Raw genomic sequence first — 121,896 nt, forward strand, 5'->3', positions numbered from 1 at the left:
GAATTGGTGTGGGATAACGTAGTGTTCAAGACTTCAAGCCATGGCACTTACAATTAACTTGTCATCTGTTTCGTTGATCATAGGAATGAAAATAGTCATTGCCCTAGATCGTTCCCAATGATCGAGCACTAGCTAGAAACTAGGAAGCAACTCTTTCTTCTTAAATAGGATCAATGACGTTGTCCTCAAATGCTTTATACACCCAAAGACTTATATGCGCCATGATCTTGTCAAAATCTTCTGTTCCGACCACCATAAAAAAAATTCATATGGGGGTTTTCACACCTGTATATGCTTTTACAAACACAACCTAATTAATGTGATTCTTAATTATAAAGAAGGTTAAGCTAAAAGCTAAGGGCACCCATGCGGTGTGGTTCGGATGACAATCCAATGAGCCACCAAACATGACGAACGTTGCTTCGATACTGATAATAAGTCAGAGGTTCGAATCCTGCTTTGGATAAAAACATACGAGTCAGAACCCTTGAGGCTAAAGCTTCGGCTTTCCTTTAGTAACCAAAAAATAAAAGCTAAGGGCCCGAATCATGATCATGAAATTGGCTTCATCTTGAATCGACACCACCCTGATCTCAATTCATTTGAACCTCACAATGCTATTGCTATTGCTATGTAGGGTAATAACAAGTTTGCCATAATGGACAAGTAAGACTTTTGATCCATTAGATTTGTCCTGCCCATATGTCTACAAGGCCTTTTCAATATATACCTAGTCAGGCCTACCAATCCCATATGCATGTCCTCCTCCCCGTCTCCTAGCTTAGGTCCTTTCCATAAGTGAAGAAGCCATTGTGGCCTCAATGGTGACTACTGTCGAGCAGGTAGGGGCGGACATAAAAAACGGAAAATCTCGATCTTGTCCTGAAACTCATAGGGATGAGACGGGACGGAGATCTAAAAACGTTTGTTCCGTCCCGATCCCGTCCCGTTTCATAATAGTGGGATGAGACGTGAGACGAATAATTTATATCTCGTTTCGTCCCGTCCCGTCCCGTCTTTAATGAAAACTTAAATATTCTTATATTTTGTATTAAAATAAAACCAATTTATGTCCTTAATAACTCCAAAATTATATCAACTCAAATAATAATGGTAAATTATAATTTTTTGAACATAATATGCATTTTTTTGTTAAAATTTCATTATTAAATGTTACTTTGTAAATAAAAAAGTAAAAATATAGGTTTTTATTTAACTTCATAGGAAGGTGGGATTTATCCCGTCCCGTCTTGATCCCGTCCCGTCCCAACCGGGATTAATTCCGAGTGAGATGCATTATTAAAAACCCTCGTCCCGTTCCGATCATGTCCCGATTCAAAAGAGTGGGATGTGACGTGGGATGAGCCACGTCCTGTCCTATCCTATCTTGTGCCCACCCCTACGAGCAGGAGATCAACTTCCCTCATCCTTATGGTAACAAGAATTATAGTTCGAACTTCAAAGTACGTACTTAGTGAAGGAGCTGATCGGGGGAGAACAATTTGATTTTTTTTTTGGTCCGAAGAACATTTTGATTTTTAAGGGGAAGAGATCCTTGTTCATATGAATGTCTAATTGATTTTTAAAATTAATATATCAATTTAGAAAGCTATTAGAAGCTCCGAACATTATATATATAAACCGAGATGTTGATTTCAAGTGCATGAATTATTGCATGGCATATATATGTAAACTTTTCGTGCAATCGTTGACTTTAATATATGCATACATCACTACACATTTAAGCTAAAATTTCACAAATTTTCAATTGAAGATATCATAGTTCTTATATATATAATGTCTTGGGCCATTGACAAATGTGTAAGGTTGAATATCAATGTCAGACATCAACTAAATTGACCACCCAGAAATAGATAGCTGCATTCATACAATTAATTTGGCTCATCGTTTACTTTGTAATCAAGAACAATTGTCTCTCTAACTCGTATAAATTCTTAGACCCAGTCATTACTGGTGTGGATGTCACAATTGGACCACCCATTCTAATGCATACCAACCTACTAAGGTGTTGTTCTTGACAGTTGGGGAGTATAGATAGGCATTAGAGCATCTCTAAGAGACTAGTTATTTTAAATTTGGATAGTTTTTTTTTGCTAATTTTGATGTCCAACAGAATAGCTAAAAGATACATAAGTTTAGCTTTAACCAAAATGTATAGCTAAATTTGGCTAGAGTTAAAGAAAAAAATAGTTTTTCGTTGAATTTTTTAACCTTTAATTTATAACTTAATTTAAATTTAGATATATGTTAGAGCATAACTTATTAACAAACGAACTATAATTTATTTTTAGCCATATCTTATTACTAAGATAACTCTCATTCTTTGAGATGCCCTTAGGCTGCAAAAGTTTGATGGTAATCAATTAATTTTAATTTCTATCGTGTAATTGAGATTTCATGTAGCAATAATTAACTGAAATTTGTTCATGCACCATAATATGGTCCACTTGTAAAAACATTAAACATGATGCTATTTGAAGTGATAACTTTTTTTTATGAGACTATTACTATAGACTAAACATTTATTTAACGTTTGTACCAACCGAAATTTATTTACATCATCGTAAATACACATAAAAGAGATGAGCTTTAGTTCAGTACTATAAGTTGTCTTATAAATTTGCAGTCTGCATCTTTTAATCCATGCTATTTTTTCTATTTATGAACATATGTTTTGTTTCTTGTTTTTAAATTTATATTATGATGAGTGTGGGTAAATGTCCACTCAATCGCAATTTAAACCTCAATTCTGATGTATCTACAACCTGTTACCCATCTTATAAAAATAGCCACCTGATCATAAATATCATTATATTAAAAACTTTATTTATAAATAAAAAAGTTAAAAAGACGTTTATGACGTCAGATAAAAAGAGTCGGAAAAAAAAAAGGAAAAAAGAATGACGCGGTACTTTAACTTAACGCTCCAAACACGTAGACAGACTCACTCCAAAAAGTCAGTCACAAACTTAATGTCAAAGGAAAGCCTCTCCCCGTCACAGCCCAATCTCCCATCCCTTTGACTCGGACTCGCCGATCCATCCGACGGCTGAGACGCGGCCTTGACGGTAACGGCGAGCGGTGAGGCTGTGACGCGAGCGTCGTCGTCTTGGGAGCTTTCGCTGTCGTACCTGTCTCTCACTTTCTGGCATATAATTGAAAAAAGGCCCTCGGGTCCCACCGGCGTCTTTAACTCCCCACGCTGTGACTCACTCGCTTCGGTCAACGGAGAGAGAAGGGTGTGACTGAGTGAGAGATTGGACCGCTATTCCTCCGGCTCGATTTCCGATTCTCATTAATAATCCTCAACCGGGTGCTTTCTCCACGCGCTCTGCCTCTATGCCTGTGCTGCACAAACCGATGGATGGTTCAGTAGGACGGAAACACTCAAACTAGGTAGAGTGAATCCGTATTCTAGGCACAACTATGGAAGGAACTTGGCAGGGCTGGTGAGCTCTTGCTGACACCAGCCATTAGAAATAAGACATGTAACATTATGTTGGATATTAGCTTTCAGCTGCTAGCGGATATCGTAAGAATTAGAAACAGATCGAGATGATTGTCTACAAGACAAGCTCATGAGGCTTCATTTCAGACCTAAGAGAAAATTTCACAACTAAGTACGTCTTCGTCTGGGACAACCTCAACGTACTTCATCTCTAAAGCATCCACTCTTTTTATGATCTTTCGTTTCTCCTAGGAGCATTCCTCTTCCTCGTGCTCTTATCCTCTGTCTCTACCTTAAAAACCTCTTCCTCCATATGAAAGTTGTTTTATGGATTACAACTCTATTTATCGAAATCATTGAATACTAAAACAAAAGAAAAGGAAAAACATTCAATACCCAACATATTAATCGATTGAACCAGACAAATTAATTTGATTATAGCCATAACACAAGTATTAGATTTTATTTGGCTGATGTAAATTAAAGATTCAACCGTCTCTAACTTCAAAAACCAACCGATTGGATGCTATGAATTCCTCAAACTAACGAATGATCAAAACAGGCAACAACACAAATGCAATTTTTCAGACTGTAGAAGGCTATTTGGAAGATATCAAAGGGGAGATTGTAATTGAAAAAACAAATAGAAAAGAAGAGAATTGGAAATTTGTAAAGGTGTTAAACTTAAACCTAAACTCTCTGTCTCTCTCCTCCGTTAGCAGTTAAAAACTAATATATTTTAAAAAGTCACGTGTCATGTTTTTATTGGCCGGTGTCAGCTAAAGCTGACCAGTTCGGGTCAGGCAAGTTTTTTTTCCCTATTTAATTGAAGACTATAAAACTACTTCCCCGTTAATGTGAAACTTAGTAACTTCTTGTCATCGACTTATATATATTCCATAAAATCCTATTTTTTACGTATGTTTTGGTAAGATAACAATATATGACATTTTAGTTTAGTAATAAGAGCGAAATGATAACATTGTCTTGGCTCAAGAGGATGCCCAACACCTCTATTCTATAAGGATAATGTAAATTGTTAAGAATCGAATTACTTTTTTAATTAAAGTTTTCTTTGGTGATATAAATAAGTTTGCCACTTCATTCGAAATGCACTCAAAAGTTCAACATGCTGGTATTTGAGTTGATGGGTCATTCTTCTGTACAAGTAAAAATTATTTGAGTATTCTATTATAAAAAGCACAAGTTAAACGTTTGGTATAGAACAGAAATAGTGTTTCATTTTACACTTTTAAATTCCTTTTCCTAATATAAAAATAAGTTCAAATTTCAATTCCTATTTAGAACAATAGACATTATAATTACTTTCTTATAAGTTCAAAATTACTTACCTAATAATATCTGCCTTCCTAAATTTATTGTCTTTGTATCATTAGGAACTATATATTTTTCCTTAAATTTCATGCATTAGTGCTCTATATAAGTCCTTCTCTTCTAATAATACAGTAACGAAAAATCCACAGAAAAACTTCCCGGAGAAATTTTTTTGTCAAAGAGATTTAAGTTTAGTGTTCGATGAACATCGTACATATCTGAACTCAATTGATCAGAGAAACACTATACCAGGAAGCAAAACAGAACGCCGTTAAAACCGTGAGAGCCACGCCCCGTCAGTTGCGTCGATGCCGCAACCACAGTCGCCCCCTCCACGTCAGCACCCGACTGGTCCTTGTCCTTCTTCTTCTTCAACACCCGCTCACATGCTTCGTCGTCTTCTCAAACCCAACACCGCTCTCCTTCTCCACCTTCTCTCTCTAAACCATAACTCTCTCTCCTCCGCCATGAAAGACCCGGAAGCCAACGACGACCCCATAGCAGTCTCCATCGACCTCCTCCGTTCTCTCTCCTCCGAAATCCCCCACGTCCAGACCTTCAAAGGCAAATGGGCCTTAATCAACACCAAGCTCACCAACCTCAAAGCCCACCTCGCCGACTTCGCCGACTTCCCCACCTCCGCCTCCAACCCTCTCGCCCTCGACCTCCTCCTCTCCGTCGCCCACACTCTCCGCGCCGCCGTCGACCTCGCCCGCCGCTGCCGGGACTCTAGTTTGATCGAGGGAAAGCTCCGGACGCAGAGCGACGTCGACTCCATCCTCGCCAAGCTCGATCTCCACCTCCGCGACGGCGAGATTATCTTCAAGAGCGGCGTCCTCCACGACACCGCCGGCTTCAGCTCCTCCTCCAAGAGGGAGTCCGTCCGCGCCGAGTGCCGCAACCTCGTCACGTGCCTCCAAATCGGCGGCGGAGAGTCGCGGTACGCCGCCGTGGAGGCGCTGCTGGCGCTGCTCAGGGAGGACGACAAGAACGTGACGATCGCGGTGGCGCAGGGGATCGTACCGGTGCTGGTGAAGCTTCTGGATTCGGGGAGCTTCGAGATGAAGGAGAACGCCGTGGCGGCGATTGCGGTTGTTTCCGTGGTGGAGAGCAGCAGGAGCGTTCTGGCCGCCGAGGGGCTGCTGCTGCTGAATCACTTGGTTAGGGTTCTGGACTCCGGCAGCGGCGTCGCCAAGGAGAAGGCATGCGTGGCGCTTGAAGCCTTGAGCTTTTCGAAGGAGAATGCTAGAGCGATTTGCTCCAGCGGCGGCGTTTCGTCGCTGCTGGATATCTGCGAGGGCGGCACGCCGGGCTCGCAGGCATCGGCGGCCGGAGTGTTGAGGAATTTGGCTGCTTTTGCTGAAAATAAGGAGAATTTCATAGAGGAGAAAGGAGTTGGTGTTCTTTTGGGGCTGGCGAGCTCCGGCACGGCTTTAGCTCAGGAGAATGCCATTGGTTGTTTGTGCCATTTGGTCTCTGATAGTGAAAAGCGTAAGGATTTGGTGGTGAAGGAGGGAGGGATTGAGTGCTTGAAGAATTTGAATTTATGGGATTCGGAGTTTAGTAATAATAATCGGGGTCTTGAGGCTGCGGTGGAGTTGGTAATGCACTTGGCTTCGTGCTCTATGATTGCGGACGCTCTTGTGGCGGAGGGGTTTGTGACTAGGATTGTCAAGGTGATGAATTGTGGTGTGTTGGGGGTGAGGAGTCAGGCGGCCAAGGCGGTTTACGAGCTTGGGTTTTGCTCGAGGACGAGGAAGGAGATGGGGGAATGTGGCTGCATTCCGCCTTTGGTGAAGATGTTGGATGGCAAAGCAGTGGAAGAGAAAGAAGCTGCGGCCAAGGCATTGTCAGCATTGTTGCGCTGTGCTGAAAATAGGAAGATTTTTAGGAGAATTGATGGCGCGATTTTGAGTACCGTTCAGCTTTTGAACCCTTCTATGAAGAATTTGGATAAGAAGTACCCTGTTGCTGCGTTGGCGGCACTTGCGCATTCGAAGAAGTGCAAGAAGCAAATGGTGAAAGCAGGTGCCTGCATACATTTGCAGAAACTACTCGATTTGGAAGTAGAGGGGTCTCAGAAGCTCCTGGAAAGCCTTTGTCGTAGTAAAATTTGGGGCGTTTTTGCCAGATCTTAACAATTGAAGACAATATCCAAGTGACAAATACCAAGTATAGGTACATGAAGATGATTCATTGATATTTCTGTACAATAGTTGTGATTACCGTTTTGGTTTTCGATTTTCTCCCCTGTTTATAATTTGTGCTTGTTTAAGTCTAGGAATTACATTTTGTTAGCTTAGTTGTTATGTTGTATCTAGGTTTGGCGACCTAACTGGATAGGCCTTCTAAGTTATCTAAACCGAAAGTCAATAATTGATATTGCTGCATAATATGTGGGTTCGTACTCCTTGTACACATTGGGAATTCGAGATAGGTGTTGTATTCCATTTCTTAATAGACATCCAATGTAATGGTTAGTTCTTCATTGTTGATCAAACCTATATCTTTGTATTAGTTTCGCTTATCTCGGGAAATCCAGTATATGAATACATATCGTGAGTTTTGTTCAAGCACAAAAGCAGCATGGAATTGTAGAGAACTAGATGCTTGCATAATGTTTTCCATGTTTTGGTAGTTAGGACTTGGAAGTTCTCAATAATACACAGAACAAAGGTGGGCCAGAAGCATGTGCTTGATTATTGTCATTTCTCTGTGATATGTTCCTCTCTGGTAATGCCAGCTTCTCTCTGGTTTGCGCTACCGACCAGTATCATCTTATCTTCTTCTGCATCTAATTTCATTCATCTTTAGCTCTGGGGTCCCAAGTTTATGTTCCTAAATGATTGTTGTTCATGGTGTTATGACTATTATCATATAAGCTGTGTCTATGTAGTTGCCGTAGCATTTTCAGCCAATTTGGTTGTATGATAGATGGAATTTTGAAGAAGCTGGTGGAGTTTTGTGTTTATGAACCATGTGAGCATGTGCATTTGTCCAAATGGTCTGCCCAATTTCGCACTTTTATGCTGTTGATAACCTAACATTGCCTGCCTTAAAATTATTTGCGGTTGTAGGTAGGAGATACTGTTATTATATAAGTTAGTCAGAATGAACTGCTGCCTGATATATAAGGATTAAGGAGGGAATAAAAAGTCTAGAATGGCTGCATTATACCCTAACTATGAATATATACAGCTGTGGTTTTTAGAATCTCGTTATTCCTCTGATGGAATCTTTGGAGAACAGAGTATTCACTATTCAGCTAGTCCTCACTTTGTCACAAAAAAAAAATTGTCCTTTTATACTTGTATTTTGGTGCTCTATATGAACTTTGAAGTCGAAAATCTGGTATCCGATTTGAAGTAATTTGCTTAGGTTTTGCTATTTGTTTGCACCCGACTTTGATAAGTCGGCCTATATATTCTTGGCCGATAGATAAAGAAAATTTTGGTGTTTTTATTAATGATATCTCAATAAAATTTCATTTTTATGGAAATTCTATTAGATATTATGTGTTGGAGATTCAAGTAAAATGGGAAGGAAATTATAACGGTAATTAGTTAATTGCCGAGATATATAAAAGGGGAAGGAAGTTATAACGGCGATTAATTGCCGATATATTTAAGAGAAAGGAAATAACGATAATTGATTATTTAATTGCCAAGATTTAATCATAATAGAATCAAATAACGGCAATAATAATTGTCAAGTTAACGGCATTAATTATTAATTTTAATATTTAATGCCGAGAAGGAAATTACTCCTTATGGTGTAGAAAAAGAGAATAATGATAATGTGATTGAGGTATGAAGAAATATGAAGTATATTTTGAATTCAGTCATTAAGACCGAAAATATCATTTAATTAAATATATATATATTTTTGTAAATCTTACGTATATAGCAATATAAATAAGAGGCGATTAACACAATGTAAAGGGTCCCTGACCACACAACCCAAATCAATTCAATACACCAAATTCTCTACATTATCAATCTTTTCGTTTTTGTTCCTGTTAGAATTTTTATCGTTTTTTTAGTCTTTCTAGCAATTAGATCTGTAATCTTTTACTTTACTTTCCACACTTTATTTCTCACTCAACATTTGTGAAAACACGGAAAGTCCTTACAACAAAAGTACAAGAGCCCAACGGCCGATACGGTTCATTCCTCGGCCGACAATTACTTGAAAGAAGTCAGATCTAGCGCAAATCATGTATTAAAACCTCGTCTGGCCGTGAGTTGGCACGCTCGCAAACCAGAAAGACGGTTGTTTCTGAGTCCCTCAGCCCTATTCTAGACTGAGACGATTTTTTGCCAAACACTTTCTGTTGAGAATTGGCGGTATCTCCTCTGCCGAGTCACAATAGAACAGAATTGGATTGCTAAGACGGGTCTTGGGCTCGGTAGCCTTCCCTTTTAAGGGTGAGGGTGTTCAGAAGGAGAGACCTGCAGAGGCTAGATTCATAATGAACAATGGTATTTTGATGTAGTAAAAGAGGAGGGAAGCGCAGCATTGCGCCAATATTGATAGTGGGCTGCATCTTCATCCGGGTATCTAAGCATTGAAATTCTAGGATGTCTAAGCTTAAACTAACAGAATGACTTAAACTAAAATACGAGTTCTTGGGCCCGAATTTCCTATCATGATTAAAGAACCACGATGATTCTGTCCATTAGTAAGAAATTCTATCACCTTGAACATGTGAGATACTGAGGTTCTATGTCCATTGGTAAGAAACTGAAGTACTAGACTACTAGAGGAACAAAACGATTCGATTATACGATTGGCAACAACTCAAAGAGAAAACAATGAACTGAAATCAAGAACATCGGCCATAGAATTAAGTTGCATGACTGGATACCAGTACGTACATCTCTTTCTTTCCCTTCGACTTCAATTAGGCAAGGCAAACTATTTTTTGCGTAATGCGATTGGGGAATAACAGTGACAGAGCCTTTGAGCCTACTGTAATGAAAGGATGACCAACTACGGTACCTCCTGTACTAGAAACTGGAAAGTGGAAACTAGATAACAATCTCTACCAGTTAGCTTCTTCTAAAACCTATACGAGAACGTTTCAGCCATAGTTACTGTTTCAAAGTTCAAACTGGACTCAAAACTGAAGTAATTAGGTTTTGCTTTTCTCCTCTGCCACACAAAGAAGTTGTCCTTTCTTGGAAGTAATTAGGTGGTGCAACATGCTTGATGCTTGTGCTAATTAGACGTTAATCCATTTCGGTCAGATACTCTTTGTGGGTGCCTTGGTTATCTCCGGCTGCCAACCTAAAAAACCATTTTGTCATTTTAGTTTTGTTTTGAAAAAAAAAAGGTCCAAAACTATGAATAAGTTTCATTTCTTATGGAACACAGTTCTGGTTTCTCAGACACATCAATATGTGCCATCTCTTCATAATGGCACTAGATTAGATCTACAACATCATACCATCAACATAGTTCTACATTTCATAAGGTGCTTCTTCTGTAACACGGCATAGCCTTGAAAGAAAATTAAAGACTTTCTTCTGCTACGACAAGAAACTACAACAGCAACTGAATCACAACCGGCCGTAGAACTTCTAAACTAAACCCGAATCTCTCTAGACTTGATTGCTGAGCCAACAGTAAGCATCAGTAATACTACGAGAGACACGTAGGAGAGAATCACAGATTTTGTTACTCTGTGACAGAACTTCTCAAAGTGATCACAAATCGGAGTCCAACCAGTGTGGCTGTTTCCATACTTCCCCACGAACCCTATTGCCGTTGCAGCCGCGCATCCAGCAAGCTCCAAGCACATGATGAACTGCAGCACTCAGAAATTTGTTTCAAGAAGACAGTCATGCATGTCGAACAAATACTACTTCAGAAGTTCTTTATAATAAACCAGCTAGTCGTTTAGCAATAGAATATATACCAAATCATGGAGGAAGAAGAAGAAGTAGTGATTGGGATTTGAGCCTCGGAGATGGAGAAGGAAAACAAAGAGCAAGGACACCAAACAACAAGCACTCACAACAGCATTTGCAAAAGCCACGAACCTGTAAACATGAAAACACTTGATTAACCAAACATGATGCATGATATGATATTACTCTTTTTGTAGAATGATAAGTAGAAAAATTACTTGAAAGCAGAGGAGTAGCTATATCTAGCATCAAAGGCTATGCCAACAATCTCGACGGACTGTTTGCTTGTGACCATGATCCATGTTGCAGCTAATGTAGTAGCCAAGGCAAAAGACCTCAAGCAAATTTGGGCACCAAGAAACAGCTTTTGGTTTTTCATCACAGGTGGGTTTGGCTGAAGCTTGGCTTCAATGGTTGCCATGGTGAGATTCTTGGATGGTGGCGATTCAAGCAGAAGAAGAAGAAGAAGAAGAAGAAGAAGAAGAAGAAGAACAACAACAACAACAACAGAGAAAAATGAGGAGAGAAAGGAGTAGAAGTAATAGCTAGAGAGAAAGTTATTAGGCAGAGGCAAAGAAGTGGTAACTGATAGGGAGCATTTATAGAAGCAAGAGTGTGAGATAACCTTTGGAGTTGAGAGTGATGTTGTGTCAGTTGAAGAGGAAAATGGATTTTGGTATATTACTTAAATTATTACCACTCAACGATTAAATTAACCTGAATTTTGGATAATTTGGTTGACTATGAATAGATAGGCATGATATCGTTTTAGGTGGACTCAGTTATACTATTTTAACTGTATACACTTGGCAGTGAGTAGTGAGTGATCTTCAGTTCTCCACAGTAATCACAATGACATATTGGTCCAATTTGACATGAAAAACAATTCTCAAGTAAATATGAACGGATAAATTTGAAGTTTAAATGTTTCCAAGAAAATGATGAATGATAATAAAAAATATAACAAATTAAAGAAAGAAACAAAAATGGTTATACATGCAGCCAATTGTTTTAAGTTTCCATGAATTCTTGTGGCATTATTCACATAATTTTATTGACCTAGGAAACCACTATCATTTGTAAAATACTGGTGACCAAATCTGCAAATCAACACCATACTTGTCACTTTTCACTCTATAGAAAGAAAATAGATTCATTCAAATTGAATTGGGTTCCCATATTGCAGGTTATCAGTGATCAAAAGTTTACCTTTCTTCAACTATATAGCACAGCATTTACTGCATGAACATAGGGTATGAAAGCGTGAATCACCCATAACAGGTACCTATCAATTAGTCCATCACCCATCCAGTAAAAGCTTGGGAAGATCTTACAGGCATGCTAGATTTGTAAAGCCAAACTATGCAAAACCCTGGTTTAACTTGGCAGAACTCATGCAAGTTTATAAAAGTTCTTGTCTAAAGTGAAACTTTTCCAAAACTTCAATCAGATAAAGGATGCTTCAGGAATGGGGTTTCGCAAAAGCTGCAAGAACCCTAGCTAACTCAGCCATATATATTCAATGCCTTCGTATGGAGGTTAATCACAACCCCTTTTATCACCTTAGATCGATATGTAAGCAGGTTACTGTAAGCTAGCATTATAATATCAACATGATGAACACCAATCTGATCTCGTATGACATAAATCCAAAAATGCAGAATACATCTCTCCAGCATTTGCTGCTAGAATTGGGTAATGAATGTCGGTGTTTCATAAGTTTTAAGTTGTCAAAATTATATTAGATATAGCAAATAAAGGCCCTTAGTTGAAACAAGCTTCAGAACAGAGACACAGCATACTTTACTCGTAGTTTCGGTCATCATATATTCATAATGAACACACTTTATTGACTACTATTATATAAAAGCACATTGTAAACTGTAACTGTATATCATAAAACTTGTCTAGTTTATGTTTTGTATTTAGAAATGTAGCATAAGCACTAATATGTTATTCGATCCGGGAGTTGCTTAGTATAGCAAAGCAGAAGAACATGCATGTCATGACTCGATCATTGGACATCTGGAAGCAACAAACATGGCGTAGGCATACATTGGTACTCACAGTTCACCTCTTTTTTATATTTTCTTTTATCTCTCATTCTCGATTTTCTTTTTGGTTCAATTTCAGTTGAGCACATCACCTCCAGGCAATATTTCCCTGATTATTTACCTCTTTCTCGCTATTGCTTGGGTAGTGCTACATATATATTAGATACGTACATGGTGCTTGGTTGCATGCTTGTTGATGAATCACAATTGGTTATGTCCCACGTAGATTATGATTTGCTTATAAAGAAGAACGTCTCCTTACAGATCATCTTGTAAAAGAAAAGAGTCGAAGAGCGATATATATTTGTATTAATGAAACAAATAATTAGGGTTTTGACCCCCTTTAGTGTTATGTATATAGGCTGCAGATTGAGGCTAGCTAGGTTCAATTCCAATATACCAATTCTTCACTCATTCTTGATTCTTAACTGTGACTGGTATCTCATGAAGGAGTTAGACAAGAAATGGATGCAATAATAATTATACCTGCTAGAGCCGAGGGGAATATTGCTTCAACGTAACATCTAATAGAGAAATGGGAATGTAAATAATAAATACCTTCCAATTACGATCATGATGATGATCAACTGGTTTCCCAATTCCATATAGCATAAGTGTTTGTTGGCTTGCTGCATAACGAATACCTAGATTGGAAATGCAAAGAAATCATGCATGGATTAGAATTTACTACATTTCAGGAAATTAAGTGTCTCAACTCCCCCTCCCTTCGAGATCACAAGTACCAGCTAAGGCTGGAATAGCTGACACACAATAACCACTATTTTTAGCAGAATCATCTTACATGACAAAAGAAACAGAATAGCAGCAATATAAGTCTCGAACGAAATGTTTATGGACAGATGAATGAAAAAGCCAAAGCTGACATCGGTTCCAGTTGGGCATCTAGTGTTCATATTCTACAAGAATGAAAAAGTCGAATTAACTCTATATCCTCAATCAACATCAAAAACCTCCTGCCAGAGAATGCCAGAGAATCACTAATATGTAAAACAACATGCTTACTTCAGTTAGAGCAGGAGGATGATTTGTGTGTTAATATATCTACAGGTGTGAAGAAATATTTATTAATATCGACTAACTATTGATGGTGATGGTTATGTACAGATTCAATGGGGGATCTCCCCAGAAGATGATGAGAATTGAATGTATAATATGTACACACTGCGACTACAGGTACATGGAAAAAATCTATCTAAGCAGAGAATGTCCTGTGCCCCTACTAGTTGCTGATATCAAAGTATCTAGGATCTGAAGGAAAATGGTACTCCACATGCAACTGCAAAACGTAAACAAGATGCACAGGTGAGTAATTGACTGCCAGAAGCACAAGAACTAATATATACAGAGTCTGTGAAGTTTTGTGAATAATATACCTTCCCCTCATCAGAATCCGTCTGACGTTGAGGGAAAACCACCCTGAAATCATTATACAAGTAGAAGCGCCGCTCCCCTTCAGTGTTTAAGTTGTTCCTCACTTGTTCAGATGAGGGATTTACTTTACATCTCTGGACTGACCTTGAACATTTCTTAGGAAAAGGGCACACAAAGCGAAGTTGAAGAGCATAACGTAGAACACCAGCACCAGTAGTATTCTTTCTAGTCTTTGCAGGGCTATGCAGAGACTTACTTTCACTGATGTGGAACGCACTCGTTGTCATGTTGTCCTTCTCATCGGTCTTTTCATATCTACAAGAACCTCCTATACTCGATCCTTTTTCACACTGCTTTGTAGTTCTTATCTTTTGTGCAACATAAAACCCATTTAAGTCCACATCATTGCCACTGAGCTGAAGAGGATTGGCGGTGTCTAGGATTGAAGATGACGTTGAATCATTTTCTTCGCCAGACTCAGTATGTCTTCCATTTTGAGTCTTGAAGGTTGCTTCAGAAGAGGCTAGAGTGATCTTTTGGCGCAAAAATGTCTGTACGTGCCAAAAAAAAATAACGCAATAAGAATCTCAACATATTAACTGGAAATAACTGCAGAAGCAAAAAAATATCCCACTCGTTCTAGATACTTGGACTAACATGGCTTAGTTCTGTTCAGTTGTTATCTACATTGCAGGTTGAAAGAATACAGAGCAGTTCATATAAAAGTGTGATCATATCAAAGAACTTACACTATATAAGCACGCACAGGTTAGCATATATCCAAGCACATCACAAATGCTAAACTCAGGTTGGGATTCCATTATCAGATAAGGGCTTGGGTGGACCAACTGACTTCAATAGACCAGCAGTTAAGTTAAGACAATCACAGATATCTTGCATTCTTTTTTTTCTTACCTCGTTGTACAGAAGTTAGGCTATATTCCCATGTTTGTTTTCATAGGCATGTGGTAACATACAAATTCAATCATTTTCGTCATTATATATATATATATATATATAAATATATATATAAATATAAAGCCAAGTTCATACCTCTCACCATGCTAATGCTTTCAGAGGATATGCAAGGACATCTTAAAGACCATAATTTTATATTAAAAATTGATGACACATGAGGAACACTAAATTATCATGTTGAACATTCCAATTAATATTGAAATGCAGATCCAATCAATACAGACTGCACTTTGAATCATGTGAAGATGGTTCAAACTTCCAGAGACTAAGCAAATTCAAACATCAAATATCGTGCATAACACTTGCAAAACCTCAACGATAACTTTCATTTCTACTTTGGTACTTCCTGGTTACCTTGCTACCAGTTGGCATGTCACTCAAATCGTAGTTACAGATGAATGTGTGAATTGGTGTCTTCTCTGGATTGCTCAGAACCTGCCATACCAATTCAGTTCATCAGAGTACGGCAATCAACCTTTGGTCTGACCATCAGATGTCAGTCAATATGCATGACCACATGAAAGTAACTGAGCACTATTAATCAGAATCACAATGCGCCATTTATGATATAGTAGGAGAAAAAATCCAGCTCTCTTCCCTGCCTATAAAGGTTGATTCAAATCAATCTTCACAAATTTCCCATAGTTTGGGTCTAATTCACGTAGAGATTTAGACATCCCAAACAACACAAACAGCTATTGACAATAACATAATCTACCATTTTTCAAACACATAGAAAACTTTGGTCGACAGTAAACATCTTTTCCTAAATTTATGTATCTCGTGGAGAGAAATGATAACAGAAGTTCTATCTACATTCTATGCATTACCAGTTGTATGCGGCCTTTCATTGGTATTCTTAGACGGTTTCGGTCTGCTCGTGAATCATCCATGCTAAGGCTTCTCTTCATCTTGGGTCCTCCATATATTTCTGATGTCCTTATCCCAGCCAGATCTATTGATGAATAATACAGCAAGTAGTTCTCTCCATCCACACTGGTCACAGCAAATGGAAGTTTTTGTGATTTTGGGGAGAAGTTCCCTCCAGTAACATTCAGAACAGCAAGAAAACCACCAATTCTCTGCAAGAAATTATACCAATAATGAGTGAAAGAGATAAGATATGACTCGAGAGGATGGACAGTTGGACAGTGAAATTTCAGTTGGACCTGATTAACCTTTGCTGATACCAATCGGCCAGACAAGAGGGATTCTTCAAATGAACCAACCAAGGACCTCCTGACAGGCAATCCAGTCAGGCTTCGAGCTAATTTAATAGCTTCAGACTTGGATTTCAAATCCTGACTCCAGTGCTGTTGCATCACATTGGGGCTCTCTGGACTAAACAGGTCAAACTTTTTCTGCAAAATATCAACATCTTCTGATGAATTACTCGGAGCCCCAAAACTTTCCTCTTTCCAAGAAGATGAAATGTCTGGGATAGTTCCATCAAGTGAATGATCCATGTCCTTTAAGGTCACATTGTAATCATCTGCCTTTGGTGTGTGATCCCTGCATACTTCTCCAGATTTCACTCTTTCAGAAAACTTTGGGCCAAGAGGAGATAAAGAAAGTGGATGCAGCACCACCTTTCTTGAATTTATGGCAATTGATCTAGACTGTGACCTTACCATTACTGTTTCTGGGGAGTAATCAAGTCCAGATGATGATATGGACAGATTATGTGATTTTGGCTCCTTGGTTTCAAGCAAAGGACCATCAACTACAAACGAGGAGTTTGTATTATACTTCTCATCCAATGAATGTTTCCACACTGGGGAACAAGATGCAGACCAGAGAGTAGAACTGAAACAATTGGAGTTTCCAATGTGTGCTTTTTTATGCTCTTGAAACGCAGGAATATTGGACCCATCTTTGCATCCAAAAGTCTCATGCACCCCATCACCAATGTTAAGAGAATCACCACTAAATTGATCTTGAAGACGCATCCCATTCAAAGGGGACAGTAACCTCTTCCTAGCTACTGACTCGGTGACCTCATTTTTGTCGCCTTTGAAAGCCACCCCACTAGAAGAATGTTGGTTTCGATTGAACAAATCAACATGCGAATTTAAGTTTTTTGGTTCAAAACCAACAATTCTGGGAACAGATGCCTGTATATTCTGACCTACTTTCTGACTTAACCAGTTATTTTGCTCCAGGATGTTGATCTTCAAGGAATGCATGTTTGACCGACCAATACGCATATTCGAAAAATCTGGTTTATTTGGGATCTCTGTCATTGTTTTCCTCTGGAACTCTCCAGAAGAAGAGGATGTCAAATCCACCTGCATTTGATTTCCCATGGTTCCTCCATGTAAACCACTTAAATCACAGCTACTCACGCCAGCAATTCTTGATGGAGGTTGCATAAAAGTGCACAGCGATGCTGCCACTTCCTCAGCAATATTGCCAGAAGACACTTGAGGCAAGCCCATCTTCAGAAGAATTTCACGATCAGGTCCTTATGTAACTTTGCTTCTTTTCCCTCTTTCGCATTGCATTCAATCAGGCCACGTTACTATGTTCCAAGTGATCAGAAGCTTTTAGGTCACTCAACCATCTACAACTTCTCAGATATGAAAGGAGCAGTTCTAAGTAGCACCTAACTACAATTCTAAAGTAAAGCTAACATACTATACTGGATATGTCTACCACCTACATCTGCATCTCAACTGGTTCATCATCAGATCAACAAACTCGAGCTATTTTTAAAAAGGAACGCGAGCAGATCTAAGCAGTTCAAGGTTGTTCCAGATAGCAATGCACCACTCCTGGAATCATAAGCTCAGTCAAAAACTGGTGATTGACAATGTAGGACTACATCCAAGCTTCAATTTTTTCTCCCTCTAATTTTGTCATTTGGAAAAGTTAATCTTTACTACACAACTGAGGTAAAACCAAACCCAGAGCTATAATAGAGACTTAGAGTAATGCAACAAACAAAAGTGAATCAAATGACTGAGATTCCAAGAAGTGACTCTTTGCAATTTAAGAATACTCAATTCGGCCAGCTCTTTATAGAATCCAATAACAACGAAGAATCTACATGATGGATACTCCAAAAAAGATTAAATTTTTTGCACATGTCAAATCCCCATTGTAATATCTGATCAAACAAGTACTGAAACACTTTGACATGATCGATTAACAAATTCGAATGCTCATTCCAGATTGTCAACAACCCAACAAAAGACTTAGTTTTGAAGTACATAACAGAATTTGTCAGTTGATTTTATTTCTCCAGCTGCTTAACATAAAGCTCAGATGAAACTAACTTTCCAATTCAATCACTAATACCCAGAAATCCAAACAAGGAAAAGCTCAAACCCCAGAATTAAAATTCAGTTATTTTCCTCAGCAAACCACAAAAGAGCAAAACTTGATCAATAACAAAACAATACCAAAAGCAAAAAGGGTATGTATTTGTGATAGAAACGCACCTAAAAATGAATAAACCGCTTGTTTCCTTGTGTTATTCAACAAGCTTCTTCTTCTTTCTTCTGACACCAATTGTGTTTGCAATTTCGATGGTTTTCATGCTCTGCCTTTTGTATGTGTAATTGGATGATGATGATGGGATGGTTTGGGTTGCGTTGGGGGTTGGGATAGTGGGGGTTGAAGATTTGGTGATGGCCTCCCAAATTTTACTTTATATTTTCGATAATCAAAAAACCAATTAAGAATTAAAAAAATGTGGGTCATCAAATTATAGCTCTCTACGCTTTATCCTGAATTTTCTGTCTGGCTGGGGCGGCTGGCTGCAGTTTTCGGTTTTCCTTTGTTTGTTTTGGTCATAAATTTGTTGCCGTTGCTTTGTTGCCACACCAAAGTAAACTTGATCAAGCCATCGAAAAAAAAGGTAAAACTTTGATCAGAGCCAAAACCAGGGGCTCTCACTGCTTCTTCACCCTTTTACCATTCATAGTTCTATGAACATATTATTACATCACATGTCCTGTCCACCTTTTGCATTTTACTTCTCGAAGGGCAGAAAATGGCTCTTTCTTTGGGTCCTTTCTTTGTTTTGAATGATGTTTGTGTGCTAGAACAATTCTCATCCCACCCATTTGCGTACTTATCACATTAAACTTGCACATGAAGTGTTGACCTTTTTTACTGCTCTCATGCCTCTAAAGTCTTGAACCAAGAAGGCAAAGATTAAGACTTGCTTTCTTAGCAAGTTCATGGATCCTACTATTGATTACTTGAGTGGATCTTAGTTAAAATATGTCATCAGGAGTACATGTACTTCTGGTAATATTTCAGTTCGACCGAAGATGTTATTTCGATGTTTTTTTACTTTTTTTAATTTCGATGTTTGTTTATAGACATTTTATTGTTTTGCCATTACAAGCTCACATTTTTTGTTATGGTGCAACCTTGGTTTCCTATGCCATGTCAATGTCCCCTGCTCTTAAGGTCATCAATTCATATATGGTGCTTGTCATTGTGCCGATTGCATTGATCTGTTGTATGCCTTAGAAGGTTGACCAATTCCGTAAGCATTCTGGTTTAACCTCTCACAGTGAATGACTGAATCTGAAAGTTCTATCGTACATTTTAAACATTTGACCTCTCAATGCAAACAACTGATCAAGTACTGTTCTCTAGTCTACCCCCTACTTAGTGGCATTGCTAAGTTCAACTTCCACCGTAGAATGTGCTGCGTGACTCGGTGAATATACCGTGAAAACTCAAATGTAACCTCAGAAAAGAACTCGTAACCCACTTGGTCGGCATTGTAAAGTGTCATGGTGTGTGAGAAAGCCACGTACATCTCTGTAACTAATTTCATATTTACAACTGTGTGCGTGGACAAACAGAACCCAAGTGCGTCACTAAGCCAAATGATAACTCGGTGCCAAAATATGCACCGTTTAGCTTCCATCACTAATATCAAGTAACAGTAGGTCTAGTTCACTGTATATAAGTCGCACCTCGCACCAAGGCAGGCAACTCATTCCACAGTCAAAAACTAGCAGCACATAACTTCAGAAGCAACCTGTTAATCTGCCATTGCCTATTTGCCCCTCTTTAGTGTTTATTTTCCGACCACAATGGCTTCAACAGTCGCAATGCAATCGAATCGATTCTGGGAAGCTCTGTGGCTTACGGAGCAGGAAAGAACAGAGTGGATCAGATGAATGTCTCTGCTGTTTCTTATGCTCCAAGCTATCTTCATAGGTATTCCCCCCATGAAGGTGCGCTCCATGTCTGAGGTAATAATCTAAACTCTCTAGTCCAGGATGTGACAAATTATGCATCTTTAATACTACTCATTACTGAAAATCCGAAAAATAGTCATATCATTTGGTATGATGGCTAGCTTTAATAAATGAAAGATCCACGACATTTAGTTAATGTCATATATATGATCATATACCTATTTGCAGAATGGCCAGAAGGAGCAGCAAACCAGTGTACCAAACACATTAGAAAGTTCACAGAAACCAGCTCCTTTATCACCTCTACCTCCTCGTTGTCCTAAGGTACCTAGCTAGCTAGCTACTCAAAGCCTATGTATTCATATAAGATCGTGGTACTGGTTGTGTATACCCTTGTCTCATTTATATTCACATGTGAATGCAGGTGAGCACAAAGTTTTTAGACGTGTTTGCATTTAGTGGACCAGCGCCGGAGAGAATCAACGGCAGGCTAGCAATGGTGGGCTTTGTGGCGGCTCTAGCAGTCGAACTATCAAAGGGTGAAGATGTGTTTGCTCAATTATCCAACGGCGGAATCCAATTGTTTCTTGGCACCAGTATTTTGCTATCAGTGGCATCCTCGGTTCCATTGTTAAAGGGTGTGACTGTGGAGTCCAAATCAAAAGGGTTGATGACCTCAGATGCTGAGCTTTGGAATGGAAGACTGGCCATGTTGGGTCTGGTAGCTTTGACCTTCACTGAGTATGTAACTGGAGGGACCCTAGTCTAGATACATCAGGCATTTCACATGTAATACACATTACAAACATATATAGAGGCCCCTACAAATGAGAATGTCACAAAGACACAAACACACTCCAAACTCAAAAGAATACCTACCTCTGTTTCTTTAGTATCTTGATTGACCATAAATTTAGGAATTGCTACATAAGTCCTGTACTTTTGATTGAAATGTTCAAAAGGATGGCAAAGACTTTGTATATTTTGATGTGCAGTAATCAAGTGGTGAGGAAAATTGCAGCATCTTCAAGAAAACTACATGATTCTAGCTACCTTAGAAATCAAGCTTCAAAAAAAAAAACTTTGATGTTCACTAACTAAAAGCTTTTCAGTCCCTATCGAAAACAATGTAGAAGAATCAGTTGGACACACATTCTCTACCTACTATATGCTAAATTCGTTGCAAGAAATATTAAGATTTGTTATTCGTGATGTCATTTCGTTCTTGTATTCTAAATTTTAAAGCATATGAGATGTATGAACATAAAATTAAAAGAAAATATCCATATACATAGTTATATTAACGAAACACTGCACATAGTGTATATATTAATTTGTTGAAGAAAAATTGCATACAATTTAAATGCTCTATAATTAAAACGCACTAACAAATTTAGCAGTTAGCACAACTTTTGTTTGCGTATGCCTCTTGTTGCTTGGCGTCACTGTTGTAAACCCAAAGAGGAATTAGGCTTGGGGTTACGTGATCTATTTGAGGCTAATCGTGCTCTTCTAATAAAAAGATGGGAGATGCTCTCCTCTTCCTCTCCAGCCTCTATTTTGCTTAGAATCCATTTTTTGAAAGATGATTTCCAACCTATAAAGTCTTACAAGAGATCTTCAGTCTGGTTGGATCTCAAAAAAGTTTGGCCAATGTTTTTGAATTCTTTGTATTGGAGTGTTGGTGATGGTAAGAAAATATCTTTTTGGCAAGATAATTGGTTGGGTGAGCCTCTTGCTACTAGTGTTGGAGTAAGTGACTCTATTCCACTTCATGTTAAGGTGAATGATGTTATTGTTGATTCTCATTGGGTTTTCCTAGCATATTTTATTTATTTATTCCCTCAAGCAGCAAAAAAAATTGAGCGCATTGCTCTGCCTGATGCAGACACATCTGACTCTCTTTTATGGCCGCACTCCTCCTTAAGAATTCTGATAGCAAAAGAAGCTTTTGTTTTTTTCTCAAATCATAGTGAGCATAAAGATTGGGGTAAAGTGATATGGAGTAAAGCAATTCAACCCCGCAAAACTCTTGTTGTTTGGAAGGCTCTTCATGAGCGTTTACTAACTGATGATGCTTTACAACGGCGAGATTTTTCACTTCCATCTCGTTGCTCATTTTGTGGAAGTCATGCAGAATCAGGTATACGTCTTCTTTTGCATTGTTATGAAATTGTGGCTTTATGGAAATGAGTTTGCCTTCTATTTTCTCATTTATTCTTGTCTTGGGGTACCTTTGATGAAGTGTTTAATAGTGTTGGTGTTTCAACGTTCCCAAAACCTAACCGTCAACTTTGGTTTCTAGTCTCCTGTAATCTAATTTGGTTTATTTGGATCACTAGGAATCTGGTGCGTTTCGAATGTAAGATTTTTAATGTTGGAAGCCCAACATCATCTTTTGGAATTGTTTAGAGAGTCCGCTTTGCATTATTTTCATCCTTACAAGAAGCATCACGAGATGTCTATTTTCTCTATTCTTAGTATCTCACAACTGTCTGCCAATACTACTAGCTTCATCCCGTCATTTGATTAATGGTTTCTTGGCTGAGGGTTTGCTATTTGCTAGTGTTTTTATATCTATGGTTTTGCATGTGTGGGTGTACACATGTCGGATTGCGTTTTTGTTTATCATATTTGTTAGAATTTATCAGACATAGAGGTCAGATTTTTTGCCCACATTCTTTGTTAAATTAATTTAAAAAAAGTTCGGTGGTTAAAAAAAAACTTTGGTTTGCTAACTTGCAATTTCTATCAGCACTGTCATTTGGTAAAAGTGGTAGGCCATCATTTTCTAATTTGTTGCAAATACTTGATCCTTTTTGTTTTTGGAAAAGGAAAATAATTGTCAGAATTAATATCCATCCTTTTCCGATTCCCAAAACGAAAAGAAAAACCTCTTCCCCTTGCAATTAATTTTCGCAAATCAAACACACTATCTCTCTGTATATAACAAAGGGCAAGTAAGGCATCTCACTCAATATGAGGGAGGGAGAGAGGTAAAGGTTGGAGCTTTATTCGATTATCTGTCATCTCCTACCTCAAACCCAACTGAGTCTCTCACCCTTTTCACCTCAAAGGGTTTCTCTGCAAGCAATTCAATTGAAGATGGTCGACTTTGCTAGGGTTCAGAAGGAGCTTTTGGAATGCAGCAGAGACATTGAGCGCTCTGGTATCAAAGTCGTCCCCAAAAGCGATGGTAATCTGGCTCACTTAGTTGGAACCATACCCGGCCCAATTAGTTCTCCTTATGAAGGTGGCACTTTTCAGATCGATATCGCATTGCCAGGTTCGAGTCTTGTATGATTTGCAGTGTTCTCTGTAATTTAAGGGCGTTTTGTTCTGTTTGTGTTTCTTGAGTAAAGGTGGAGACTTTTTGATACTAATATGGCTGGAAGTGAGCTTTTTTATTTTATTTTATTGTAGTGAGGTTGTTAGGTTCGAAGGGTTTTGAATTAAACCCCATTTGCAGAACAAATAATGTTACTTTTAGTTCATGAGGTTTATGTTGTAGTGTTAAATTTAGGGGAGAGTTGGCTGGCAAGTGTTGAATTGCTGAAATCAAGTTATGTTTTTTAATTTCTGTGTGTTGGTTTTGTTGTGTTGGTTTATTTGGTGTCTGTCAGGATGTTTGGTTTGGATGAGGTGGGTAAAAGTGGCACCAAATTAGGGTAGTGATTGCTTTTGATTATGCAAAAGGGTAGGGTAGCTGTTCTGCTGACATATTCGTGCGTCTGTGGTGTTTCTTGCAGATGCGTATCCTTTTGAGCCTCCCAAAATGCAGTTCACAACCAAAGTCTGGTAAGTTGAACTAATACTGATATCTGTTCCTAGTATTTGTTTGTGTTTCTGTATATGGTCTACATTGCGAGATATTATATGAGCTGTTCTTAGACGTAAAGTTTGCTTAGCATATTGCCATATAACAGTGAGAAACTTGCCCCGAAATATCATGAAGTAGGAGATGATTTTCACGTTCTGATTGAATTAGTGGTTTATTTCTTTTAAATTTTATGTTGTCCATGAACATTGAAGTTAAGCAACAAGTGGTTGCATGTAGCATGGATTAAGTATATATACTAGTGAGTTCTTTGATTAATGTGAGCTACAAGTTGGGAACTTTGGTGCTTCGGGTGTAAGATTTCAATAGTTGGGGATTTATCTTAAGGTTTAATATTGAATCAACATTAGACAGTAATTTTGTAAAAAATACTAAATCATTTATGAAGTAAAGCTGTAAGATAATACTCATTAACTATAGTTATATGCATCATGATTGTAAAAAATTTCATTTGTTGAAGTATATTCATCTTGAAGGCACCCTAATATCAGCATCTTGTTTAAGTATATGCATCATGATTGTAAAAAATTTCATTTGTTTAAGTATATTCATCTTGAAGGCACCCTAATATCAGCAGTCAAAGTGGAGCAATTTGTCTGGATATCTTGAAGGATCAATGGAGCCCAGCTCTCACATTAAAAACAGCACTTCTTTCTGTACAAGCGTTACTTTCTGCTCCTCAACCCGATGATCCTCAAGATGCTGTGGTGGCACAACAGGTATATTTTGGTTCTATTATAATCTATCAAAATGTCCTTCAATTGATATTAGGTTCTTTTTTGTGAAGTTGCTCCATAGAGAGTTTCAGACTTGTCACTAATTGCTTCCATCATTGCTTAGATGAGGCCTCTTGTTTATTTGTTCATCTTTAAGTTACATAAACGATTCTCATTCTGGTATTTGCCTCCATATTATTAATGCAGTATCTGAGAGACTATCAGACTTTTGTCAGCACAGCACGATACTGGACAGAATCCTTTGCCAAGTCCTCATCTCTTGGGATTGATGAAAAGGTCAGTCTGACATTCCCTTTGATTTGCTTGATTTAATTGTCTTGGTAGAACAGATACATCTTGCAACTTGATTCACTGTAGGAAGATTGAAAATTTACTCATTCCAATTCCACTGAAATGAGTGACAGATTTGTTTGAGCAATAATTTTAGTAACAACTCACAGTGAAGAAATAATTCTATGGGAGATCTCTAAGCTAGTTATTTTTTCTGCAGGTAAAAAGACTAGTAGAGATGGGCTTTCCTGAAGGTCGGGCAAGGAGTGCCTTGGAAACTGTTGGTGGGGATGAGAACTTGGCCCTTGAAACTCTTTGCTCTGGTTAGTAAGGGAAAAACTTATATGGCCAAGGAAAAGGTTTCACAGATGACAACAGCTAGCTACAGCAGAATCATCCTTAATTTAGTATATATATTTACATATGCCGCCCAACCTTAAGCGGCTGGGAATTATACTGACATAAAGGTTTAGTTGGATACAAGGATTTGTTGGTTCAGTTCTTATCTTTTCTTGTTTTCTCTTATATTCCTGCAGACTTGGTTTCTTTAATCCTTATTAACCTCGTTTCTTCTGCGATAAGTAGTATGAACAATGATTTGCTTCTCCGTAAGCAGCTCTTGTTGCAAGGGTGGTGTACTGAATCCAATTGTTGTAATGGACTAATGGGCAAGCAAATGTGCTTGTTTGAATTATCAGTCGCGAGTACTATACGCCTCAATTCATGGACTGATTGGTTAAAATGCAAATCATGTTCCTCTGGTTTCAGTCCTTTCCTTATGTTTGTTATGATGGGCAGCGTTATCATATTTATGCTTTCAATTTTGAAATGTTAAATAAGGTGGGAGTTTGTTCGGTGAGATAGTTATAAGAATGTTCTAAGAACGGTCTTGCACGATCCCCGACTCTCTAGTGTGGCCCTCGACAAAGAATGGAATGTTCTCCGTGAAATCGGCACACCAACACTTAGCCTCCAAACTCTCCCTTTCTAGCTCCATTCATTTCCATCTCTCCTTCATCAAAGCTTTGGAGATAGATTTCCAACCCAAGATCAAACTCTTTCTGTAGCATCTACCCCATAATGCAATAGCCACAAATGCAAACTTATTCAAAAAGCACATTGCTCATAGCCCCCTTTGTCAAATTTCAACTCTGAACCTGAATCCTTGGAGCACATGTTCTTCTCATGTCCATGGGTGGTGGCGGCATGGTTCTCGCATCCCTCTGGTTACAAAGTTTCTACTCAGTCCATTACCTCTATTACACAATGGCTTGAGACGTTTAGTTCTTCCCAGTTCCCTAAAGACCTTGCTACTTTCATTTCCTCCATGCTTTGGTCGATTTGGGTCCAGAGATGCAACACTGTCTTCAAACATGTGCACCTCGATCCCATCAAAACGGCAAACATGGTACACATTTGGTTTATGTTACATAACAATGTACATATACATGTCTATTGCATTTGTAGACACCTTGGTCTTTGCAACTACTAAATGTACGTTTCTAATGCTTCCGATTTATTAATAAGTTCTTCAAGCATGTCCAGTGAGATTGAACAGAAATATCGCACCCAACTCTTTCAAAGATAAGGTGAACGCAATCCCTATGAAATCCCAAGCAACACTTACGATCAGATTTGTGCTCTTCAAGGTAACTGGAAGCTGTCCTCACGATATTCCTAGAGCTATAACTTATGATCGTCCCAATATTCTTCGCCTCGTAAGGGACAAGAGAATTGTGATTAAACTCCATGATTTGTTGTTATCATCTGTAAGTAGAAAACAAAAATGGACGTTGTCTGGGATTCTTACCAGCATGGACGTCCTAAAAGTTGAGCATCGAACTATTATTGACAAATTATTTCTGGCAGTCGAGGCGGCCGACGTCCCCGGACCGCCTCTGATATGTGCCATTGGGGATGTCAGAATCAGATTGATAAGACCAAGTCGTTAATTTTGAATGTTTGGAGAAAGTTAGACTCGATGGTTTGGAAAATGCTACTAGAGGAAATATATGGGTTGTTTGTAGAGACAGCCTTGATCACTTAGATGGTGTAGAAGAAGGTATTGCGCAGCAACTGATGAATTGAATGTGATGATCAAGTTCTATGTAGTAATTAATAGTAAAACTATGAAGTAGAGATAGATTCCTAGTTCTTATATGAAGATTACAAAATCTTCTTCTAGATTTATAGACTGCTATCAATGAATGAGATGATCTCTCTATCCTTTCTCTATATTTGTTATAGTTCTCCTTAAAACAACAGAGTACAAATTTTGTTTTGATATATAGATGAAGCATATTCATCTCCAACACAAGCCCTAAGTCATCCAGACGACGCCAGTTGGCGATTGCTGTCCTCTCTCTCTCTCTCTCTCTCTCTCTCTCTCTCTCTCTCTCTCTCTCTCTCTATCTCTCTCTCTCCTTGCTGTGTTAGTCAGTAAGATTCAAAGATGTGCCATTAGAATAGGATATGTACGTTATACTCAATCCTATTGTGCTTGTAATCCTCTCTATAAACAGAGATCCCTTAATGGAACAGCAACAACTTCTCATAAGTCTCTCTTCTCTTTTCTATTGTTAGGACAACACCACGAACAATCCAGCGCCGTTTCTCCTGATCCCCAAAACAAACTCTAAATCGTCCGCACAACGCCAGTTGGATTCGGATCTTTGTAAGTAAGGCTTGCTGTCTTCTGTGTCTGTTCTTTTTCCCTGTTTGTTTGGTTGCAATCATCTATACTTTGTACTTGCTGTTTCTTTACCTTCTTTCCTTCCCTTCCTTGATATGCATGTTTCGAAAATGCTAAAATTCAATATGATGTGAGTCCAATATTGACTACATTTGCATCTGTTCCATAGAGCTGTGGCCTGCGTGCTGGTTAAGGTTTAGGATAAATATTTAAAAAGAAAGAAAGAAAGGCTGTGTTTTAAATCAAAAGTTAGTACAAAATTAAGTTTACATAATGACGTGACGTTGAACTATTACTAATGCAGTTGCTTGAATATGTCTTCCTGATCTGGTACACATTTGGTTTATGTTACAGAACACCTTGGGTCTTTGCAACTACTAAAAGTTTCTAATGCTTCCTATTTATTGATCAGTTCTTCAAGCATGTCCAGTGAGATTGAACAGAGATTTAGCACGTACCCAATTCTTGCATAGAAAAGGTGAGCGTAATTCCAAGCAACATGATTAATTATGATCAGATTTCTGCTCTTCAAGATTACTGGAAGCCGTCCTTACGATAGTCCTAGACATATAACTTATGATCGTCCCTTTCGCCTCGTAAAGGACAAGATAATTGTGATTAAACTCCATGATTTCTTGTTATCATCTGAAAGGAGAAAACAAAAATGGATGTTGTCTGGGATTCTTACCAGCATTGACGTCCCCAAAAGTTTGTTAGGGAATTAAGATCTCTCTCAACATGACTCACAGAGTATACCGATAGAAAAGTAAACAAACCATAAGACAAACATCAAGAGAACACCAACATTAACGAGGTTCGGCATAAACCTATGCTTACATCCTCTGAGAGACACCATGTTCTTCACTATGAGAAATATAATAGTACAAGCTACATTTGAGCTAAATCCCATAACCAAAAACCATAACTTATGTACAACCACACTCATAGAATTTCCTAAGAACACACCCTCATTCAAGAGCTATCCTCACCCTTGACATCTCTTCTCCCTTACACAAGAGATATACACTCCCTTGTCGATGACTGCATCCACCTTACCGTGATGGTCACACCCTGATGACCACATCCACGAACTAAGTCATGACAACTACAACTTGGTTAACTACGTATGTCTCCTATATATAGACACACCAATTACAATCCAATTGGTCATAGGAAAACCAAAATTTTTTCATATTAGAAAAGAAAATATTCCTGAAAGGAATAAATTTTGACATAAACCATATCCAATTAGGAAGAGTAACCAAATACAACTAGGATCTACTTTCCTAATCAAATTCTCATCACATCCTAACAAAGTTGAGCATCAAACTATTATTAATAAAATATTTCTTGCAGTCGAGGCTGCCGACGTTCCCGGACCGCCTCTGACATGTGCCGTTGAGGATTTGAGAATCAAATTGAGAAGACCAAAAGTCGTTACTTTAGAACGTCGGGAGAAAGTTAGACTTGATTGTTTGGAAGATGCTACTAGACGAAATATATGTGTTGTTTGTAGAGAGAGCCTTGATCACTTAGATGGTGTAGAAAAAGGGATTGCGCAGCAACTGATGATTACTCGCTTGCACTGCCTCCATCTTTTTCATGAAGACTGCATTGTCAAATGTTCAGAGGTGAATCACTTGTTTTCCTTGTGCCGTTACCCAATCACATTATTTGTTGGCTATTTGTTTGTACATTGCCTATAAGTGAAAACTGAGGATTGTATTTAGATGTTTCCAAAGCTGCCTTGTTGTTCAATAATAACGCATAGAAAATGATAGGCGTGTATGCAAATGCAAGTTTGAGAGATTAATAATTCAGCCCAAGTGTCGTGAAGGTTTATATTCAAGCTGGAGTTTGAATTGTGCCAAATTGACTAGTACATGCATTTCCAAATAAATTATATTTGCGTCTTTGTCTTCAATATGTTTGTGTGTGGACAATTTCTCAAACATCGTTGTTTTGACAACTTCTTATAGAGAGATTATTAAACTTGAATCACATTTTGTCTTTTTGGTCAAACAAATAAAGAAACTTAAAGTAATATATGAATGTGAAAAGAGATTACTGGACGTACACCTATGTAGTAGTCTCATTCCTGTAATCGAAGAGGAAGGTCATGAAACTGAAACATATCTTAACATATTTTTTTTAATATCCTGTTCTACCTAACTCATATCATATGATTCATCAAATGAATATATTGTATGTTCTGTGATTACAAGGATATAAGAAAAACTGCATACATTTCTAGAAAGAGTACTATACGGTACAGTTGTTCCTCTGTTGTTTGCCATTTGTTTTAGTTCTGAGTCGTCGACATACTTTGTAGTCAATGACAAGTCCAATTTCCATTCAATCACGGCACTTTGAATTTAAAACTATCATTCTAGTCAATTGGTTCAATTTCTTATGATTCTTCCATCAACTTTCTAAACTTCCATGCGTGATGAGACCACCACCTTAGTGTTAAAGAGTATTAAAAGATCATCTTTGAGAAGGAATTGAGGAGTATTAAAAAAAAATACCGTTCTTCTCTAAAATCGATCATAGATGATAGATCCCTGGTCGAAATTTTTTATTAAAAATCTCTTTTTCAAAAAGAATTAAAAAATATTCACTAAATGAATTATATCCTTATAACTTGAGAACTCGATCATATTTGTCTAATTGAAGTTTTCTTGTTATGTACATTCTATATTATAGTTTCAAGCTTAGTCCATTTCCATCAACAAAATAGTTTTTTTTTTAGAAAATCAACAACATAGTTTTTGGTAAAACACAAGCATAAAAACAATACTCCGTTATTACGAACTCAATAATCTTCCGATACACCATGAGACCGAGCATATGTGCTTCAGTGCTTGGTGGACTAACTTCGACCTCCTTGCTATTCAAAGTGCTAAATAATTGCAAGGAGTACAGTTGGTGAGGATTTTACACTTCTCCTGCGGAAGTTTGCTTCTTTACCCCAAACTGGATCCATTTCAACTCCAAGTTTTGCTCCCTTATTCTTGTTTGTAGCAGTAAATGCATATATCCAACGCTCACATCATTTTTAATGTGTTTGGTAGGGTAGTTGTATAATTGATTTCCAACTCTTTGATAACTCTTTTCACTTTTGTAGAAAGTTACTAACCCTTTAAACTGTTCACTCTCAAGTCTCAACCTTATAATTCAGCCGTTCGGCCCCTACTCCAAAGGAACCACTATTCTTGTGTCTTGTTAGTTTAGAGTTGGAGAGGATTAGGATTGGATTGGAATGTCAATTTACTCAATTTTGAGATTAGGGTAGTTGATGGCTTCATGCACTACAGATTCCACTTTATTCCATCTAAACATCATAGTCCAAACCAACCATCTAGGTAGTTGAAATTTGAAAACTTGAAATCAAGTGTAACTTAGAAGATACCTTCCCTCTTCGTCAACCGTTTATTATTTCAATTTGAACTTGTGATCAATTGATACTTGCAACATACATGTTAAGAGCATGTTTCATAATATATCAAAGGAAACTAAAAGAGAGAGTTTAACCCTCTACTATCTCCTCTAATATCCTTTCGTTGTCACATCTTTAATTTATAAGTGATTTTAAATGTTTGTTTGAATTTATTAGATTTAAAATACAATTGAAAGCGTTTAACTTAAATCGAGTTAGTAGTTATATTGTCCACAATCAAAATAAGCACTTTAAAAACACATTCAGTGACGAGATAGAGGTCGCAAACAACCCAAGAAATGGAGAAAAATCGATCAAATACAAGTCTTCAATCTTTAATTAATCAACTTAAACCCCATAAGTCCAATGCAATTATATAAAACTACAGCAGATACATTTCAATGCCTGACCTTGCAGAAGACCCAGAAAACACTATTGATTCACAGGGAGAGTCGTCATTCTTTATCAACCATGGTATATTCGTACGCAAAAGAAAAGAAAAAAGAACCAAGTGAAAAAAGTAGCTTTCTTGGGTTGGTTTTTGACTTTGATCGTTTGATGGTCCCAACCATTTATGTCACCTTTCTTCTTCTTCTTTCTCTGCAACTCTTCTTCTTGTTCTCTCCCTCTTTCTCCCGCCCGCGGTAAATACCGTAAGTCTTCAACCTTTGAAATCTCTGGATCCTACTCTGGCAGCGCCGTGGCATTACCGTAATTAACCCCAAAATCCATGACTCATTTAACTAAAGAATTGCTCAGAATCTGTCTCACACTCATAGACTGAGCTCCAGCTATTAGTTTTGATCCCCAAACTCAAAACCCAAATCCAAACAACCCATTTTTACTCAACTTTTCTTCTCTCATACACAACGGCGTCGTTCGCCGGCGTTTTTATCCATGCACCACCGCCAAGACTCGACCTTTAGCCGCTGAAACGACGCCGGACTGTTCCCGGAATCTCGAATGCGTCATCGCCGGAGCTCCGGCCGCTGAGCGATGGGCTGCGTTTTAGGCAAGGGCGCCTCCGGTGGAAGTCGTCGCCGGCGGAATCACAGCCGGGATATCGATGCGCCTTCCGCCACCGCTGTGACCACCGACGGAGTTGTGGGCAGGGATAGGAAGGAGGCGGTGGAGAGGCAGAGAGTGAATCACACCGGCGACTTTCCGGTGATTGAGCGGCGGAAGCCGTTTCAGGTTGACCAGCAAGGCTGGCCGTCGTGGCTGTTGGCCGTCGCCGGCGACGCGATCCAGGGATGGACGCCGCGGCGGGCCAACACCTTCGAGAAGCTATCAAAGGTGAGTTCTTGCCGGAATTTCGATTCAAAGATCTCTTTTTTATTTTTTTTTGAGCTCAAATTTTGTGTTCATTTTTTTTGGTTGTGTGTTCAGATTGGGCAAGGGACTTATAGCAATGTATATAAAGCTAGAGACTTGATTACTGGGAAGATTGTGGCATTAAAGAAGGTTCGATTCGACAATTTGGAGCCGGAGAGTGTGAAATTCATGGCCAGAGAGATTAATGTGCTGCGAAAACTTGACCATCCCAATGTGATCAAGCTGGAAGGTCTAGTGACTTCAAGAATGTCATGTAGTCTCTACTTAATTTTCGAGTACATGGAGCATGATCTCTCCGGCCTAGCCGCCTCGACGGAGATCAAGTTCACCCAGCCTCAGGTACATTGTGGTTGTTTTAGCTTCAATGAGGTTTTATGTTGTTGATCAGATTCCATTGAAGAATTGTAGGGTGGGTAAGGGGCGCAAGTGAGTTACATTTTTTGGTGTCTACCTTTCAAGCTTGTATTTATGCGTTTGGATGTGTTGTCTACCTTGCCTTTGTATCTTGGAACTTTATGTGGGAGTCGTCCTTTTTGTTTTGCTTGCATTTGAGGCTTTGAGCTTTTGATGAGGCTTTTTTCTAGGATGGATTGGGTCCCATATATCTGGTGGTTTGGAACTCCTGGTTTTTATGATTTAAGATGCTACAGGGTTATGTCATTTAGGGTTATTTATATTCAGGAACTTTCCTTGCTCACATCACCGTGTTAAGCCTACATAAAAAGGTGAGATGAGGCATTAGAAGCTCTGGAGAAGAAAGGAACTTGTTTGTTTTTATTGTTTGGATGTATCGTACATGGGAAGTAAGAAAATGAATTCAAAGTTATACTTTCAAATTTGATTTCATGTGTGGCTATTATAAGTTTACTTGAAACGCCACCATGATTAACATCTTTAATATTTTCTGCAGATTGTTTGAGTTTCCTTTTCTTTTCTTTTTTTCTTCTCTCCTTCCAATCCTTATTTCTATATCTACTCTGTTTTCCGCTTAACTCTTAATATTCCCACCTTCCTACCTATTAAACTCTATCTTAGTGTTTCAAAGTTACATCTTTTGAAACGCAAACACAGTCAGAATGTGGTAAATAGTACAAGTAACGTGCATGTCAGTTTTTGTTTATCAATTCCTTGGCACTTGATAATTTAAAGGTACCAAACTGGCAACTCTGCCTCGGTCCTTCCTATGAACTACAACATATTGTCATGAGGAAAATGAGCTCCTGCACCATTCTTTCATTAGTTGTTACCACCGGTTTGAGAGTAACTATTTCCTGGTAGTATAGTTTTGTGATCTTGAGCTCGGTAGTTTCTTATTCAAATAATCATTTCACTTTACAAAAGTAAAATGCGTTTTATAAGGTAGTGAAGTTTCAGATCATAAGAACTTTCTCAATTTTGAGCTCAGTAGTTTCTTATTCAATTAATCATTTCACTTTACAAAAGTAAAATGTGTTTTATAAGGTAGTGAAGTTGCAGAGCATAAGAACTTTCTCAATTTTGACTTTGTTTACCATCTATAATTCCGCATGTCACCATGAAATCGTAGAGTACCCCTGATTGCCACCAGCCTGATGTCAGCTTTTAAGAAAATCCCTCTTACTGAAGAAGATGGGTAACAATATTATTGGGCCGTGTCAATCATGATAATCTCCCATGTTTTTAGGACGGTTGTTTATTGGCAATTAGTTATAGTGTACGAATATAGTTGGAAGTCTTGCAACCATATTCAGGCTTATAAGGCTAATGTGTCACTATTGATAAACTCCCTTGTTCATGAAGACAAATGCTTTTGAGCAATTAATTGTGATGAGAGAAGATATGATTCCATAATCATGATGACAAGACTAAATTATGTCATATTTTTATCTTATTTGAAAAGCTCCACCTGAAGGTGCAGTTTGTTAAAAAATAATATACGGATTTAAACTTGTTTCTTACAGTAACGCAAGCCATTTTTTTTTGGTCTGCTTGAATGTTGCTTCCTACACCATTTGAATTTGTTCGTCAGGCTTTCTGATTCACATACACAGAAATATGACATTTAGAGGCCGAATTGTTTCTCAAGATATTCCCTGTGGCAGGTCAAGTGCTATATGAAACAGTTACTGTCCGGACTTGAGCATTGCCACAGCCATGGAGTCTTGCACCGTGATATCAAGGGTTCTAATCTGCTAATTGACAATGAAGGAGTTCTAAAAATAGCTGATTTTGGACTGGCTACATTTTTTGATCCTCGACTGAAGCAACCCATGACTAGTCGGGTTGTTACTCTCTGGTACCGTCCCCCCGAGCTTCTTCTTGGGGCCACTTTCTATGGAGTTGGTGTCGATCTTTGGAGTGCTGGCTGCATTTTGGCAGAGTTGCTTTCTGGGAAGCCTATTATGCCAGGACGGACAGAGGTATTATGATTGCCTTGTCTTCAATCTGGCCCTTTTTAAGGTTATGCGTACTGAAATTTCTGTTCTCATTTTGGAGTCGTTTCGTATCTTGAAAAGTCATAAACTAATCCACTCTTTGTAATAATTGTTGTGAGATGTGGTACATTTTTATAGTCAAGTTATAGTTTGATATATGATCTTCAGGTCTCACAAACACCTTTCAAATTATCTTCCTCTTTAGGTTGAACAACTGCATAAAATATTCAAGTTATGTGGGTCCCCATCTGAGGATTACTGGAAAAAGTACAAATTGCCAAATGCAACACTTTTTAAGCCACAGCAGCCTTACAAACGCTGCTTGGCAGAAACGTTCAAGGACTTCCCACTTTCTTCCCTACCTTTGGTTGAGTCTCTTCTCTCAATAGACTCTCATGGACGAGGCACTGCCACTGCCGCTTTAAATAGTGAAGTAAGCATTCTATAGTTCGTTCCTATTTTACTTCCAAGGAAAGTATTATTGTTGTTACTTGTTAGAGATGTTATTTACCAAAAGATGGCTGATTAGTTAAAGAACTTCTTTGACCGTAGTGTCTGCTCCATATATCTTCTTAAATGTAAAATTTATATAATTGTATATTTTGTGATCTGGATACAGTTTTTTTCTACTGAGCCTTTTGCTTGTGAGCCATCAAGTTTACCAAAATATCGTCCCAGCAAAGAAATGGATGTAAAGTTACGAGATGCAGAGTCTAGAAGGTCTAACTTTTAATCTTCTCTATGATTATATTTTATGGATTCGTTTGACATATACTGACATATAATATATATTATGCCCAGGCAAAGAGGTCTAAGTGGGAAGCCTAATGCTGATGCTCCAAAAAAAGTCAAAGCTCGTGACCGAGCTGGTCGAGCAATTCCAGTTCCAGAAGCTAATGCAGAGAATCAAGGAAACTTAGACGTATGTTAAAACATCTATCTCTCTCCTTCACATCTACAGTTTTACTGTAACAGTATTCTTAGTTGCATCAAGATCTAACCTGTATGCTTGTCAAGTTAGTACTAGTATCTTGGACATGATCCTGAATTATGAATCTGAATCCCTATAGGAAGTTAGAATGCACTATACAATAGTCTTCTAATTCATGCACTCAATCCATGTCAATATAGTGTCACTGTTAAAAAATGTGGTCGATCATATTGTATCAGCATCATATTCCTTTACAATGAGCACCATTGTGACATACCACCTGCAGTTACTCTTCATATGATGTTGTTCTATATTTTAATTGTAAAAAGAGAAGCAGCCACAAGGACACTCAGTTGAACTAGAGTGGCAGTTGTGGCATCATCAAGTCTCGATATTTGACTTTGTTTTTCAGTGAACATGTTATGTAAATTTGTTTCTCTTTGCTGATTTCCAGAGGTGGAGAGCAATGACACAAACAACCACCAAGAGCAAGAGTGAGAAATTTCCACCCCCACATCAGGATGGAGCTGTTGGATACCCCCAAGAAGCATCACATAAAGGCCCTCTATCATTTATCACAAGTGATGCTTCATTCGGATCGATGGTTTTCAACACAAAATCTTCAGGATCTGTCAAAAGCATGGGAGCGGTTGGGGGATCTTCAAGGAGGAAAACCAACAGAGAAAACCCAACAAGGGCTCCTTCCCGAAAATTTATCCAGGCGTTCAAGCCCTCGTCGATAGGGCTGTCGATGAATCTATTATTTAGCCGTAGTAAATAATCAATTTTCCGAGGGTTTTTGAAAGCTGAAAGTAGAGAATGCATAATTCATGTCATTTCTCCCCCTCAAATTAGGGTTTTTATTCTCTGGCAAGCTCAGCTTGGTTTTTGAATGCATTTTTCCCCCTTCATTGTTCCCATTGGTTGTAACTTGTAACTTGTAAGATAACACTTTGTATAAGCGTTCCGCTGTCAAATCAACAGTACAGTGAACCTGCCGGGACACTTAGTGAAGTGGAGATTCCACTTATCATGTACAGAAAGTTGAAGACTTTACAGTGTTTATTCTTCAATCTAATATGTCACTCTCCTAGTCCAAATATGATATGGATCCCTAGCCAAGATATGACAGAGAGAGTCATCATCATCGCCAACCTTGTTCATTTCCGGCGCCTCAACTCATGCCAGTCGAACTGACCTACTATAATTATCTACTCCTGTAGTCCATGTTCATCCCAATTCTGGAGGCTTATGATATGCTGAATCTCGCAGAAGGAGAAGAGCGTGTCCACCACAATTCCTGACGACTAGTGAAGAGAATAAAGAAGACCCTGCCTATATCAGTTGGATCAAGAGGGATGAAATATTTCTGACTTGGATCAATGCAAGGTTGTCTCCAAACTTACTCCGACACACAAAAGACTGTACTATTGGACAAGCTCTGTGGCTAGTTGGCTACACTTGGAAAACCAAAATCTCATGTACTAGGGCTCAAGGCTCGCCTCCAAAACCTGAACAGCCATAACCGATATTCTGGTCTCTAGCCTGAATAGCCTCGAGCCCTCAAGGAATGTATGTAATGTATAAAAGCCCTGTTGCAGTTAGTGTCTGGAGGCTGTTGAGGGAAGTTTAGGAACTGTTAGAGCTTATATTGATTGTAAGTGTCATCCAGTTTCTCTGTGTTTTGGATAGTTCCAGATGAGTGTAGTTGGAATGTGGTTTGTTGTGGTTGCTAGCTAGTGTGAAATTTGAGTTTAGATCTTGTGATTTAAGTGGTATGCTTAGAATGATAAGTAATGGTTGATGTTACTTTCGCGGAATGCAGATGATAACGAGTACTCAGGGGGATTGATGCTTCCACGAGTATTTGGATTTGTCATTGCTTGTTTTCAATAGTGGGAAGGGGGTTTTCACCGGGAAACATGGACTCCATTTGAGGCATGAAGTGTGGGTATATTGGAAAGAGAAAGTACATGTTGTTGGCTTTTGATTATGTTTCTATGCTTCTGTAATGTTGTTTTTATCTGTTGCCCATGTTTATGACCAGCGTTTAGGATTATATAGTGATCTCCATGATTCCAAAGTTGTATGATTGAGTGATATTCTTGGTGGTGAAGAATTTGAGTACTTGGCTTGGAATTACTCAGTAACAATGAAAACTTAGATTGTATATTGTAGATGATGACCATTATTAATCTTAAAGTAAGCTAGCAGTGGGAATGCTGATAAGGCTGATGAGTGATGAGCCTAGATATGTTGTCCTACTCTATATATTAGCTGCTCATTCCATAATTTTCTGCTTAATAAACAGGAATTGGCTTCAAGATTGTGTTTATTATCGCTTCACAGCCTAACATATTTAAATGTTTAATATAGTAATGAATATTTGATAAGCTGTAGTGAAGAACCTTGTGCCTATTACTATGTTGGGTATATAGTTCCTGAGTGGGTGGAGGAAAAGCCAACACGCAGAATCTGACATGGAATAGATGTATGGTTCTGCTACTGCCTTCGCACACACTAATCTTACCTATGATGAAACAAATGAAGGAGCAGCCATCTAGCATAGACCCTGAAGTTCTATTGTTTCTTTCAAAGATTAAGCAGTTAACAGTCAGGGATGATAAGTCTATATTCAATGCCAAAGAATATATTCGATCATCTCCTACGAAGGATAATTTTGTAGGAATGGTAGGATGGCTTGGGGAATGAAGCTTTAAATCACATCGTTATTTCACATATTGTATTTCACTTGACTGTTATGGCTGTACTTTATATGTTAATCTATCTCCTACTCAGGTGATCAGAACTCAGAAGTCATCGAATCAAAGTCAGTGGTAAGATCAGCGTCTAGAGCTCCCAACTACGAGGTAATGTATTTACTATCATACAAGTCTCACTATTACAGCTCTCGATTACTTTCTTTCGCTTGGCTTAGTGAAGCTATGGAAATGGCAATGATGACAGTCATGACACTGAGAGTAGGGGTGGACAAACTGACCCGAAAACCGAAAAAAACCGGACCCGAATCCAAACCGAATCCGAACAAACTGAAACCCGAATCAAACCGAACCGAAAATAAAAAAACCGAACCGAACCGATTCTATTTGGGTTGGGTTTTGGGTTCAGTCCCTTAGAAACCGAACCGACCCGAACAACCCGAAGTCAATGGTCAACGTTACAAAACGAAATCATTTTGTCATATTTATAATTTTACATTATTATTATTTTTAAAATAAATAAATAGTGTGGTCGGCCTCACAGCCGCACATAATTTCTAACCTAATTGACCTAATGTATAAGAGGCGCATTATTTAGCCGTCTTGCTTCCTTCATAATGCGATAGTTTTATTTTAAACCTAATATCAATGTTATGATACATTAGTTGACACTTAGAAAATCGACAACTCTAATTCGAAATATGATCGATCGACACCAGCAGATATGATTGGTATATATATTTAGGGACCCCGTAAAAATTTCGTCCGTTTTGGACATGGTTTGACCTTTCGTACCTACGGTTAACTAAAAAAGAGGCGTTTTCACATATTGAAACCCTATTGACCGGGGATTTGCCAAATATATTTCTTTAGTGCGACCGCGCATGATAGGTAACAAAAATTAGGTGATTTCAGATATGCAAACGGCTTTCGGCGTTCGCATATTTGTAATAGGTCCTCCCTTATGGCATAATAGTGGTGTTTTCGATTTACCAAAAATTCTGACGGTTAAATGAGGTCCGAATTGGATGAAATTTTTATAGGGTCACTAAATATACCGATCACATCGGCTGGTGTCGATCGATCCCTAGAAGTTTCCTTCATATAGTCGCTTCATAATGCGATAGTTTTATTTTAAACCTAATATAAAGGTTATGATACACTAGTTGACACTTAGGTGATCGTCAACTCTAATTCGAAATATGGTCGATCGACACCAGCAGATGTGATTGGTATATATATTTAGGGACCCCGTAAAAATTTCGTCAAGTTTGGACATGGTTTGACCATTCGTACCTACGGTTAACTAAAAAAGAGGCGTTTTCACATATTGAAACCCCATTGACCGGGGCTTTGCCAAATATATTTCTTTAGTGCGACTGCGCATGATAAGTAACAAAAATTAGGTGATTTTCAGATATGTAAATGGCTTTCGGCGTTCGCATATTTGTAATAGGTCCTCCCTTATGGCATAATAGTGATGTTTTCGATTTACTAAAAATTTCGACGGTTAAATGAGGTCCGAATTGGATGAAATTTTTATAGGGTCACTAAATATATATAACGATCACATCGGCTGGTGTCGATCGATCCCTAGAAGTTTCCTTCATATAGTCGCTTCATAATGCGATAGTTTTATTTTAAACCTAATATAAAGGTTATGATACATTAGTTGACACTTAGGTGATCGTCAACTCTAATTCGAAATATGGTCGATCGACACTAGCAGATGTGATTGGTATATATATTTAGGGACCCCGTAAAAATTTCGTCAATTTTGGACATGGTTTGACCGTTCGTACCTACGGTCAACCAAAAAAGAGGCGTTTTCACATAATAAAACCTCATTGACCGGGGCTTTGCCAAATAGATTTCTTCAGTGCGACCGCGGAAGATAGGTAACAAAAATTAGGTGACTTCATATATGCAAACGGCTTTCAACGTTCACATCTTTGTAATGAATTCTCCTTTAGGACAAATTAGTGGTGTTTTCAGTTTATCGGAAATTCTGACGGTCAAACTAGGTCCGAATAGGATGAAATTTTTTCATGGTCACTAAATATATATACTGATCACATCGGATGATGTCGATCGATCCCTAAAAGTTTCCTTCATATAGTCGCTTCATAATGTGATAGTTTTATTATAAATCTAATATAAAGGTATGATACATTAGTGGACACTTCAGCAATCGATAACTCCAGTTCGAAATATGGTCGAAATATAATATTACGTATTTTACATACGGGTAAAACCGAAAAAAAAAACCGAACCGAACTGAACCGTACGGGTTGGGTTGGGTTGTGGGTCACAGTCTCTAAAATAGAAAAACCGAACCGAACCTAACCGAATTTAAAATTTGGGTTGGGTTATGGGTTTTGTCCAAAACCGAACCGAATGGACCCGTGTCCACCCCTAACTGAGAGAGCCGAGACTTCTAACTTAAATGCTTTCTGCTGCACTGATTTTCTTCTACAATATAAACTTGTTTTAGCATGCTGGAGAAGTGGAGAATGTTGAGCAAAATTAAAATGTTCAACCTCAAATCGACAAGTGAGGTCTGTACCCCTGCCGGAAATCCTTGAAGTCCCCAATTCCGATGAGGTCTCTGTTTCTTCGCCCATTTGGTTTCATTATTATTTTTTACTCGTTTGAAAACTCAAGCCCACTCAAAATTTAATTCCTGGATCCGCCACTAATGACAAACTGATGTATTTAATACTCATTGTCCTCAGCATTCTGTTAAGAATATCGATTGACCAATAAATTAGTTACATATACAAAGATCAGATCAGATACTATATATCTACAGTAATAATACACCTGTACATACAAATATATATATATTCAATAATTGGCAAAAACATACAAATACATATGTCAAATATATAACTACAGTGGTATATCATCACATCTAGAAGAGATAAGGAGGACGGAGTTTTCCATAGGAGGGGAACTCAACCCTCTTAACTGAGGATCTTCACCAGGCTATTAAGAATCTCTCAGCAGAGCTTTATGCTAAAGACGTGCATTTTCTCATAGAACTCTTTTTTTTTTTTTGGTCAACTTCATAGAACTCATTCAGGTATGCATTTTCATTCACAAATCATGTTTTTTGTCATACTTGTCATAACCTCCCAGGATATAACAGGCACGGGGGCTCCGGCTACATTGATGGTTTTCAATAATGAGATAACTAATATCAGTTTTGTTCTGAATCTACAAAGACTCAAAGAGTAATATTTTCGAGTGCAAGCTAAATTATAAACCTCTAAACTCTAGTTTTCATTTTATCTCATTTTCGGTATACATATTCTTTTGGGAAAATGCATGAACAATAAAGAAAGAGTTCGGTGACCGTCAGTCTAATCAATTTTAAAGTCTTAACTTTCTCGTACAAATCTCACTATTATTCCATGAAATGTTTCTCTTCACTTTCTTTTACTCTTCCTTCTTGGTGAAGGCATTTTGCTACCTTCCTTGAGAAGGTTTCCCCTTTCAGTCTTGAATCATGGAATTTTTGCCTTTGCCTCAAGGCCAAGGTTTTCTACCCTTTTCTCTATATATTGCATACTAATATGTGACAACAAAAGAGACATAATTGACCATCTTTAATCGCACACTTTAGCTAAAGGAAACTTTGCTACATGGAAATGCACTCATTGTTTGATATGTTTCATTTATTTCTGGAAAAAGGGTCAAGAAGTATCTCGTTCAGATTCAAAGACTCACAAGCCTCGTCGAATAAGAGCCACTTTACATGTCAATTCTTCGCTTTCCGTTCGAATCTCTGTTTATGTACGTACATGTCAATCACTTTCTGTCCACTTTGGTAAACTTGGTCGAGAAGGCTTATCTCAACCTTGCCCGAGAAGTTCAAAACAGCCAAGTTACAGTAGTTACTAGCTAGCTCGATACACAATGTATTCTCGTGAAGTGTTTTCCCGAACGTGTCACACTCAGGGACGGAGGATAGTAGCCCATACACTTTTTATCTTCTTCCCATATAATATAGAATGTGTTAATTTTATGTAGAATAACTTGAATATGAAGCAGTAGCCCATGCAAAAGGCAAGAAAAGGAAGAGTTTACCAATATTAAGAACATCTCTAATAGATTTGACAAAATTTCTCTAAAATATAAAAGTAAATGTCAAAATTTTCAAAAATATTATGCTCAAACTCCAACAGTTTATACATTTTGCATATTTATGTATTTATTACAAGTGAAAAAAATATTATATAATCATATTTTTATAACTATCAATTATTTTATATATTTAATATGCTAGTTTGACATAAATGATTCTAATTTTTTATTGTTTTGATTGGTTGTTATAACTCAAGAGTTATTGGATAAAGCGTAGAGCATTAAATGCTTGTTTCTCCAAAATTTTGCAGGTTTCTACAAATTTAAAGGATTTCACATTCTCTCTCATCTCTTTCTCTATTTTGGAGAATGTGATGGAGGATCTATTGGAGTAGAAAAAAGTTCAAATCTGTAAATTTCTTTTTTTTCTCTAAAATGCCATAACTGTTGGAGATGCTCTAAATGAGGATTCTCCACTACCGAAAAACCGAAAAAAAAATCTATAAACTTATTAGCTAAAGAATAGTTTCATAAATATAATTAAGTTTAGAATTTTAATTGTAGGGTTGAACTAACTTTCCTTATAAAAAGATTAATATACTAATCTGGGTTTGTGAATTTGAATATTTCAATATTCTGGATTCATAGATTATTTTGTTTGGTAATAACTACAAACTCTTCAACTTTGAGAAGTTAGTATTTGGAGCAAGATATATGGAAGTAGAGTTTGATGATTAAATTATGAACAATCAGATTGTCATATAATTGTTATTTAGTATGAAACATACTTGATCTAATGATCACAAAAATGATAGAATTGTGAATTAATATAATTTCATACATATGTTTTGAAACTTATATCAAAAGTAAGTTTAGACCAATCTATTTTGAAATCATGGCCCCGTTCCTAATCAGACTCATAATATTAATTATAAAATCATCTAATCACGGAGGTCATCTAACATTTTTCTAAAACTAAACGTATTTATGCCAAAAGTTTACAATATCTTGAACAAACTATCTTGAAATATTGTTCTAAAATATGACATTTGTAGCTCATTTTAAGATGGTATGATATATAGGTTTTGAAATCTTTTTTGCTGTATAAAATTCATTAGTGTAATTTCTATCTAGTTTCCGTCACAAAGTGAAATGAAAAAAAATAAGGGTATAGACTTGTAAAATACATGCTGCCATTGTACCATATTGGAAACTGAGTGGGTCATAAGAGACTTGTAGTGACCCATCATGACTCTCACTCCTTACTTCTAGTCTTTTGGCCTTCTCCACTCTCCTCTGTGTCTAATCTTTCTCTCTGCAGAAACCAAAGGTCGAGCATTTGTGTATTGCCCAACCTACGACAATGGCAACGACGATGACGCCGAGAGAGCACATAGAAGATATACGGAAGACTAAATTTTCCATCGGAGAAAAGCTCAACCCTTTAACGGAGGATCTTCATCAGGCCGTCAAGAACCTCTCCGGCGAGCTTTACGCCAAAGACGTCCACTTTTTCATGGAACTCGTTCAGGTTGGTTTTCTCTCACACTGCTTGTAGCTTAGTCTGAATTTGCTTCTGAATTCTGCAACAATGTTCTAAACTTCATACATTCGAATGATTTAATGATTTTATAGATAAATGTGAATTTTAAAGGAAGTAAGGAACATATGAATAGTGTGAATAGTGAATGTTCATATTCTTAGCCAAATGGCTTGATCGGGGCGCGGATCTAGGGGGTTTGTGAAGGGACTCAAGTCCCTTCAAGAATTTGGGAAATAATTAACTAAGTATATCAGTATATGTCATATGTTTATATGGTGTAGTTTTGTAAATTTTTGTGTCTATTTTTCCATTTACTTCCAATTTTCTTTGATTTTTTCAACATATAATTAATCTATTTTATTTTCATCGAACATTAATTTTGATTAAGTTCTTTGATCAATTTTAAAAATTTCTCTTTGCAATCGACTAAATTCATGGTAATTATGGATAGATTTTTATTTTCACATCCACAAGGTATACATTTAATACATTATAATTAAATATTTTATGCTCTATAAATTTCTATCACTTCGTTCGTTGAGTAAAAAAATTCAAGTCACCCCGAGTTATGAATTTTGGATCCTCCACTGGCTTGATCATCCCCTGCTTACATGTATACGTGGTCATTAATTTACAGCATTCCATTTAAGTTTCTTAGTTCATTTGTTTCAAGCCAGGGCTCGATTTTGAAAATAATGACTGTGAATCTTAATTGATCAACCATGGTAACTTTGCTGCAGATAAAGTGGATGCCGAAACTTGATTATGTTTCTCACACCGTGTTTGTATATGCATGAATAATTCCAATATCAAATAATGAATATTTCAAATTACCTGCGTTGCAGAATGCAGAAGACAATGAGTACTCGGAGGGAATTGATCCATCCCTTGAGTTTGTGATTACGTCCCGCGATATAACTGCTACAGGGGCTCCAGCCACATTGCTCGTTTTCAATAATGAGAAGGGTTTTTCTTCCAAAAACATAGACTCCATTTGCAGCGTTGGACGGTCCACCAAGAAAGGCAACAGGAAGCATGGTTATATTGGGGAGAAAGGTGAGTTCTGTGTATTAGATATTAGACTATTTATCACTAAATTATGAGTTCATACTTTATATGTATTAAGTGGTGGATCTAGAAAATTTTGCCAACCAAGGCGAAGGCAAAAATTACATGTCACTTGAAAATATAATTCACTTCAATTTCAAAAAAAAAATTACAGAATAACTTACTTTTCAATCAACAACAAAACAATAATTGCTGACGGTGTGATTTCATACTTTGAAAGTGTTGCATAATAGCATCATACGACATAATTCATATAACATTCAATCTCATTATCTCAAAAAACAAATTTGTTTGGACATAAGAACAAATAATTCAGAAACAAAACAAAATTATATATATAATCTGAAATTTAGACGTATAATATGAATAAGATAATTGAATCAACTAGTAAAATCTATATAAATTAATAGCTTCGTGACCAGTAAAAATTATTAATTTAGCGCGTTATTAATATAGATAAATTAATAAATATTAATTTATTGATAAATTAACATGTTATTAATTTATCAAAGTATAATAAATAATTTTATAGAAAACAAATATTGTACTTTATTCAATATACTTCATTCATCATTTGTTCGATGTACTACATTGTTCATATTATATACACATTATTAAATATATTATTTTATTCGATGTACTAAATTATTCAACAACTTATCACGGCAACGAGGACATTAAATTAATATATAATTTTTTGTTGCACTAAGAGAAAAACACATTAGAAGTTCTTATCATGTTAAGAAAAGAGCAAAATGAGATTCAAAGTGACATCATTTTCAAGAAAAAACAGGTAACAAATGAGTCGTACTTTGCAAAATACTCGTAAATGTAAAATTATTTATATGTAATAAGAAATTATTAATTTCTATATCTGATATGGTCCATGTGAAGTCTCAAAATTTTATTATTTTATAAATTTCACAAAATATTAATTTAACACGTTAGTCCCGAGTCAGAACAGACAAAAATTATTATTTTAATGAGATTATTAATTAATCGGGTATTAATTTAACGATGATTTATTGTTCACATATCACTATTCAAATATGTACTGTCTATGTATTCATGTACTCCGATGTACTATTCATAGTAAATACTATCAGTAAATACAAATCACTTATTTACCTTTCAGAAATTACTTTTATAATTTACTGTACGTAAATTACATTTACATTTACTGTACGTAAATTAATTTTATATTTACTCTACATAATTTACTTTTTTACAATTATCGTACATAAATCACTTTTTATAAAAAATTACTGTGCGTGCCTCTCACGCGCCTGCCTACAGTGGCAGCGCATGGAGCCCACGCGCCGCCCAAAACCTTGCATTCCTTCCTCCTCTACCCTTCTACGACCTCGGGCCGCCTCCCTGCCCCCTTCAAGCCTCTTCACGCGCCGCCCTAGGCAGCGGTACCTCCCTCATCTCCTCCTCCAATATTCTCCCAAATCGAACCAAAACAACCACAATAATCCTATTAAGCTAACCCTGACCTTCATTGGACTGTGAAACCGTCGGATTGTCGCCGGAGAAGCTCAAGATGCCGGCGGTGTCGAATTTGAGCAGAGGCCAGGCGACGCGTGAATTCGATCTCCAATCTCGTCGCAGGTGGCATCGGGGGTGAGGAAAGGTGGAGACGAGTTAGCCTCGTGCACTGGCGTCGTCGGAAAATCGTAGGAGGCTCGGGTTGTCGCGCGGCTTCACAGCGGCGGTGAGGGACACGGACGTCCAGTGGGTGAGATCGCCGACGATGAGTTTTCTGAGGGAGAGAGACGTCAGGGAGAGAGAAGAGAGAGAAAGAGAAGGAGGCGGGTGAGAGGTTTCTGAAAATGGAAACACTAATCCCAAAATTCCCTTTTTATACCCTCTTCTAAAATCGGAAACTAACTTTCGTCGTTAATAACTTTCATGTACGACGTCAGATTAGAACGCGTGACGTGTCCACGAACCCGTATCGACGAGCTCTACAACTTCAGTGAAGGAAGTTTTCGGAAACGAGCAACGGAGTAAAAATCAATTCTTACATCGCGGAAATGTAACGTTTTTCCGATTTAAATTTCCGAAGGCGGTTCCGTTTCGATTTGACATAGTCATGAAGCGAGAAATACACGATTTAATGACTTTAACAAGTTTTCAAAATATCACCGAATTCTTACAAATTGACCCCAAAAAATCGGGTTATTACACTTTTTGACCTTGTTAACTCTTGTGTTTGACTGGATTGGGGTATGGGGGAGAGTGAGAGATGCATAAGTCAGAAGAGAGAGAGAGAGAGAGAGAGAGAGAGAGAGAGAGAGAGAGAGAGAGTTCTTATTTGAGCCGTGACAAAGGAAGCGTTCTTGCATGTCTTTGTTTTTTTCCCTTTGTTGTATACAAAGCGACATCGTTTTAGCATCTATTTAATAATTAAAGAGAAGTAAATGACATCATTTTGTGGGTTGAAACAAAAAAACAATAGAAAACATATGCTTGAGTTGCAACGGCGTTCACCAGTATCTACCATTTTCATATCTTCCGCCGGGAAAACATCATATTCCATGCCCAAAAGCAAAACCTTGTCTAGGCAGTTGCTTAGACTTGCCTACACGTGGATCCGCCACTGTATATATGTATTTACGTCTAATGACTTGAAATGCACAAAAAGTTTAAGATTCTTGTAAGTTGAACTCAATTCGCAAGGGCATTGCTTATAAAATGGGTTTACACCCTAGTTAGAGGGTAGAGTAAACATACAAGATTATGATTATCTTTGAGACTTAAAAAACCTCTGTAGAAAGTCACATATAAAATAACAGAAGAAACTTATGAGTTGTGACCCAGACAATGCTGTAACATTGAATCTGTTTGGTTCCACTTGAAGACTAACTTTACTGGCGACCTTCTATGCTTTAATTTTTCTAAAGTTGTCATGACTTTATGGAAGTCATATAATATTACTGCTTTTACATTATCTGCATGTATGTTACAAGGCATTTCTCGATCATATAGTTGCGAGACAGGCTATCGTACCCACCGGTACCACATACGCACTTTAAAAAAACATATTTAAAATTCTTGTAACTTGAAGAATCGGTCATCGAGTTACCTATTTAAATTATGACACGTGTCATATTTTATTTCGTTTTTATTTTACAAATTTAACATTACATTTGTGATCAAATTGGTAACTTTGTTGAAAAACATGTAATATAGGCCATTAACATATTAATTACACTAAATAAGATAAAAAATATAATTTATGATCAGGATTATAGTAATTCTCATAATCCAATGGTGAATCATGGAAATCTAATAGTTAGGATATTTTTACGCAACCAAACATTATTACATAAATAAGAACACATGGACTATATTGTGTAAATATGAAAATTTACCACATTTACAACACATGCATCTTCAAATCTGTAAAATAAGTCACGAACATGTAAATATGGTTGTGACCTTGTAATTACAACTTATAAAACATTTATTACAAATAAATTTATCAATTGTCCTCGTATTCATAATAACATTGTAAAAAATATAATCATTTTAAATCCCGCCCAATTACACAAATTGAAAAGTATATTACATATAATGAGGACACATGCACTATTTTGTGTAAATATATGAAAATTTATCACATTCACAACACATTTGTCTTATTATTTTAAAATGATTCATGATTCATGAACATGTAAATATGTATGTGGCCTTGTAATTACAACTTATATAACATTTATTACAAAAAAATTTAGCAATTGCCCCCATATTCATAATAATGTTGTGAAAAATGTGATAACATAAAATACCACCTAATTACACAACTAAGAACTCTATTACATGAATGAGGACACATGGACTCTTTTGTGTAAATATGAAAAATTTACCACATGTACAACAAATTTGTCTTCAAATTTGTAGAAGAGTATGAACATACAAATATATTGTGGCCTTGTAATTATTACTTATATAACATTTATTGCAAAAAAATCTTATCAATTGTCTCTAAATTCATAATAACGTTGTGAAAAATGTAATAATTTAAAATGTCACCCAAGTACACAATTGATAACTCTATTACATGAATGAAGACACCTATCTATTTGCACACAAAAAATGAAAATTTACGCACTACAACAACATATTCATTGCAACATACAGAAATTGTTTCCAAAACTTGTAAATATAATTTTAAGTGGTAAGTCGCTGAATAAATTTAAATTTTCACACCTATTATATCTTCATATAAGTGATATGTTATTTAAATAAAATATTACCTGAAACATTTAATTATTTTAGAAAAGTATTAATGATGTAGTTAATTAGTAATAAATAAAACTCATTGATTTTTTCCTTTTTAGAATAAACTCATAATTAATTACTTTATTACATTGTGACCCGGTAAACAAGTGAGATCTTTTTTGTGAATATTCTTAACCATTAGATTTATTATCAATCTAATGGCTACAAATATTTCAAAAACCACGGTATACTAGCAAGATCAAATGGATCAGTAAATTTCATTTTTTCAGTCACTCTGCAGTTTAATGGTGGAAATGAGTCGTTGCCTAGTTGGATTGCAACTACAAACAAAAATATGGATTTACATAATAATATACTAGCCTCGTGACACACTTCGTATGTGCTATATTTAGTTCTTTTTTTTCTAACAGAAATTGTGAGAAAAAAAAACTGATATAGTAGTGTGTAGTTTTGTTTCTCATTCTATTTTTTCTTTTCACTTTTATATTTTTTAAATTACAATCATATCATTCAAATCATAGTCAGATAAATTTTGAAGTTTAATAAACCTCAGACAATTTGGATAGTTTAAAAATTTAGCCAGTAACATGTCAATTCTCTTTCTTATTTTATTAATATAATATATACTAGGTGGTTGGAATACCTACTGGAGTGTAGGGTGGGTTTAAGAGTGAATAATGTATCTTGATTAAATAATCTGATGCTCTCTTTCGCTTAGTTTTGTTGTGCTAATTCAGTAAAATTTCTGGTTTATAAACAGGAATTGGCTTCAAGAGTGTGTTTCTGATCACTGCTCAGCCTTACATATTTAGTAATGGTTATCAGATAAGGTTTAGTGAAGAGCCTTGTTCACAATGCAATGTTGGCTACATAGTACCTGAATGGGTTGAGCAGAATCCCACTCTCTCTGACATACAGACGATATATGGTTCTGCTACTGCCCTTCCCACCACAACACTGATCTTACCTTTAAAGCTCGACAAGGTTCTGCCTGTCAAGAAGCAACTCTCAGTCATTCATCCGGAAGTTCTCTTGTTCCTATCAAAGATTAAACGGCTTTCTGTGAGGGAAGATAATGAGGATCAAAGGCAGAACACTGTGAGTGCAATTGAGATAGAAAGCCAGACTGATTTTGTTACCAGGAAGAATATTAATGCTCAATCCTACACTCTGCGTCTTTCAGCTGAAGAAAATGGTGGTAATGGAGAGTGCAGTTACCACATGTGGAAACAAAGGTTTCCTGTCAGACAGGAATTCAGAGTTGAGAGGAGAATGGAGGTGGATGAGTGGGTGATCACTCTTGCCTTTCCAAATGGAGAACGTCTTCGAAGAGCAATGAACTCATCTCCTGGTGTTTATGCATTTCTTCCTACAGAGATGGTGACCAACTTTCCATTCATAATACAGGCGGATTTTCTTTTAGCATCTTCAAGAGAGACCATCCTACTTGACAACAAGTGGAATCAAGGGATTCTTGAGTGTGTGCCTACCGCATTTGCCCATGCCTTCAACACTCTTGTGAAAACTGTGGAAGGTGCACCAGCATCAAGTTTGCCTCCAATGTTCAGATTCTTGCCTGTTCAGGCTTCATCTTATAAAGAATTAAATGCTGTAAGAGAGTCGATAAAAGCAAAGATGATTGACGAAGACATTATACCAGTTGAGCCTGAGATGGAGCAGAGGTTCTTCCACAAGCCTCGTGAAGTGGGAAGATTAATACCAGCCTTTTGGACTCTTTTGAGGAAGGCGAAGAATCAAGGTGTAAGTCTGATCAAGCTATCATCACATGGAAGATTTGTTCTGTCTTATTCTTTTGACAGCACGGAATATGATCCTATACTAAGTTTCCTTGGAGTCGAACCAGTGAATGATGACTGGTATGTTAAATGCATACAGGGTACTTCCAATCTTGTTGTTGGAGTATCAGAACATGTGTACTTAGAGCTTCTACTGTTTATTGCTGACAATTGGGGTTCTAAGTTTGGTCGCACCAACATGAAGAACATACCATTGATAAAATGTGCAGACTATGGAAATAAATCTTTGTGCAGCATAAGTGAAATTCAGAAGAATGAATGCAGAGTTTTCTTGTCGAGCCATCCCTCTATTGTTTCGTGGCTGATTGATTGCAACCGGGAATTTATATCTGTGACTCGTCTTCTCTTTATGCCGAAGGCTACGCAGGAAGCTATCTGGGCATGCTCTAGGAAGGATACATTGAAGAAATGGCTCGCTGATCAGGTTGGGGTTGGTTCTGTTGATGTCAAAAGATATGCAGTTGATCTCCTTGAGAATTCTTTTAATGAGCGGAGGCTTGTTGTTGCATATGCACACTTCTTGTATCAATCATTCGACAATGATTTGCTCAGTAGTAGGGAAGTTAGCAGTTTATGTGAAAATATGCCACTCGTGGATAGCTACGGGAATGTCATCAGGAGTAGAAGAGGGGTTGTTGTCCCAGCCAATGGAAGCAAATGGGCAGACTTGACTGATTCCAATTTGTGGAGAAACGAAGGCTATGTGGAATTAGGAGACCATTATATATCTTCTAGCAATTTTGCTGGTAAGCATACTCCGCATAAGAAACTTCTCGAGTTCCTAATAAATTATGCTGCTGCTGTGGATGTCCCTCATATTTCTGCTCCAACTGATGGTATCTCGTCTGTATCTGGACCACTTACTAAGAAGAATGCCTTTCTGCTATTGGAGTGGATTCGCCAACTGAAGTATAAAAGAGCTTGCATCCCTCAGAAGTTTTTGACATGTATCAAGGAAGGTAGTTGGTTAAAAGTTACTTTGAATGGTTCCCCTGGTTATAGGCCACCATCCCAGTCATTTCTGCTTACCTCTTCATGGGGAAATACTCTGCAGAATGGATCCGTTTCTGTTGACATTCCATTGATTGATGAGAGCTTCTATGGTGAGAGCATTAGAGAATACAAGGAGGAGCTAATGACAATTGGGGTCATGTTTGAATACAGCGAAGCATGTGAATTTATTGGGAAGCATTTCATGTCTCTGGCAGCTTCATCCTCTTTGACAAGAGGAAATGTGTATTCCATTCTGCGTTTCATCAAATTTCTAAGGGACAAATGTCTTTCTCCTGCTGATTTTATCTCTACTATTAGACAAGGAAACTGGCTGAAGACTTCTCTTGGCTACAGGTCTCCTGTGGGATCTGTTTTGTCAGACAGAGAGTGGAATGTTGCCTCCAAAATTAGCAATATTCCCTTCATTGATCAGGACTTCTACGGTGATGAAATCTGTAATTTCAGAACTGAACTTGAGTTGCTCGGTGTGGTGATCTCCTTCAACAACAGTTACCAACTTATAATTGACAACCTGAAGTCACCATTTTTGATAACTTGGACACCTGAGGTAGTTATCTTAATGCTCAAGTGTATGAATATTTCTGAATCACCTGATAAAGTTGTGGATGCATTGAAAGGAGCCAAGTGCCTCAAGACAAGGATCGGTTACAAGTGTCCAGGGGAATGTCTTTTGTTTCATCACGAATGGGGTTGCATTCTCCAGGTCGTCAGTGGTCTTCCTGTGATTGATCATGAATTCTATGGGAGCAACATTTTCCGGTACAGAAATGAACTGAAAAAGATTGGTGTTGCTGCTGATTTTGAAGAGGCTGCAAGAGTATTCGCTCGATATTTCAGGGAGTGTGCATCAAAATGTTCCATCAGCAAGGAAAATGTTGCATCATTGCTTCTGTGTTACAGAACGCTGAAGGGGACTTCATATAAGTTTCCTGCTGATCTTATGAGCTGCATTGGTAAGGCCGAGTGGTTGCGTACTCGTCTTGGTTATAAATGTCCAAGGGAGTGCATTCTCTTTAGTCCCGAGTGGAAGGATATATCCCCAATAACTCTGCTTCCTTTCATTGATGATTCCGAGAGTTGCTATGGAAGGAGCATACATGAGTACAGAAAAGAGCTGAAGAGCTTGGGGGTTATCGTCGAATACAAGGAAGGACTCAACCTTGTGGCTTCTTCTCTTAATCTCCCAAAGGATTCCAGTCGTATTTTTCCTGTAAATGTACTTGCGTTGCTGGAATGCGTAAGAGTTTTACAGGCTAAAGGTCACACCTTTCTTCACGAGGCTGATTTTATGAAAAAAGTTTCTCAGGCATGGATAAAGACTCATGCTGGTTATAGATCACCCACAGAGTGCTTGTTGTTTGATTCCAAGTTTGGCTTATATTTGAAGCGGACTGATGGGCCTTTCATTGACGAGGAATTCTATGGTACCAAGATGGCAACCTACAAGAAAGAGCTCTCTACATTGGGGGTTGTTGTTGAAGCTGAACAAGGATGTCGCTTGATTTCTGGCCACCTTTATAACCATAATGAGAATGAAGCTTTTGCTCGGCTGTATAGTTACTTGAGCGCGTTCAAGTGGGAGCCAGACACTGATGCTGCTCGAAGGATCTGGATTCCGAAAGGGGAGTGGGTTCATCCTGATGAATGTGTTATTAAGGACAAGGATGAGCTATTTGGTTCGCAGTTGACTGTTTTGGAGAAACATTATGATCAGAAACTTCTGCTTTTCTTCTCCAGTGCTTTTGGAGTCAAATCCAAGCCTACAGTTGATGACTACTTAAAGGTTTGGAAGGTTTGGGAAAGTTCTGGGAGTGCATTGCCGCATGATGATTGTTGCAAGTTCTGGAGGTATATCTCGATGCACTGGAATTCAACGACTGAAAAGACTGTTGCTGATGCCTTGGTGAAAGTACCTGTCAGTTCTGGATCTGAAGGAATCTTGCTGTGCAACAAGTCCGATGCATTCATTGCAGATGACCTTCTACTCAAGTATCTCTTTGAAAAGTCCACTAGTGAGTCTCTTTTTGTTTGGTACCCTCAGCCAAGTTTGCCTTCCATTCCAAGAACCAAGCTGCTTGACATGTATCGGAAAATTGGTGTTCGCACTATTTCTGAATCTGTACAGAAGGAAGAGTTATCACTTGCAGATGAAGTTCAAGTAGAGTCTTTTCCAAGGGAAAAGTTGATTAAGAAATCGCTTTTAAAACTGATTCTCGGTTTTCTTGGTGCTCCTGCCATGGGAATTGAAGCAGATAAGAGGCAGAAAGCTGTTCAATGCCTTGTGAATGTGACTGTGGTGGAGACAACCAAACCAATCACTGTAAGTTATAGTCTATCATTACCTAATTCTGAGAGAAAAGTTTTGAGGGCGGAAGGAAGCAGAAAGGTGCGATTTGATAGAGACAATTCAATGATCTTCACTCAGAAATTGGATAAGTCTGGAGGACAGAAGAGTCTCATTGAGTTTGTTACTTGTTTTTCTGAAGCAATATCTGAGAGTGTGTTATGGGAGAGCACTGATCATATTGATACACTCGCTGAGCTGATCAAGGTCGCTGCTTTGCTAGACTTCAATGAGGAAGCAGTTGATTTCTTGATGAAGTTTAAGAATTTGCAAACCTTTATGGAGGATGAGGAGTTTCTGAAGACAGTCTAGCTAACCTTGTGGCTGGTTATGAACTTACGATAGTATCCTATCATTCCTATGTAGTTTCATTTTGCTTTTGTTGTTGGCTTTTCTGTTTGGACAAGTAATGCTTTCTTTTGTGCTATCTGTAAAATATTTCGAACGGTTCAACATTTGTACTTTCTTTGTTTTATCTGTTTATCAGTTTGTAAGTTTCTCAGAATGTTTCATTATATATTGCTTTCAGGTTTCAACTATCTCATGACTGCCAATTATCAAGTATTCTATTTAGTTTAGGAATGATTAGCAAAGAGAAATTTTCTCTATAATTTTTAGGATTGTTTGTGAGTAATAAACTTTTTATGGTATGATTTATTAGACGTACTGATGTGCCTTACATGTACTATAAATTGTTTTCTGCGCCATCTGCAGATGTCTTAACATATAGCCAAGAGCTTGCAACTGTGAAATGTATTCATTTTCTGATTACATTATGATACATTTTTGATCTGATAAACTTCCTACCATTGCAAAAGAACTCGACTGATGAGATGTAAGTTAAAGGAAAAGAAAATCCAAATGGCAGAGAAAGTGCAACATTAGAGATGGAAATAGAAATCTGAGAATACTATGACTATTCTTGTGCATCTATCTAAAACAGCATACTCATGCTAATGCCTTTTCTTTTTTGTGCACATGTTGATTGCACAATGACCATGCATGCAGTCCCAACCTTTCATAGTTAACATGATAAGTTGACCAGTGGACGACAAAGTTGGGGCTTCCAAGTCGAGGAGCTCCTGAAATCAGAGCTGTGATACCATGTTTGTCGACAACCACTAAAGTTCTATAAGCTGAAGCTATCAGGTAATGAGTCAACAATGTATCTCAAGCTAACGGTTCCCATCATGATCACGTGGGTGCAGATTTCTCAGCAAGAATTGCAGCTCTGTCGTGGCCAGCCCAACCTCTAACATTTAATAAATTCTTTACTGAACAGTCTGCTGGTCCTCCCATTTGGAATGGTTTTTTCCTTCTTCTTCTCCTTGCTTTCTTCTTTGGTTTAGTGTCCTGGCCCTGATATATGAAATTGGAAAATAAAAATTGAGAACAGAATCCCAAAAACATCTCCTTTTTATTGTATGAGAATAAAATTGAGGTTCTTACGTTGTTATCAGCTTTGCTATCAATTCTGCTGGCTGCACTTGGCGTTTCGTGTTGGTTCATATCCTCATCTGTGCTGCAAGTGTTGTCATATTTACCTGCATAATATGTTCTTGGATTACTACAATTAAACTGTTCATATCATTTAAAAACAGAAACTATTCATATAATAGCTATACATATACACCCAAGTTTGTACATTACTTACTTGCATCCTTTTCAGTTTCCATTTCCAATTCCTTTTCAAATTCCGTTGGTTCTTGGCAATAAACTCGGAAACTTGGCGATGAAGGATACATATCCATTTGGTAGTTTATACTCCTCATATCTTCCTGATCTTCATTCTCTTCCTCTCCATCTGTGGCTTGCTCCAATGCAAAAACCCCTCCTATGTACACAGGCACAACCTTTGCCACTTTCCCCTTTTCTTCCTCTTTCTGTTCTTTATTGCTGTTGTCTAATTTATTTTTTTCCTTATTTTTTTTGTCATTAATATCATCATGATCTACCAAAACTGGTGCAACATTTGAAGTCTTCTTCTCGGGTACCGTTTGTGCCTTTGAAGATGCTACACTATTTTCGGGCGAAGATTGAAACTCAGAGGTATTCACCTCCTCTTCATTATCCTCAGGTTTAAGTAGTTGTTTCTTGGAGGGAGCAGCATCATGTCTTAGTCTTCTTGCTCTTATACGGTTTTTGATCTCCTCAAACTTTCGTTGTAGAAGCGGACGTATTTTAGGAGGCATGGCTTCAGCTTCTGGGGTGAGCTTTGTATTTTGGCCCCCCATTTTGGGAAGGAGGGGAGAACAACGGTTTTAGGCAGCAATGGTGAGGGAAGAAAATGCTGAACGGTAAAGAAGATATGAGCAATGGGATGGTGAATTTGAAAGAGGAGGGTGAAAGGAAGCTTTAGATTTTAGGATAAACTTCATGATCTATCATCTATGGCAGATAGACAACAACTGTAATAACTTCATATATTTGGTTTTGCTAAATTGTATTTTACATCTGGGAGGTTAATGTTAGCAAAAAGTTAGTATTATTCTGTAACCATGTTTCCTATATTTGTCAACTTAGTATTGTTGTTCCAGTTGTCCTAATTGCAGTGATCAGGACAATCTAACTATTTTTGTAGCTGTAGACATGTTTTTTCGGCTGTCGAAACTCGAATGAGCAAGCCAAGAGAGGAATGTATGTAAGCTCCTGTTTATCGCTAACAACAATATCTGCCAGCTTCAACAAAGTCAGAACAACTCTCAGATCATACCATTAATTTGTCGAAGGATGAGGTAGGTTCAGTGATTTGTCATGTAATGTGCCTCAAAAATGTGTTTACCACTTCGGCATTACTCGAAAAGATGAAACTTCAAATTTAGTGTGGTTCGTCAATTTTCTTGTTTGGTGATTGGAATAAAAAGTGAAGTGAAAAAAGGCTGTAAGGCTTTAGTTTGAGAAAATTCATTTGTTTCTGTTTTCGTGCCTTAAATTCACAAACCAGAGGACTAAGTCCCTACTGGTTGAAGGTCATACCTGTACGTTGAAGAGGTCATTTATATATGTGTCCATTCCAAAAGAAATTGAGTTGTAAAACTGAAGCAAGGAATCCAATCAATTTTAAAGTAAATCATCAGATATTGATTTCTTCTTTAGTTTTACTTTTTTTTTTTTACGATAAACCATAGGTTTTCTTCTTTAGTTTTACTTTGAAAACTAGGACAGAGCCTAAATAAAACTCATCATGTGAGAGCTTATATTCTAGCTGGCTTACCTTTCATTTTGGACCCGGTGCTCTCTAAATACGAATTTCTTTATCCAAAGTTCAAATATGCTTTGCTTCTTTTTTGATATCTTTGAAAAATGAACTGCCTTTTGATTTAGGAAAGCCAATTATTCCTGTAGCAAAGAGTCCCACCCTTTACCTACAGTATTTACTGTCTCAGTTCCAAGTAAGGATGCTAAATTATTGTAACTGGTTCATTTTAGCTAACTGACCTTACAGTCAACTTTTACAGCCCTAATCAATGCTTAGAGCACTAAGCTTTGAGGAAGAACTTCAATCTCTGCGGAGCTCTGGATATAATAGACATGAAAATCATAAATCATTTTTGAAGTAAATTTATCTTTTGATCAATATGTAAATACTACATTAACAGGATCAAAATTTAGTGCAGCCACTGGTAATTTCTTCATCACCGGCTTTATGACTCGATGAGACTTCTGTGATACCACTGCAACTAGAACTAGACGAAGATGAAGACACAGGATTTGCCCTGCTAGTAAGCTGAAGCTGACCCTTTTCGGTGCTGTTAACTATGAAGCCATCATAATTCAGCAAAGTATCCTCATCTTCCTGAGAACTTCTTTTCTTCAAAAAAATTCGGCATAGAACCCAATTCCCTTGCTGGTTTGCACAGTACTGCAGAAAAGATTACTTGCAAGTATCAGATTATGATATTTCTTGATGCATTGTATCAGTAAATTGTGTGCATGAACTTAATGTAAAACACACCTCATTTGATGAAGCCCTAGTTCCCAGATTATTGACAAGAGCATATTCATGCATGACCCAATCAGTCTTAGAACCATTTGGAGCTTTTCCTCTATAGAAAACCAGACTCTTCTTCTTCCCAATAATGTTATTTCTCCTAGCTGATACAATCTTCTTATCCGAACCGGTTGCTTTCCAATAACCTGAACTTGTCACTCTGTTTGTTCTGTTCCCATTAGGGTATTTTGATTCCTTGTTGCTGAAGAAATATCTCTCTTGCTCCAAATCACCTGGAAAAACACATACACGTTCATCATTTGATCATGGAAATTAACTGGTCGTGGAATTGCACTAATTGAACAACATGAAGTACTATTTTGCAGTGCTAATTACCTGGCAATTCCCAAGGATCAAACAAACAGACATTGATCTCAGGAATAATAGAAGCAGGTAGAGGGCATGCGAAGACCTTGCACCTTAGGTACTGAAAGACAAGTTCTTCATCGGTGGGCTGAAAACGAAAGCCAGGAGGCAGTCTGGTCATCCCATTTCTAACAAAGTTGAACTTATCCATTGTTGATCGATGTCTATAGTGTTTATGATCAAACGTATTGGCTCTGTGGAATGAGATGGAAAGGTCAATAACCTTGTAGTATTTATAGTCCAATACAGAAGAAGGATCTTTCAGTGGGTTTAGTCTTGTAGTAGAAAAAATGATTCTGTTTTAACCATTTTTTATGTTTGACATTAAAAAAAAACTTACCTAAGGATCGATCCTTTTTTTGTAAATGGTATCACTGTGAGTCTGTGATACGTACAGACAAAATTCACTTAGCAAGTTGGACATGGTTGATATGTATGCATCAACTTGAGGGAGAGTGTTGGCGTGAATCACAGGAGTAATTAGTGTTAATTAGACTATATATAGAGTTAATCTGTGTATGAATATAGCAAGCAATATAATTCAACTTATATATCATACACGTACATTCTATAACAACCTGAACAGTAATTTCAACGCTACTTTTGTGAACCGAATCGAGTACTAACATATGAAGCTAAGAGAATAAATCCCCTCATCGATCAGCTCCATATATATGCAATCACGTGGTTCAGATCGAATATACTATGCTTGTTGAGTACTTGTCTCCAAAAGCAAAATTCCATGGACCAGGTACTCCTATTAATCCAAATTAAAATTAAGGAACAACAATTAAGCATATATGCAGTAACTAATCATACCACACATGCTAATAGCTTAGCTAAGTTCCCTAAATTCGTCAGATGCCTTATTGCTGATATGCTTTTGGTTTGTTCCTCCAATTAAGCTTCCTTTTCTTTTCTAGCTTTAACAATTTTGGATTCAATAATTAGTTTAACTACTGCAAGCTTTTCTTTGAAATATATGGATGGCTGACACATAAAGGATCCCGGCCGCACTTAAAAAGACCAAAGATTTCTGTTCCTTTTTCTTTCTACAATGGTTTTGAAGAAAAAGGATATAGACCATGCAACGCTGCTTTTCTGGAAAAGCCATATATATGATCTAATTTCTAAACCCTGAGGGATAGAGGAGCTAGTCAACTATCACATTTGGTACTTTTCTTCATTGCGAAGAAGAAGAAAAGCATGCTTTAGTTCTTAGCTTAGCTAATAACTGCTTTTCCATCCATGCAAAAGTTAACATATAGATTTGCTTCTGCTATCCGAAAAAAGCAGGGCAATTTGTTATGAGCATGGTCGACTTTGGTCTTGGGCTATTGCTCGAGTACTCGACAGATCGATCTTCTTGTTTATGTTTAATTGTTTATCTTTACGTGCAATCCTTTTATGATGTCTTACGGCTTCACACGTGGGCCTCATATTGGTGTTTAAGGTTTTCTCCTTGGATTTGATTTAGCTCGTCGAGTCATATGACTCATATGTTATAAAGGACATATGATTATTGGACTAAGGAAAGGAAGAGAAGAATTTGGAGCTTTATATAATTTGAAATGCCTTCCAATAGTTTATGTAATTATTATGTGGTTTTCAATCGTCTTTAGGTGTATTATGCATTTATATGTTTGGTATCCAGAAGTTTTACGTACATGAAGAAAAAAGAGACTTATGCATTAAGAAAGTCAGTCAATATAAATCACCTTAATTCATAGCTACTGCATGCTTCGAATAAATTTTCACAATTTGGATAGTGAATCTGTTGTTTTAATTTGATCTTACTTACAATGCAGGCCTAATAACTGCGTCAACAGTAAAATACTCCATCCACAATTTATAAAGAGAAACACCATTAGACAGAGTTTTTTTTTTACAATTAAGTCATATTGATTATTGAACTTAAATTAGAGAGCATATATATGCAATTTCTTTTAACAATGTTTCAATAGTCAAAAAATAATATAATTCATTACAAAAATCTGTTTGAGATTTTGGTGTCCAAGGCTCTGACTATTGGACAGCCGCTGTCAACTCTTCATTTTGCTCCAATTCTACGCCTCATCAAACCAAATCAGTGAACCATTCTACGGAATCAATTCAATCTTCGAACCACTTAATTAGTCAAAGATTGAAACCTTCCATTGATTTAATTTATTTGATGCGAAGTTGATCGTCAATTAGTCCTTACTCTGCTTTCACTACACTTGGACGAGACTGAGTTTCAAATTTTTTATTTTAAAATTTTGGTACCAAATTGCGTACTAGAAACTGCGTTCGAAATCAAAATTAAAATAAACAGTACCTAACCAATACCAATACCGTTAACCAAAAAAAAAAACCAATACCAATACCAAAATGTAAAGCCGGTTTGGTATCGGTTCGAGGTAAATACCAAACCGTCCATACCGATCCCAGGCCTGCTAGTATTGGGTTATTGGTCTTTGGGCCGATCCAAATACCTGCCCAATAAGTTAAATTCATTTATTTAATATCCATCGATTTTCAGTCGCCTCTCTCATCTCTCTCTGAGGTTTTAGGGTTTTTCACAGCGTGCATCTCTCTATCTCTCTTCAAAGCTCGAGAATTCGGAGGGTTTTATCGGAAATCAAAAACGGACATGGATCCTTCAGTCATGCAAAACCCTGAGATGGCCAACTTCATCAATGTAAGTTTCTGGGTCTTCTTCCCTTCCTTGTTTGATTCTAAGCTAAAGTTTATTGCTTTCAGTACCTATCAATTTCTGGGTTTTATATGTTTGATCGTTTATTATTGTTGCTGGAGTAACCCAGTAGTTCTGGGTGGTAAAAATTGAGTGCGCCGAACTAAGGGGCTGCAAATTGTTATTGTAATCTGTTTGAGCTATTGAATGAGAAGTATAAAGTAATTATTACTTGTTTTACTTTGAGGGGCTTATGGCTTAAGTTCAATGGGATTGCACTACTGGAAGCTGGATTTTAATTCCTAAAGACATTGGAAAGGTACTCCCTTTCAATTTGGTAGTGAGTAGTGACAAATGTTGTTTAACTCTGTTCAACTTTGCTCTTGCACACGTTTGAGAAAGGGGAGAAAACGAGTGATTTTTTTTTTCAAATTTCAGGGGCTTTAAGAACTTCTGGATATATTCTGAACAAACAAGATTTTACCTAACACGTAGCGGCCTTATTTTAGCTGTTAGTTTGCTTAACCATCTATGAAATTATTATTTTGGAGTTGCATATCCATTACAATACTTACATCTTTTTCAAGTTGAAGTGTTTTGTTCCATAGTCGGCATTCAATTCTTTAGAGCAACCATTTGGTGCAAACTGTTCGACCCATTGAGCAGTGTCTATTTTGTGGCATCAACATTAGATGTTTTCTCGGTGTAAAGCGCTTGTGCATACACTAAATTGTGGATATGCACTGTGGCTTTGTCTGAGCATAATATGTTTTTCAAATTTTTGCCAAGCCGATTGTTTGTGATTGCTATTGCTGCTCTCAGTGCTCTGCTACTTTGTCTGCCATGTTATTACGTTCCATGGGTTCATTTTTCTGAAACAAACTTGTATTTTCTGTGCAGCAAGAGCAGCAAAGAGCGATGATCAATGAGATGGTGGGAAAGCTTACAAGTGCATGCTGGGACAAGTGCATCACCTCTGCTCCAGGGAGCAAGTTCAGTTCCAGTGAATCAGCTTGCCTCTCGAACTGTGCCCGACGATATTTGGATATGAGTATGATTATTATGAAGCGTTTCCAGAACATGCAATGAAGAACCAGAAATTTGATGTGCCTACTGGTGTGATTGTTACGATATTTGCTTCTGGTGTTAGTTATTTACATGTTGAAAATGTTCTGCAATCTGCAGACAGATTTCCCTCTCATTTTTTTACTTGGGACTACTGCATCTGATGTTTTCCAGCACCAGCAGTCTCACCAAAAAGAAATCTTATTGGATATTTATTATTCTGATGGACAAATTACTTGTATCTCCACGAACTCCTATCTAATTTATCGGCCTACTTGCTCTGCATGATCTAAGATGCCCTTACTTTTTCCTAGTTTCTTCTTACTGCTAGAACAGCTAACTCGAACGCAATAACCTCTTCCACATTAATACAATAAAAACAGATGGGGACACATTGGAAAGAATCAAGTGCCGGTATTACACGCTTATCATACATACAATATGAACGCAACTTAACGTTGATTGTACAATTTATGCTCCTTTTCAATATAATGGAGGTGATCCTGTTTATTTCAGTATCTAAAAAATTAATCTGGTCCGTTCTCTGTAGTAAAGTTGCCACTGATTCGATCACTGACTCGCTTCGAGTCCCCAACTCCTGCTGCCATAGCAAGAACTTCAGGTGATATGTTTAAACTTCCGCTTCTCCTACCCCAACTTGAACGCCTGCTAGGATGCAAAGCTGTACTATGGCTCTCTGTGCTCTCTGTCGGAAGCGTTCTGCTCAAATCTGGAGACACATCTGCCTCGCTAAATCCATTATCCTTCCCTTCATCATTATTGCTAAACTGTCCTCCATAGTCACCTGTCTCCCTGGCAGTCTCATCCCACCCTGGCTTCTTCCCCATTTCAATGTCACTAATGTCTTTCCCCATAACAGGACCGTCAAAATTGTTACCAACTTGTGCAAGAGAAATCGCACGATTCATTGGAACTTTTTCCCTGAAATTGTTCTGAGATGGAGGAATGCTGGTGCAGAATACCTCCATGAAGTTCTCAATTACCCCTTTATTGAATGGGTTGGCTCTTCCATCATACCGGTATCTAAAGTTTTCATAAGTAGACTGCCAAAGCACAGAAGACCAAAAGTTCCATATTACATCAGGCAATGTGCTCTATTTTTGATACAATTGGAATAATATATGGAAAAAAAAATTAATTGGGATTCAGGACGTTTTGGCATGAAAGAATCTGCTGACCTGATTTGTACTGATGAGGTATAAGTGGAAGCAAGTAAGACCGCCGACAAACCAAGAAGCCAAAAAACTGTAAATTATGAGCACCATGGAGGAAGGAGTCTTTATCAGTGCTTTCCAAATTGATAGGTCCTCACTGTTCATGATCATCTTGACATAGACCCAGCAAAATCCATGTACATATATGCAAAGAAGAGTTGCAGATAAGACAAACATGAAGAAGAACCTGTAATTTCGCTGCACCAAGGACCAAAGATTTATAAGTTATTGCATAAATTTGAAGAGTTAATTCTAGTTCATGTTGTTCTGTTACATCTCATTGAAAGAACTCTCTTACCAATCCAATACACTGGCCAACCCAAGGACAATGATGGTCAAATCTTTGCACACAGTTATTGCATATGGAACAGTGCGAACAACGGGGAGGTCTGTAAAGCATGCAGGTATCACAGTACTTGACCTTCACAATTATACGATTGATAACCACTTCCTTTATGCGTGGAAAACGTGACTGTGGTGTTTCACTGGCACCAGTTTCTGTACTCCCATCATAGTCATCTGGCTCAGGAGGGTGAAGGTTACGAGGTACAATACCAGGATCTCTGCATGAGGTAATCAGAAGAAGAACCAAAACCTGTGAAAAGAAATATACATTCTTCTTTTCAGGGTAGAGCAGCAAGTATAACTTTCTTCTATTGACCTCTCTTGTAACTACCACTAACTTCGATTACTTTGTTGCACTTTACTTTTTTGTTAAGGATGTAGGTTCACAATTTAGAAAGCTCCATCATTATAATTCTGGTTTTCATGTTGCATACCCAAGAAATACACAGGACATAGTGAAGATTGAAAGAGAGATTTGCACAAGTAGAAACCTGAACTACAGAGTTAGAGGAGGAGGACTTACAAATATTGCCAGAACATTAACAGCAATCATTACTGAAATTCCCAAATGATCAACGAGTTTTCTTCCCACAAAGCCACAGAAAACTGCAACAGGGATAACAATGAGGCACACAGTTAACCCAAGAGATCTCGCATCCGGTCCGAATATAAGCCTCCCACCAAGAAGAAATATCTGCAGAATGGAACAGGCCAGCAGCAAATGTGTTTAAGTAAACATTAAAAATAAATTGCAAATCGAATATATCACAAAAAGAATCCAAGCCAAATAGCTTTGCAGTAGTAATGAAAGTGACCTCAATTATACAGATTCAGCTCAAGTGTTCTAAATTCAAAGTTGAACACAGACCTACTCTAATAATACTTCATTGTAATTGAATTGAATTCAATCATCAAACTTAAGCAATCATAATCCCAATCTCCAGTCTGTGAATTCCAAAATCTTCCAAACCCATAAAGCTAAACCATTTAACCCAGCTGGGTAAGACCCAAGAACCACAATCCATCAAAGTCAACAAAAACCAAACCAAAACAAATTCTGGGTTCAAGTTGAACACAAACTCAAACACACAACAACCCAAGTAAGAGTTGAGCTTACATTGCTGCCTTTCCAGTCCTTGTAACTTCTAACCAGCGCCTGCCCATCTCCGGCAGCGGAGGCCCGGTGACGTGGCTCCGATTGCATTGGGGTTTCAGGGGTCGTCAAAGAAACCAAAGCAGCAAAAATAAATAAAGGGGCAAAGTCAAACAAAGGTTTGGTATTTGAAAGGTAGGCTGGAGCTGACTTTTCGTCAGCAACTTGTGTAAGACTGTAAGAAAGGGTTATCTAAGAAGAAAGTCTCTCAATGGGCTCGAATTAGGTGTCAGATTCCGGCATAGGTGGCACTTGAGGTCACCGCTGGCTGCAGAACTGGTCAAGTAGTGCCACTACTGCGTGCGTATACATATACATGCCTCAATGATCAATTTTGCACTAGTAGTAGTATTATGGCACATGTATTAGGTTTTTCTTTTAACATTATATTCCTCTTTGGTCTTGGACTGTTTCTTTTGACAAAAACTGTCAGCATGACTCATTCCCAAGTCCCAACTGTTGGGTTCCAAGAAATCATGGACAGTGGGGAAACTTGGGCTACATAGCTCAAAAATCATTTGGGATTACAAATATAAGATCACCAAACCCTTGTGGTTCAATTGCTAAATCCCTAATCGCTAGCCGCTAGGTACCCTTGCTCTGAAAAACTCTCGAGTAAATAATAAAGGTCGTTGTTTAAAATGGTAAATTCGGTTAGTAAATTAAACAAAATAACGGTAAACTCAGCTAGTACGTTTTTCTCATTGTCTCTCTCATCGGGTTTTTCTCGTTAGTGTTTATTGCCGCTTTGGTTGAGCTTCCCAACCTATGTTTGAACACCCAAAGCTATCAAAATGGTCAGCAACACTGTCAAAGTTGTCGATTTGAACTTGATGTTGAAAAACTAAACACAAAACTTGTGAAAACTTTTCTGAAATTCTTCTTGGTAAAAAAATAAGATTTCAACACTAAATTATATATATTATATATGAGAGATGGAGTGTTGAAACAGAGTTCATCACCCATATTTCTCATACAAGCACATGCCTATGGTTTATTAAGGAAACAAGTTATACAAAGACTTGAATAAACTCTATCCAACTGACAAGAGATAACACTAAAATAGTAAAGTGATGTACATGTAAGATATAAACAGTAAGCAATATGGCTGGAATGGAATGAGCAACACCCATGTATGATGTATCTAGTGAACATGAGAACAGTAGAATACCACAACCACCTTGTATCCTCTAGATAAAGCCACACTTCAATGAGCACAACCATACCACCACCATACTTCCAACACTTGACAACATGAACAAGAAAGATGCTAGGAAATTGGGGGAGTTGTGGTCCTTGTGGATACTCTAACTACATGATGTATACGTACTAGTAATTGGGAGTTTCTCCTCATTCAATTTTGAATTTAAACCTCCCCTCACTGATTTCGGACTACTATCTTATTTATTTTTCCGATTCTTGAAACTCTACTCGTTGCCTATGCATGTGCCTGCCGCACAGTTTCGATTTTGACATAGCGATATTTATTTTGTGCAAGTTTTTTTTTTCAAGTAAAATAATAATTTATGATTGTGCCTATTTGATCCAAAATAGGTTCACAACAACAACCTGGAGGAAGAATCTGAGATATATCTAGTGAACTACTTTCTAAGGAATAATATGCAATGACAATAACAACTGGATAAACAAAAACAGCTAAATGAAACTTCTTTGTTGTCAACCGCAATACATTAAGGCCATCTTCAACTTGGCCATATGAAGAATGGTAAAGTACATAATCATATATAAGATGTTAAACGAAACTGCGCTTTTACCGCACAGGCTGCTGGTTATAGTGAATCTTCTCTTTCTTCTTGGCTGCAGCAAGTTTTGCTCTCCTGGCAGCAGCCTCTTGAGCTACAGCTTTTGCAGCCGCGTCTAAATACTTTAGTACTTTTCTTCTTCTTGGCAGCTGTCAGCTTCTTTAGTCGCTCTTTAACATCAATACTTGATATTTCCTCCTCTGTCTTTTCTGTTCCTGCAACTTCACTTGGTCCATTAGTCACCCCCGACTTGTTTGGTTCATCTTGTGATTCTTTTGCATCAAGGGAATTGGAAGCTTTATCTTTCTTTTTCTTCTTCTTGGAGCTTTTGGACTCTGCATGGTGATTTTCATTCCTTTCCACATGTCCTTTTGGAGCACTATAATTGTCCGGTGCAACACCACTTGATTCATCTTGACAGTCACTCGGTTTCTGGGTAACTCCAAAATCAGCTAGAAGAGCCTCAAGCTCTGCAAGTTCCTTTTTCTTCTTTTCCTTTTTTGAAAGCTTCTTTTCTGCCTCCTTTGGTGGTGCATGAACCTCAGCAGGCTTCTTTTCCACTGGCTCAGGATGCACTAGAGCCTCTGGTTCATGTTCTTCCTCATCTTCATCACCTTCATCAAGAATATCTTGTTTTTGAGATTGTTTCCTCTACATTGGGGGCCTTCTGCTTACTCGGCTGAGGTCCAGAGGTTCGCCAAACCGGCTGAGTCGGGACCGTGGTGGCATAATAGTCATCACCATCCTCGTCAGCCTCAACCGCCCACGACTTGGTTTTCAACAGAGCTGGTGCCCAGAACAACTCATGCCGCTCCGGCGCCTTGGGCTGCCATGAGTAGTCCTTGGAGGTTCCTTTACTCATCTTATCGGACTTGGTCTTCTTCCTCAGAGTCTCGAGCGCGTCGAAAACGTTCGTGTTCTTGATGACGAGCGAGCCCCCGTCCCTCCTGTAATTTTCCACCGCCTACCATCGCTTATCATACAGCAATCCCACGATTGTTAGCGAGCTTAGGTTGATCTTTGCTGGTGTTTGTGAGAGAGGAAACCCAAAACTGTGATGATAATTCTCCTACCATCGCATATTTTCTCGTCTTCTCAATATTTGAGCACCTATAGCTTTTCTTGTATGACTTCTTATGTCGAGTTGATCTCTCTGTTCCTATATATAATGTATGCAGGTCGTAGTACCAGTGACAACTTTGAAGCAATTAGGAATCCTACCGAAACATGGAAAGAATATTTTCATTACTTATTCCTAGGATAGGTCGCCGTGACAATTTTGAAGCATTTAGGAATCCTATTGCAAAACAAGGAAAATATACCCGTAATGGTCAACGAAATACCTAACCTATTGAAACAAGGAAAAGGTGTGAATCTATTGCTTGTATGATAATTCCAATCGTACAGTTCACCTATAGCTAGCATAGCAGAAGGCCAGAATGGCATAAGGTGTACGCTCACTTCATGTCATCGAACATCCCACATGCATAACTGCATAAGGCGTCTCTAATTGTGCCATCAGTCCAGTGCATGTCTGTCTCCATTGCAGCCAATCTAGCTTTCAATTTCAGCTAGGTTTGAAATAAAGCCCAGAATTTCATTACAAGAATGTTCCAAACTTCCATACATGATACATATATAGAAGCCATATCAAAGAGCAGATGCATGTTCTTCTCCGGCTTCTCTCTTATGCCGGCAGAATGAAGGAGCTGAAAGTTAAAACCGACCAATTCCAAGGCAAGTTCTGGTATGAGCCCACTTTCCGAGAGCCCAAATTCAAAATTTTGACGTGTCGATCAATGATATGGCTGTTTAAAAAAAGGACGAGACGACGGTTATCTCTTCAACGTTAGGAGAAAAAAAATAACTGGTAAGGCCAGCACGTGAGAAATAGCAGCTTTTCACTTTGTCTTTTCTCAAAGGCTGAACAAAACTACAACATACAAAACACACCACACAAGCTTATTTGACAAAACTTGGAACAAAACTGAAAAACTTGATCGATGGCCCGAAGATCTTTTATATCTAAGCTCCACAAATGTCGATGCTCTTGACCTGGGACTTCTGCTCCTCTGCTTTGGGCACAGTCACAGTAAGCACCCCATTCTCCATAGCAGCCCTGACCTGATCCACCTTTGCATTATCCGGCAGCCTGAACCTCCTCAGGAACTTGCCGCTGCTCCTCTCCACCCTGTGCCACTTGTCGTTCTTCTCCTCCTGCTCCCTTCTCCTCTCTCCGCTGATCAGAAGGACGTTCCCTTCCTCCAGCTCGACCTTCACTTCTTCCTTCTTCAGTCCGGGAACGGCACCTAGGCCAACTTTCAGAACACCGGTAATCGGGCCTATGGTATGGGATTATGGATTCATGTGATGATGATATATACGATGGGTTCTGGGAATTGGTCTCCAAAGGAAGAAGAAGACGACGAGTACTTAGGAATTGGTTTTTCATTCGGAGGAGCCCACTGAAAAGGCTTAGGAATTCGAATACTAAAAGAAGATCTGCATGATTTCGGGTCACGGTGACGTTGGTCTGCGAAGTAACGGTGAGGCGCTCGGAGAGTAGGCTCTTAACAGACGTTGCCCAATTCCAAGTATGCCACAAGCTTTCTGGAGTGATATATAAGTATATAACTCGATATTCACTTAGCAATTGCTTTACCTCTAGCTAGCTTCAAACTTAAGGAAACAAAAACGAAAGGAAAAAGAAGGTGGTGAAGTTCAAAGAATTGGTAGTTGGGCCTGAGATACCAAGAGGCAACTAGGCTTGGCCGCTTGGGTCAATAATGGGATTCCACCGTTCTGTACAATTTTTTGACCAAATAGAAAACAATTGGCAAAAATTATTTGGGGCCGTTGAGTGTGTTATAAACATGGACATGGATCCAGCCATCGAGAATTTATGAAAAATCGTATCAAAACCTTCACAAAAAAATTAAAAAGGTCCTACCGGGAGTCGAACCCAGGTCGCTGGATTCAAAGTCCAGAGTGCTAACCACTACACCATAGAACCATTTAGTAAGGGATACGAAATTTTAATACTTATACCTATTGCTAGTATCTTAACCTCTCAGTGCTGTTATGAACGACAAAAATGCACCACGATAGCTATAGTCTTTTCGATTTCAAATGAGTCTACATTTAATTCAACTACATTGCATAGTACAAGGCCAATGAAAATACTAAATTTAACAATTGTTTCAAAACTTATTGAACAAACTAATAATGACCCTTTTGACCAAAACAATAACTAATAATGACCCCATCTGTAGACTGTAGCTCATCGACAAAAATCATGGTAGATAAGGTTTGCATTCCAAAGAAAGTAATACAATTATTGGATTGCTTGATATCATATGAGCTAGCTAAAAGAGAGAGATTGATGAGGATAGAGGTCGTCATAGTTAGCGGTTGGATCATGCATAATCATATATATATTCGAAACGAGGAGGATATTTATTCCCCATCCAATAATTAGTAATCCCTAAATAAAGTGAGTGGAATTTCTTACGACATAGGCGCAATATTGCAAACTAAGAGACAAGCAAAGATCCATCAATCTCTGATAACTCCTGGGCAACCAAGTATCTTAATTAGATACAAGATAATGTAATGCGCGCGTAATATTTGAGATATACGTATATCTAACCCTAGCTAGCCAGCATGCATTTTTATCCAGAATTGGGAGTACTACTGGAATCATAAATGGATCTATTTGGTGATTTGGGGTATCAGCGAATTCAGAGCTCTTCACGGCACCTTGTCCTAGTAGACCATAAAAGTTAAGGGACTCATGGACCCTCAGATTTTGTTGGAACACACCTCATATCCCACGAAACCTTCATCTAATTTAGCACTGGCATCAATCCTCGTTTAGTTTCATATATAGCTTTCTTTCAAGTTTAATTTAATTCACTCACAACATGTATAATGAAAAAAAATCAAGCAAGTGCATGAAGAATATCGGAAGATGGATATGGATGATCCATTTTGATCTATATGAAGACTGCGTACCAGCTACTTTGTTAGATTAGGTTATGATTTCCCGATAGTGGGATTCTTGGAGTTGTCTAGATGTTTGGCAGTTCATCTAAAAATTAGGTTACCCTAATTAGCCGGAGGTGTTTTCACCATACATACACGAAGGGAAAAAGGATGGCTAGCTTGAAAGAACTTGGAACAGACAGATCATTCTATCTAATTAAGCCGGAAAGAAAGGCAGAGACATAGAGACTAGCCAGCTTTATATCCATGCCAACTTTACCCCAATTTCATTCATCCAATTAAGGCTCCAATTGATTGCTTGATTTGCTTCACTACGGCTAAGTAACAGCTCCGCCGGTTAATTAATTTGTACCAAACCCACAGATGTGGCTGAGTGAAGATAAATGAGTGAACAAATTTAAGACGAAACAGAAAAGGTAAAAATAAATATCTGGCAGGTTGCATGATTTTGGTCAAAGACTAAGTCAACACACCTCTCATGATTATACTACCTTATAGTACAAGCAACTTTTGCTAGATTTGACTCCAGCTAATTTCCTTACTTCTGTATGATTTTGTTTTCCTTTTTAACTAACCCAGCCATCTGTGCCTTCAAATTTTCGAGTTCGTACGTGATTCGATATTTCAATAATCGCATATCGCAAATTGTGGGATAATAGTATATAATTTGTAGATTAAGTGATGGATTCCTTATTTCCTTTTGTAATAGCATATCGGTGGCTTAATTATTGGCTAGGGTATATACTGGCGCTATAGCTGCACTAAGAATATGATAATTGGGGTTTTCTCATCTTTAAGTAGTCGCATTAATCTCTTAAATCGATCATGGATCACGGTACTGGTAGAATTGAATACTAGAATATACAATTTTCCGATACTTTAGTTCCTTATATATATATATATATATATATATATATATAAGTCCAGGTGGCCCATTTCATGCGTATCAAACTCAATTTCAGGAAGACTGGAATTGCTGTATATTGAATATCAATCATATATTGGAATTTGACAAAAAAAAAAGGAAAGAAACATGCATGATTAATTAGTACCCAGCTGTGTCCCGACATCAATTAATGGATTAAAGACTCTACTAGATATATCTAAAGGTAGGTGATAAACCATGCACTATCAATCTATCATTGAGGGCTTGAGCTTAGACAACAAGGCTGCATTTGACTACTGTTAAAGCAATCATTCACCTTATCATATATATGATCGAATATTTGAAATATGATCGATGCAATCAAATCATACTTAGGGATTAATGAGCTGCATTTCCGGAAGACTACTAGACTTGTTAGCAATATGCATGCATGCAGACGGCTCTGGTTACCGATGGTGATCGATAATGGCTTAACAAGTGGCAATTAAGAACTTAATTGCTTCAATTAGCTTGAATGCATGTTTATCTATGACGTACGTAAAACCCTTTATGCTTTAATAAGTTTCTCCAATTTATTGTATGTAAATTCTAAAATATATCTAAAAAGTTATAAAACTGACGCAACTGTTCGACATCCCAACATCCCAATCCAATGATCTTAAACTTTGTTTAATAGCTTTTAGTTCGAGGTTATCTAAAACTGCACATGAAAATTAACTTTGATCGGCAACAGACTCCTCTTCTTCATTCTTTTTTTTTTGTTAGAACATCTACAATTTTGTTGCATGCTTGACATAAACAAAGGGAAGGATCATGATAATCGTACATGGTGAAGATTGGTGATCAATAACTTTGATATCTATTTATATAATTATGGAAATGTCGAAATAAAAATCTCCATAATGGTTTTTGTAAAACCATATGAATGACCACCTCATTTTCCCTCTTCCTTGTAGATTCTTTTGTATTAGAGTAAAATGAGTGAAGATCAGCCAGACAGGCATGGATATGAACAATTACATTTAGCTATAACATTCTAGGAAAGCTATTATATATATGCATGTGATTTAGATACTAAGAATTTGACCAGAGACCACTGTCCTCGTTGAAGTCTACTATGACATATCACATCTATAGCACACCAACGATAATCACCTGAGCTTGTCATAAAACATATCCTTTATACTTTTCTGATAATTATAAATAATATTGGAACGTTATACATGCTAATTAAATAATCCGAGAGGAGATACACCAAGTATAGCTAATCTTAATAATTCCAGCCATGATCGATCATGGGATCATGAGCGATATACTTTGGAAAATCTTATCCCTTCTCAGGTGGACCATATATTCTAAGTCCCCACACCTACCACTTCCGAGCCCGTCTTTACTTAAAACGACTAAAAGTAATTAAAAAAAAACTTTCTTAGTTTCCTCCTTTATTTTTTATTTTCTAATATCCCATATACACGAACCCTAACTTACTATACAATTAACCAAAGAAGCAGTAGACATACACAAAACCCTTATTGGAGTTTTAATATGTAAGATGTTAGATACATATAACTGTCAATATATCAGATACTGCCATTTGTAGCAATCAGAACTAGGGTTTTTCGAAATGCTCGGTTCACGCGTGATGGTCAAAAGCTATGAGATAGAACGCAATAGCATTTTTTCTATGCTATTCGCCCACCAAAAATTGTAAAAGAAATTGCTTCTTCACACATGTTACAGATGTCATTAATCGAACTCAGGACTTGACATGTCTAATGCACTAGTGGCTCGTATGACGAATTGCCTCGAGTAAATAATGCTACACATAAACTCACTCTCTTTTCTTCTTTTAAGCAAAATAATTTTCCACAAGTTAAATGCCAACGATACAATTGCACATATATTTGCATGCTGTGATTTTGGAAAGGAATTATTGACTTAACGAAATGGAGTTAAAGATCCACACCAAATTTTGTTGTCGATCGAATATATGTTATGAAAAAATCTTCTAAAATGATATAGTAAGATGCTAGATCTCTCGTATGATAAGTCGGGCCGTCGGGATAAATTGAGAGAAAAACCGACTTGGCTCCTTGTTGGAAACTATTGACAAAAAAATTGTACACTTCCACACGTGTTTGAAATGCAACCTGAAATTATCATGTGGTTGACTATTAATTTTACTTCTCTAACCTCATTATGTGCAATAACGACCATATGATTTCAAGTGTTGTAATAACCCTAGTTTTTTTCAAAACAATATTAATTTGATCTGAAATTCTATAAAGTTGTGAAAAGTTAATTAAAATGGAATTGATCGTTTGCAACTTTACGAAACGGAAATGGAAACGTTCCGAGAACGTTTAATAAGAAAAACGTTACGTTTCCGAACGAATTTATCGACTTTTATTCCGTCGCTCGGTTGCGAAAACTTTCTTCACGAAAGTCGTAGAGCTCGTCGATACGAGTACGAGGACATGTGACACGTCCGAAACGGACGTCCGAGGTGAAAGTTATGAACGTCGGAAGTTAGTTTCCGATTTTAGAAACGAGTATAAAAAGGACTTTTTCTGATTAGGGTTTCCATTTGTGGAAATCCCTCTCTCTCTTCTCACTCCGCCTCCCTCTCGTCTCTCACCCCGAGTTCGTTCTCTCCCTCCCCGAAAGAGCCACGCCGGCGATCTGCACCTCCGCCCGGACGTGGTCCACACCGCCAGGCTCAAGACCATCGCGCGGCCCACCTCAGCTACCCTGGAGCTCGCTGCGCCGTGCCTCGCCGCCATGACGACACCCGAGCCTCGCGTGATCGCCTCCACAGTTCGAGCAGTGCCTCCGACGACGCAAGCACTCGGCTCTCACCTCTCTCTACCTTTCGACACCGCAGGTGAGCAATGACGAAGCTACACGAGCCGTGACAAACTCTCCTCGAAGGATCGAGCACCGCCGACGATCCATTCCATCCGACGAGGTTTCAACGGCTCCACCATACGATCTAGGTAAGAGTTGCGGTGATTATTGTTGTGTGTGATTGTGTGATTGAAGATAGTCAAATTTGGGTTGATTTTTGGTGGAGATCGGAGGAAGAGGAGGAGGGTGGATCACCGCCGCCTTAGGCGGCGCGTGTGAGCACGTGCAGTAGCCTAGGGGCGGTGTGAGGCCGTGGGAAGGGCGGAGGGAGAAAGTAGGAGAGATTTGAGGTAGCGGTGGCGTGCTACGCGCCGTGGTTAGCCTCGGCGCGTGGGCCCCACGCGCGGCCCGCCGGAGCACACGCGCCGCCACGTGCGGCGGTGGGAACGGTTTTGACAGAAGGGTATTTTGGTAATTTACTGTGTACGGTAAATGTAAATGTAATTTTTATTTACTACGGTAAATGTAATTAAATTTTACCTACGGTAAATGTAAAAAGTAATTTTGTAAAAGGGTAATTTAGTAAATTTTATTTACTGAATTTGTATTTACATTTAAATCGTACGTATACGTACAGAAATACGTATTAATATTTATACGTACAGAAATACGTATTAATATTTATACATACAGAAAATACGTATTAATATTTATACGTACAGAAATACGTATATAATATTTATACGTACAGAAATACGTATATAATATTTATACGTACAGAAATACGTATTAATATTTATACGTACAGAAATACGTATTTATATTTATACGTACAGAAATACGTATATAATATTTATACGTACAGAAATATGCATATAGTATTTATACGTACAGAACTACGTATATAATATTTATACGTACAGAAATACATATTAATTGCATATTTGTACAGTATCCGGGAATAGTAACAGTGAATAGTACCACTGAACAGTAACTTCGTAAAACCGAAAATTGCTGAACAGTAACCGATTATTACTGTTTCGGCATTTAAAGGTTACGAAACGATTCTAAATTCTTTTCTTATCTGTTCAAGGTGATCATTAAATCGAGGAAAGGAATATCATCGGGAATTGTGGAATTACGCTCGAGTCGATAAGGTGAGTAAAATCTCACTGAATTACGAATCTACCCTCGTGGTGATTCAACATTTTTGCAAGTGTGTTTATCAATGAATTACAACATGTATATAATTTAGTGGACTACATATATACAGTATAATGGTAATAAGTACATATATATATATAGTTCATTAAATTACGTACTGTTATTAATTCATTAACAATAGTCATTTTGATGACGGAAAATTGTGCATGAGTATGTGATTTAAATGGTACAATATGATGTGAGAATATTGTACGTAATTCTTCAGGTGTTTATGAAATATGACATGTATAGGATATAGTGGACTATGTATATATTGTATAAATGGTAAATAAATACGAATATATATAGTTTGCTATATAATATACTGTTATGATTTGTATTGTGGTGATATCGTGAAAGTTTTAAAAACGTACAATATGATGAGTGATTATTGTACATGATTTTATCACGGAGAATGTTAGAAAGTGTGATTTGTCTTCGGACGTGATGTGTGGTACAATATGATGTGAGATTATTGTACGTGATTTTAACATTGAGATTGTTAAAATGTTGATTTGTCTTCGGACGTGAATTGGTACAATATGATGTGAGATTATTGTACGTGTTTGGCAAGTCGGAACCTAGCCTTTGGCCGGGCGAAAGTTACGATACAGTTAGAGCTCTAGTCTGTCTGCCTTAGTACTGCATGCGAGGTAACGGGTGGTTATCTGCTCATGGGTACTCGGTGTATTTTGGATGTTGGGTAGCGGGTGGCTATCCAATATCAACGGTGTATTACGAGAGGGGTAACAGATGTGTACCAGCGTTCTTGGTACCCGTATTATAAATGCATTGGGTAACCAGAAGGGTTACTTAATTTCCTCATGAACATTTTATTTCATATTTCTTTGGGTCAACCAGATGGGCTGACGAGTGACTCATGAGGGCATTTATATTTGTTGTTTTGTGATCTTTCGTATATTTTGATATGCGAATTATATTTTAATTTTACTCATACGAGCTGTAAAGCTTACCGGGTTTGTGTTTACAATCCCGGTGCACCAATTCGATGGTGTAGTGGATGACTCCGCAGGTGTAGATTAGCGGGAATTGACGGACTGCTCAGAGGACTTGAAGTGATTTACCTCCAACTTGTGTGAGGATTTTGTGTGACTATTTTGTGAGAGATTGTGAGGATTATTACATTCCAACTTACGTAATGTAAATTATAAATTTGGGTTGTAATAATTGGTTTTCTGAGTTGTATTGATAACTCAGTGATGATCCGCTGTGCACTTAAATGATTTCGATTTTATTGAGATTATTTTGTGTTTAACGACTTTAGAATTTTGAGTTTTTAAGCTCGAAATTTTGGGGTCGTTACAAGTGTATAACATGCATTAGAGTACCATAGAATTATCTCATCCTGAGCGCTAATGATTGAGTATACCGAAGTACCAAACACCTCCCCGATATGAAATGAATGAGAATTTTGGAGTCGCCGATCTTCAACAATATTCTAGAACAGTTTCCGTTCGATCAATGTACCTAAACGTCTACACATGTACAATGTGAAGTATATGTAGGGGATTGAGAGCCTCAAATTAAACCAAATATATACTTTTTTTTCTTCTTGATATGTCGGTTCAATGTCGCCTTCAATTGGTTTGATGAAATTCTCAAAAGACATGAGATTGTGATAGGCCTTATCATATCAGACATGTGTGACTTCTTGTGTTCGTGTCTACATGATGAAGTGAAACCAAAGAAACGTTGTCATCAAGCAGTTTCACTAATTAAGTAATTAAATTATATCTGAACACTATGCACGAATTGAATAATACAAAGTTTTCCAACAATTTCATAGATTGGAGCTTTCATCTTCGTTTTACCATTCCTCCATTCATAATCAATATTAGAAATATATGATTTTGCCTCTAGAAATTACTACCGAAGTAAGGAAACTTATTCAATACACCAAAGTTCACTTGCATCATCTATGTGTAAGTAACGCGATCTAACAGATTGGCTAACGTCAGTGGTTTTTTATTTAATTGGTTCTAAAAGTAAAAAAAAAAAAAACCAACGCATCTGCCTTTCTTCGTCTTCCCCAAAACATGCGCATATCCAGTTCAAATCTTTCAAGGTGGACGACGTCTACGTCACCGGAGGCGAGATCAGCGCCAGCAATTTTCTCTCTCTCGATCGATGCCGCCAGTTCGATGAACTTAATCGTCATACCGAGGTCTCCATCATACCCTTACCGCCGGTGGCGCCGCACACGCTCGTCATGACCTCACGGAGCTCGAGCTTCGAAGGGACGAAGCGGGTAGTATTTTCGGGTCGACGGGTTTTCAATCCAATCTGAACTCGATTCCTCTTCCTCCCTGAAAGATTCAGTCCCTTCTTATATTCAATTCGATTAATTTGAGTCCCATCCAATCCATCGAATCCAAGCTTGACATCCTCCTCCTCTTCGAAAATTTCACATTCTTTTATTTCATTCCGGTCAGATTCCATTGATGTCAGAGAAAGGTGGTGTGGTGGTGGCGGAGGTGACTGGTTGTCTGTTCCTCAAACACCAAAACCATGTGATGGTTCAATTTGGAATTCACTACTGGGTTAGGTTTTCACGTCGACAGTTGGGTTAGGATGAGGAGTAGGGTGGCGGTGGAGGCTTTGGCTGCACAAGGAAGAAGGTTTTCCAGTTTCCAATCAATCTAGATTCACCGTAATTCAAGGAATTAAAAGCAAATTTACTATTAGCATTTATAATTTTTTACCATTTGATGAGTTTTGATTAACTTAACACTGTTAATATTAGTGTTAGTGCCTTAAAAAATCATATTAAATAAATTACCCTGATTGGATGGCAGCATTGGGTTCACTTCCACTTTGGTGTCTTGAATAAATTTTCCCCCAAGTAAATTTACGTATGATATCGACGATCGACTTATACCAGTGGGTAATCTACTCGATCGTACGTATAGTATTATTCCATGTAAGTGTTGGTTTCAAAGGTACGGAGGACGGGGCGAGTAATTTGCATGATGAAAAATGTGATGCACGCTTATAAAATGAAGATGCATATGTTAGGGTTTTGGCGGTTGCATATTGCATCATTTGTATGTGTGAGCCAGAGCTGGAATCCCAGGAGAAACAGCGAAAAGTAATGGAAAGTTGCAAATGGAAAAAGGAAATGGCGAGGGGTGGTCACGTGAAAATGGTAAGCTTTGTTAAATCTGTAACGTATGTATATATTCTTGCTCTTGTTGAGTCAGAATAAGCTTAAAGATACCAACTAGCTCATTCCACATTTTTGTTGAGTTGGCATGCAATGCACTAGCTTAGCTTATATGTTGATTGCTAAGCCACACAGGGCTGCATGACTTTTCTGTGCTACTTTGGTCATGCCACCTACTGCTGCCTTTTCCTAAGCTTAATTAATTTAAATATAATCACCCCATTATGCTTTCACAAGCTAGCTTAGCTTTCTCTATAAATATGGAAGACTCCCGGCCTTAAGTTCTCGTACCATGACTTGTAATCTAACTAGCTTCAGAAGAAGGATATAGGGCTAAGGCTTTTAGCATACATAAACCCTGTATTTCCTTCATTGTATTTCTTCCTTGAGTTTCAGTTTCATTTCCTAGAAACTGCCATGACGTCGAGTACTGCTCACTCTCCTCTGGCTTTTGCCTTTGGCATTCTTGGTACAAGTTCGTCATCTAGTTTATCAAATTTCAGAATAGAACACCCTCTTGTGAAAGCTGACCATGAACTTCTCTGTTATTTCTTGTTGTTTAGGTAACATTGTTTCCTTCATCGTGTTTCTAGCTCCAGTGTAAGTTTATCAGACTTTCAGATCATATTTTTTCCAAAGATGACCTCCTCAGATCGAAGAGCATTGGCGAAATATTGATTGTGTTTTTGGTGATGCAGGCCAACATTTTACAGGGTGTACAAGAAGAAATCAACGGAAGGATTTCAGTCAATTCCATATGTATTTGCACTCTTCAGTGCAACGATCTGGATTTACTATGCATCCCTTAAAACTGACGAAATGCTTCTTATCACCATCAATGGCTTCGGTTGCGTCATCGAAACCATCTATATTGCAATGTACATTGCATATGCACCAAAGCAAGCTAGGGTAAAAGACCAGACACTCTCTCTCCCTCATATCAAGCTGCCACGTACTAATTAATGGAGAAACTGAACTACTTGTTTTCGTTGAAATAAATTTGCAGAAGAACACCTTGAGGCTGCTGCTTCTTATAAATTTTGGGGGATTTTGCTTGATTCTTCTTTTGTCTCACTTCCTAGCACAAGGGCCAACTCGGGTTAAAGTTCTGGGATGGGTTTGTGTAGCTTTCTCTGTCAGTGTATTTGCAGCACCTTTAAGCATCATGGTAATTAATTAAGCTAATCATATCTTAATTGGGGATATCCTCTTGATTCTAATATAGAATTTTAAGGACAGATGAGCTTTCTATAAATAGTACTGTCTTTCTCATGTCTATATCTTTTTATTGTCATTTTTGCAGAGATTGGTAATTCGCACCAAGAGCGTAGAATTCATGCCGTTTTCTCTTTCCTTCTTTCTCACCCTCAGTGCCATCATGTGGCTCTTCTATGGTTTACTCCTTAAAGATCTCTATGTTGCGGTAAGTTTATTCATTTTTTAAAAAAAATATTTTGCTCCTATAAGTTATAAACTGCGTACGGCTTCCTGTCCTTAATCAATCATGAAATAAAATATGCAAGGTATCTTTGCCCTTTTAACAAATATTATAAATTAGCAAGATATATTCGATGTATGTATGCTAATGTGTGCCTTATAACCTAACATATAATATTCTACCATGCATAAATCTTTAACCATCACATCAATATCTATATAATGTGTGCCTATATGCTATTGTTATATATGGTCTTGTGGATCCACTTGTGGCAAACCAAAAAAAAACTTGTGGACACTGCAGAAGGGAGATAGATGACTCGGTGACTCCTATAGTTTTAGTTAGTTATCTGTAACAGATAGCTACTTAGATAAAAATCTGTGATCAACTTATGGGCTAAATTGACAAAACCGGTCTTGATTATTTGTACTTTGTAGGGAGATACAGTTTGCACATATTTTTATGGGCCAATTTAAAGCCGTTTTAAATATTAATTTCATGGTTCTGCAGGCCCCAAACATACTTGGTTTCAGCTTTGGTGTGGTTCAGATGATACTGTATGCAGTCTACAGAAACAACAAGACGGTTATTTTGGACGGGGAGAAGCTACCAGAGCACAAAACAGCTGATGAAATTGTGAAGCAGATCAACATCACGGTTTTGCCTACTGAAATACAAGTACAAGTGAAGGAAGAGGCCGTAAGCCCCGCCCATGAGCAAAGCGACAGTTGTGACAATCATGAGCAAAGCGAACACGACCAACGTCAGCATGTTCCACAGCCATGTCAGGTTGATGCTCAAGGAGCCGACTTGATCTCTAATAAGCAAGTCCCAGTACTTGTTCAATGCGAAGTTTGAGCATGTATTCGAGTCGAGTACTTCGCATCTATTCCAGATGGCGCCTTTGGTTGGAACGATCTCCTGTGTGCTACTAGCTACTTGGTCTGATCTTCATTTCCACCCCTGAATATTGTACGTGGAAGTTCATATGTAACATAGAGGATGTGTACATGTCCTTTATTTTGGTGCATCTTTATCTTTCCGTAAGCCTAGTTCGTTCATAGACTCTTCCCCCTATTGTAATGGATGCATTTGAAAAGCTTTGGAGGGCATAGATAGTGGCTCGTTGTGAACATCAATTATGCCTTCCTTCCTTTAATTAATCATGAAATAAAATTCCATGTATGTTTATGAAGTATAAATTACGTTTTTTTTATGTATACATGTGTATGTGTCCTTGGGTGAATGAGTTCGTATATTATCATGGTGGTGCGTTTGGTTTGCGGTATTTCATAAGGTTTCCATCGACGACAAGGATCACTTTATGACATTCTTATTTGCATTACGCAAGAGACAATAATAAATTATAGATACAGCAACCTAATTAAATAAGCGGTACAATATTGTAATCCTGTTTTTTGTATAATGAAAACATAATTCAACGATAATTATTTGGTGTGTCAAAACCCAAAAACAAGAAAAACCATTTTCACAATACAACTCAGCAGCTCTGTATTAATTTTGAAAACGTCTTTGGCTCATTTTCATTGTTTTTAACTTTTCAGAGAACATTGTACTCCAATTAAAAAGGAAATTTTTATTTTTACAGTCGTGCTCGATCACCATCGATTCCCACCCAGTTCTCAGATTTTCTTTTCCAAACTACAATCCTCCATTCTCTATAGGTCAATCTTCATAGCCAATCTCCTTTCTTTTTGCATATATATGCTGGAACTACAATTATGCATACATATGCTTGGGAGTGTGGGAGGTTTTATTGAATATAAAACAAGTAAAGAAGAAGAAGGTACCATATGCAAGTTTCTCCATTGAGCTGTTGCTTTCTCTTCAATCTTATACGAGTTGCAGATCGAATTGATAAATATTGGAGTGAAATTTGAACAAAGAATCCTTGACTTAAGTATGTGTAATGAAGGACAATAACAACTTCCACCAATCTATACTCCATTTGGTTTGAGATCTGTTCTAATCATAAACATTAAAATTGATAGATGTTTATATAAATGTGTAGGTGCTTAATTAATTTAGAGTGCCAGAGAGCGTGGAAGAAGGTTGTCTGGTAGGTTTTGTAGGTGTTGGTATGGAATGAGAGTAAGTCAAGTCTTTATATTCTCTATTAGGTTTGTTTGACAAGATGAATGATAGTTCTGGACATGGAGTTGAAGACGTACTTCAGAGTTAAGAGTGAACATAATATCCATGGACGATTGGGTTAGGCATCTCTGATTGATTTACATTTGACAATTAATTAAGAGAAAGTTACGAAGCTATTCAAACCGGTCAATGTAAAACAGTTTTTTTTTAAAGAAAAAATATACCTAACACATTCTTTAATTGAAAAAATACAAACTTTAATTCCACGTTTTCATTTTAGAGTATCTCCAATAACTTTGGCATTTTAGAGAAAAAGAGAAATTTTGGAGAATATTAGGACTTGTTTGGTAATGTTTTACGAAATAGTTTTCAAAAATAATTTTATAAAATGAAAACGTTGAATTAAATTTTGTATTTTTTCAATTAAAGAATGTGTTTGGTATATTTTCTATAAAAAAAAAACTGTTTTACATTGACCGGTTTGAATAGCTTCATAACTTTCTCTTACTTGATCAATTGACTGATGTAAAACAATCAGAGATGCCTAACCAAACTGCCCATGTAGGGGTGGATCCAAGTCTGATTTTTTTTTAGGGGAGGGGGGGGGGAACTAGGTATATACTTCATCAATAATTAGTCCAAACAACCTTATAGCCATCCGATTGTTAATGAAGATATTTGACGGACCAAAAGAAGAATTATTAAAACATGATAGTAGATACCGATGTACCCAATCGTTTCTCTTTGGCAAAAAGCCTAAATCCTTTGGACATAAATTCTATCTTCTTCAGTCAATAAGGATACTTGTTATTCTTTGCTTCAACTCTCATCTTACCCTCTTTCTTCATCAACGTACTCAATTCCAATTATGCTTTCGATTCTCTCTGATAGTTTGATTGGATTACTCTCATGGCCACCACCGGGAACAAGAACATTAATGCCAAATTGGTCCGTCCTCGAGAACCCTCTCTCATTTTGAGCTTCTTTTGTTTTTCAATTATGAGATTCTTATTGGTTTGGTTTGTGGTCAAGGTTTGATTTTGAATTTTGGGGTATGTAATTCGATGGAAATTTTGATTTGGGTTTGATTTAGATTGTTGATTAGTGTTGTGATTTGATATGGGTCAGATTTGGGGTGTTGTGAGCTGTAATGTTTTTTTTTTATTGTTTTGGTTGATGATCTAGCTTGAGGTTTTAGAACCCTGAAATTGTATGTCTGACTATGATTGTGTAATCAGTCCTCAATTTTTCTGGACACACCAGTGGGCAGTGGCATTAATTCAGTCAGCTTTGATTTCTCATAAATCTTAGTTGCTGCCAGGGCTGCAAGTGGTACCGTTAAGCTTTGGGATTTAGAGGATGCTAATTGGCTAAGAGTATGCTTTGCTTTCTTCATTATTTCATTTTCCCACCACTATATTCATAATTCATTTCATCCTCTGATTACTTGCTTTTGCAATTTAGTTGGAATCAAAGCTTACTGGTCAGTGGTCACATATCCAATTGTATATCTGTTGACTCCCATCCTTTTAGAGAGTTCTTTGCATCCGATTCCAAAATTGCCCAATTGTATATCTGTTGACTCCCATCTTTTTTTTTTTTACTTGATAGAAATCTCAAACCACCCGAACTCTAACTCCTGGATCCGCCACTGCGCCCATGGATATTATGTTCACTCTTAACTCTGAAGTACGTCTTCAACTCCATGTCCAGGACTATCATACATCTTCTCAAGCAAATCTAATAGAGAATAGAAAGACTTGACTTACTCTCATTTCATACCAACACCTGCCAGACAAGCTTCTTCCACGCTCTTTGGTACTCTAAATTAATTAAGCACCTACACGTTTATATAAACATCTATCAATTTTAATGTTTATGATTAGAACAGATCTCAAACCAAATGGAGTATAGATTGGTGGAAGTTGTTGTTGTCCTTCATTACACATACTTAACTCAAGGATTCTTTGTTCAAATTTCACTCCATAATTTATCAATTCAATCTGCAACCCGTATAAGATCGAAGAGAAAAGCAATAGCTCAATGGAGAAACTTGCATATGTTACCTTCTTATTCTTTACTTGTTTTATATTCAATAGAACTTCCCATATTCCCAAGCATATGTATGCAGAATTGCAGTTCCAGCAGATATAACAAAAAGAAAGGAGATTTGCTATGAAGATCGACCTATAGAGAATAGAGGATTGTAGGTCGGAAAAGAAAATATGAGAACTGGGTGGGGATTGATGGTGATCGAGTGCGACTGTAAAAATAAAAATTTCCCTTTTAATTGGAGTTAAATGTTCTCTGAAAAGTCAAAAATAATGAAAATGAGCCAAAGACGTTTTAAAAATTAGAGTTTTTTTCACCAACAGTCCCTCAACTCTGGTGTACCTACCAATGTGATACCTCAACTCTTAATCGTACCAATGTGATACCCAGACTCTAGTATTGCTATCATTGAAGTACTTCCGTTAGTTTTTTTCAACTTTTCCGTTATCTTGGTGACGTGGCAAGTACGTGAGGCCCACAAATAGGGTTAAAAGACAAAATTAACCTCATCTGAGAGGAGCAATGTTTTTCCCGCCCTTTACCTTGAGAAAGACACCCAACAATTCCAATTTTGGCGCCAATTTTCCCTCCCTACTCCTTAATTTGTGTCTCTTATCTAAACTAAAGAACTACCGCCAACCAGTCGACCACAATCTGATAAAACCTAGATCAATCTCATTTTCTATTTTTACCCTAGCACTTGTTAAACTAACAGAATAAATATAGAAATTTATATGGAACATCTCATTTCCACAATCTCATAAGAATATAAAAACACATAACTTAACGAAATTCAAATACATGTTTAAGTACTATTAGTTGCCACCTTTTATGTTGATCTGCCATGATTTTTGCTTGTAAGAACTAATGGTACATGTAGTTGAATTTCGTTAAGTTATGTGTTTCTATATTCTTATGAGATTGTGGAAATGAGATGTTCCATATAAATTTCTATATTTATTCTGTTAGTTTAACAAGTGCTATGGTAAAAATAGAAAATGAGATTGATCTAGGTTTTATCAGATTGTGGTCGACTGGTTGGCAGTAGTTCTTTAGTTTAGATAAGAGACACAAATTAAGGAGTAGGGAGGGAAAATTGGCGCCAAAATTGGAATTGTTGGGTGTCTTTCTCAAGGTAAAGGGCGGGAAAAACATTGCTCCTCTCAGATGAGGTTAATTTTGTCTTTTAACCCTCTTTGTGGGCCTCACGTACTTGCCACGTCACCAAGATAACGGAAAAGTTGAAAAAAACTAACGGAAGTACTTCAATGATAGCAATACTAGAGTCTGGGTATCACACTGGTACGATTAAGAGTTGAGGTATCACATTGGTAGGTACACCAGAGTTGAGGGACTGTTGGTGAAAAAAACTCTAAAAATTAATATGGAGCTTCTGAGTTGTATTGTGAAAACGGTTTTTCTTGTTTTTGGATTTTGACACACCGAACGCTTATTATGTTGAATTATATTTTCATAATACATAAAACATGATTACAATACTATACCAAACGCGCCCTTAGACTTTTTCCACTCTAATAGATTATGCATACCATTCTCCAAAATAGAGAATGAAAAATTCTCCAAATTTGCAGCAATCTGCAAAATTTTGCAGAAACAATGACATTAAAATACTACACTTTCTCCAATAACTCAAGCTTTAATATCAACCAATCAAAACAATAAAAAAATTGAATCATTCATTTCAAACTAGCAAATTAATTATATAAAATAATTTATGTTTATATAAGTAGGATTATATAATATTTTATTCACTTGTAATAAATGTCAAAATATGCAAAATGAAGAAACTGTTGGAATTTGAGCATAAATTTTTTGAAAATTTTTGCATTTGCTTGTCTATTTTAGAGAAAATTTGCTTAAGAGGTTGGAGATGCTTTTATAAAATAATTGTTGAAAAACTATTTTGTAAAACGTTATCGAACAGGTGAGTGCTGAAATTTTCACTCCTAGTTTTACATAATTACATTCTACGCTTCATATATCATTCTTTGACCAAATTACCCTCTACTTATTTGTCTCTCCTACCCTCTCTTCCTCTCTATTTCTCGTCTACAACTTCAATGACCATGTTAGACGAACTTCCTTGTTGGGCTGTTTCTTCTATTCATTTCTTGTTCTCCTCTCTTTCTTAGGGTTTGGCTTCAATTCTCTTCAAGTTTTTTTCTATTCATTTGCATCCACACTCTCCAATTCCATTCCCTCAATCAAATTTAAAATCCATTCACATAAAGATTCAACCTTTCATAAAAAAATAAGTTCAACGACTATGTTCTCCTCCACCACCAATGATTTAGAAACATAGCAACAAGGTCAATTTAGCGGTCAAGTAATTTAAAGATTATAGTCATTGTACACACAAGTCCTTGATGGAATCCAAATCTGCAATTAGTTTGAATCCACCGAAATCTCAAACTGGGAAAGCTCACATGCGATTCCAATTCGAGTCTGATTGTGACGTCCGCTGCGACCCGAGTCCGGAAGCCACCTTGCTTTACGACTTGAGCAAATGAAGTCGTCGTGTTTCAGAAAATCAACGCGCTTACTGTGATGGAGGAAGATGAAGTCATTTACAGTCTAAACTTCGAAGCTGTGTAATGTCATGCGTAACTCGATTCAACAGTGGTTGGGTGACCATCCGGCAAGTGTAGTACACGGCGCGGCCAACAAGGTATTGGCCTAATCAAAGGTAAGAGCTCCGACAAGATAAATGAAATGGTAATCCAACTGGTTTTGCTGGTGTTGATTTGAAATTTGGAGTTGATTCTGAAGAGGAGGAGGAGAGAGTTTCAGTTTTGCTAGTAGACATGTGAAAGGGAAGAGAGTAATTTGGTCAAAGAAGAATAAATGAGTGTAGAATGTAAAAATGAGATTGCAAATTTCAGCTCTTTAAATAAAACAATTAATGAACGAATCTTCTATGCACCAATCTTTATATCTTTTCAAGTCTAATCGAGTCTGCGACTCTGCGGCTTATTATATATAGATCGATCGATATTTGATATCTCGGTCTCGAGTCTCAAATGTTATTCTATCAATCTCGAGTCCATGCTAGTGAGACCTTAATTAATATATATGTAAAATAAACTCTGTTGTCTTACATACTTTAGCTTATAAATTCTCTTTAATTCTGTCAAAAAAGAATAACATTCGAGGTTTTTGGAAGTTTAATAAGAAGGCACTACAAGCAACACAAGTTGAAAATTTCGACGACTAAATTGGTCAGAATAACGTCATTTTATGTCCCGCAACAATCTTGGATTTTATTGCAGAGTTCTTGTAAACGTACGCTGGGAAGTTGTAACTTGGGCAGGAATTATTCGTTTACATATGTAGATTTGGTCTCTCCTTCGGAATAAGTCTCTACACAAATAGGTATCTTCGTTTTCAACTTGCCATCAATCCTCTATATACAAAAAAAAAAAAAACAACAACAACAACAACTACGGGTAGGTGTAGAACACTACTACTGATTTTATGTTTTCATTCTGAATAATCAACCAAGATATTTAATTTGTGCAAATTAATCTTTACGATTGATCTGAATGATATCGATTGGGCATAAGCTAGACTATCATTACAATTTTCTATTATATATATATGATATTTGACTTTAAAGACTGACGTACCCGCAAACTACTCCACCACCGGACTGCCTTTGAAATCAAAACCTGATTGATTGCCGCTTTTGTATTAGAGCTGTTTGATACTTAAAAAGCTCAAGGCTATTTATATAATGCCTTTATTTTCAGTGTAAGCAGTGAGACTTAAAACATTTACGCTTTTTACGCTTATAACTACGTTTTTTCACGTCTTTTACGCATTGAAAATAATTTTTTAGATATATTTTTATATTTATATATAGTGTGTTTAAATTAGTAAGTTCTTATGTATATGTTATAAAAAAAAGTAGTTAAATGTGTAAATATATAAATTATACACATAAAAAAACAAATATAATGAAAACTATCTAACGCTTATGACTAATGCGCCTCAAGTTTTAAAGCTCAAACCTTAAAAAAAAAACACTTTGGTACGCCTTCGTTTTTTTAACATTTGTTTGCTTAACGGCATAAAGACATAAAGTAGGTTGTAATTTTTATAATTTAGGGGGAATCAACAAATTAATTAAACTCTCATGCATTTATTAATTAGCAAAAGTTCTTAATCATTAGATGCTGTAATTAAAAAAAGTGGTCTTTTATAGTGGTCCTAATTTTTTGATTTTGTACATTTTGAATTTCTTATTTAGATCGCTTAACAGTGAATTATGGGAATTAACAAGTAACAACCGAGAAAACAATGATACTACATGTTTATGTACGTTATCACAAACAAGAGGCTTCGGTACGGTGTTTCTCGACCTAGAATTTACACTACACACACCCTTTCATACATATAGTTAGACCGACTTGGATCAAATTACTTGAATCAAACACATGGAGTGATATAGAGTATATGGAATAGTACGTATGTACGTACTTCATCAAAGTTACCACTGAATTCCTTTGATATCATAGTAATAATATACGTGTCAAAATTTATTAATCTACCACGTCCAAGCTGGAAACTAAGTACAAAACTACAAATATAGTTGTAGCTAGTTAGCTGGCCGATGTGGTGTGGTAATAATGAAATAGAGACATTAACTGTTAGCTTAGCTTGAAATGTATACATCGCAAACACAATGACTAATCACCAATTTATATTGCTGGAGATACTCTGAAGTACTAAAAAATTTCGCAGTAATTACAGGTTCATTCCAATCCGTAAGTTATAGTACTGCATTTAGTACAATCACAAGTGTGGGATTTATGCAGGTTGCTTAATTAGTGCAGCACTGCTGCAATTGACCTGCTTCTAGCTAGCTGCAGTTGCAGCTTTATACGTAGTCATGTGGTGCTGCACCTGTGTTTGAGCATCTTGATGATGAGCAAATATAGTACCAAGTAGCGCACGCAGTGCATACCACTTAGCCCAGAAGACAGAAGTACAATGAACGGGTGCATAGACTAGTTAATTATTTATGTACAATAAACTTGTTCTGAAATAAAAACTATATAGTGGGTATCTGTCAAGCAAAATTGATTAACCATCATTACAAGAATATTTGTTTGACGCCGAAAGCTGCATGCAATAGATGTTTTATAGGTAGCACTAAACCACCTGCAGTTTCTGTTTCAAGGTATCTAGCTACTTAATCTGGCCGGTTCTCTGTAGATACCATTCCTCATTTGCGAATTTGAATACGTACGTAAGAGAAAACAATACATACTGTCATCACAGCAAAGTAACTAAACAATACAGGAATAACTTAACTAGTTTAAGAACACAATTTGCAGAAGTTGATCCTTTTTCCCTAACCAAATTTTCTCTGTCTTTTCTTGTTCTTTCTCCTTCCAGTTTATGCATATATTGATTAAACATCAAACAAAGACCTTGCAATAAATTAAGATTAAGTCCAGCTCTCTGTATGTAATTTGGTATCTAGTTGTTAACGTACACATACATATATATATATATATATATATATTCTTAGCTAAGGAGATCCTTATTTATTCAAATAGTGCGGATTTCTTATTTTGGCCAACTTTTTAATCATATTTTTGTATTTTAACCGTTCATATCTTAGGTCATAATATATAAATCACAGCTGCAAAACTTCAGCAAATTTAGTTATCGTTAAGGTATCAGAAAAAAATATTAAAATCACGAATGAGCGAAAAATTGTAAAAATTGTATTTTTCGTATTTTTAATACTAAATTGTAGTTTTGAATGCTTTAACGATAACCAAATTAACTAAAATTTTGTATAGATGATATTAGAAGTTAAGATCTGAACGAATTAAGATACAAAAATATGAATTAAAAGTTAGTCAAAATAAGAAAATCCGCACGAATAAATAAGGAATAGCTTAGCCAAGGAAGCTAGTATATATATATATATATATATATATATATATTATAATTGTTGTTCTGCAAAATCAGCTTATATCGACTGTTGTTTATTTCTTCCTCCAGTCAAGACTCAGGAGCCCGATTCAGTGGAGATCTTGCTTTGGTTTTATTAATGCCTCCAGTGTTTAGGGACTCGTCCCAGAGGACAATGGATCTTAATTAATTTTCGTTCGTTTGGTCTGGCGACAACCTTAATAAACTTTTTGAATTATAAATTAGGCATAAACACTTTCATATCAAAAATTAAAATGCACTCTGATAGTCTGATGAATTAGTATAATACATATATAAGCTAGCTTTACTTCTCCGGCCAGTGTCTTACCGTACACGCTTTTCATGCGCGCAATTCGTTTCCCCGGCCTAGATACAACCTGACCCAAAGTGTGAGATCTAATTAAGGAAGCTAGCCAAAGTTTTTGGAAATCATTATTTGTTAACCTAAACAACAAAATCAATTGCTACTTTGCTAGGCACTCTTGCAGCGCGCAGTCGAATGCAGAAAGAAACTAAAACTCAATTAGATTCGATATTTGACTAGTGTTATTGTGTCTAAGTAAGCACTTAAGCTAGCTAGCTTGCTGGAAATTTTAGTGCTCGAGGTGCTTAGCGCTGTTTAGTCATCAATCATGTCAGAAATGTTCATAAGCACCAGCATTGTTTCTGACCAAAAAAAAAATCACCAGAGATTCCCTATTTTGTTTGCCCTAGTGAGTTAACTAATTTGTCTAATTTTAGGACTTGATGTTAATACTTGAAGCTGTCACTAGGTGAATATGAAAAGATAATGATGATCCATAAAAGAATCAATGTTAGTTTTGGATGAACTAATTGGGTTGCTTGGCAAGGTTAGCTTACCTTATATAACTATACCAGGGTTTACCCCTGGTAATAGTTGTAAACTCAGACGGAGCGGTACACAGAAATATATCGAATACAGGATTAGGGTTCTGGACATGGCATGGGTATGGCGGCTGCTGGAAAAGTTGTTTCTTGTTATGGTAAGACAGCTAAGCACAGGAACCATCCTGAGTATGAGTTTCAATGTCCACCGTGAGATTGGTTTTGTATGACAAATGAGAACCAAGATCCGGTATATCCCTGGCCTGCCCACCAAGTGCGATTACAGATCAAAAAGTTACCTAGTGGGATTCTCAGTAAAGGAAATAATTTCATATCCCTCTGAAACCCTAAAAAGTACTGAGCAAGTTGCTCGCGTGTAAGTACTTCAATCCAGTGTGTTCCAGTAGATTATTTGTTACATCCTTTTGTAAAAAAAAAAAAAATAGTGGTGAGAGATCAGAACAAACCATCGAACATGTACCAGAACTACCTAGCTAGGTCGGCAACACAAATACAAACATCTTAATTTATTTTGCAGCTAGCACATTCAGTACTATGATTTGCATACTGGTTTTATGTGCGGTGAAACCTAAATGGTATATATTGTAGCTCCATGATAATGTTTACTTGTTGAATCGAATTCAGACCTCTCTGCGCGCTCTCATTTGTAGTAGCAACTCAATCCAACACCCAATTAGATTGCAGACGATTTTTTGGACAGTGCCAACATCTCTGTATTGATTAGATATGGAACTAATTAACAGGTAATTCATACTTTCCAGAATGATTTAGCAGTAGGTCTTTGGTGTCTGATGTAGTAGAAGAGCCAGACCCCAGAGAAAGAGCGAGGAAGTTCCTAGAACAGAACTAGCTATGAGTTGTAAGCCTTACCACCACTTGGTGGGCGACACATCAGAAAGAAAGCATGGTGGGACCTCAAGAATGTTGTGAATGTACTAGGTTTAGTAAATAGTAGGGTTTAACTGGGGGGGGGGGGGGGGGGGAGGGGGTTTCTGCTGAGGTGAAAGAGACCAAATGGAGAAATTATAGGGCAATAGGGGGCTACAAGTAAATGCTGTTTGGATTATGTAAACTTAAAAAGCTCAAATGAACAACTGGAAAGCTAGGGAATAACCCAAGAGTAAGTGAGTATCGTAACATAATGAAATGGTGCTTCAAATTTTTTAACTTGCATGCAAGTTGATTCAGGTTGATTCACTCGATTGGTGACCCTCCTCCCCCAACCCCTTATATAAATAGCTCTCGCATTTTGCTTCTAAGCATACAAGTGAAGTATTGAGAAGCATCTGTTTAGCTACTACTTCACCTGATATCTCTGCTATAGATCGAGCAAGAGATATCATAGACTGAGAGAAGAAAAACAGAGAAGGTTCAGGTTGTTTCTATCTTGATCATATCAAAGCTCCAGACATGGCCATTCATCACCCGTTGACTTTGGCTTTTGGCCTCTTAGGTATATACAAGCCCTACTATTCACCTTCTTCAGCCATTAGTTCTTTTCTTGTTTCTGCATATGATTATGATCATTTTGCATGCCCTTAAGACAATGCTGTTTAGTGAAACTAGATCTAAAGTTCGTATACACTATTTAGTATTTATCATATAGCTGCATGCTTGTACTTATTGGTTCATTAATTAAAAACTAATGCACTTGCTCTATTTTTTTTTCTCTCTAGGCAACATCATCTCCTTTATGGTTTTCCTTGCTCCAATGTAAGTGGCTTTGTCTACGTTGAGCATGCAGGCCAAAGTTTTATACCGTTAACATTGTCTAATCAGCCAAATTATTCATATTGATGTTGTTTATAACTGCATGTAGGCCAACATTTTATACAATCTTCAAGAAGAAAACAACTGAAGGGTTTCAAGCACTGCCATACGTGGTGGCACTCTTCAGCTGCATGCTGTGGATTTACTATGCGCTGCTTAAAGAAGACGCCACATTTCTCATCACAATCAACTCGGTTGGTTGCGTCATTGAGACTGCTTACCTTGCCATTTTCCTTTTCTATGCCCCCAAAATGGCTAGGGTACGTATTCGATTATCAGATTAATATTAACAGAAAGCACTCGACCATGCACTTTCTTAAACTTGTCCCTTTATCTGATTCAAGTCTTCTAAAACTTGCAGATCTCAACCGTGAAACTTCTGCTGTTGCTCAACGTATTCGGATATGGCTTGATGCTTCTCCTGACTCTCTTTCTTGCGAAAGGTGAAAAACGTCTCAAGGTTGTGGGGTGGATCTGTCTTGTCTTCAATCTAACCGTGTTCGCAGCACCCCTTTGCATCTTGGTAAGCATGCACCTCGTAGACAAAGTCTAACCCTACATGCATATAGTTAGTAGCTGTTTAGCTATATATTGGTGGATGTTTTAGTTTCTTTCTATATTTCGGTTGATTAACTTGGGGATCATGATTATCAAAACTGCAGAAAAAAGTGATACGGACCAAGAGTGTTGAGTTCATGCCATTTCCTCTTTCATTTTTCCTGACACTGGGTGCAGTCATGTGGTTCTTCTATGGTTTTCTGCTCAAGGACTACAACATAGCTGTAAGTAATTTAATCAGTCATATGGTGATATCTTGTAAACAATCTTTTTCTTCTCTTTCTTTTGTATTAATATTGTACAATGTGCAGTTTCCAAACATACTGGGGTTCATCTTCGGGATTGCGCAAATGGTGCTGTACTTAGTGTACAAGAATGCTAATAAGAAAGTACTTCTGGAGGAGCCAAGTAAGGTTCAAGAGCTATCAGACCATATTATTGAGGTGATGAAGATCAGCACCATGGTGTGTCCCGACCTGAGTCCAGTGATTCTTCAGCCTAATGGCATTGATATCATTGAAGTAGTACTTGACCCAAATAATATTGTCAAGGAAATCAAGACTGAAGAAACCAAGGAAGACACGGATGATGCCTCCACTAAAGTTTAGTTTATAATAACAATTTGATCAAGAAATTGATCGACATGCATGCTCTTAGATATATCATATGTACCCTTGTTTAAAAGTTAAGTACTTATGTGTTAAAAGTAGGGTTTATTTGTCAATTAGGGTTACTAATGTCATGGGATGTGTCCTGTACTATATGTCCCCTTTAATGATCTCACAGTCTCTTTCAATGCCTGTCAATTTAAAGCAAGGGTACCTATCTCTCCAGCTTAGAGCTGATCTGAATTATATTTAATTTATTGTGTACTAAGCTATAAGTTAAATTTCAATGGCAAGAAAATTAATTAGATGCAAATTAATACTCTTATGACTTTCTTTATTTTTATCTTTGGGGATCGTAAGTTGAAAACTTGATTGAGATATGCCAGAAAAACCAAAACCAAATTAAGCTGCGGAAACTTATACAGCAAGATAAAACTTAACACGGCATGCATGGAACGTAACAGTCATATATAATACGGCTTCATTTTGCTGATATCTGATCGATCAATATATATTAATTAACAAGCTGCAAAGTAGAGACAATAAGTAAGTTTGGGGAAAAGAAAGTTGTGGAATATAGCTCGACCGTTTATTATTTAATTAGTCTAAAACTGTCGATATTACATGACAATTCAAGTAAGCTAGCATATGAGAAAGACAGTAACAAGAAAAGAGCCTGAATATGCAACATAAACTAAAAAAGGCACCGATAATTTTTCTTCTTTCAAGTCTGTCGACCACATATGAGATTCAATTGATGCCATTCTGAAGAAGGATAACTTCTTTAGATTCTCTCTCGTAGATGACCTATATATATATATGAGGTAGAGAGAAAGATTCTGATATCAAAATGGCTATAGAACGTTTATGAATATATGTAGTTGGACAACTGACTATAGAACTAGCTAGTCAAACTATATTATGTTGTTGAATAATCCAACTAGCTAGTTAAACACATCAAATTAGTATCAGCTATGGTAGCTGGATACTCGGTATCCAAACATCCAGCGTGAACAGATATAACACACTCGTTAGGTTAATTTAGAATTGACTGGTAAGATACCCTCCTATATCATATATTCCACCAACATTCAAACTAAGTTTAGTCGTCCTATATACTTGTTAAAAAAAATAAAATAGTCGTCCTATATCCAAAAGTGGAGAATCTCTACATCTATCGTGCTAGTGTTGAATGACTCGAAAGATTACACCAAGCTAATCTAGATGGACCTACCTTACCACATTAAGCTACCTAGGTAGTACATTTGAAGAAAATCTAACATACTATAAGTTAAAGATACAAAAGTCGAGAAATAATTCATACAAGAATATTCTTCCAAGTAAGAATTCAATTGGCAGGATACATCAAAATATCACGGAATCTAGAATTCTCAATATGGTCAATCTGAAGCAAATGGATAGTGCAAATGTGCAATAATCTAACGATATTATGGTTTGATACTTCAGTTACTTTTCATGAGTGTGATTACAAGGACACAAATAAGAATTAAAGTCACAAAGTCACATCGACCCACAAGTTAGGACGATGATCAACCAGAAACTATATATATGTTCGACGTTTTATGCTTGTTAATTCATGTGGATTCCACTGTTTACGGCTTGCTTCTTAGATAGCTATTTTCCATGATTAATCTTCTTTTTTTATTTTATTTTTAACAAGTTTTCGGAATTCAGTTCTCATCATCTTTATTCCGATCTGACACGGTAAGTTCTTGATCCACTCATTCTTCTGTAGTACTTGACCATAATAATGGAGGCGTGCAAATATATTAGCTTGCACGTTTTGTTTCATTACGAAAGTCTAACTTCTAGTGCCAAATCAGCTAGGGATCCAAAGATCAACTGCCAAGTTTCTCTTATCAAACTTTAAAAAAAAAAAATTGGTCGAACCAATCTTTCATCGGCAAATTGTCTGTATGAAAGGACTTGTCCATATTTCTCAAAAAAAAAAAAAGCCTTTCCATTAATAAGTAAATACGAGTTTGTTTGAATGTAGAATGCCAGAACAACTAGCCAAGTGATGCCCAATCCGGAGATGGGCATTCATAAACCCATCCAGGTCCAGAATATCTAAAACAGTGTAACCATAAAGCCTCTTCATGATAATCGTATCTGCAATTAAAAAGTAAAAGGGGAAGTAACATGTAATCAATCGTTATTAGGGTATATAAGATTATAATCAACAAATCATACATATAAAAGACTACATGCAGATTAGCCTGAAAATGAAAGATTTTACCCTTTTGGAGCTAAACTTGGACAATTTGTACACATTGGATCAATGCTGAACTCCTCACTAGAATCTTCATGCGAATTATATTTAATTTCGCCAATACCAGAAGCCGGAGAGTGATCTGAATTAGCAGCAGCTCTATCAGCACCCATTCCTTCAGCTGAGCGATCACTAACATGTTTAGACAGGTAAAGACTGTCATTTGCTATTGGATGGCCTGTGTGTTGCAAATTGACACGTATCTACATTGAATGAACCATTATTAATGTTTCTCAGCATAGTAGTTCCACAAATGAAAGAGAGTAAAATAAGAGGACACATTCTAGCGGAAATCATTAAACTTGCAAAGCTAGGTTCTTCGAAGGTAGAGGAGATGAGAAAACAAAGTGCAAAGCAGAATCACGATAAAAAGAAGCATACGAAAAAGCCAATAAAGTAGCAACAAATCTTAAGTTACCAAGGGCAACCAACAAGAAAAAACATATGACGTAATTTGCAAGCTTACATGAAAGAACTAAAACGGATACATTTCTTATGTTTTCAAATGGAACTTGATAATCAGTTAGTTACTTGATGGGTTCGGCCAGTGACTGGTTCACACAAGACAATGCTCTGAATTCCATTTGTACTGATTCTAGTAAACTTTGTACAAGCAGTCTTCCCCTTTCTGTGAGCATTACCACAAGAATCACCAACCTGCATAAGCAAGAGAAGGTTATCATTCAATAATCGAACATCATCCGTTTTGGTATATAATTCAAGATAGCAAGTCATGATGTAAGCAGTAATTAGTGGTATCATGTAATATATGGCCCACCTCAGCAGAGCTCCTTCCTTCTCGAGCATTATGATTTATGTTAGCATCTACAACTTGCTGGGAGAAAGGAAAAGAGATGAACAATCTGTCACAAAAGATAAGGAACAGCATTTTTAAAACAGCTTTAACAAATGCAAACCTCCTCATCAGGAAACTCTCCAATGACTCTAGCAATGTATTGTTTATGAACCATCCCTCCCTCAATCTGCAGAAATTTCATTTTACTTCAGAAAATTAAGAAAATTTTGTCTAACCAACAAAACACGTCAAACAGAACTCTTGTATCATTTGCATATTAAATGTTGAACAAAATAATCTCATTTCTTGACAGTAGTGACCTGTAAGTGCATAGATACCAATTATTGGAAACTCCCAAACTTGGATTCACGTACACCAGTAAGCTTCATATAGTCACAAAAGTCATTATGCTTCATAATTTGTCCTAAAAATGTACTACCAACTAAAACCATAAGTACACTATATTTAATAAGAAACAGAGAGCCAGTTGCACATGAGTAACCCTGCATGGAAACGGTAATGCATGCAGCTCCAGGTCCATAGCCATTTATATAAGTGACAGACACAGCACCATGAACTTTTACTGCCAATAGCTTTATATACCAATCATATTGACTTAAAATTTCAGGGAAATCACTGTTTTCTTTAATTATCATCTACTGTTAGATTTAAAATAACAGAAGCTTTGACTAAGTCTATTGTTTGCTTGAATTGACGATTGTTACTTCGCTAGCGTAGAATAAGGCTTACCTGTTGCCTGAAAATGTCAGCTTGTGCTGCGCTTCTGGCCAAAATAAGGAGTCCTGAGACCAGACGATCTAGTCGATGAATCGCTGGTGAAATCATGTCAAGGAAAGATAATGAAGTGATAAACTTTATCTCAAGATTAAATTATCTATGGCGAACATAAACTCTAAAACAAAAACGTGACAGAAACCAGTGGAAATAATCATTAAACAAGCATTATAGATAGAAGTTCTTAAGAAAATTTGTCCAGAAGCATTTTCTTTAAACTTTGGATACGAAATAGAGGTGCCAAGCCATGCTCTGCCTGCAGGATGCCAACGACTGTGTTCTTACGATACTGACCACATGGATGCACCTAGAACACACCAGAAACTAACAGGTATAAGAAACGGAATCAGGCTATGAGACACGTTGAAAATATTTCCTCCCCCCTCAAAACACAGTATGTCATGACTCGTGAGTTGTACTCACCGGAATAGATGCAGGTTTACAAATGGTGACCACATCAGGTTCTGTTTTAAGGATGTTCACATCCCAAGTCATCACTGGCGGTTCATGCCTACAAACACTCCAACATCAACTCACATACATACAAAGTCCAAACACAGATTACAATCAACAGCACATTTCTCATCAACTATAAACCAGCAAAAGCTACCTGTGCAGGAAGTGGCTATCTTCTGCGACGGTTTAACTATGAACGAAACTGGCACAAGTTGGCCATCAACTTGTATCCTCCCACATTTAACGGCACTAATCTACATTGCACAACAATCTCATAACAATCACAATTCACAAAGTCACATAACCTTATTACTAATCTCCACACAAAACTAAACTGTTAAAAGCAACCAAAAACAAGACCTACATAGTAGTCACGATTCCGGCCTTTGAACTCATCAGTGAACAAGTCAACAATGGTCTTCCCAGCCCACCTATTCTTAACCTAAAAAGTAAAAACCCAGCAAGCAATCAATTAGGGGTTTTTCACTGAACCAATCAAAATTACCAAAATGTAGCAAAGCAACTTACATGGGCAATGAACTCAAAGTAGTAAGGTCTCACATGGCGCCACCCTGCATATAATTCCCGCCAAAAAGTTGCCAACTTTAACCACTGCGAACAAACTAAGTAGTAATCAGAAGATACCGTTGCGAAAGATGTAATCTTTACGCTCCGGCGGGTTCGCCGGCGACTGCCATACAATGTCCATCTCTTCTATCTTCCTCTTCATTTGTCCTCTTTTATTTGGGATCAGATTTTTCCAAATTTGCAGAGCCCTAATTGCAAACGACGTCGTTGGCATAGCCCACAACGGCGGCGTTTCGGTGTTTATATAAAAGAAAAAGAAAAAAAGATTAAATTTCGTTATCAAAGCACCGAACTTTGATTACATCACACACACCGTGTTAAAACGTCAATTCCTTTCCTCTTTTTTTTTTTCCCCTCTTTTTGTATTTTTTTGGTCACCAAACTCACACAGCAGAGCTCTCTGGAATTTGCTTGTGAGGTTCAAAAGAAGAACAGAGTCTGGTTTGGAACTGGGAGAGGTGTAGTGGGTAGTAATCAGTTTGGGGATTGGATTAGTTGTGGTGGAAAAAGTTGGAAGCTTTGAGATGCCGGAGGAGGATTTGGTGGATATAAAGTTCAGGCTGTATGATGGGTCCGATATTGGGCCATTCAGCTACTCATCGGCGTCTACAGTCGATGTGCTTAAGCAGAGGGTCGTTTCTGATTGGCCCAAAGGTTTGACCTTCTCGCTTTGTGTTCTTGGTTTTCTGATTATTCTTTGCTTACTGTGTTTGGAAGTTCTGATTGTGTCTGAAGTTTTAGACTTTGGGGTCTGTTTTGATTGTTGTGGGAATATGACTATATGAATGGCTCAATTTTGTGAAAAAGTTTTAGTTGCTTGTGAAAGAATGAATCTTGGGCAATTTAGAAGTTGTTGGAATGGGTGGATTATAAGGATGGGGGCAGTGATTTACACAGTCTTGTGATGGTATTTGGTTTTGATGTTGTTGAGAAATCACTGGATGCAGGCAAGACGATGACACCGAAGACTGCGAATGAAGTGAAGCTAATGTGTTTTGGTAAAATTTTGGAGAACAGCAAGACAGTGGGGCAGTGTAAATTACCGTTTGGTGATGTTGGCGGTGGGGGAGTTATGGTAATGCATGTTGTTGTACAGCCAACTATAGAGAAAGCTAAATCAGGTAAAGTTTTCGTTGTTTGTGATGAAGTTTGTGAATGATATATATATATGAATGAAGTTCAATGAGGTTGGTCCTCTCGTTGGGTGGCAGTTCCCTTCATAGGCTTTGAATTTAGTTTATTGAATACTGGATTGCTTAATGCTGCTTTTATCCTAGAGAAGTTAAAAATGGTATATTAATTCTTTGCTATGGACTTGGTTCATAGTGGCTTTGTTGCGGCTATGAAAAGTTACTCTCTATTCTATTCTTCATGAGTAGGTAGATATATTTTCATTGTTGTTTATTCGACTTCAACTGTATTGCTTACAAATCGAGAACAATCCTTTAGCAAAATGTAGGATCCCTGTGGCCATGATTTCGTACTAGAGCATGTTAAAGGTCTAGCAAGGTTAATGCACATCCAAGCCCCTCTTAAATGGCTTTTTGGCCTTAATGTTATACTATGTCATTAAGAAGAAGAGAGAAACACATTTGTTAACTCCTAAACGTGTTTGACTATTTCGTATTTCTTTTTGATTACCTAGTTGGGAATTCAGTACCAATTTAAATAGTATAATTTAGTGGAAATAATAAATTCCCTTTTGTGTTTCGCATTCACTACTGATTTCAAACCATGAGTTGCTGGAAAACTTATCTTTTTTTCTTTCAACAGACAAGAAGATTGATGACTTGCCAAGAAAAGTTGTCTGTTCGTGTTCTATACTGTGAAATATAAAAAATGTTCGAGATGGGGATTTGGTGACCGCTCTTATAACATAGACCATCTCTTGACATAATTTGTTCATTGTTCTTTTAGTGTCAATGTGTACATGTCAAGTTGTGCGTACAGAAAACCATGTTGATGGTGATTTCACTAGGTGCTGGTTGCAATTGCATGGCCATGTTTTTCAGTGTGCTTTCTTCTTGTTTACAGTCTGTCTTGCCCTGTAGATTGTGTGATGAATTGTATAGTTATGTAAAGTATATATTTAATGCAAAGATGCTCATCCAAACTAGAAGGAAGAATGGTGTGTTTATGTTGGGGTTTTCTATGATGCAAGAATTTTGATGATGGTGCTTGCTTCCGAATTTAATTGCTGATGTATTCAAGTTTCACACAAATGGACAATTCATTAGGTGTCCACAAACTAAATGGCACTGAAGCGTGATGTTGATAGCATCCCATCCTTGATCTCCAGCTAATTAAATCTTACTCAATGTTGCAAATCTTAACTATAGATGGCATACAACAGAACCAAACCAGATTCGAAAGTGCTTAACTACATGTGCTGACCCTCATCAGCGTAAGAACCATACACATTCAAATGCATGAAAGAAGAACATATGAAAACTCAAATACTTACCTACTACCTTAGTTTGATTAATTATTCTCTTCCTCAACCAGTTCAACTTCAATCTTCATGAGCTCCACAAACTCCATGACAGAAGCTGGAAAATCCAAAAGCAGATTTATGCTTTGTCTCGTCCATGAGAAAGAAACAGAACCACTTAAAAGCCACCGGCCCTAACAATACATGCTCTCCCCATCCAAACTCGACCAAGGCTGCTTACAAAAGAGTTGCTGTCAAGGAGAAATAGTAATCGGACCTCTTGCTCTTCCTACTAATTCAACAGTTTTAAGTTTTAACAACTCGTTAACTTAATCATCTAGAGAATCAAGGGTCGAAATCATTGAATTAGATCGTGTACCAGTGAAAAGTGGTACAAATCGTCTTTCATGGAGATGGGACACTTTGCACACAAGCACATTTGGTAGAATACTGCACAGAAACGGCTAGAGAGAACATATGAAGATTCAAGTAGCAATTCAAGACAACTGATAATTGGATAACAAAAGTCTTGCTGTGCATTGTGGTCACAAATATAGCTAATAGCTTAGACTACATGCTCAAGAAATTGTTATTTCGAAGTAAAAACTGGTCTTAGTTTCAAACTGTTTTCAATTTCCAGCACTTCTTCCAATCAATTAAAATACCAACAATTGGAAAGCAAGCTGAAAAGGAAGAAGCACATTTTCCATTTCAGGTCATTTTGGCAGAGTTGACGGTTAGGGGGCGTAGGCACCTCAGTTCTGACATTCTGAGACCACTCTGCATCCTTGCTTCACATCATTTTAATCAATTCAAAGAGCATCCTTCTAAAGATTGAAAAGAGCTACACCACTTCTTTCTAAAACACAGACCTGTAAGTTACAAATTGATGACAAAGCACTACGTGGACAAGGGTGTAGTGGTAGCTTGGTCTAGGTCATATTCCCTGGGTGTAGTCGTATCTGCAACGCACTTATAATACGCATGATCAATCCAAGTTCTCAACAGAACTGAACAATCTGGACATCTAATCATGCCTCACAAACAGTTTTAGGATACTAACAAATTTTCAAATGTTATTTACTAGCTTAAGATCAGATGGTACACTCAACAATTACAACAGCACAAGAATTCTAAAAGAATAAAACTTAAACAACTCTCTCCAAATCACCAACAAATATGATAATCCTGCAAAAAGCCACATGTAAAAAACATGGATGGAAACCAAAAATAGCAACAGAAGCAACTTAATTATCTATATCTGCCTAAAAACTTTCTCTGCAGCAGCTATCGTATTATGGATGTCCTCAGGAGTATGCGCCAAGCTTGTAAATCCAGCCTCAAACTGTGAGGGAGCAAAGTACACACCTTCCTCCAACATTCCCCTATAAAATCTTCCAAACTTTGCGGAATCACTCTTTTTTGCATCATCGAAGTTGTAAACAGGCCCTTCAGTGAAGAAGAATCCAAACATCCCACTGATATACCCACCACAAATTGCATGTCCAGCCTTCTTCCCAGCATCTATAATACCTTGAATAAGGTCACCTGTAATTTTGTTCAGGTGTTCGTAGCTGCCTGGCTGCTTCAACCTCTCAAGGGTGTGAATCCCAGCAGTCATCGCTAGCGGATTACCACTCAAGGTCCCGGCCTGATACATAGGCCCTGCCGGTGCCACCATTTCCATAATCTCCCTCCTTCCACCATATGCACCAACTGGTAGACCACCACCAATGATCTTCCCAAGTGTTGTTAAATCAGGAGTTATGCCAAAATATTCCTGAGCTCCACCATATGACAAACGGAACCCAGTCATCACTTCATCAAAAATGAGGAGAGAACCATGTTCTTTGGTGAGTTTGCGTATTCCGTTTAGGAAATCTGGGGTTGGAGTGATAAAACCAGAGTTCCCAACTACTGGTTCAAGGATGATAGCCGCAACTTCTCCTTTGTTACTTTGAAAGAGAGCTTCCACGGCAGACAAGTCATTGTATGGGGCTGTTAGAGTATCGACAGTCGCTGCTTTAGGAACACCTGGTGAGTCTGGAAGTCCTAATGTGGCAACTCCACTGCCAGCCTTGACAAGGAATGGATCAGCATGGCCATGGTAACAGCCCTCAAACTTAATAATCTTCCCTCGGCCAGTATATGCACGGGCCAGACGGAGCACACCCATACAGGCTTCTGTGCCAGAGTTAACAAATCGAACCATTTCAATGCATGGAACAGCTTCAATTACCATTTTTGCCAGAACATTTTCTAGAAGACAAGGTGCACCGAAGCTTGTTCCTTTCTTCATTGTTTCAGCTAGAGCTGCAAGTACCTGAACATAAGGGTCAGCCCACCAGCAAGCAAATGAAAGTTTAACTAAAACTAAGAGCTTATTGAGTAAATTGACGAGGTGAAGGCAACATTCACATTGCTTCTAAATGAAGAAGCCATCTACCTCTAGAAAAAGCTACATAACTATTCCCCATTTAATTAATTCTCCTTTGAACATTGCCTGTAAGAATTTTCCTTTTTATTTATTTATTATCATTATTATTATAAATAGCTGAGTCCTACAGGTGCAACCTTACTACTAAGGAGGGTATGCTCTCTTTATAAGAATAAGGTGCACAGATCATTGTACTAAACTATGAGTTCTATTTGGCATCAATGTGAATTCAGTTTTATGAAAAAAAAAACCATCTGAAGCACCTAAAAATGAATCTTCAACAGACGCATGCATTTAAACAGCATAATGCAGACTAGATTAGAGAAGAAAAAATAGAACCTTATCATCAGCGTGCCCGATAATTGCAGGTCCCCAAGAACCAACATAGTCAATGTACTCATTGCCATCAATGTCCCACATGTGAGAGCCCTTGACAGAATCGATCACAACAGGTTGTCCGCCAACAGATTTAAAAGCTCGTACGGGGGAATTCACACCTCCAGGCATCAACTCCTATAAAAGTTCACACCAACAGTTCAATTGCAACACGATGATGGGCATAGAGATCCATAACAAGAAACACATGGTCAACCCCAAGTTTTGATCAACTAATCCATTTGAATTTAATTGCAAGTAATTTGACACGAAGAGTCACTGAAAATGAGAAAGTTTAGATCTAAACTCCCGGGCTTGTTAAACCATCCTCCACATTATAAACCATCACACTAAGTTTAAACATTCAGCTGCCAAAATGAAACATCCCTCAGTAATTTCAAAACTCATAGAACTTCCTAACATCCAAGTAAAAAATGAATCAAAACCAATCCAAACTACTTCCAACTGCTCCAGTCAACTATCTCATATCCCAAAACATTGACTCCAACTCAACTCTACAAGTTAATAGCTGACTACCAATCCGAAACAGGTAGAGGAGTGAATTGTACCTTGGCGGCATTGAAGGCCTCCTCGGATTTTCGAAGAGTGAAATTCTTCTTCTTCTCGTCGAGCGAGACGGTCATTTTGACGGTGGAAAACCGCCGGGAAGGTCGCGCGATGGGTCTCTGAGATAGCCTGGGAGTTGCCGATGAAATCCCGACGGCGACGCCGGCGATCGTGTTGGCCATTTTAGCTAGCTTGTCTCTTCTACTATTGCTCCTGCTGTTTCTTTTGTAGAACAAGAAGAAGAAGTGGATAAAGTGTCAGAGAGCAAGACCATGACCTTAGACTACCGATTATGTACTACTCCATCAGAAGCCTTTGGGTCGGGTCGGGTATTATAGGCTGGGCCTGATAGCAGCAGTATGCGTCACCTAGGGGTAAAATTGTCATCCACAACTTGAGAGAGCGTATTCGTAACGTTCTCGGCTCGTATTCGAGCTTTTTCCGACGCGTTTCCGAGAAAATCTGATAAATATTGGAGCTAATGAAGTGTCTATAGTCTCATTTATGCTCGGATATACGTACAATACTGATATTTGAAAAGAAAGGTCCATTAAAAAGACAATTGTACCCGTCCGTAGATGCTGGTTTGGGCTTTTGATTATGGGCCACTGTACTGTATGCAGGCATTGTATGGGCCATTTATGTCTCTGTGGTCTGTATACCGGCATTGTACGGGCCATTTAATTGCAGAAAAATGAATCAATTAGACTTAAACCACGTTACTACAAGTTTTAAAGCATTATATGAATTGATGAACCTACATTTTTCTGACATTTGGAATTCCCTAAGAAGCGGAACAGAGTTGTGTTGCATTTGAAGCAGAAGATACGCTTTTGTTTATCACTTAATTTCTTCATGCTCATTCCAAGTTTGAAGTGTCACTTGTACAAATAAGAACCCCATTCTTGCATGATTTTTTCTTCATATAGATAGCTCTTGCTAAATTGAGCATGGCAACAAGTGAGGTAAATACAAAATCATATAAGGCATCACTGATAACTTTGGTGTGTCTGTTTTTTGTTTTACCATAATATTTCAGACGAAACATCATAATGGCGATTTTGTTGATGCTTGGAAGGAAAAAAAAGCACTCCCCGTCCAAATTGAAATTTGTCCAGTAAGGAACTAAGGATCAAGTCAAATAATAAAAGGGTAAAAGATGGGACAAGTCCGTAGGAAGGTCTAGACCATCCTATTGAGAAATGTTTATGTTACCGTAGTAACATGTGACAATACTTAGTGGTCCTATTTATCTGTTATATTTCGACATGTGGATTTATTACACTAAAATTATAATTTAATATATTTTTATTATTTGTGAAATTGTTTGACGTATTAATGATTTTGAATTAAGATTTCAGGTTTAGAATTTAGGACATACACTTTTAAGGTATAGAATTTAGGGTTTATGGATTAGGGTTTAAGGTATTAGAATATAAGGTTTTAGATATGTCTAAAATTTCTCTAATCCCATCTTTCTCTGCTGTAATTGATTTTGTACCGGAAAAGAACAAACGAAATCTAGTGATATAACGTTATCAAAGATTTGTACTTATTATAGATTTATAGTAAAGCAAAACATCATTGCTTGAACGATTAGAAGACGGCCATGATTTACTGACATCACATCAAAACCAACGAAAGACGAGCAGATAAATCTCTGCCACTACTAAAATCTCTTTGCCACATTTTCTTCAGAACCATGATAACAAAAGGAAACATTTTCTCAAGAGCTTTCAATCCTGCATCTCCCACATACAGTAATGAGAACGAGTACTAAACCAACCTATACTATATAGTATATAACTAACTATATACAAGCAGGCCCAAAATATTAAGAAGCTTTGATCTTCAGCAAGCTTGGAACCTTCCCCTCCAAAACTCTAGCCAGAAATGCTATAACTCTCAATAGATACATAAAGCAAAAGCAGAACCACAAAAACGAAAGGCCTATTGGGTGTTGCGAAGAACAGCTAGAAAGTACCAAATCCTGCTTTGGGGTTTTCATTCTTTTTTTTGTGTCAATTCTAAATTTTCCTAAGGTGAATATTGCTGTTGGTCAAAGGATGGACTTGAACTGATCAGTAGCAGGAGACATGAGAAACCTTGAGCGGGTAGAGGAAGGTGTTGGCATACTCGAAAGAGATTGTACCGCCATTGACCAGAGGCTTGCCGTCGTTCACAAGGCAGTCATTGTATCGAAGCCGCTTGAACACTCTCGGGTTCACCAGCGTGGCGGAGCTGAACCAACCGCAGGTGAGGTGAATCCGGCTAATGTTACACCCCGTGACACACACATTCATGATCTCCACCGTGTAAGTCGGAATGCCGCTCGGCAGCGGTGCCGTGGGGCCCTGGTCGATGACTATGTCCGACCGGCTACACTTCTCCCCCCAAATACGATCCGGCTGCTCCACATTTTCCTCCCCTGTAGCATACACATGAATCATGTAAAAGAAGAAAGCACAAGCAGAAAGGAGTGTTTCTTTTAAGTTTGCAATGAACTTGGGAAATTGAGACAGTGAAAGCTCTACAGGGGTCCAAGTGAGCACTAACAAAAGGGTAGACAAAACACACTTTTGGAAGGTGAGGATCACAGGAATTATACATGGAAAAGTTAATACATACAAACCCAGATGGGTCAACCAAGCTTCTGCTTTCCTCCTAGCTTTTTCAGCACTCACCCCAAAAATAAACTTTTGTAAGATTGGAAAGTCACAACTCTAAGGAAAAGCATTGCCTAGCTATAACCCCAACCCCAGGCCCCCCCCCCCCCCCATTTATTTTCACAGAAGCCATCACAAAATTCACAACACACTAAACAAAATTGCAATCCAGCTAGCAAATTGAGCCATATCTTTGCAAATTTTGTGCACACACTTCAAAGAAAACAAAGGGAAGCAATAGACAGACTTGTTGTGCTTAAGAAGAGTGTGATTTCTTTAACCAAAAAAAAAGAGTGTGATTTCCCATGCAGGGACTATTCAAAATGAGACCAAAGAAGGGGCATGAAAACCCGATGGGATAGTAAGATCCCTTGAAATGATACCAAAATCTAGGAAAAATTTAAATTAACCCCACTGCGCACGTTAGCATTTGCCTCAATAAAAAAAAGAGAGCAATGCGCCTCTGTGGCTCTGAGAGGAATCTGAGTAACACCTCCACATTTCATTTCAAAACCAACAACAAAACAAAATTGGTCCCCAAATTCTCCATTCCTTCATTTTGACCAAACCAAAAGAATCTACCGGAAACCAACCGTTAAAATCAACCGGCAAATTCATCCATTACTGGAAAGGAATTCTTACCCCGGACGAGAAGCTTCCGGTGAGTAGCAGCAACACTGTCGTGCGCTTCCGATTCCATGATCAAACCATAACCGCCTGCAAAAAGAAGAAGAAGGAAACAGCGTGATTAGTGTGGTTGATAATTGGAGAATAAAGAAGGCGGCCGAAGCAGAATGGGATATTCATTAAGAGGGGGAAACCAGTAGGTCCATAATGGAGCCCTTGTGTTTATGAAACAAGGAGTCCTAATAATTCGGTGGAAATTTTTAATTAATTATATTAAACAACGAAATCTACTGGGGAATGTGGAATCTAAAGTCTAAACAATAATACGGAAATGAAATGTGCGTGAATCTAGTGGAATATTAACAAATCATTAACAGAAAAATATCAGCAATCCCAACCGTATCCGTACCTTTCAGAAACCCAGGCGAGCTCCACAGCACCACCACCACCAGAGCTCCAAAGACGAGCAACGACGCCGTTCCGATAACCGCCGCGGCGAATCGCATGGTGTTGGCTGCTGGAGTTGTAGTCGGAGCTTTGAATTGCCGAGAAAGCTTAAGTTGCTGGCTCTCTGCGTTTTGAAAATGGAGAAGAGAGAGAGTTAGATATGAGAAGAGAGAGGGGGGGGGAGGTTTGACTTTGAAGAGGTGACGAGAGGGACAAGCTAAAGGGGGTAGGGGGCAAAACGACGGCGGATTTCGAGCCAGACACAGTCACCAGAGAAAAAGCATAAAACGCAGGCGTTTTGGAGAGAGAGAGAGAGAGAAGAAAGCAAAGAGCATGAGGACTATAATAATGGAGAAGTGGGCAAGAAAGACCTACACAGAGCAGAGGTGGGGGTGGGGGAGGAGGCAGACATTGTTGCAGAGGAGAATGAGCTTTCAGGGGAGACAAATATGACAGAAGGAAAGAGTTAAATGACAAAATTATACGATTCGTTTTTGCATTTATTGACACCGCAAGCGGGTTGTAAACGACGTCGTTGTGCCGGTGGTTAGGGTTTTTCAGGTTGGAGTTGAAGAGTGGGATTAATTAGGGTTAAATCAGGGGGGATTAGGGGTTTAAATGAGCGGATTAATGCGCACGTGGGTTTGGGGTGTGAATGATTTATGATTAGGTCAATTATGGGGGGAATGTTCAGGTACCGTGAGAGTGTGGGACCAGAGAGAGGGTGATTTACCTATTTAGCCATCGACGCGTTGGCTTTGGATTTTGGAGTTATTTACTTAAAGATGCCGACGCGCACATTGAGGAAGAGGGATGGACCGATCTATGTAGCGAGAGCTGAAAATAGGTCACAATTTCACATTGATGAAGGGGGCTCGGCAAGTGTACACCTTTTGGTGCCAAAATATGGAGTTCAAGATTTGAAGATTTGATTGAATCATATTGATGGTATTTTTACCCCTCCGTGTGGTGTGAATGAGCATAGTGTAGTATAATGTTACTCTTCCCGTCTCTCTTGGATTTTACAATGAATGTGATCATAAGGTTTTCCGATTGAATCAATGTGAAAAATAAACTTTGCGAGACGAAACAAGAAAAATGATAGAGGCTCACACGGTAAGCCAACCGTAGGGGAGGATTAGGGCATCTGCACCGGCAAGCAGGAGGATGAGAGCTGCTTGAGCAAGAGGTGGGACCGTCAGGGTTTGCTCGAGCAAATCGAGTTTGGAGCTCGCACCAGCAACAATGACGGTTGGATTCGCTCGCCCAATCAACCTTCCGGTTTTGCTCCATCTTCCGCTCGAGCAAATTTTAATTGATCTGTCGCTCGACCAAATGGCAGAGCCCACAATGTTCCAATTCTTTTTTTCTGTCAGAAACTCCTCCAATCCTCTTCAAACGGTCACATATTGATCGTCGGGGAGGTGAAGGACGTTGGTGGGGATACCGTGGTGACATAACAAGAAGAGAAGTTCAAGTCAAACTTCAATTTATTGAATTCGGTTGGAATTGAACCATAAATTAAGAAGAAAGATTGGGTTTACCTAGTGAAGGTTGACGAGATCGCCGGAGTCTCAAATTGTGGCCGGGATTCTCCAAAGCTCCAAGTCTGTAACTTCTCCGATTTGGGTGAGAAAGGGCTTGTACGAATAATCAATGACCATGATCTGATAGAGTGAGGGGAGGTGAACAAGATGGAGTGGTTGCATGTGTGAATCATGGCCAGATGGCGGCGGCAAGGCCTGAGGAAGGTGCGACTGTTTTATGGGTTTGTTGGGAGAGTGGAGACGTGAGCAGAATAAGGTAAGAAGAAAGAAGAAAAGGAGATGGGGCTTGGGCCGGACTCGGGTCTTGGGCTCTAAATAAAGACAAAATTGAATTGCTCAAGCAAATTGTGAATGAGTGTATGTAAAAATCGATTTTGCTCGAGCAAATATAAAATTGATTTGCTTAGAGAAAAATTTGCTTATGACCCCACTATTTGCTTGAGCAAATCCAATTTATGGGTGTGGATGCTCTTATAGGATCACTAGTAGAATTTCACCTTTGTGCATCGGTCAGCTGTCGGGTCCAAACGTTTTCTTGTCCAATTTTTGGTTTTTGAAAAACAAATTAAGGCCATTGGACTTGGGAGAGAAAATAAAATAGAAATTTCCATACAAGTCCACTTTTCACCATTCATCCAAAAAAATGACACCCTAATTTTTTTTGTCCATGCTCCTCCATCTTTTAAATTAGGTAACATTGCCAAAATACACCCCAACTTGGCTAAATTTGTCAATTTGCACCCCGAAATTGTATTTGAGTCAACTTACCTCCTAAACTTGGTGAAAATTACCGATTTGCATCTCATCCGTTAAATTTAATTGTTTTTATCCAATTTTGTGTCACATGTCATGCACATGAGGGGTAATGTTGTCATTTTCTATGTATATTTTTCTTTAAAACAAATAAAAATATTCTTTAAAAGGATGATTATTTTTTAATCAAATTATTTATTTACATCTTTTTTCTACATACTTAACCCTATTTTGAATTATATATTCAACATACACACCTATTCAAATATAGTGTGTTGTGTATATAACTATATATATATATATTTATTTATTTATATGTACACATTATTGGAGGATGAACGAAACGAGAATAATAACGACGTAATGGAACAAAACGTAACCGTTTAATTATTGATAATATGACCTATATATAGGCATTACGTAACCACAATCCCGTAGAATTCGGAGTCATAATCTATTACAGAGATGCCAATCCATCTCTAACAAGAAACCTAATAAGGCTAAGACACACACAATGGTAGAATAGTAATTCTCCCATAACACACATTTATTTTTAATTTTTAATGTATTTATTTGTATTTTTATAATATCTTTTAACATACCATATCATGTAAAATAATAAACATATAAATAAATAATATGTTTTGAAAAAAAAAACATTGTAACAAGTGTTCATCTTAAGTAATTTTATTAATTTATTTTATTATTAAATATGAATAAATATATAATGACAATATTGCCCATCAAATACATACATGTGACTTAAAATTGGATGAAAAAACATTAAATTTAACGGATAAGGTGCAAATCGGCATTTTTTTACCAAGTTTAGAAGGTTAATTGACTCAAATGCAATTCAGGGTGCAAATTGACAATTATGACCAAGTTTATGACATCGCCGACGCCAATCATCCTTCAGCCACTAACCCTGCTATTGATGTCTTCACCTCGATCAGATTCTCAATCCGCACCATCAGCTCCTCTCCGACCTCGCGTCCTTTCCACCTAGTTAATGATGCCGATCTACAACGACGATGCCGACGCCGACCTGTCTCTCTCTAGATCCTAGGGCAGACTATAGGAATTCGACTTCGCTCCAATGAGGCAGAAGCTCGACACAACGCAAAGAGCTTGATGGTGACGACTTCGTCGCTGAAGCCATGACAATGCCTCTTGAAGCCTCGGCGGCAAAGGCCCGAAGCCTCGACGACAAAGGCTTCATCTGTATATGATAGTTCTTGGTTTGTTTTGGAGAAATCAAGCTTCATTTTCTAGATGGTGAAGACAACCTCGAACCACCGCAACTGGCGGCGGCAGAGCCGACTTGAACGAGGTAAGTGCGCCAAGGCGCTTGAACACTGACTATTAATTATGTTGGAGTAGTTTTGTTTGTTGTTAGTATCTGTATGTTGATATTAGGTTTGTTTGATAATTGTAGTAAATTTTGATGATGGTAATTGTAACTATAGCTTTATAGAGTAAGTGACTTTTTTTGCCTTTGGTAGTAGCTTTTTTTTCCTTTGCACGACAATAACTTTAATTCGTAGTTTGGTAGGAACTTTGGTTCTCATCTTTGGTAGGTAGTAATAGTAGTTTTTGGGATCTTTTTAAATGTTGTTAAAAATCTCATTGTAATAGATTTTAGGACAAAATACTAGTCACTCTTCGTATTTTATAGGTCTTGACAATTTACTCTTTCTATTTTCAATTTTAACTAATCACTCGTTATATTTTCAATTTTCGACCGATTAATCCATTACGTCTCGTTCCGTCTAAATGACAGTTTTACCCCTAATCTTGGCTTCTCCCATCCTCCGATATCGACATCTCCATCTCTGCTCTTTCCTCGCGGCTTCCCTCCAGCCATTCCCATTAATTATATAGTTTCTTTGATATCATCAGCCTTTGCCCCTCACTCATCTAGTCTTATCCCCAACCCACCTAGCTTGCTTATATTAGCTATATATGCATTGCTCAGATACCCTCGACATCAGTTCTGATCGATCGAGTCAGCGAGAGCTAGGTTAATTTTCATTCAGTGGGATCAAGCTTCAATTCAAGCTAACTAGTTACCAAAGATATTTCTACAGCTTCGGAATCTGGCTGGATGACTTCAATTTTCATGGATTCTTCAACGTGGGTGAACACATCTCTTGGCCTCAATCTTGTCCCTGTGGACTCCAGCCACGCCATGGATGAAGATCGATTTGCTTCGTCGACTATCACTGTGAGAACCATATCTCTAATGCTTTCGTATATTCAGATCATATTCTGATCTGTTGAACGTCTTTCAGCTTTTTTCTTGTTTAGTATGTAATTACATGTTATAAGTTGTAATTACTCGTTAATCTGCTTCGCCATCCAGCAGAAAAAAGTAGACGAGTTTGAAGGAGAATATGCTATAATTGAAAGCAACATACGACCACTGAAACAAGAAGTGAGTGTAGTTAATAACTGGTATCAGTCAGCTGTTAGTTAATTAGTAATTCGGTCACATATATTATACGTACGAATTTAATTAAGCATGCATGTTCTGTCTATGAATGTTGAAGCAGGCAGTTGCATGTGCTGGTGCAGATGGTTCTGTATCAATGGCTGAGGAATTGAATAGGTTAACTTTGGAAAACAAGAAACTGACTGAAATACTAACTGTACTACGCGAGAACTACAATGCTTTGGAAGCCCATGTGAAGGAGTTGATGATCAGTTGATCACCAAACAGCTGGCCCGAGAAAACGACCTGATGATCTTAGAAAATAACTCCTTGATCAAGAAGAGAAAGTTACCCGTTGATGAAAAGCTTATTCTGTGTCCATCTCTCTGAGGAATCAGACCACGCTTTTCAGAAAGCACCGGGATGTGTTGAAGACCAATCACACTGTGTGGAGCTCGGCGGCGTTGACCAACTCCGTCAGTAGAAGTCCGGTCATATGCTCACGGCAAACTGAAGACCCCGATGATTCAAGGTCTCTTTCTCTATCTAAATCTCTATATCAATCTCTAATTAACGAGAGAGAGAGAGAGAGAGAGAGAGATCAGAAGAATAAGAAAGAAACATAGGGGGAGAAAGAAAAGTAAGTTAGGGGTAAAATGTTATTTAGATTGTAATATCTATAAATTAACGGTAAATTTAGATGGAATGGGACGGAATGAGTAATTGGTCGAAAATAGAAAATACATCGGTCAAAATTGAAAGTAGAATGAGTAAACTGCATAGGAACTTGATTTCTAATCTTGGTCCATGGTTTTGAGTTTTGACCCAATCCATTATAAGATGTACGTCGACTCGCAGGGCCACAAAATCGACCCAAACATCAACTAATATACATACAGTATATGTATCTACTTAGACTCCGTTCATTTTCCTTGTCCTGTAGTTCACCAACTGTCTGTTCTTATGATCTACATAACTACATTACACTACCTTCTGGGTCGCATTACACTTTCCCTGAGTCAAAAGTTAAACCGGAAACAACCATGGATGAAGATGAAGTTGCGGCCGACTCACTCGGCTATCCTAGAAAAACTTCACGATATGCCGATGATGCTACCTATCTGTCTTAGGAGGCTTCTTCCTTTCCAGATCCCTTATCTTATCAACCAACTCTTCAATAGTATTAGATGCATCCTGCACAAACAACAACCAAATAGGGGCGGCGAAAAACATTTAAAAGCTGGACTAACAACAAAATACAAACTCAAAGAATGAATTTTACCTGCAGCTTCTTTCTCAACTTGTTCTCTACATCATCTCGTCGCTGCCTCTCTTCTGTAAATATATCGATTAGACCATCTTGTTCCTGGGTCAAGAACTCGATCTGTTTTTCTGCTTCTTTCAGCTGATCGATGACAGGTAAGGAAATATTAGCTTAACAAGATATTACAAGAGAAAAGTCAAATACTTGGATCTGTTCCCTCGTGATTTCAATAAATTAACTTGTAGTAGATATAAATACCTTAGTTTCAAGTGCCATGCTCTTCTCCCTTTCCAGCAGCAAGTCCTTCAACAATCCGGCTGCAGCCCCTTCATTCTGTTTTTTCAATCTACATAGAAATGATAGGAATGCAATCAATGAGAATGAGTAAAAGGTATGATTACGGTCACAAAGTACAGAATGTCACACAAATACTTGAATTAATATGGAAAAAGAGCAGGTGTCATACTTCTCTTTCAGTTCAAGATTCTCCTTTCTCAGTCGCTGCACAATGCTCAAATCCTCCAAATTAAAATCATGTCCCTGCCAATTAAGTAAAAACCTTTAGCTAAGTCATGCAACACAAATATAAACCATCTATAGCAATGCAAGAGTTGTAAACAAAAGTGAATATCAGTAACCTTGGACTTGGATTTTGTGGCTGATAGACTGGTTCCTCTACATGGTGTACCCTCTTGTTGACTTTCAGTATCTTCCATATCTGAAGATAATTCAGTAAAAGGTGGACCATCTTTTCCAGAATTATGCATAGCAGTAAATGACTTATGAATGCTGCCATTCACTTGCTTATCACATACAGCGACATGTATGTCCTTGTCCCTAGATTCCCTACCGCTGTTCACTTGTTTATGCACATGGACACCCCTAGCATTGGGCACTGAAGGTAGTGTAGCTTCAGAAGAGCTTGATTCTTCCAAAGATCTTGTTCGGATCGGCTTTGAGTGGGTTTGCATTGTACTTTTAGCTTTAACTTTACCAGATACATGTATATTCCCATGTGCATTGTCAGCTGCTTTTGAACGGAATGCGTCTGAAACTGAATATGGTCTCTTGCCACCTGATGTGGTTCCGTCCCATTCAGAAAGAAACTCAGAGGAAGTCTCTACAGATAAATAGAAGTTATAGATAGATAAGTTCAACATGGGTCCCAACACAAGTACATAACTGCAAAATCAATAGCAGAAAGAAAGGGAAAAAGAGAAAATTCCTGAAACATCACAAAAACATTTATGTCTTGAGACTATAACATACCTTTATCTTCAGAATTGACCTTCTTGTTACGTCGTGCAGCATATCCAATTTTATGACAATTTGTAGACCTGCATATGCAATTGTTAACACCCATATGTGAGAATAAAGCAAGGAAACAACTCACAAGCATCTTTAGTCCGGATGTAGGGCATGGTTAACAAACAATCCAATAGACCACACACCAGTATGTCTTCTGCATTTGCACTAGTTTTGCCTCGAGTCGTGAAAGAATTGTTGTGCGCTCAAACCCTTGCTTGTCATGAGCTGGTTCAACAAAATTGGCTTCTAACAGACCTTCCAGATAAAAGGCATCAGAAGCAAACTCAATTACGGCTACTCACTGTAGTTTCAAGTCAAAGAATTTGATTGCAGAGACAATACCTATTACACCTCGGCCATCACTACCTGCAGCATTCCAAAGCCTCCAAAATGGCTGGGAAACAAAATTCAAGTTAAAAGATCTATCAGACGTTCAGGGAGCAACCTTTACAGAATGAATGATGTTAATAATCATTGCTCAAACAGCATATACAATAAACACTTGTCTGAACATAGACAGAAAAGAAAATTCAAAAATACCTTAATCAGTCGATTTTTGTGATACACGTTGAAGCCTTGAACATCAATATGATGTTTTGCATCCTTCACAAACCCAATAGTCACAGTAGCAGCCATCTGATTTCAACAGTTGCACGGCACCAAAAAACCAATAGTGAAAGGAGAAACGAAAATGAACTCAATATATTTTCAAGAACTATTACGCTTGTGTTGTTTCTTTTGAATTTATGAAGATTATGGGACTGAAAAAGTTTACATTTGCATCCTTGGGGATCCCATCAGCAGCATTAGGTTGCGGCCGATATGTGACTTTTTGGGACATCATCATATCATTCACTATGTTGTGGTGATCAACATCCTTCCCTCGCAGAATAATTCGGAAGTCGCTGGGTAACCGCAAATACAAAATTGCAGTATAACTCTGGAGTCACAATGAAGTAACAAATTATTAACAAATAATAGATTAACTTCCTCACTTCAAGTTAAACATGATCTATTTTCAAAAAAATCTCATTTGTCACTATTTTGTTATGAAGGATTTCAACTTGGTTAAAAAAATACAGGCAAGTGAAAAATAAAATCTGACTTTACCCTCAACGAGTGGCGGTATGTCAAAAAATGCCGAGAATTAGGAAACTGCTTCGCCATTTGGATATTCTTCTCATCGCGATTGACACCTCTAATTTGAATATCCTGCAAAATCAGACACGACAAATATTCTGCCTGAATCACCAAAGTCATGAAACAACATGATTGAATAAATTATACAGCTTAAGAATTAACATACATATCGATCAGCATCAAAATCAAGCTCCAACTGTCCTTCGTCATCCTCCCAAAGATTGTATATGATTACTCGAGTGCCTTGGTTTTTCATCATATAAAACTGTGCAGTATGCATATATAAATTCATGACATACAAGCTGGATAATATGGTTGCATACTTTACCTATTTGAAATTAGGAAGTACCTGGTGACCCAAGTCTTCTTCTCTCGAAAATGGTGACCACTGAAGTATTGTTTCCAAAATCTTGTTCCAATCACTAAGAGAGGATCGTTTGGTCCTGTACCACTCTGTTCCTTGTCTTTCATAATCAAGCTTTTCATCAACAGGAAAAAAATGGAATTTTAGTACAGGTCTGCTTCTAAAACACCAAATAGTAATCATATATAATGTTGAAGAAATATTGAGTAATACATACAAGTGAGGACCAAAAGATTTCAGTCATTCTACCAACTAAAGGAGCAAAATCCTCCTACAGCGTCTTCCTTTTTTTTGTCCTCCAAGGACACAAAACCAATGTAGCAATATAAATAATAATGGTTTGGTAACAGGTCAACTCCACATAATACCATGGAAGGGAAATTAGTATTCCTAAGACAGATAAAGGAGTCCACTTAACTCTCAATTTCAATAGGTTTCCACATCAATTAGACGTCAAAAGGTTACAAATGGCTGACGTAGTTACGTCCTAGCGTGATCTTTAAGTTCCAACAAACAGTAATAAAAATAACTGAATAAAAACACTAGATGACAATAGGAATCAAGTGCGTGAGGGGCAGACAAGACAATATAAAGTTATTACCATGGGTACTACAGTATCTTCCTTCCCTGTGCTCCTCAAAAATGTGTAGGACAGCAATCCAATACTCTGCGTAGTACTATTAGCAATTGCAAAATGTCTCCATTAGTTTCCGTTGAAAAAAATGACCACAATGAATATTCTTTTTACTACAGCAAAAGGAGGAAGGGGAGAGAGACAGAGAGTGCATACCAAAAATGCTCCAAAAACGTAAGAAAACAGTTGACACCCTTATTTTCTGTTAAGTTACTGATTAACAACCTCATCTCTTGTTTTTCCTGTTGCTATGCCCGGATGGACAGAGATAAGCAAGTAAAAGGGTTGGAGACTGGGAGGTCTGGAACGTGCATTCTATGTTTTGCTTTAATGGACCCTCATGTCTCATGACTCTCATCCCTATGATTGGGAGAAAGAAGTCCCTTCCCCCCAAAAGAACTACCTATAACACAGCTTAAGCCCAATATTCTGAGCCTACTTTTCACTACTCTGTAAGGAACATTCTCTCCTGAAAAGAGGTTCTAAACCGATTGAAAATTTGAAAAAGCTTTATACACCCACATGTTGAATCCTTTCCTATTGGACTTACTAAAACAAAAGCACCAATAAAAAAATAATCTATTATTTATTTAAATATGAAAACGAAAAAGAAATACAATTACATGGATCATGTCTTAGACTAACTTACTTAATGACTAATAGAACACTAAAGTTGCCTCAATCCCGATTGTAGATCAACTACTGACTGGAAAACAAAAAACAAAACAAAACAAAAACAAAAAGAAGCAAAACAAATATAACATCCCACAATATAAATGATGCAGAGGCGTGCGCACATGAACACCAAAACATGAGCAAAAGTCATCTACAATGGTAGATCATTCTCATTTGTGGATAGGTCAGATGAAAGAGAAAAGCATAGCTTGCTAACCTTACAACTAACAAATTTACACTTCTCCCTCTCTTGTTTTGTCTATTAAAAACAACTATAACCTACCTTACAAAAAAAAAAGAACAAAAAAAATTGGAATAGAAAGAATTAAATACAACTAGGAAAAGAAAGGAAAGAAAAGAAAAGAAAACCTTTTTCCGTCTTTTCCACAACAACGAGAGAACACAATCACATCTGCCCCAAGTCTCATGGTACTTGTTTTAAATCCATTTCCATCTACATAAACAAACAACTGACATGAGTTTTTAAAGAAAGATATAGAACGAAAAGTACTGTTAAATTCAAGTTCAATACATTGTCCAATTGTGTTTGCGATTTTGCTCTTCGTAGAAAACCCCAATGACATGCAATCTCGTATCTTATCTGGAGTCATCCCACCACCATTATCTGCAGGGGATTTTAAATGAACTTATCAACCAGAAATGATACCTTATGAACAAAAATGAAACATCTTGGCATTTTGCAATATACATCCTAGTGATCTTACAACAAAATAAAAAAGGCTTGTTACCTTCAATGAGTAACATCCTACTCCCGTCCTTTTGATTTTCAAGCACATCTACATTAACATATGTAGCACCAGTGCAAGCCTGACACAGCAAAAGAAGATAAATATCCAAACAGAGAGGGCAACAATCGTAGAGAAACCTACCAAGAGGAACAGATGACTACCTCATCTAGTGCATTGTCCAATAGCTCCGCGAAAGCTGCAAAACATCACCAAGTCATGCACCAAGCATAGAGATACAAAATCAAGTGTCGTGCAGTAGATCAATCAAACTCAAATTTACCTCCAAGCGCCCACTTATGGCTGGTTGCATTTGAATGCAGAAACTTCGGATGAATCCTCACATGGTCCATCCCAACTGTATATCAAAACAAAACTCAGTCGAACATCATACTCGGCATCCATGCTTGATCCATATAAAACCACCTACAATCATGCTAAATCTACACTTAAGATATCCACAACACTCTTCAATCTGACCAATACCAAGGCCAAATTCACTCTTGCATGTTACTAAGGACACTTACAATCAACTTTTCCACCTCAAAATCTCTAAATTAACACAAAAATCGGTATAGTTTTTCAAAACCAAAGAGATACAACACAATGCAGTAGCTCTGCCATAACAGAAACACAGAGAGAGAGAGAGAGAGAGAGAGAGAGAGAGAGAGAGCAGTTACTAGTAAATTTACCAGCAGCAGAATCAGTATCGCCGCCACAAGGCACCGCCTCAAACTCGCCAGCCTTCCAAAACTGCTTACAGTAATTCACAACCACCACCCCTTTTCCCGAAGACGACGGCGCCGTCAGCATCCGCGGCAAGTCCGGCGAGTCCCTTAGAGGATCCAAAACCGGCATAATCACTCCCATCTCGCTCAGCCTCCTCTTCTTCAGCACGCGTCCCGAAACCGCGTCGTCCTCCTCCTCATCCGAGTCGGAGTCGGAGTCGCTGCTGCTGGTGTCGAGCGCGATTACCGATTCCGGCGGCGGCACCGCCGAAATGGCGGCCCTGGGCCTCGGGGTAGAAGAGTGCGGCACGTCATTGAGAGGCTCTTGCTTGACCACGGCGGCCTCCATCTCCTCTGGAAATTGAAGAAGGTGATAGCTTCGAGGTCTGAGCTTCTTCTTCTTCTTCTGAAGGTGACCAATCGCGTTACGGGTGGCGGACGCTACACTAGTAGACGAAATTTCAATGCGAAACCCGAGGCTTTTACGCTAATCTCAGGGGACTTAGCAGCGTGGTGGTGCTTAATTATGTTAAACACAGCAATATCTGTACTGCACTACTGCCTAACCTTCCAAATTTGAACACGTACGGCTGGCACGCCCATAGGCTTTACTGGGACATTTGTGTTTTTCATAGGGCAAGTGAGTTCAATGATGCGAAAAGAAATTATAAAACGGATTTAATAGTTTACGAGATAAAATTTTCGATCTACAAACATAAATGAAAGTATGATCGAGTAATTAGTGTTTGTTTAATCATTTTCCGATTATAGGTGTAAAGAATAGTGGGTTAACGAGACATAAAAATTAGGCCGTTTTTCTTTCCAAGTACGGACTGATGTGCGTGTGGAGATAGAATTAATTGTGAAATAATTTCAAACCGTTTTGGGCCTGATTAAAGTCTCATATGAAAATCAACTAA

The 121,896-nt window shown here is 37.7% G+C and overlaps 19 protein-coding genes, 1 non-coding gene and 1 pseudogene across 21 annotated transcripts; 10 read left to right on the top strand and 11 right to left on the bottom strand.

Annotated features, from left to right (window-relative positions):
* Window positions 1–5,222: 5,222 nt before the first annotated feature.
* Window positions 5,223–7,341, top strand: LOC126794092 (uncharacterized). The gene has a single exon (XM_050520735.1). The coding sequence runs from the start codon at window positions 5,272–5,274 to the stop codon at window positions 6,940–6,942; it is 1,671 nt and encodes a 556-aa protein (XP_050376692.1). The 5' UTR covers window positions 5,223–5,271; the 3' UTR covers window positions 6,943–7,341.
* Window positions 7,342–10,391: 3,050 nt separating this feature from the next.
* On the bottom strand, window positions 10,392–11,137 carry LOC126794102 (CASP-like protein 1F1). The gene is made up of 3 exons (XM_050520749.1): window positions 10,935–11,137; window positions 10,725–10,848; window positions 10,392–10,613 (listed from the first exon to the last, which is right to left on the bottom strand). Exons 1-3 carry the CDS (start codon window positions 11,135–11,137, stop codon window positions 10,392–10,394), a joined length of 549 nt encoding a protein of 182 aa, XP_050376706.1.
* A 2,704-nt stretch (window positions 11,138–13,841) lies between these two features.
* Window positions 13,842–18,862, bottom strand: LOC126794089 (uncharacterized). Its single transcript, XM_050520733.1, has 6 exons — window positions 18,584–18,862; window positions 16,310–17,914; window positions 15,971–16,222; window positions 15,495–15,575; window positions 14,165–14,713; window positions 13,842–14,067 (listed from the first exon to the last, which is right to left on the bottom strand). The coding sequence occupies exons 2-6, from the start codon at window positions 17,576–17,578 to the stop codon at window positions 14,011–14,013; spliced, it is 2,208 nt and encodes a 735-aa protein (XP_050376690.1). The 5' UTR covers window positions 17,579–17,914; window positions 18,584–18,862; the 3' UTR covers window positions 13,842–14,010.
* Window positions 18,863–19,894: 1,032 nt separating this feature from the next.
* On the top strand, window positions 19,895–21,112 carry LOC126794210 (early light-induced protein 1, chloroplastic-like; annotated as a pseudogene).
* A 2,126-nt stretch (window positions 21,113–23,238) lies between these two features.
* Window positions 23,239–25,924, top strand: LOC126794100 (ubiquitin-conjugating enzyme E2 27). The gene is made up of 5 exons (XM_050520747.1): window positions 23,239–23,594; window positions 24,058–24,106; window positions 24,706–24,865; window positions 25,070–25,159; window positions 25,374–25,924. Exons 1-5 carry the CDS (start codon window positions 23,414–23,416, stop codon window positions 25,479–25,481), a joined length of 588 nt encoding a protein of 195 aa, XP_050376704.1. The 5' UTR covers window positions 23,239–23,413; the 3' UTR covers window positions 25,482–25,924.
* Window positions 25,925–31,902: 5,978 nt separating this feature from the next.
* LOC126794090 (probable serine/threonine-protein kinase At1g54610) lies at window positions 31,903–37,771 on the top strand. The gene is made up of 7 exons (XM_050520734.1): window positions 31,903–32,580; window positions 32,674–32,958; window positions 34,701–35,018; window positions 35,239–35,466; window positions 35,653–35,753; window positions 35,835–35,955; window positions 36,419–37,771. Exons 1-7 carry the CDS (start codon window positions 32,281–32,283, stop codon window positions 36,743–36,745), a joined length of 1,680 nt encoding a protein of 559 aa, XP_050376691.1. The 5' UTR covers window positions 31,903–32,280; the 3' UTR covers window positions 36,746–37,771.
* A 6,282-nt stretch (window positions 37,772–44,053) lies between these two features.
* On the top strand, window positions 44,054–55,291 carry LOC126794087 (uncharacterized). Its single transcript, XM_050520731.1, has 3 exons — window positions 44,054–44,304; window positions 45,162–45,372; window positions 50,396–55,291. Exons 1-3 carry the CDS (start codon window positions 44,137–44,139, stop codon window positions 55,120–55,122), a joined length of 5,106 nt encoding a protein of 1,701 aa, XP_050376688.1. The 5' UTR covers window positions 44,054–44,136; the 3' UTR covers window positions 55,123–55,291.
* A 713-nt stretch (window positions 55,292–56,004) lies between these two features.
* LOC126794227 (uncharacterized) lies at window positions 56,005–57,044 on the bottom strand. Its single transcript, XM_050520891.1, has 3 exons — window positions 56,465–57,044; window positions 56,260–56,354; window positions 56,005–56,169 (listed from the first exon to the last, which is right to left on the bottom strand). Exons 1-3 carry the CDS (start codon window positions 57,042–57,044, stop codon window positions 56,005–56,007), a joined length of 840 nt encoding a protein of 279 aa, XP_050376848.1.
* Window positions 57,045–58,345: 1,301 nt separating this feature from the next.
* LOC126794099 (NAC domain-containing protein 83-like) lies at window positions 58,346–59,346 on the bottom strand. The gene is made up of 3 exons (XM_050520745.1): window positions 59,138–59,346; window positions 58,766–59,034; window positions 58,346–58,672 (listed from the first exon to the last, which is right to left on the bottom strand). Exons 1-3 carry the CDS (start codon window positions 59,316–59,318, stop codon window positions 58,412–58,414), a joined length of 711 nt encoding a protein of 236 aa, XP_050376702.1. The 5' UTR covers window positions 59,319–59,346; the 3' UTR covers window positions 58,346–58,411.
* Window positions 59,347–61,707: 2,361 nt separating this feature from the next.
* LOC126794105 (mitochondrial import inner membrane translocase subunit TIM8) lies at window positions 61,708–63,191 on the top strand. Its single transcript, XM_050520753.1, has 2 exons — window positions 61,708–61,847; window positions 62,742–63,191. The coding sequence occupies exons 1-2, from the start codon at window positions 61,800–61,802 to the stop codon at window positions 62,928–62,930; spliced, it is 237 nt and encodes a 78-aa protein (XP_050376710.1). The 5' UTR covers window positions 61,708–61,799; the 3' UTR covers window positions 62,931–63,191.
* Window positions 63,192–63,284: 93 nt separating this feature from the next.
* LOC126794094 (probable protein S-acyltransferase 7) lies at window positions 63,285–65,941 on the bottom strand. Its single transcript, XM_050520737.1, has 5 exons — window positions 65,604–65,941; window positions 65,010–65,180; window positions 64,440–64,736; window positions 64,106–64,339; window positions 63,285–63,970 (listed from the first exon to the last, which is right to left on the bottom strand). The coding sequence occupies exons 1-5, from the start codon at window positions 65,688–65,690 to the stop codon at window positions 63,434–63,436; spliced, it is 1,326 nt and encodes a 441-aa protein (XP_050376694.1). The 5' UTR covers window positions 65,691–65,941; the 3' UTR covers window positions 63,285–63,433.
* A 1,469-nt stretch (window positions 65,942–67,410) lies between these two features.
* On the bottom strand, window positions 67,411–68,946 carry LOC126794228 (uncharacterized). The gene is given in 4 exon segments (XM_050520892.1): window positions 67,411–67,488; window positions 67,526–68,038; window positions 68,040–68,349; window positions 68,864–68,946. Coding segments are annotated over 4 exon segments (984 nt in total).
* A 1,397-nt stretch (window positions 68,947–70,343) lies between these two features.
* TRNAQ-UUG (transfer RNA glutamine (anticodon UUG)) lies at window positions 70,344–70,415 on the bottom strand. The gene has a single exon. It is a non-coding gene; the product is annotated as a tRNA-Gln (tRNA).
* Window positions 70,416–79,830: 9,415 nt separating this feature from the next.
* Window positions 79,831–82,163, top strand: LOC126794096 (bidirectional sugar transporter N3-like). Its single transcript, XM_050520740.1, has 6 exons — window positions 79,831–79,996; window positions 80,091–80,127; window positions 80,226–80,436; window positions 80,534–80,695; window positions 80,831–80,950; window positions 81,476–82,163. The coding sequence occupies exons 1-6, from the start codon at window positions 79,945–79,947 to the stop codon at window positions 81,821–81,823; spliced, it is 930 nt and encodes a 309-aa protein (XP_050376697.1). The 5' UTR covers window positions 79,831–79,944; the 3' UTR covers window positions 81,824–82,163.
* An 11,216-nt stretch (window positions 82,164–93,379) lies between these two features.
* LOC126794098 (bidirectional sugar transporter SWEET10-like) lies at window positions 93,380–94,905 on the top strand. The gene is made up of 6 exons (XM_050520744.1): window positions 93,380–93,422; window positions 93,646–93,682; window positions 93,789–93,999; window positions 94,101–94,262; window positions 94,402–94,521; window positions 94,609–94,905. The coding sequence occupies exons 1-6, from the start codon at window positions 93,380–93,382 to the stop codon at window positions 94,903–94,905; spliced, it is 870 nt and encodes a 289-aa protein (XP_050376701.1).
* Window positions 94,906–96,889: 1,984 nt separating this feature from the next.
* On the bottom strand, window positions 96,890–100,025 carry LOC126794095 (RNA pseudouridine synthase 7-like). The gene is given in 13 exon segments (XM_050520739.1): window positions 96,890–97,038; window positions 97,166–97,401; window positions 97,730–97,855; window positions 97,977–98,033; window positions 98,116–98,181; window positions 98,745–98,827; window positions 99,018–99,096; window positions 99,213–99,300; window positions 99,400–99,415; window positions 99,418–99,499; window positions 99,610–99,687; window positions 99,774–99,817; window positions 99,891–100,025. Coding segments are annotated over 13 exon segments (1,143 nt in total). The 5' UTR covers window positions 99,976–100,025; the 3' UTR covers window positions 96,890–96,935.
* A 179-nt stretch (window positions 100,026–100,204) lies between these two features.
* LOC126794103 (membrane-anchored ubiquitin-fold protein 3-like) lies at window positions 100,205–102,005 on the top strand. The gene is made up of 3 exons (XM_050520750.1): window positions 100,205–100,487; window positions 100,781–100,954; window positions 101,607–102,005. Exons 1-3 carry the CDS (start codon window positions 100,358–100,360, stop codon window positions 101,660–101,662), a joined length of 360 nt encoding a protein of 119 aa, XP_050376707.1. The 5' UTR covers window positions 100,205–100,357; the 3' UTR covers window positions 101,663–102,005.
* A 1,315-nt stretch (window positions 102,006–103,320) lies between these two features.
* Window positions 103,321–105,893, bottom strand: LOC126794093 (glutamate-1-semialdehyde 2,1-aminomutase, chloroplastic). The gene is made up of 3 exons (XM_050520736.1): window positions 105,646–105,893; window positions 105,041–105,214; window positions 103,321–104,587 (listed from the first exon to the last, which is right to left on the bottom strand). Exons 1-3 carry the CDS (start codon window positions 105,823–105,825, stop codon window positions 103,520–103,522), a joined length of 1,422 nt encoding a protein of 473 aa, XP_050376693.1. The 5' UTR covers window positions 105,826–105,893; the 3' UTR covers window positions 103,321–103,519.
* Window positions 105,894–107,266: 1,373 nt separating this feature from the next.
* Window positions 107,267–109,516, bottom strand: LOC126794101 (protein TAPETUM DETERMINANT 1-like). The gene is made up of 3 exons (XM_050520748.1): window positions 109,346–109,516; window positions 108,952–109,026; window positions 107,267–108,071 (listed from the first exon to the last, which is right to left on the bottom strand). Exons 1-3 carry the CDS (start codon window positions 109,440–109,442, stop codon window positions 107,725–107,727), a joined length of 519 nt encoding a protein of 172 aa, XP_050376705.1. The 5' UTR covers window positions 109,443–109,516; the 3' UTR covers window positions 107,267–107,724.
* Window positions 109,517–113,609: 4,093 nt separating this feature from the next.
* Window positions 113,610–114,886, top strand: LOC126794104 (WRKY transcription factor 18-like). 2 transcript variants are annotated; one of them, XM_050520752.1, is made up of 3 exons: window positions 113,610–113,910; window positions 114,052–114,120; window positions 114,239–114,886. In XM_050520752.1, exons 1-3 carry the CDS (start codon window positions 113,791–113,793, stop codon window positions 114,392–114,394), a joined length of 345 nt encoding a protein of 114 aa, XP_050376709.1. In that variant the 5' UTR covers window positions 113,610–113,790; the 3' UTR covers window positions 114,395–114,886. The 2 variants fall into 2 exon arrangements, with proteins under 2 accessions (XP_050376709.1, XP_050376708.1); XM_050520751.1 differs by having other exon boundaries at window positions 114,049–114,120; window positions 114,239–114,831.
* A 29-nt stretch (window positions 114,887–114,915) lies between these two features.
* On the bottom strand, window positions 114,916–121,475 carry LOC126794088 (protein MICRORCHIDIA 7). The gene is made up of 20 exons (XM_050520732.1): window positions 120,941–121,475; window positions 120,532–120,606; window positions 120,413–120,447; window positions 120,252–120,330; window positions 120,035–120,127; window positions 119,872–119,956; window positions 118,795–118,870; window positions 118,179–118,307; window positions 117,996–118,094; window positions 117,800–117,901; window positions 117,465–117,629; window positions 117,230–117,325; window positions 117,032–117,083; window positions 116,833–116,944; window positions 116,651–116,718; window positions 116,020–116,501; window positions 115,848–115,921; window positions 115,640–115,727; window positions 115,400–115,522; window positions 114,916–115,311 (listed from the first exon to the last, which is right to left on the bottom strand). The coding sequence occupies exons 1-20, from the start codon at window positions 121,323–121,325 to the stop codon at window positions 115,231–115,233; spliced, it is 2,499 nt and encodes an 832-aa protein (XP_050376689.1). The 5' UTR covers window positions 121,326–121,475; the 3' UTR covers window positions 114,916–115,230.
* Window positions 121,476–121,896: the final 421 nt, after the last annotated feature.

Source organism: Argentina anserina, chromosome 5, assembly GCF_933775445.1.
Source record: "Argentina anserina chromosome 5, drPotAnse1.1, whole genome shotgun sequence".
Taxonomy (NCBI): Eukaryota; Viridiplantae; Streptophyta; class Magnoliopsida; order Rosales; family Rosaceae; genus Argentina; species Argentina anserina.

What these genes read in the sequence shown, in the direction of transcription:
- LOC126794092 (XM_050520735.1), top strand. Translation starts at nt 5,272, where the DNA reads ATGAAAGACCCGGAAGCCAACGACGACCCCATAGCAGTCTCCATCGAC.
- LOC126794102 (XM_050520749.1), bottom strand. Translation starts at nt 11,137, where the DNA reads ATGGCAACCATTGAAGCCAAGCTTCAGCCAAACCCACCTGTGATGAAA. An exon ending in AGCTACTCCTCTGCTTTCAA is followed by an intron (nt 10,849 to 10,934) that starts GTAATTTTTCTA and finishes TCATGTTTACAG; the next exon opens with GTTCGTGGCTTTTGCAAATG. An exon ending in TCTTCTTCCTCCATGATTTG is followed by an intron (nt 10,614 to 10,724) that starts GTATATATTCTA and finishes TGAGTGCTGCAG; the next exon opens with TTCATCATGTGCTTGGAGCT.
- LOC126794089 (XM_050520733.1), bottom strand. Translation starts at nt 17,578, where the DNA reads ATGGGCTTGCCTCAAGTGTCTTCTGGCAATATTGCTGAGGAAGTGGCA. An exon ending in TATCAGCAAAGGTTAATCAG is followed by an intron (nt 16,223 to 16,309) that starts GTCCAACTGAAA and finishes AATTTCTTGCAG; the next exon opens with AGAATTGGTGGTTTTCTTGC. An exon ending in TGAAAGGCCGCATACAACTG is followed by an intron (nt 15,576 to 15,970) that starts GTAATGCATAGA and finishes TTGGTATGGCAG; the next exon opens with GTTCTGAGCAATCCAGAGAA.
- LOC126794100 (XM_050520747.1), top strand. Translation starts at nt 23,414, where the DNA reads ATGGTCGACTTTGCTAGGGTTCAGAAGGAGCTTTTGGAATGCAGCAGA. An exon ending in ATGCTGTGGTGGCACAACAG is followed by an intron (nt 24,866 to 25,069) that starts GTATATTTTGGT and finishes TTATTAATGCAG; the next exon opens with TATCTGAGAGACTATCAGAC. An exon ending in CTCTTGGGATTGATGAAAAG is followed by an intron (nt 25,160 to 25,373) that starts GTCAGTCTGACA and finishes TTTTTTCTGCAG; the next exon opens with GTAAAAAGACTAGTAGAGAT.
- LOC126794090 (XM_050520734.1), top strand. Translation starts at nt 32,281, where the DNA reads ATGGGCTGCGTTTTAGGCAAGGGCGCCTCCGGTGGAAGTCGTCGCCGG. An exon ending in TCAAGTTCACCCAGCCTCAG is followed by an intron (nt 32,959 to 34,700) that starts GTACATTGTGGT and finishes TCCCTGTGGCAG; the next exon opens with GTCAAGTGCTATATGAAACA. An exon ending in CGAGATGCAGAGTCTAGAAG is followed by an intron (nt 35,754 to 35,834) that starts GTCTAACTTTTA and finishes TATTATGCCCAG; the next exon opens with GCAAAGAGGTCTAAGTGGGA.
- LOC126794087 (XM_050520731.1), top strand. Translation starts at nt 44,137, where the DNA reads ATGGCAACGACGATGACGCCGAGAGAGCACATAGAAGATATACGGAAG. An exon ending in TTTTCATGGAACTCGTTCAG is followed by an intron (nt 44,305 to 45,161) that starts GTTGGTTTTCTC and finishes CCTGCGTTGCAG; the next exon opens with AATGCAGAAGACAATGAGTA. An exon ending in TGGTTATATTGGGGAGAAAG is followed by an intron (nt 45,373 to 50,395) that starts GTGAGTTCTGTG and finishes GTTTATAAACAG; the next exon opens with GAATTGGCTTCAAGAGTGTG.
- LOC126794227 (XM_050520891.1), bottom strand. Translation starts at nt 57,044, where the DNA reads ATGGGGGGCCAAAATACAAAGCTCACCCCAGAAGCTGAAGCCATGCCT. An exon ending in GGAAACTGAAAAGGATGCAA is followed by an intron (nt 56,355 to 56,464) that starts GTAAGTAATGTA and finishes CATATTATGCAG; the next exon opens with GTAAATATGACAACACTTGC. An exon ending in ATAGCAAAGCTGATAACAAC is followed by an intron (nt 56,170 to 56,259) that starts GTAAGAACCTCA and finishes TTCATATATCAG; the next exon opens with GGCCAGGACACTAAACCAAA.
- LOC126794099 (XM_050520745.1), bottom strand. Translation starts at nt 59,318, where the DNA reads ATGGATAAGTTCAACTTTGTTAGAAATGGGATGACCAGACTGCCTCCT. An exon ending in TGATCCTTGGGAATTGCCAG is followed by an intron (nt 59,035 to 59,137) that starts GTAATTAGCACT and finishes GTGTTTTTCCAG; the next exon opens with GTGATTTGGAGCAAGAGAGA. An exon ending in CTAGGGCTTCATCAAATGAG is followed by an intron (nt 58,673 to 58,765) that starts GTGTGTTTTACA and finishes TCTTTTCTGCAG; the next exon opens with TACTGTGCAAACCAGCAAGG.
- LOC126794105 (XM_050520753.1), top strand. Translation starts at nt 61,800, where the DNA reads ATGGATCCTTCAGTCATGCAAAACCCTGAGATGGCCAACTTCATCAAT. An exon ending in AGATGGCCAACTTCATCAAT is followed by an intron (nt 61,848 to 62,741) that starts GTAAGTTTCTGG and finishes TTTTCTGTGCAG; the next exon opens with CAAGAGCAGCAAAGAGCGAT.
- LOC126794094 (XM_050520737.1), bottom strand. Translation starts at nt 65,690, where the DNA reads ATGCAATCGGAGCCACGTCACCGGGCCTCCGCTGCCGGAGATGGGCAG. An exon ending in TTAATGTTCTGGCAATATTT is followed by an intron (nt 64,737 to 65,009) that starts GTAAGTCCTCCT and finishes TTCTTTTCACAG; the next exon opens with GTTTTGGTTCTTCTTCTGAT. An exon ending in ACCTCATCAGTACAAATCAG is followed by an intron (nt 63,971 to 64,105) that starts GTCAGCAGATTC and finishes GTGCTTTGGCAG; the next exon opens with TCTACTTATGAAAACTTTAG.
- LOC126794096 (XM_050520740.1), top strand. Translation starts at nt 79,945, where the DNA reads ATGACGTCGAGTACTGCTCACTCTCCTCTGGCTTTTGCCTTTGGCATT. An exon ending in CAGCACCTTTAAGCATCATG is followed by an intron (nt 80,696 to 80,830) that starts GTAATTAATTAA and finishes TCATTTTTGCAG; the next exon opens with AGATTGGTAATTCGCACCAA. An exon ending in TTAAAGATCTCTATGTTGCG is followed by an intron (nt 80,951 to 81,475) that starts GTAAGTTTATTC and finishes ATGGTTCTGCAG; the next exon opens with GCCCCAAACATACTTGGTTT.
- LOC126794098 (XM_050520744.1), top strand. Translation starts at nt 93,380, where the DNA reads ATGGCCATTCATCACCCGTTGACTTTGGCTTTTGGCCTCTTAG. An exon ending in TTTGGCTTTTGGCCTCTTAG is followed by an intron (nt 93,423 to 93,645) that starts GTATATACAAGC and finishes TTTTCTCTCTAG; the next exon opens with GCAACATCATCTCCTTTATG. An exon ending in ATGCCCCCAAAATGGCTAGG is followed by an intron (nt 94,000 to 94,100) that starts GTACGTATTCGA and finishes TAAAACTTGCAG; the next exon opens with ATCTCAACCGTGAAACTTCT.
- LOC126794103 (XM_050520750.1), top strand. Translation starts at nt 100,358, where the DNA reads ATGCCGGAGGAGGATTTGGTGGATATAAAGTTCAGGCTGTATGATGGG. An exon ending in CGTTTCTGATTGGCCCAAAG is followed by an intron (nt 100,488 to 100,780) that starts GTTTGACCTTCT and finishes CACTGGATGCAG; the next exon opens with GCAAGACGATGACACCGAAG. An exon ending in TATAGAGAAAGCTAAATCAG is followed by an intron (nt 100,955 to 101,606) that starts GTAAAGTTTTCG and finishes TTCTTTCAACAG; the next exon opens with ACAAGAAGATTGATGACTTG.
- LOC126794093 (XM_050520736.1), bottom strand. Translation starts at nt 105,825, where the DNA reads ATGGCCAACACGATCGCCGGCGTCGCCGTCGGGATTTCATCGGCAACT. An exon ending in AGGCCTTCAATGCCGCCAAG is followed by an intron (nt 105,215 to 105,645) that starts GTACAATTCACT and finishes GAACTTTTATAG; the next exon opens with GAGTTGATGCCTGGAGGTGT. An exon ending in TCGGGCACGCTGATGATAAG is followed by an intron (nt 104,588 to 105,040) that starts GTTCTATTTTTT and finishes CCTTATGTTCAG; the next exon opens with GTACTTGCAGCTCTAGCTGA.
- LOC126794101 (XM_050520748.1), bottom strand. Translation starts at nt 109,442, where the DNA reads ATGCGATTCGCCGCGGCGGTTATCGGAACGGCGTCGTTGCTCGTCTTT. An exon ending in CTCGCCTGGGTTTCTGAAAG is followed by an intron (nt 109,027 to 109,345) that starts GTACGGATACGG and finishes TTCTTTTTGCAG; the next exon opens with GCGGTTATGGTTTGATCATG. An exon ending in CCGGAAGCTTCTCGTCCGGG is followed by an intron (nt 108,072 to 108,951) that starts GTAAGAATTCCT and finishes TGTATGCTACAG; the next exon opens with GGGAGGAAAATGTGGAGCAG.
- LOC126794104 (XM_050520751.1), top strand. Translation starts at nt 113,791, where the DNA reads ATGACTTCAATTTTCATGGATTCTTCAACGTGGGTGAACACATCTCTT. An exon ending in TTGCTTCGTCGACTATCACT is followed by an intron (nt 113,911 to 114,048) that starts GTGAGAACCATA and finishes TTCGCCATCCAG; the next exon opens with CAGAAAAAAGTAGACGAGTT. An exon ending in TACGACCACTGAAACAAGAA is followed by an intron (nt 114,121 to 114,238) that starts GTGAGTGTAGTT and finishes ATGTTGAAGCAG; the next exon opens with GCAGTTGCATGTGCTGGTGC.
- LOC126794088 (XM_050520732.1), bottom strand. Translation starts at nt 121,325, where the DNA reads ATGGAGGCCGCCGTGGTCAAGCAAGAGCCTCTCAATGACGTGCCGCAC. An exon ending in CCATAAGTGGGCGCTTGGAG is followed by an intron (nt 120,448 to 120,531) that starts GTAAATTTGAGT and finishes GATGTTTTGCAG; the next exon opens with CTTTCGCGGAGCTATTGGAC. An exon ending in TGGACAATGCACTAGATGAG is followed by an intron (nt 120,331 to 120,412) that starts GTAGTCATCTGT and finishes TTGCTGTGTCAG; the next exon opens with GCTTGCACTGGTGCTACATA.